We start from the raw sequence: 144,179 nt of genomic DNA, 5'->3' as shown, positions 1-144,179 counted from the left end.
GATGCTGTTAATGGATGATATACCTACACTGTAACTTATCCAGGCCTTTAACATACACTTGGCCATACTGAATCATAGAGGGGAAATACCTGTTATACTACCCAGGCCACTTCCAAAGTGGCAGAGTAGATTGGTCCCAATAGTATATTTTCTAATGTTTGCTGCAGTCTAGTTTTTACAGTTGCAAGCAGTGGGGCCCCTATCACTTCCCTGGGAGACTCATCCACAGCCTCATACTTCACGCTGACAGGCAGCATCTCCTGGTATTCAGCTTAGATGTTTCCTTATTTAACTTCACATCATTATACTCATTGTATCAGCAAAGAATTTAATGCCCAAGCCACTTAGTCATCATTTTGCCAAGCTGGACACATTTCTCTCTTTCCCTCTAAATCAGTCCCTCTGGCTTTGCTCTCTTCAGAATTCCCTCCAGTTTGTCACAATCATTCTGGAAGGCTGTGCCTAGTACCGAGTTTAATGTTCCATTTGAGACCACACCAAAGTTGCATTGTGAAGGACTCAGAGCCTCCCAATTCATGAAGGATGTTTCATAGATTCATAGTTTCCAAGGCCAGAAGGAACCATTGTGATTATCTAGTCTGACTCCGTAAAGGCCATAGAACTTCCCCAAAATAATTCCTTTTTGAAGTAGAGCAGATCTTTTCGAAAAATATCTAATCTTGATTGAAAAATTGCCAGTAATGGAAAATCCACCTGAGCCCTTGGTAAGTTGTTCCAGTGTTTTACTGGCAGGATGCAGCTCATCTTGGAGCTACAAAATGAAACTTAGGTATTGGGTGCTGTATACCCAGCTTTAACCCCTTGAATGCAAAGAGAAAGTACACATTCAGAAGCCACATTTGTTTCCAAATGCACCACTCATCTGAAGGCAGGATATGAATCCAGACATCATGGTGATGGGCACAAAATAAAGGGTCAGAGAGACAGTATAGCCAAAGACCCAGATGGATCCACTTGCCCAGATGTACAGGACCCCATGGGCAGATGTTCCTAAAGATTCCTCTAGGTTACTGGGCTCTCTCAGTTACACATTTTGCCCTTCAACTTTGCCCATTGGGGATGTGATTCAGTAATCTCTTCTTAAACTGAATAGCATTTACTCACACCAATAACCCTATTGACTTCAAAGGGACTACTCACATGTGTAAATGCTACCAAATATAAGTAGGGACAGCTCTAAAGTCAGATTTCAACAGTTTGACAAGTCTTTCTTTCTTTCTTTCTTTCTTTCTTTCTTTCTTTCTTTCTTTCTTTCTTTCTTTCTTTTTCTTTTATGCATAAGAGAGAAACCAGCTCTTGCAGCAGGCAGGTTTGCTGAGGTACTAGCACACTGTTTAGGCAGTGGATGGAGAACTGAGTCATTGAATTTGGCTTTGTAGACTGGAAGCCTCTGAAGGAGAATGTCTTTCTGCAGCCCAGGGGCATTTTGTGAAATTCTGGTATGAGTGGGAATGATGCTTTGGTGCATCAGTAAATACACACCACTCTCTCTCGTTGATACTGGTTAAAAGCTTCTGTAGTGCAAATGGTGCAGCAGCTTTGGGTGCAGCACATTAGCTGCATCTATTTTAAACCTTCTCCCAGTGATGTTCCTTTATGGCCATTATGGATCAATGTTTTCTCAAGCTCAGTTACCTTTGCATCAGCACTTACCAGCTGACGCACAGCCTCAGTCCAGAAATAGTGTGTTGATGCAAAGTGACTCTTGTCCTCCATGTATGGCAGCAAATCACAAACTGAGGAGAAATTAATTTTCCGTTCCCCTCTCATTAATGTTCCACTTTGATCCTGATAATCCATCATGCGTTATGAGATCCTCCATTTAATGGCACAACCAGCTCAGCACAGCAAAACACATGGGACTAGTGTGAATTTTCTAAAGGTGACATTTAGCGTAAAATATCTTGACTGAGATTTTTAGCTAAAGTTAGTGAAACTAGAATGTTTATATTTTCCAAGTTAAAAATTTGAATGAATTTCTTCTAAAACAATCACATTCTGAAAAATAAAGGAGGCTACATTTTTCCAAGCCAGATTTCAAGATAATTTAAAATTGAAGACACATATCTGTCAGTTCATCAACTCCAGTTGGTCACTGAAACTTTATCCAAAGTTAATATGAATTAATTTGTCTTAAAATATATTCTGCAAACTGTAATCAGTATCTTTTGTATTCAACTAATTAAATAAATATACCCCTGAAATGAGAACTATTTCCTCACTAGGAATTTTTACAGATTCACAACAGCAACACATACAGATCACTCCAAGATTAACATTCCCTGGGAACAAAACATCTCTATTATTTGGGATTATCAGGCACAGTGAGACATTTACAGCCTCCCACAAACAGGAACACTGGTACCATTCAGGACTGAGATCTGGCTGTCAAATATTGTCACCGGTGTCTAAATAGATGTGAACTTCATCATTGCCTTCTTTTTGCTATGTTTTTCCTTAGACAAAAAGCAAACCTGTACATTCCAAGAGATTAGTCTTATTTTAGATTCAGGGGAAACAACAAAGCAAGAAAAAACTTGTATAAAGTCTCTGTGAGAGAGCACAGTGTGTGTGACTCACTCTGTTATAGCAGCCATCTTAAACAGACTCAATGGGTAGTGTCCCTACAGACCGGCTAGTGTGTCTACTTTATACTTAAAGTGAAGTTCATAGAAAATAGCCTTATAGTTAAACAACTAAACACACCAGACATCACAACAAGTTCAGTAGCAGCCGTACAAATTTCACAGCTAGAGATGAAAGCTAAATCTAATGTAATTTCAAGGTATGGAAAACATGTCTTACAATAAGAAGCTAAAGAAATGTAATCCATTTAGTTGATAAAAGAATGTGAATGTAATTAACCATCGAACAGACTATCAAGGGAAGTGGTAAATTCTCCTGTTACTTGGAGTCAGCATTAATACAAGTAAGGGGTATTTTTATAATACAATTTGATTTGTATTTTGAGTAATTGGCCTGGTATCTCTTGAATAAATACATTAGCAATGCTAGGTGCAATATCCTTCTTGCCATTGTAAGCTGGGGGGCAGGGGGCGATCTCCACATTAAAAAAAATTACTAAAGTGGAACATGATTCAGAAAAGGTTGAGAACTCCTGAATTAGAGCAGATTGTTTAGAACAAGAGCCAATACTGGTTTAAAAGTTGCACTAATGAAGAATCCACCACGACCCTTGTTCTCAGAGACTGCCTACTTGATCAGGTCCCCTTCAGAATCTAGAGAGCTAGAGAAGGAGGAGGTGGCACCAGCCGCCCTCTAACTTTTAGCCCAGCAGTTAGAGCACTCACTGGGGATATGGGAGACCTGTGTTCAGTGACCCAGAAAGGGAGAAAGGATTAGAACAGGGGTCACCTGCATCTCTGAGGTGAGTGCTCGAACCACTGAGCTGTGGGGCACTCTGACATGGGAGCTCCCTCAACCCCTCCTATTGAAGTGATTCCACTGTGGATAAATGATAGAAGCATCACTGGGCCAGTAAAGGGGGAAATAACTCTGTAGCCTGGTGGTAAGGGCCCCCAAGTAGGAGGTGGGGGACCAACAGGCCAGTCCGTTGTGTTAGGGGGCTTATTCCTTCACCCACTTACTTCCCTGGTCCTTCTCGCATGAACAGAGAGCAACAATACCCGAAGTCCAAAGGTGCAAACAATTCGATGTTTATTGGGGTGAACTTCCAGCAAGCATGATTCCAGTTTCCTTCCTTAGTGTCCCCCTTCCCAGCTCTGACACCACAGAGCCTTACACCTGTGTCCCTGTTTCCATTCCTGCCCTTAGCCAAACATGATTCCAATTTCACCACTCCCATTCCCTGTTCCCATTTCCCCCTTTAGCAAAACATGATTCCAATTTCCCCACCCCCATTCCCTGTTCCCATTTCCCTTTAGCAAAACATGATTCCAATTTCCCCACCCCTATTCCCTGTTCCCATTTCCCCCTTTAGCAAAACATGATTCCAATTTCCCCACCCCCATTCCCTGATCCCATTTCCCCGTTTAGCAAAACATGATTCCAATTTCCCCACCCCTATTCCCTGTTCCCATTTCCCCCTTTAGCAAAACATGATTCCAATTTCCCCACCCCCATTCCCTGATCCCATTTCCCCGTTTAGCAAAACATGATTCCAATTTCCCCACCCCTATTCCCTGTTCCCATTTCCCCCTTTAGCAAAACATGATTCCAGTTTCCCCACCCCCCATTCCTGTTCCCATCTCCCCCACCCACACACCCACCCACTCACTTCCTGATTGACTGCAGACTGTATAGTGAAACTTGAGTTCTGCTTAGCTATACCTTAACCAATCATTTTCCTGAAATTTAACTAACCAATCCTAACATATTGTAACATGATTATGTAACCAATTATATCCCACCACCTTAATTAGTTTACACCCAGCAAAATTAATTATACAGCAGACAGGAACAATCACAGAACCAGACAGAGATTATACAGACAAACAACAGCAAAGTGGGAACTATAATGACAAAACAATACAGAAGTGAGGATTTCACATCCCAGCTATTGATAAGTGAGTTCTTGCCAGACAGGATGCTATTAAACTAGTTTCCTTTTACATTTTCTAGGCACTTCCCTTTCTCTGGAGGCGATAGGGACTATCAGGACAGGATTGTATTCCTAACAGCCCAATAGCACCTTCTTTCAATGTGACTAGTTTGGAATGTGAGGATGTGACCAGTCGCTTCCCAGCTTATGGCTGCCTCTGTTGCTTAGCCAAAGGCCTTAGCCTAAGAACAGGGCCTCAGACTGTCACAGTAAGAGAAGGACCTTACACCGGCAGACAGTGATTTTGATTCTTTCTTTTATATCTCTATAACTAGCCAAGTGATAAGAATACACCTAAATTCTTAGAGTACAGGGCTTTACCGACAGGCCTGAATATCTATATCCTAACACGTTGCTCCATTGACTCTTTGATTGTTTATCCCCAGTGGAACTGCTTCAACAGGAGAGATTGCTATCTCATAGCTCCGTGGTTAGCACACGCTCCTCTGAGCCCCAGTTCCAATCCTTTCTCTCCTTCAGCAGCAGCAGAAATTGAACCTGGGTTTCCTAGGCGCCAGGTGAGCATGCTAACCACTGAGTCAAATGTTATAAAGTGGGTTCCTCCTCCAGACATTTTGTGTGGAGCTAGGCACCTCCCTAGCTTAATCTCACAGCCTAAGCTGCCTGACTCCAAGAGAGTCATTCTCATTTGCAAATCACTAGCAGACATTGGCACCTCCCTGCAGCCTGGCCTCCATGAGAGGTAGGGCTTAGCACACACCTTTCTCATCAGCATCTCCTATTGGCTAGCCTAGGCAGCTCCCTGCCTGGTGCAGCTGTTGTGAATGGCAATCTAAGGCACCCTGTCTCTCCGCACACATTGCATAGGGAACCCAGGCTTCTAACTCGGGCTTTGTGAATTGCAGTGCATTCCTGTGATTTTTTAGGTGCCTAAAAGTGATATGCCGCAATGCTGAGTGTCACAACACTAACTAAAGCCATTGCAAAGGCCTTACGTATCTGTTAGAGAAACTGCAGACCCAGGGTGCAACATCTCTTTTCACTTCCACTGCTCACTGAAGGCCACCAACCAAGGGATAAAAAGTACAGACTAATCTAGGCTTTGACCAACATAGCAGATCCTTATGGGGATATCACCACCCAGCACAAGTCAACAGGGAAACATTTTCTTGATGAAGAGAATGGTCTGCATGAGATGACTTAGGGCAGAAAGGATGGGGAGCACAAACCCATTGCATCTATCTTCAGGGTTTTGAATTCCCACCCCGCACTGTCGCATCTGAGAACCTTCCACATAAAATCAATTAGCAATAGTGAACTCCTTCATGAACTTCATAGTCTTTGGCTCTTCTCTCTTCATGGAATGAAAACTCTGCTTGTGCTAGGGTTATGGTTTTCTCTGGCTGGTTGTTTGGATAGTGTTCTGGGGGAGATTTTTTGTGGGGGGTCAGGTTTTTGTGAGGAACAAAGGTGTTGTGAGTGTAATTTTTGTTCTGGTGGAAAAGCTTTGTCAAAGAAGGCTTTGCGACCTTCAGCAATATCTGGTTCTCACTGGAAGCCCTGTTGAGGGTTCACGAGTTATTCCAAACCTACATCTTGGAAATTTGTTTTTTCCCCCTGCTGATACTCACATCTTCTTGTCAACTGTTTGAAATGGGCCACCTTGATTACATTGACCTCATTAGCACTACAAAAGTGATTTTTGTTCCCTTCGTATTCACCCCTTCTTGTCAACTGTTGAGAATAGCCCATTTCCACCTTAATTGAATTGGCTCGTTAGCACTGACCCCCCACTTAGTAAGGCAATTCCCTTTTCATGTGTTGTGTATTTATACCTGCCTCTGTATTTTCCACTCCATGCATCTGATGAAGTGGGTTTTAGCCCACGAAGGCTTGTGCCCAAATAAATTTGTTAGTCTCTAAGGTGCCACAAGGACTTCTCATTGTTTTAACTGTAGTCTGTAACCTATCATTTAAATCAGCTTTTGTAGCAAATGACTGGCGGATAGCTAATGTGATGCCAATTTTTAAAAAGGGCGCCAGAGGTGATCATGGCAATTACAGGCCAGTAAGCTTGATTTCAGTACCGGAAAAACTGGTTGAAACTATAGTAAAAAGAACAAAATTGTCAGACACATAGATGAACATAACTTGTTGGGAACATAACTTGTTTTTGTAAAGGGAAATCATGCCTCATCAATCTATTATAATTATTTGAGGGGGTCAACAAGCATGTGGACAAGGGGGATCCAGTGGATATAAATGGTCAGTTTACAAAATGGAGAGAGATAAATAGTGCCCCAGGAGTCTGTATGGGCCTCCCAATGTTCCTGTTTACCAGGCATGATCTTAACACAGTTCTTTATCAGGAGGCCTTTTTGTTTGAACTAATTCAGTCTATCTCCCTTTAGTACCTTTTCCCATCACCATTTGTTGTTATAGGTTATTGTGACACTTTATGGACTGTCCCTCAGTTTCGCAGTTGAGCTCACAAGTAGGGTAAATTTGTAGGCCCAATTATCACAACAGGATGCTCACAGGACATGTGTGTTTTTCCCAACTCTTCCACCTCTCAGAGTATATTGCTGTCTAAAGCACACCCAACAGGGCTGGCTTAGAATGGCCAAGCTTGTCTCCGTACGAATATATATCAGTATGTCTCCTGAAGATTGGCGCATTGGCATTTTGTGTCAATGGCAAATAAACTATTCCTTAGAGAGTTTTTAATGTAGATTCACTAGGATGAAGCACATAACAAACCTACGTCAAGTATTTGCTTTTCCTGTTCCTTAAAACCCCTCATCTTCTGGACTTATGACTAAAGCTACGATTTTGTCACAGAGGTCGTGGAAATCACAGAATCTATGACTTGCAGCTACCTCCGTGACTTCAGTCGGCAGTGGCTGGGAGCTGCGGGGTCCCCCCACCACCCAGGCCTTTGTGGGTGGCAGGGGAACCCCGCAGCTCCCAGCCAATGTGGGAGGCCCCTGGGAGCTCTGAGCCACCCCAGGTGGCGGGGGGACCCCAGGGCTCCAAGCCACCGTGGGCAGCATTGGCACCCTGCAGCTCTCCATTTTGTTACAGATATTTTTAGTAAAAGTCACAGACAGGTCACTGGCTTCCATGAATTTTTCTTTATTGCCCTTGACCTTTCTGTGACTTTTACTAAAAATATCCATGACAAAATAGCCTAACTCATGACGAGAACTGGTCAGAATCCTTTTTGTCACAATGTTTTCTCAGTTAAATTGCTATTTTCATTGAAATTGATACTTTTCCAATAACACATTCATTCTGATGAAAATTTCCACAAAAATATTTTGAAATTACTTTGTTTCAGAAATTCCAGTTTGTGGGAAATTTTGAATATTTGTTTTGTTCACAATGAACAGAAAGTCAGGAATGGCGAAATTTCCTGCACATTGAAAACTAGAAATTTCAACCAGCTCATACCAACTCATCACTACCCCTTAGAGGAGAAAGGGGTAAAATACATCTCTCTGCAGGGAGCTAGATGGGAGTAAGGGGGTAAAGCACTGCAATGGGCGGGCACTTACATTATGGCAGCCCTACCTTGGACTTTGAGACTGTTCCGTAAGAATACATAGTGACCACCATGAAGTCCCAGCAGTGCTTGGTAATTCACAGGCCCAGTACCTCTGGGCTGGCTGCTTCATTTATGAAAGTAAAAAAATTGCTTGTGCCCCAGCACCTCTTTCATTATAAATTAAGCACTGAGTTCCAGATAGCCCTTGATTTGTTCATTGCTGTCACTCTCATCCTCCCACCCTCTGACATTGCCCCACTGTTCCATTGTTTGTTGTATCTTGGCTTAAATTAGACGGTAAGCGCTTTAGGGCAAGGCCTATGTCTTTCTTGGTGTTTGTCCCATGCCCAGCACCATGGTCCTGCTCCTGACTGGGGCCTGCAGATGCAATACAAACAATACAAACAATCAATAATTGCATCAGGTTTTCGTTCTTTAATGGAATGTGGCACAGATTGACTGTTTTCTTTTTTAACCTGCACTACTGTATTCCTAGTATCAGCAATACTCTCACCCATGAAAACCCTGTTAGAAATGCAGTTCTAGAGTGTCCGTAGGAAGCTCATGTATTAATTCCTGTCTTCAGTGCTTAAATAGAAAGGTCGAGGCTAGTGGCCACTACTAATCTTTGGGCAGAACTGCAGTATTTAGTGAGGTTTTCAGTAGAATTTCTGGTTAGACTGTGTGGCCCCTATTGGTAATGACAGTGAACATCAGAGGCTCGATTCCAGTATGCTATAAATTGGTTTTCTTGGAAGAGGTTTGTTTGCTTGTATGTTTTTCCTGCTCCTAAGCATTTATTTTCATGTATATTATGACAAAGTTTTCAGGAATAAAAATCATTTTACTAGTGTTTGAAAAACTCTTTTACTTGAATGATATAAAAATCACTCTCACCCTTCACTCGCACCTCTGTGCTGCCAGGGATGCTCTCACCATTAGCCTGAGGGATTCTTGATGCCCCAAACCCCATTCTCAGGCAGGGGGATCTTTAGGAACCAGTAGTCTCCTCTGCAAACAATTTCCAATGCTGCAGAATTGGAAAATGCCATTTGTTCCTGGTGTATATGTTCTAAAAACCTAGTCCCTGTTGTTAGTTTGGTGACAGGTTTTATCTCCTTTATGTGAATATTTCGAGGTAGTTTTCGAGTCCAGATGGGTTATATTCCTATGTACTTGAAGACTTCTTTGTTCCAATCACAGCCCATGAGTTCCCAAATTCCCAAGAGTGGTGTCCTCGTCTTCATGTAGCCATGCACTTGGATCTGAATATTTTGTAATCAGGAATTAAGCCAAATTTCTGTATTGAATTAAAAGCAACCTGTCTCAAAGTAACAGACTCCATGGTAGGTTTCAGAGTAGCAGCCGTGTTAGTCTGTATCCGCAAAAAGAAAAGGAGTACTTGTGGCACCTTAGAGACTAACAAATTTATATGAGCATAAGCTTTTGTGAAGCTTATGCTCCACGAAAGCTTATGCTCAAATAAATTTGTTAGTCTCTAAGGCGCCACAAGTACTCCTTTTCTTTTTGCAGACTCCATGATATATCTATCGACCTGGTTAGCTGTCTTGTTAGATGTTTCTCCATAAGTCCCTTATTACACTGGAATTTGTGGAAGCCTTTTACCGAAGAGTTTAATGAGTACATCCTTGGCCAAGGGCTCAAATGATAACCACAAAGCAAATGTGGAGACCATAGGCAGCACGTATAATAGGCCGGGGAGGCGGCAGCCACCACCAGTGGACACTGGGTTGCAGGTGTTTGTCGGCTGGGAGTGGCCTGGGCTTCTGCTGGAGGAAGTTTTGGCTTATTATTATGCTACATGAAGGTTCCAGGGCAGCTGAGGAGGTGGTATCTGCTACTCAACTTCCTAGGTTCATTAGTAAGCTCCCTGGATTTCAGAAAGATTACTGATGAACCTGGAAAGCTGAGTAGCAGATACTGCCTCCTCAGCTGCCCAGCACCTGCATGGCACATATAAAAAGCTCAGTGTTCTTCAGGAAGAGCTTTTGTTTTTCTGGCTGGGTGGCTCAGGGTCTCAGGAGGGGAGGTGCAGCATGGTACGTTTCCCATTCGGGGGCTGGAGCCGGCCCAGAGCTTAGGCTAGCCAGCACAGCTGGGTTGGCTCAGGCTGGCCCAGTGCTCAGGTCAGCCAGCGCGACGGTTCTGGTGGGTGGGGCGGGGCCTCGGGCAGAAGGGCCGGGGACTAGCCTCCCCGAAGTGAAGGGTCCACACACCACCCATGATGGAGCCTCTTTGTCTGATGCCCTTCAGAAAAGTCCAGTGGGGCTTAAGAGAAGGATTTCCTCTATTATATGAACTCATCTGTGAATCTAATGTACAGCTGCATTGCAAAACATTCCCTAGCTATAAATGTCTTGAGTTTGGTTTCAGTGCACCTGGCTGTGGCTGTCGCTTCCCTGCTTGGGCTCACAAAGCATGCTGCAAGGACATCCGTCCTCTCCAGCATTTGTGTGTGGGAGGCAAGAACAGGGAAGAGTCTAGTGGGCTGGGGACTTGGGCTAGATCCACAAAAGCACTTAACTGCCTCTTTAGGTGCCTGGAGCCTGGGTTGCAGCCCGAGCCTAAAAGTCTACACTGCAATTTCACAACTCCACAGCCGGAGCCCATGAGCTGACATGGGCTAGCCATGGGTGTCTAATTGCTGTGGAGACATACCCTAGAGGTAAAGGGCTTCTGTTGTCCACTGGGGCCTTCCTGTTCTGGTTACTAAATGGCCTTTGCATTTATATCCCTTCTTTTGCCTTCTAACCTTGTATCTCCATTCTTATCCAGTTTCCCAATGGACTTGAATCTTATGTTTGGTGACTTGTGTATCAGAGATATTTCCCTTGTGTGCACTAGAGTTTTACATAGTTTCTGTATGAATGAAACCTAGCTCCTTTTCCTTATGCTTCTGTCCTTCCCAAGACAGAGTCAGCTCCATAGCTCTCTGGCAGTTCACACCTGGCATAATATCCCGCTTCCATTTTGCTGAGATGCTGTGATTATGAGGAGACCTCTGGGGAACCCAGAGTGTTACACTGAGAGTTATAGACTCTTGGTTTTGGTGCGTTAGCTGATGTAGCCCTCAACACCAGAATCTGAGAGGGTGTGTGTGTACTCAAAGACCATCCTCCCACTCACTGTCTCTGGGCTGAGGTGGCCTCCTCTAGTCCCATATGTAAAATCTCTGACATTTCCCCCTGGCCCTGTAGAGGAATGTCCTGTTTCACAAAGAAACTGAGACATGTTCAATTAGTTAAGACCTATGGCCACAGCCTACCCTCGATCTCTGTGCCAAACTCCCATTGATTCAGTATCTAGCCCACAGACCTTAATGTGTCCCTCTTCATAGAATGAGTTGGAGGTCCATGCACTCACCACTCTGAGAGCAGAATTAGAATCATAGAATCATAGAGAATTAGGTGAAGGGGAAAGGAAAAGAAAACTAAAACCTTGCTGTCAATCTTTCTGATCATGAGATGTCACTATCTAAAAATCAGTGTTTCTCAACACCCGGTCCAGGGACCGGCGCCAGTCCTTGAGATCTCCCTGACACAGTTTAGGAAGGCAGCAAGCTGGTCCCTGGTATCAAAAAGACTGAGAAACACTGGTCTTGATAATAGTCTTACCATAGTGCAGAAGACTGGACTATATGACCTATCGAGGTCCCTTTTAGTCCTGCATTTCTATTATTTCTATGATTAGCTGTCACAAATATTTGGTTTCAGAGTAGCAGCCGTGTTAGTCTGTATCTGCAAAAAGAACAGGAGTACTTGTGGCACTTTAGAGATTAACAAATTTATTAGAGCATAAGCTTTCATGGGCTACAGCCCACTTCATCGGATGCATAGAATGGAACATATAGTAAGAAGATATATATATATACATACATACAGAGAAGGTGGAAGTTGCCATACACACTGTAAGAGGCTAATTAATTAAGATGAGCTATTATCAGCAGGAGAAAAAAACTTTTGTAGTGATAATCAAGATGGCCCATTTAGACAGTTGACAAGAAGGTGTGAGGATACTTAACATGGGGAAATAGATTTAATATGTGTAATGACCCAGCCACACTCAGTCTTCTTACTATATGTTCCATTCTATGAATCCGATGAAGTGGGCTGTAGCCCATGAAAGCTTATGCTCTAATAAATTTGTTATTCTCTAAAGTGCCACAAGTACTCCTGTTCTTTTTACAAATATTTGGGTATTTCTTCTCTCCTTGAAGTGAATACACAGCTCTCAGGTTTGTAAGCACATGGAAGAGAGCATGGATAGCATCCTCGCCAGATTCTGCACTGACAGTGGGTGTCATGTCATTCCTTTGACTTCAGAGGGGTCACTCCTGATTTACAGTTAGGGGAGTGCGAGTACAACCAGGCCTGTTGCTAATTTACACCATCATTTCAGCTGGGGAAGGAACTGTTAACTTGTAAATCTTTCTGAGATAAGAATAGAATCTGCCATTTAAGGGCCTGACACAGTTGCCAACGTCTTGACATCATGGTACATTTCAGTGTGATACAGCAGGCAATCTAGCCCCTGCGGAATGTCTTCCATGTTTATTAGGAGAACAGTGTCACCAGCACAAGCTGATGTGAGCCAGCTCGGGAGTCTTGTAAGGGACAGTTATTTTTAGCCCTCAAGGCAGCCCTTTGCAGAGTCTGAGAACACAGGCCAGACACCCCTCCGAGCACAGTGACCTCCCCACATCATTGTTCAGCCATTCCCAACATGCTCCTTTTTGCACAGAACTGATCATGGCTTTGTAAAGCAAGTTAAGAATGGCACAAACATTGTTGATAACGAGTCCTCAACGGAGCCCCAAGGAAGCACAGTGCCCTGCCCCAACCAGCCAGCAGGGAGCAAAGCAGGCCCTGATTTGGCTTCCCTTCTAGGTGTATGGCTAGCAGGGTTAGGAGATGTGCTGGTCAGCAGAGTCCTCCCACTGCTTCAGGAGTTAGAGGCTATTATATAAGTCTCTGAATTTGTATGGAAGTCAAAGCCTCAAGTCCACAAGACTTTGCTTGTGCTGCAGGCAGATGCTGACTGATTATGTCTTCCCAGCTCTGGGATCAGGGATTCTTAGCTACTTTTTTGCTCCCTTTGTTACATCACAACAAAACCTCTGGAACTATGATATAACTAGTGGCCATATTATTTAATGTATTAGGAACACAATGTAAATGTAGGTCACATATTCTGGAACTAAACTATCCCAAAAAATAGAGATGGAAAAGATCTGCTAGGTCAGCTAGTCCCTCCTCCTGCCACCTATTATACTTTTGCGAGTTCTTTCTCCATTCGTCATTCAAATAGCCCCAGGCTGTCCAGCACTTCTGCTGGGAGACTACTGCATAATCTGATATAGCGCCACTTATATGGAACCCACAAAGAAAAAGAAAGCTAAGCACTAGAACACCTGCTGAATTCCCCACAGGACCCTGACTTTGAGAGACAGTAAGCACAGGCACAAGCATTAGAAACCATTTAAAATAATTATTTATAGGCCCTGTAATAAAGTCCTTTAGCTGCTGCAAACTTTGCCATAGATGCTCGAGACTGCATCATTCTGGAACAGCTCTGAAAGCAGCACGGCATGGTCCCCCTGCCCCCAGGGAATTGCATTACCCTATGTCTGGGGTGCAATTTGCAAAGTTTCCTTCTTTAAATGATTATTGTATACATTACAGTCTGTCTCCCAAATGAAAACTCTGCAACTTGCCTGGGGCCTGAGGGCCAATTCAGCTCGGCTCATCTGAGTTATTAGGCCTCTGCTAGCTCAGTGTGATGATGCATCTTCAGGCATCTACAGTAAAACTTTCACCAGGCAGAAGACTGTGTAGGATTTATAAAGCATTATTTAAAAGACTCACTAAAGTGTGTTCCGGTGCCTAATGGTCCTGGCACCCTGGCTAGCAACTGTTCCTCTGTTTCACTCTATTGTGACTTTTCCTTGGCCCGTCGCCTCCAACAGCAGCCCTTTCTCATCTGTGTATAGTTGGGCTTCTGACACACAGGGGCTCTGTGACAGAGGTATGCTTAATAAACTGCAACACAAATGCACACAGTAAATTTAAGACCAGCTCCCATGGGGCTTATTTGGGATTGTGGATCTTTCTGACCATGGTACCAGATTTCTCATGTGTTTTCTAATTTTATTCTTACTGATAGACTCATAGAATCATAGAAGATTAGGGTTGGAAGAGACCTCAGGAGGTCATCTAGTCCAACCCCCTGCTCAAAGCAGGTCCAACCCCAACTAAATCATCCCAGCCAGGGCTTTGTCAAGTCAGGCCTTAAAAACCTCTAAGGATAGAGATTCCATTACTTCCCTGGGTAACCCATTCCAGTGCTTCACCACCCTCCTAGTGAAATACTTTTTCCTAATATCCACTGCAACTTGAGACCATTGCTCCTTGTTCTATCATCTGCTACCACTGAGAACAGCCTAGCTCCATCCTCTTTGGAACCCCCCTTCAGGTAGTTGAAGACCGCTATCAAATCCCACCTCACTCTTCTCTTCTGCAGACTAAATAACCCCAGTCAGCCTCTCCTCATAAGTCATGTGCCCCAGTCCCCTAATCATTTTCATTGCCCTTCGCTGGGCTGTCTCTAATTTGCCCACATCCTTTCTGTAGTGGGGGGCCCAAAATTGGATGCAATACTCCAGATGTGGCCTCACCAGTGCCGAATAGAGGGGAATAATCACTTCCCTCGATCTGCTGGCAATGCTCCTACTAATGTAGCCCAATATGTCGTTAGCCTTCTTGGCAACAAGGGCACACTGCTGACTCATATCCAGCTTCTCATCCACTGAAATCCGCAGGTCCTTTTCCACAGAACTGCTGCTTAGTCAGTCGGTCCCCAGCCTGTAGCGGTGCATGGGATTCTTCCTTCCTAAGTGCAGGACTCTGCACTTGTCCTTGTTGAATCGCATCTGATTTCTTTTAGTCCAATCCTCCAATTTTTCTAGGTCACTCTGGACCCTATTCCTACTCTCAAGTGTATCTAACTCTCCCCCCAGATTAGTGTCATCTGCAAACATGCTGCTGGTGCAATTCATCCCCTCATCCAGATCATTAATGAAGATGTTGAACAAAACCGGCCCCAGAACCAACCCCTGGGGCACTCCACTTGATACTGGCTGCCAAGTAGACACTGAGCCATTGCTCACTACCCATTAAGCCAAACAATCTAGCCAGTTTTCTATCCACCTAATAGTCCATTCATCCAATCCATACTTTTTTAACTTGCTGGCAAGAATACTGTGGGAGACTGTATCAAAGCTTTGCTAAAGTCAAGATATATCATGTCCACCACTTTCGCCATATCCACAGAGCCAGTTATCTCATCATAGAAGGCAATCAGGTTGGTCAGGCATGACTTGCCTTTGGTGAATTCATGTTGACTGTTCCTGATCACCTTCCTCTCCTCCAAATGCTTCAAAATGGATTCCTTGAGGACCTGCTCCATGATTTTTCCGGGGACTGAGGTCAGGTCTGTAGTTCCCCGGATTCTCCTTCTTCCCTTTTTAAAGATGGGCACTTTTTTTGCCTTTTTCCAATCTTTCACCACTCAGGGCTGCTCACCTCCTCCCCATACTGTGCTGTCCAGTGCAGCAGTCTGGGAGCTGACCGTGTCTCTGAAGACCGAGACAAAAAAAGCATTGAGTACTTCAGCTTTTTCCACATCATCTGTCACTAGGTTGCCTCCCCCATTCAGTAAGGGTCCCACACTTTCCCTGACCTTCTTCTTGTTGCTAACATACCTGTTGAAATCCTTCTTGTTACCATTCACATCCCTTGCTACCTGCAACTCCAATTGTGCTTTGGCCTTCCTGATTACACCCTTGCATGCTCGAGCAATATTTTTATTCTCCTCCCTAGTCATCTGTCCAAGTTTCCATTTCTTGTAAGCTTCCTTTTTGTATTTAAGCTCACCGAGGATTTCTGTGTTAAGGTCGCCTGCCATATTTGCTATTCTTTCTGCACATCGGGATGGTTTGTTCCTGCACCCTCAATAAGGCTTCTTTAAAAATACAGCCAGCTCTCCTGGACTCCTTTCCCCCTCATATTAGCCTTTCAGGGGATCCTGCCCATCAGTTCCCTGAGGGAGTCAAAGTCTGCTTTTCTGAAGTCCAGGGTCCGTATTCTGCTGCTCTCCTTTCTTCCTTGTGTCAGGATCCTGAACTCGACCATCTCAAATTAAATAAGCGCTTGCCAGCAGCAAGCAGTATACAAATGCATGCTTCTCATCACTTGCAAAGCCAAATAGAGTCATTCATGGTCACACACTACAGTATTATTTATTATGTATGCAGACAAAATGGGGTTATCAATCGCAGTCCTATAATTTCAGAATTCTTATTATAATTACAGAGCTGTTGTTTTAAAATATGGGAGCCAGAGTATTTTTATCTTCCCCTCTCTTCTTATGTCCCCTCCAGCCTGGTTTGGAGCCCCACGCAGGAGAAAAATGGGAAGGTTCCTTCCAGCTAAGTAAGTGCAATAGGCCCACGGAAAAGCCCAGCTTCCGTTTGAAAAATACAGACCACAGGTACTTATTTGATCTCACTGGAGACACTAGTTCTCTCCTGTATGGCGGGAGCTGTACTGAAGCCTCGGCTGTGCTGCCCAACCACAGGCCCCAACTACTATTTCACCCTCTACACTGTGCTAACCTCCATGTCCCAGGGGTGCGTGTGCTGCAGCCAGGTGGGGTGAAGGGCCAGGGAATCTCACAGAACAAAACCACTTTATTGCAGTCAAAAACAGGGAGGAAAGCAGCAGCAAGGGCAAGAGAGCCTTAACAAAGGTGACCTGCTAAGAGTAAAAGACTGAGTTCGCGTTGTGCGCTCTTAAGGTATGGAGACAAGGGCCAGAAAGGTTTGTTTCAATAACAAAACATATAAGGGTTTTCTGCTTGTGTTCTACATTAGTTTCGGATTCTGTCAGCCCTGCCTTGCCTGGAATTCTCTATGTAGAGCCAGTGGGACGAGGCATCAAAAGTGCCAGGGAAGTGAAACTGAGCACATGATTAGGGAAGGGATTTTTAGTTGGGCTGTTTACAAGTCTTTGGTTTTGTTGTCACCTGTTTAACTCAAATGTCTGAGAAATACTAGGGAGAAAAGCTTTGTGTTACAGATTCAACACCTCCTGCCCCTTCAGTTAAGGGCTGAGAAATCTCCTACTTAGCTCTTGGGTCTTCCAAAGAGGTCTCCAGCAAAAAGGGGAAGACATGATGATGTTGCTGCTTTTTCTACAAACAACATTTTTTTAAAAAAATCAGTCCTTCTTTCTAGGTGATAAAGCCAACAAGGGCAAACCCTTCTTTTTCCTTTGCTTGGTTACTTGTTAGTGCACATTTTATAAGAGACAAAAGGATGCCCTTGCACTTGTCCTCTTTGAACCTCATCAGGACTCTCCCTCAGATAAATAAACGTTCAACCTCCAGAGCCTGAGAATATAGACAGAAAGTCAAACCTGGCACTGATACCCTGAAAGATAATCCACGTGGGCCCCATTGCTGCAGCAGATGCACTGGGCTACTGAGCATCAGAGCAGAGAATTCTCCTGAGCACGCTCGGCTCCCAGCCCCAAGAGGATGAAATCTAGGTAAAGCCTAGAGTAGGTTGGCAATTTTCCGATAAAACTATTCTCTGTCAGAAAATGCTGATTTGACTAAATCGAGATGTTTGGTGGTAACGCTAATAGAATCAAAATAAAGTGCTTCAACGTCTTTGAAACAAAGTGTTTTGTTCAGACAAGATGGGGAGATAATATCTTTTATTGGACCAACCTCTGCTAGTGAGAGAGACAGAGACAAGCTTTCCAGACACACACAGCTCTTCTTCAGGTCTGGGAAAGGTACTCCCAGATCACAGCAAAATGCAAGGTGGAACAGATTGTTTAGCATAAGTCGTCAGCACATACTATAAGGGTCCATTCAAGGTAGAGACACCTCTGCAGTCATAGGTCAAAAAGGGGGGGTTAGCAGGTTACAGATTGTTGTAACAAGCCATAAATCCAGTGTCACCTTTTCAAGTGTTGTGCAGGTTTCCTTTGAGGATGAACACTGAGAGGTCAGACACAAAGTGATCGCTTTGTGAAAAGTGTTCACCCACAGTGATAGGGTGGTTTTGTCTTTTATCAGTTTCCTGGGTGAGTTCATTGGAGAGCATAGCGATTGGTTCGACCCACATATTAGGTAGTAAATCCACTGGATGAGGTACATCACATGTTGTGATAGGCATGTGTAGGATCCATGGCTCTCTCTCCAACAGAAGGTGGTCCAATAAAAGATATTACCTCACCCACCTTGTCTCTCTAATAACCTGGGACCGACACAGCTACAACACCACTGTTTTGTTAAAGTCATTTCAATATTACCTTAATTTTTCTGAGCTGTCCTTTAGTAGAACATTTCAAAACTGTGATTTTCATTCCAATTTGGGATGAAAGGAAGTTTCAAAGTGTTGGAATTTCCCGCAGAATGGGAATTCTGTGTTTTGACCAGCTCTAGCAGAGCCCCTGGGTAGGGGAGAGAGAGAGTGATGGCTCTCAGATACCAGGAGCCACACTACACAGACCACCATCGCTGGAGATCACTGGGAAGCCAGTGGAGTTCTTTGGCAGCAGAGGTATTTATTCCCAGCAGTCACATCCTGCACCAGCTGACGTCTGGAGTGGTTTATAGGTGTTGCCCCTGTAGAGTACATCACAACATAGCTGCTGGAACTAAGGGTGCAGGGGGGGCTGCAGCACCCCCTGTCTTGAAGTGGTTTCCATTATATACCCAGTTTACAGTTTGGTTCAGTGGCTCTCAGCTCCCCACTATAAAAATTGTTCCAGCCCCCCCGCATTACCCCATCGGATCATTAAAGTTGTAGACGGTCTAGGACTAGCAAACCTCAATGGCAGGGAGACGTTCAGTGATATAACAAAGCCACTCTGACTCCTGACCAAGGAACTAGAGTGCAGAGACAGCTGAGGCGGCACTTACGGGTTTTATGGCTGCAGTAGTGAGGCAGGCTCTCTAAAGGTTAATGGAAAGGGGAGTGTATGCTGAGACTTCTGCCACTTGCCAACTGGCCTTGTTAGATCTCTCACTCCTGAAAACCTCTGGAATCCCAAAAAAGAGCCATTTCTTCATTGCTCTTTCATACAGTAGTGAATAGCTGCAGAAGTTTGTGTCTCGTGTCTGCTCTGCTGGCCACACTACAACGAATCAGCTGTGTAGGTGATGCTACACTGTGGAGTCGGGTAGCCTGAGCAGCAGTTTCGATAAATTTCTTTTAGGTACATGACCATATAGCATCATCTTGGAACTTCCTGGAAATAACAGTGTCCCTTTCCTGGGAACCAAAGCCGGGATGGCTCTCTGCTCACAGACTGCACCTGGACTGCTCTCTGGTGGAGGGATGCAGAAGTAAAGCAATGAAATGAATTCTGCGTGCAAAAAAACCCCATACTCTCCCCAGAAGTCACTTTTGAGCAACTCAAACAGTAAATAACTGCTTTATTGACACATGTACATCAGCGAGACAGAGAGAAGAAACTGGTCATCTCTGTAAGCAAAGGGAACTTTATTTTCTGTAAGTGTAAGAGAGGGATGATCACACAACAGCTACAAACAGTCAGCAACAGGGGAAATATACATTATGCATATTTCCTGTTTCTGTCCTGAAGGAAGCTCACTCATCCCTTTCTATTACTACCTAGAAAGAGAGAAACATTGTTTATTCCTTTTAGACATTAAGATTGGATTTGCAGCTGCCCTCAGCCAATTTCTAAAATGGCACTTGCAAGTGTTGTTGCATTCACTTGTTTGCATATTCAAAAGTCACACAGGGGAGCACAGTGAGGCTGGATGGAACTGTCTAGCTTTGCTAAGAGACAGCAGGAGGAAATAGAACTGCAATCTATGAGTTTCTGAATGGTGTAAGCAGCTGCGGGGGGGGGGGGGGGGGAGGAGTTATTGAGTGTGGTACCCTAGGAGAGATGGAATGTAATGGAGAAAATAATTTGTTGACTTTTCTAGAGTGCTACTCATCACTATAGTATCTGAGCATGCCACTGATCATTTAATTATTTATCCACAGTGGAACAGCTTCAGCAGGAGAGACTGAGAGTGCCCCATATCAGCCTAGTCCATAGCTCAGTGGTTAGAGCACTCTCCTAAGTGGAGGGAAACCTGTGTTCAAAATCTTTCTCCCCTAAGAAGGAACTGAACCTGGGTACCCCACATCCCAGGTGAGTGCTCTAACCACGGAGGTAAATGGCATAAGGTAGGCACTGCTATCACCACCTCCTTCTCTGGCAATTGGATTTTGAATGGGACCTGATCCAGCAGCCAGCCTCAGCCTGGATCAGGCCCCGTACAGAGAATAGGCAGTCGAACGCCTCTCCTCCCCCCGTTCCTGAATCACTCTGTGGCTTAGGCAGGAGACAGGTGTCCAGGCACATGCCCAGAAACAGACTCCTAGGCACCAAGGAATTTTTACCCTGAACATATTGGCTCTGAGTGCATTTAGCACTGACAGGGTTTGACAGGAGTTTTGTGCATTGCAGTGGAGCCTAAAACTGGGAGTTAAGCACCTAAGTACCCTTCTGAATATAGTCCTAAGTGACTTGCCCAAGATCACACAGAAAGCCTGTGGTAGGGCCAAGATTTGAACCTGACTGTCCTGAGTCCCATTCTGGTGTGTTAGCAAAAAGACCATTTTTCATAAAACTTCTGTTAAGGCAAAATTTCAGCTAAATAGCAGGACAAGGTTTCTAACAATGAGATCTATTAGGCTGTGAAATAACTTCCACAGGGCAGTAGAGGAAGTTCCATCACTTGGGAATAATCCTGCCCTGGCCCCCATGAGATGCACTGCGTGAACCTAATGGGTCTTTTAAATTTCTAATGTCAGTGATTCTGTGACAGCTTCTGTAACTGCCTGAATGGGCATGCAAATGTGACGTAACTGCCAGCATTCCAAATGTAATTGCCTGAATGAGCATGCAAAGGCAGGATTTAGTACTTTAAATAGTTTCAGTCATAAAATTATAACCCTAATTATACAGGCTACTGTTGAAATCCATCCCTAAAAATGAGCAGTAGAAGGGTAAACTGTGGGGCTATAACAGTAACCTTGTGGGAAATATCCAGCCCTTACAGATGAGTAGAAATTTTCCAGCAAATAATAAATTCACTTAAAAATGCATTTTCCAGGGCAGAAACTCACAAATTCAGGTCAAATCCAGCAAATAGTTTTGTGCAAAACATTTTGTTCTTCAAAAAAAGCTGAAATTTTTTTCAATTTATTGTTTTCAATAATAATATATTATTAATTATAATTATAATACAATCACAATATAATTATAAATATAATATAGTTATGATTGTGATTATAATCATTATATAAACATAATATATAATAAATATAATATGATTATAATTATAATTATTATAATTAATACTGTTGGTTTCAATTTAACGTTTTCTTCATTTTAAAATGGTGTTTCATTTAGAAATTCAGCAAAAAAAGTGTGAACAAAAAGGGGGTGAAAAACACCCTCAAAGAACTGAAAACTAAATAAAAAAACTGAAAAAAACCCACCTTTGGGGTCAAAGGAAAGATTCACCTGACCCAAAACAATTTATTTTTTGGGTTTTCATTTCCGCCCCTGAGCCAGGTTTTTTTTCAGGGTGAAACTTGGACTGAGAAATCAGTTATTCGCTCAGCTCTACCAGCTCAGGTTTTCTAGTGCCCTGGGAGTGCTGAAGAGGTGAGGGAATTAAAGGAGCAGCGTGGGTAGGCTCCACTAGGGGTCAGTCCCTCCCATCCACTGCCTCGTGTTCAGAAGAAAAGGGGCTAAGAAGGTTGGACGGGGAAGAAGAAAGCAAGTAGGAGATACTATGAAAAATGCAAGCAAAAAAGGGCTGCAGTGTAGAAAAAAAGGAAAATGAAACTGGCAACGCAGCTTTGACCAGGTACTCATACAGAATATGTTAAGGTAAATTATGGGGAGGCAGCAGTTACTGAAATGGAAGTTACATTAGGCATTTTTAGGGTGATCATGTTATTTCTACCCCTCTTCTGTAGGTAGCTTCTGAGCACTGGCCATACCGATGACACTACCAAGATAAAAGATAAAAGCTTTGTTTGTCATAGGGAAGCCTGGAGTCTATCTTACTGGTGAGCATAGCTGTGATTTCTAAGACAACTTAACCACCTTCAGGCATTCAGTGCAAACTGCACAGTTGCATCTAACATTAATGGCTTACCTTTTTGGAGGTAACTTCTCAGGTCTTAGTTCTAAGCTTATTGACCTGAGACTCAGAAATATCTGCTTGTTCCTCAGCCCCCTCCAACTCATGCTGTACTTTCCTGAATTTGGAGAGGTGAACATTGACTTGTGTATCTTGTAACCAAAACACAAAAGGAACTAAGCCCAAGGAGAAGTGACATCCTGGCATCCAGTATCAGAGCTGAAGTGGGTATCTCGGCAAATTGTAAATGAATGTTTCTTCCTGTTAAATGACTCACAGCCTCCTCAACTTCTCTCTTGTAGGATTTGACTTTCAACTGAAGTTTATCCACTAAGTCCTGTAACCTCTTTTTGTTCTCTTCACCCTATTGAAAAGAGACCATGCCAGTTTACCTTTACGTTTTTGATGAGAAAAAAACATTTCAGGTGGATTTTCTCTTTTGCACCTGCCTGGAAAGTCAGCTCCTTGATGCACCGTTCATATTTCCAAATGCCTTTGATGGCATCTGCAGCTTGTTTCTGCTCTCCTTCCAGCTTGGACTCGAGCTCTTGGATCTGGGGAAGTAAATGAGAAATTAGGCACCAACTCTGCTACAGGAGGGAGAGGTTGAAATTGTATTCGTCACCACCAGCCTTCAGCTCAAGCACATACCCTGGACTCCAGCTTCTGAAGCTGCTTCTTGCCACCCTTCAGTGCCAGCTGTTCTGCCTCATCCAGATGGAGCTGCAGGTCCTTCACCGTCTGCTCCAGGTTCTTCTTCATCCTCTCCAGGTGAGTGTTGGTGTCCTGCTCCTTCTTCAGCTCCTCCACCATCATGGCTGCCTTGGAAGGTAAACTACACAATGAACTCAGTAAGGGACTCAGACAAACAGATACAAAGATACAGGCAGTCTGAGGGGTTGCTTATGACTCCAGCCACAGGATTCTTGTTACCTTATTAGCTGCTTGCTGAATGCTTATTACTGTGACCTTCCACTTGCAATGGGATAGAGCGGGGATACTACAGTAGTGATAATGGAAGCAGTTATCAAATGAACTCTACTCACAGGGTGTGTAGAATTTGTCAATATGTGTGTATACTGTATATGTGCATACATTGTTCATGCAGAGACACGGACAGTTTTTATGATTACCTTTGAGGTTGCGGAAAAGATTTAAAACAATATAAATGTTATTTAAAACAAAACTAGGGTGTGTGCAGCCTCACATTTTGGTCTCCAAAGCTCAGACGATCTCCAGGGAAATTCAGGGAATATATCATAATAGGCCTTAGTGAGCAATACAGCTACACTTGAAAAGAACTGACTCTAAAGTTACAAAGTGCAATTCATTTAATATATAGTCCTCAGATAGAGGACGTATCAGATATTAAACTGATAAGTATAGATTTAATAATGTTATTAAGATGATTTTGAAGTAAAAAGAAAACGTACAGAGTTTAAGCATAGAAGTTTCTTGTTATCAGGGAATAAGGTTCAGGTTATCAAGGGATGCAAAATTCGGTTTAGGATCAGGTGGAGTAAGGAATACATAATCTGCAATCTCCCCGATTGGGGGTAAAAGGTTAAAGGGTCAAAGTACAGACACTGAGATATGGGGGTATGTTCATATAATGGCTATGTTCAGGTGTGAAGTATAATGAGTGGATACAATGATGAGGGTGGATTTACCCTCATCTGGTGAGATTTAATGTTCAGTGAGTTTATGGTTCCAGTTCATATGGTCCAATGGAAAAAGTCTCTCGTTCCCTTTCTCATAGTTGATGCACGATGTCGTACCAGCTCACACCTCCTGGTACTGTCAGGGGCCGGTGATGTGTTCGACGTAGATGTCCCTGGACCATCGGATGGTGTCCGAGACCATGAGGCACCGCATGAGCCATGTGTAGCATCAACCAATGCTGCAGGTCCACAGCACACGCTCATTGCAGGGGTCCCAGGCACGCAGGGCTCCGACGATCAGGGCATCCATCTGCACCTCGTAGCCCTTCACTTTCAGGGTGTCGGCCAGAAGGGCGTATTTTTCCAGCTTACGAGCTCGGGCTTCGCAGAAGGCCGGGGTCCTGTTCTCAAAGGAGACCGTGACGTCGACGAGGATGATCTTTTTCTGGGCCTTGCTGGTGACTACTACGTCAGGTCACAATTGGCTGTCAGTACCGGGGATGGCGCAGTTCACAGCGACCTCCCCCAGGCGAAGTGCGATGGCTTTCACCAGGCAGTTCTGGATGGCATTGTGGCTCAGCTGCCAGGCTCTGGAGTGGGGCTTGCAGCTGCACAGGCAGGGTCTAATAATTTTATTAAGATGATTTTGAAGTAAAAAGAAAACGGTACAGAGTTTAAGCATAGAGGTTTCTGGTTATCAGGGAATAAGGTACAGATTATCAAGGGGTGCGAAATTTGGTTTAGGAACGGGTGGCATAAGGAATACATAATCTGCAGTCTCCCCGATTGGGGGTAAAAGTTTAACGGGTCAAAGTACAGACATTGAGATATGGGGGGTATGTTGTTCATATAATGGCTATGTTCAGGTGTGGAGTACAATGAGTTGATAGGATCTAATAATTTTATTAAGACACTTAATCTTAGCCAAAAGGCCGAGAAGCGATCAGCAAAACGCAATACAAAATTCCACGAAGTTCTGAGCTGTATGTGTAGGAATGGCTGTGCCTCACACAAGTGCTAGGTCAATAATTGCATCCCTAAGCACCACAAGCCCCTAACTTCAGAACAAGGGCTAGCTGCTTAGGAGCTTCACCAGCAGAGCTTAGCTCAACAGGTATATTAGCTGCCTAAAGAGGTGATACTAGCTACATATGGACAGGAAGTATTTTGTAAGCTGTTCAAGGCAACTAGTTCTTGGGGAAGGTGATGGCCGTTGTTAGGTGCACAGTACAAAGTGCACGAGTTAGCTGAATATTTAACCTGCTATTCTGTGAAGCCACAAGGGACTGTTATTTCTAAATTGTGTAAATATTTTTATCTCCTTTCTTCTGGGTTGTCTTCCTTATGAATTGAATCCAAGTATCAGCAACATTCACTGACTGCCCCTGGAGATGTTATGGGTTTCCAGACTAATATGTTGGCCTTAGCTATGTTTTTAATAATATTTATGATTTAACTTCTCTTTTGTAACTAAACACAAATTGTTCCTTAGTGGTATGTACTATTCTGTAGAACAGCAGTAACCTCTCCCTGCACTTATTACACAGAAACACTTATATTGATCTGGGAACCTGTGGGCTCAGTACAGGTACTCAGTTTGGGTTTTATTTCTCACACAAATTGGAGGTAATTGTTCCAGTCTACTCAGCACTGGTGAAGTCTCAGCTGGAGTTCTGTGTCCAGCTTTGGGCACCACACTTTAAGAAAGATATGAGCAAATTGGAAAGAGTCCAGAAGAGAGCAACAAAAATGATGAGAGGTTTAGAAACCATGACACACAAGGAAAGCTTGAAAGGGAGTCTTGAATTTAGTCTAAAGAGAAGACTGAGGGAGGACATGATAACAGCCTTCAAACTGGTAAAAGGTTGTTGTAAAGAAGACAACGATCAGTTGTTCTCCATGTTCACATGGTAGAACAAGAAATAATTGGCTTAGTTTGCAGCAAGCGAGATTCAGGTTGGATATTAGGGAAACTTTCTAATTATAAGGATAGTAAACTCTAGAACAGGTTACCTAGTGAGGTTGTAGAATTTCTGTCATTGGAGGTTTTTAAGAACTGGTTAGACAAACACCTGTCAGGTATGGCCTAGGTTTACTTAATCTTGCTTCATTGCGGGGGAACAGATTAAATAATTTCTTGAGTTCCCCACCAGCCCTTCATTTCTGTGATTCTGTGAAACTGCTAAAGGCTGCATTGATCCCTGGCACGCCAGCCCCACTACCTCGTGTGACCTCCTGCATCTTTATACAAGGCTGCAGACAGATCTCTCATCTAGACTCTGACACCACACACTTTATCTCACAGCACACAGGGCAAATGCTAAACTGTAAAAGAAGTAAATGAAATGAAACATTTACATCTGTAATTGCCTTCTTTGCTTTCTCTTTATCATTTCTTGCCTCTTAAATAGCCTCCTCCACCTCACTTTGGATTTGGGCAATATCGGTTTCCAGCTTCTTCTTTGTACTCATAAGGGTGGTGTTCTACAAAAGAGAGAGACTGAAGTAGCTCTTGAGTCTCTGATCCTTTGACCTGGGAAAGGATATGAAAAGATCCTGGAATTATTATTGGTTATTACTCTGTGTTTCTGTAGAACCATGAATGTGTATAGCCCTGCAATGTGGGCTACCTCGGTATGCAGGAGCTGCACGCACTCAGTGTTGTCCATGAGCACCTGTTCAGCCACTTTCCTGCTCCTCTCTGTCTGTTCCAGAGCTGTCCTTAGCTCCTCAGTTTCTCCCTGCAACAGGTTAGCTCTGTGCTCAACCATGGCCACCTGCTCCTTCAGGTCTTGGCCTCAGAGAGCATCATCCGAGTGCAGTTGCGTGTCCTACTTATAAAGAAGAGTTGATTTTGTTACTGAGCATGCTGGTTACTGGTTGTGTGATTCATAAAAAAAAAGTATCAGTTGGAAAGTTAAATCAAAGACCTTGAGCACTCCTTGGACATCCATAGAATCATAGAATCATAGAATATCAGGGTTGGAATATCAGGGACCTCAGGAGGTCATCTAGTCCAACCCCCTGCTCAAAGCAGGACCAATCCTCAATTAAATCATCCCAGCCAGGGCTTTGTCAAGCCTGACCTTTAAAACTTCTAAGGAAGGAGATTCCACCACCTCCCTAGGTAACACATTTCTGTGATTCACCATCCCCCTAGTGAAAAAGATTTTCCTAATATCCAACCTAAACCTCCCCCACTGCAACTTGAGACCATTACTCCTTGTTCTGTCATCCACTACCACTGAGAACATCCTAGATCCATCCTCTTTGGAACCCCCTTTCAGGTAGTTGAAAGCAGCTATCAAATCCCCCCTCATTCTTCTCTTCCGCAGACTAAACAATCCCAGTTCCCTCAGCCTCTCCTCATAAGTCATGTGTTCCAGTCCCCTAATCATTTTTTTTGGCCTCCACTGGGCGTTTTCCAATTTTTCCACATCCTTCTTGTAGTGTGGGGCCCAAAACTGGACACAGTACTCCAGATGAGGCCTCACCAATGTCGAATAGAGGGGAATAATCACGTCCCTCGATCTGCTGGCAATGCCCATACTTATACATCCCAAAATGCCATTGGCCTTCTTGGCAACAAGGGCACACTCTTGACTCATATCCAGCTTCTTGTCCACTGTAATCCCCAGGTCCTTTTCTGCAGAAGTGCTGCCTAGCCATTTGGACCCTAGTCTGTAGCAGTGCATGGGATTCTTCCGTCCTAAGTGCAGGACCCTGCACTTGTCCTTGTTGAACCTCATCAGATTTCTTTTGGCCCAATCCTCCAATTTGTCTAGGGCCCTCTGTATCCTATCCCTACCCTCCAGCGTATCTATCACTCCTCCCAGTTTAGTGTCATCTGCAAACTTGCTGAGGGTGCAATCTACACCATCCTCCAGATCATTAATGAAGATATTGAACAAAACCGGCCCCAGGACTGACCCTTGGGGCACTCCTCTTGATACCGGCTGCCAACTAGACATGGAGCCATTGATCACTACCCGTTGAGCCCGACAGTCTAGCAAGCTTTCATCCAGCCCATACTTCTTTAACTTACTGGCAAGAATACTGTGAGACCATGTCAAAAGCTTTGCTAAAGTCAAGGAACAACATGTCCACTGCTTTCCCTTCATCCACAGAGCCAGTTATCTCGTCATAGAAGGCAATTAGATTAGTCAGGCATGACTTGCCCTTGGTGAATCCATGCTGACTGTTCCTGATGACTTTCCTCTCCTCTAAGTGCTTCAGAATTGATTCCTTGAGGACCTGCTCCCTGATTTTTCCAGGGACTGAGGTGAGGCTGACTGGCCTGTAATTCCCAGGATCCTCCTTCTTCCCTTTTTTAAAGATGGTCACTACATTAGCCTTTTTCCAGTCGTCCGGGACCTCCCCCGATCGCCATGAGTTTTCAAAGATAATGGCCAATGGCTCTGCAGTCACATCCACCAACTCCTTTAGCACCCTCGGATGCAGTGCATCTGGTCCCATGGACTTGTGCTCGTCCAACTTTTCTAAATAGTCCCGAACCGCTTCTTCCTTCACAGAGGGCTGGTCACTTCCTCCCCATGCTGTGCTGCCCAGTGCAGTAGTCTGGGAGCTGACCTTGTTCGTGAAGACAGAGGCAAAAAAAGCAGTGCTGGGGCCGGCCTGGCATTGGGGCCAGGTTGGTGGGGCCAGCCAGCCAGGGCGGCTGGGGCAGGCGGGCTGGGGCTCCAGCTCCCTCTGGTTGAGGGGGGGCCCTCAAGGCTATGGCATGTGGGGGGCGAGGTCTCAGGCAGAACTGGCGGGGCCAGCAGGCTAGCCTCTCTCCCATTGCAGGGGCCTCAGGCATTTTCTACTGTTCTATGCCTGGTGCGCACAGCTGAGTTTGCTGAGGCCTGAAACATTTTGGTTTAACTAAAGTCTTTTGACTCAGTATAGGGGTGTCTGGGTGCAGGAGGCCAGACTTGATGATTTGATGGTCCCCTAAACTCTATGAAACTAAGAAAGGTAGGTACAATTTTTCTAGAGACTTGGGCTAGTTATTTGCAGCAATTTACAGACACCGGAAGGAGTGCCAGAAGGAATCCATTTGCCCCTTGGAATGCTTCAGATGTCTCTCGTGTAAGGAGATCCCTAATGGCCCAAGCGAGAAAATTGCTGACAAAAGCAAAACTGTAAAGGGAACAATGTGTGGATGAGCTGCCTGGCTAAGGGACAACAGGCCCCACCAGCTCACACCCCAGGAGACTGGAACCATTCTTGTCAAAGACAGCCACTGTCAATGGGGCTCCTCCAGGCTCTGCGGAAGACACTCCTATCTCCAAGCCTGGCACCAGCTGTAAGGGCCTGAAGCGTGTCCCCTTTCTGATAACCCTGCTCTGATCATTAATTGCATTCTCTTAGTGCCCAGGAATCTCAGGCCTGGACCAGGACCCCACTGGGCTAGTGCTGTACAAACACAGAACACAAAGACAGTCCCTGTCCCAAAGAGCTCAGAAACTCGAAGTCCAAGACAACAGGAAACGTCTACAGACCAATCAGCTAGGAAAGAAAGAGACAGCACTGGGCAACACGCTGGGCAGTCGGCACAGCACACCAGCCTCCTGACTGTCATCAGGTTTTTGTAGGCATCGCATGGCAAAGGAGGGTTTTGAAGGAGAATAATGAGGTAGCGCAGGGGGTGTTCATGGGGAGCTCTGCCCAAGCACGAGGCAGCCCGGGTGAAAACATACAAGGGGCTCCTTTCAAAATATAACAAGTGGTGATGGAGGCTGGGATCGTGGGCCAATCAGAGGAGAGCGTTGACAGCTCAATAGTGAATGAGAAGTGATCATTTGGGTGGGGATCAGCAGTGCAAGTAGGGCGGTACGCTACGGTATGGTATGCTGTACCAGCAAGATATTTATAGGTGGTATGGCGTACTGGAAAGAAGAGCAACAGAACATGGGGCCATTGGGTGGCCCCACGCTGGCAGCTCCGGCCTAGCCGTACCGCCCCCAGCCCTTCCACGCAAGGTGTCCTCCGTCTGTACAGCAGCCCCACCAGAGAACAGAGCTGGGGGCAGTACAGCCGCACCGGAGGAGCTGTGGGTGTGGGGCTCCTTTTCCTGCTGCAGTTCCTGTGGGCGTGTTCTGCTCCTTTCCCTGCTGCAGTTCCAGGGCTCTCCCTCCCGCTTCATGGTGCTCCTGGATGCACTGCCTTGGTGTTGGCTGCTGGGTCTGTAAGCAGGGGTGGGGCCCAGCCCCCCTCTGGACACACCTGGGGCACAACATTAGAGGAGCAGCTGGTGAGTTCCCCATCTTCCCATGAGCAGTGGGACTCAGGCTTTGGGCTTCAGTCCTGGGATGGCAGGGTGGCAGGCTCTGGCTGCACGGCAGCAGGCCCCAAGCTCCAGGTGCATGGCTTCAGGCTCTGTCCTCCGGCGATGGAGCTTTGGCCCCCCCATTGCCTCCCTGGCCCCCGCTGCCTCCCTGACCTCCCATCCAGGGCTTAATTTGTCCCCAAACTTGCCAGGGCTGAATAAGTCTGCTGTGAAAAGTGCTACTTGTATGTTTGTTAATATCACTTTTCACAACAGACTTACTAGCTAGCAATAAATAAATTACAATGATTTGGACGTGTACATGTGCATATTTATTTGTTTTTCCTAAAACTAATTAAGTATTTTAGGGAAAAGTGTGAGAGCAGCCACGAGTAAGAGTTTGTGGCCACACTCTGAGGCCACCCCTGCCCTAGAGCCTAGTGCTGATGCTCTAAATATCAACACTAAGTGCTTTGCCGCTGCTTGTTTAGCAGATGGGCTAGAGAAAGGAATGGAAGGGAAGCCCCTGGGTGTGGAGGGGAGTGGGGAATTGGGAGTTGCTGTGGGAAGGAACAGGGAGGGGGGAGAAAGAAGGAGAGACACAAAGACAAGGCAGGGAAGAGAAACAGAAAAAGGAGGATGGGGAAGGAGGAGGCACACAGGTCAGAAATAGCAGCAGCCCAAGGAGAAATATTCCCCTAATGGAAAATGGAGAACAACACGGAGTTCGTCCTGGAGGTGCTGAGCATGACAGAGACCTCCCCACCTCCATATCATGCTGCAGAGCCTTCGCCAGCCTCAGCAGCAGCAGCACCCCCAGCACCCCCACCTACCAAAAGGAAGCAAAAAGTGGGGAGAGGAGCAGCTGTCTCTTTTGTTCCCTCTCCAACCCAGAGAAGAGCAGAGAACCATCCCAGCAACCCCAGAGGAGGCAGAAACGCCACCCGCTTTGTGGACCCTCAGTCTAGTTTGAGGGGTGCCTAGAAGATGCTAGATTGATAGCAATGATAGGGGACTTAAGAGGTAACCCAAGCAAACCCACTGATCTGTGGGGGGAACCCACTGCACAGAGTGGTATTGGCCCTAAATTCGTATCTGGACCATGGAGCAGAATTCAGCCCTCATTGCACTGTGACTTTAACAGCCCAGCTACACCCCCGGCTTGGTGCTCACCACAGTGCAGTCTGAGCACCCAAACGAGTCATGTGGGCCTGCCACGTGGCTCCATCCCTGTTTTTGCTTCCCCAGACTTCTCCCTGGCTCTTCTCCCAGAGCTGTGCTGTGTGAGTGGGGCTGGCTGGCTATGGACATGGGCTGGGCAAGGTGCTGAGCATACCATGTGGCCCATGACCAGAGGTGCTGTGGGGCAGGTGCACAGATGGCATTTCCACCTGTTGGAGTTCCCAGTTCAAGAGAGCAGCTTGGAAGCTGGCAACTAAACTAAGGGAATGAAGTCTGAATAGCCCTGGTCTAAATCTAGGCAATGGTCTCCATACAGCCCTGCTAAAGCCAGCAACATGGTGGGGACTAGACTAGATAGGGAAAATTCCAGGACAGAACAAAGTGCAGGACCAGGAGCAAATGAGCAGAGGGAGCCATGGGAAACAGGCAGCTCACGGTTGCTGCTCTGTCATGCTGCCAGCCTCAGCATCTTCACTCACAGGCATTGAAAGCCCCACTCCCCAGCAAGCTTTGGGACTCTCAGACAAGGCTCTTTGGCAGCCCAGGAAGTACTGTGTAAGTTAGAGACAAAGGCAGCTCCCTCTCCCTGGATGTGAATGGTCTCAGAACCTCACCAGCCCCTCCCTCGAGAGACCACACACAGGATAGTGTGGTTAATCAGTCTGGAAAGGAGACCCTTGCTGGGGCAGCAGTCAGGGGACACATTAGGGCCTGAAGCGCAATGGGAAGAAAGAACAGGTATGAAATAAGCTTTATGTGTCAGAACCTGTCCCTGCATCAAACATCACCTGTACCAACGTCACCAGCACCCCGCTGGAGAGGGCTTCTCCTGTCTTGTCCCCTGGAAACCCGTTAGCAGTCTCCTGAACTCTTTGGGATGTGCCAGGACAAGACTGTACGGATACACAACTTTAAGGCAAACTGTGGGATAAGAGAGGACAGAAACCTCAGGTTCTGCCTATTCCTGTGTTGAGAAGCAGTGGCAACGGTCTTATGGCAGCAGCTGCAGACAGAGTGACCTTGTGCCCTGAGACATCCATAAGCAACAAAGCCCAGCCCCTGTTGGGAATTAGAGCTCATCAAAATACTAGCCATGTTCAGTACAATTAATGAGCTGTCCCTGGTTCCCCAGCTCTAGTGGAGGGGGTTGGAAGCACATCAAGCAGCGCTGGCCAGTTTGTTCCCATGCAGATCACTCCCTCCCCTCATGCCCTGGTCAGTATAAGCCAAGGTTTTCTTCTTACACTTATTAACTAACTAAATGTTCATCTTATAGGAAACAAAATGTTTTCTCACTGGACACAGGGTGGACAGGAGATCAAATGGCTCCATAGGAGAGAAGGCTGACAGGCAGTGCAACTGAGACCATGGATAATCAGAGAAAACAGAGCTTGAAGTGGCAACAGTTCTCTTCACGGTGCTGCTTATCAGTCATGCAGCAGCCAGTTTAGAACATAGACAACCTATGTCTGATCAAAAACGAGCTGACTTTTCCCCACAAATGTATTAGAGAAGTAACAGTGACACCTGAAAGTCCCTGACAGGACTACTAGTACTGTCCATTCATTTTTCACTTGCTGAAGCACCCTCTATAAATTCATTGCAAGAGTTTCGTAGTCGGAGCTGCTTTCTCTTACCATCTCATTGTACCCCAACAAGCTGTCACCAATCGATAAAGACTCCCTAGAGGGCACAAGGCAGATCATGGTCACAGGGCAAAATTTTTTTTTCAAAACTGTTACTTGTGTCCATGCCCTGGAATGTCAGTGGTGCCCTAGGACAATAGCTGATCATTTGTACAGGAGAGAATGAAGCACATACAGAGACATTTCTTACATAGAGATTGGAGTTACATTTTGAAATATAGAATCACAGAAATGTCAGGTTGGAGAGGTCATCAAGTCCAACCCCCTGAGCTGAGGTAAGATCAAGTAAACCTAGAAACAACCCTGACAGGTGTTTGTCCAACCTGCTCTTAAAAACCTCCAATGACAGGGATTCCACAACCTCCTTTGGAAGCCTACTGAAGTGCTTAACTTCCTTTACATTTAGAAAGATTTTCCTGATATCTAACCTAAATCTCCCTTGCTGCTGATTAAGCCCATTGCTTCTTGTCCTACCTGCAATGGACATGGAGAACAATTGATCACTGTCCTTTTTCTATATTTGAAGACTGCTATCAGATCTCCCTTCAGTCTTCTTTTCTCAACAAAAAACATACCAAGGTATTTTTAAACTTTTCCTCATAGGTGAGGTTTTCTAAATATGTTATCAGTTTTGTTGCTCTCCTCTGGACTCTCCCTAATTTGTCCACATCTTTCCTAAAGTGTGGCACCCAGAACTGGACACAGTACTGCAGATGAGGCCTCACCAGTGCCGAGTAGAGCAGGACAATTACCTCCCATGTCTTACATACAACACGCCTGCTAAAGCTCCCCATGAAGATATTAGTCTTTTTTGCAGCTGCATCACATTGTTGACTCATATTCAATTGGTGATCCACTATGGCCCCCTGGATCCTTTTCAACAGTACTACTGCCTAGCCGGTTATTTCCCATTTTGTAGTGGTGTGTTTGATTATTCCTTCCTAAGTGTAATACTTTCCACTTATCTTTACTGAATTTCATCTTCTTGATTTCAGACCAATTCTCCAGTTTGTCAAGGTCGTTTTGAATTCTAATCCTGTCCTCCAGTGACACAGTGCTACATTTTATAGTATCGGAGCCCTACAGAAATGCACATGCATGTTTTCTCCCTCTCCATTCTCTTCACCTACATCCACTACACATGCATCCTTCTGTCCTGCAGGGCAGAGCCAAGGCTGTTTGTTCTGTCTCCCAGTGAGGTTAGAGAGGGAATCTCCCACCAGCCCTGAAAGGCCTCAATCCCCAATGCAGGTTCCAGCCTCCCCCCATACAGTCCCCATCCCTGTCGGCTCCCTCCAGGCAGAGATTCCAGCCCCACTTCCCTAACCCCCTTGTTTGCTATCAGCACCTCTGCACATTTCACCTCAGTAAAACCAAAGGATCCCACTCACCCCCACACCTATCACTGACACAAAGAGGATGGAGGCAGGTTGGTGAAGCAATGAGGGAGGGACTGAGAACGCTGACAGAGCTGGGGACTGGATCTTGAGAAGCTGAGGGGCTGGAAGGCTGTGGGGACAAGCTCAGCTTCGTGGAGGAAAACCCGGGCTGAAGCTGTCCTCAGCTCTCTCTGCATCCAGACACCTTGCAGCCCTTTGGCTTCAGGGGATCGGGTTGCTCTGGATTTACCCAAGCAAAGCAAGAACGGAGTCAAACCCAGAGCAGCAGCTGCTCTCGTTTCCAGATCCTTTTGGCACAGGCAGCCCATGGCATGGCTATACCACTCCTGCTTGCAGCCACAGGGCTCTGATTCCCTGCCAGCCACTGGAATCCCTGGGCATGGCTCATATCAGGGCAGCCAGGCACACTGGCTCCAGTTCCATCCTACAGCATCGCAGAGATGGACAGGGACAGGGATACACACAACACACCTAGGGACAGCTCTGTCTCTCTCACACACAGGTAGAGTGCACATACACACACAGCTCACATATACAGGGAAAACACACACAGCTGATGCACACACATACCCGCACAGAGCGAAAGCACATACATCATACACAGAGACAGCTCTCTCCCTCTCTCCCACACATGGACAGCTCTATTGCTCACACACACAGGCAGAGCATAGTCACACAGACACACACTGCCTACTGGCAGAGACAGACCGGGGGCAACTGCCAATGCTCCAGGGCAGGAAAGATATGGCCGCTGCTGGAACATAGTTTTCTGAGGAGCCAGTGTAGCTCTGGCCTGGATTTTAGGTCTGGGAGTGATGCTCCAGACCTCTGTGGCAGCCCTACACCCCTGCGTCCTCCACAGTGCTCACAGTGTCATCTGCAAATTGTATAAGCATACTCTCCACTCCATTAGCCACGTCATTCATGAAAATATTGAATAGTAGTGGATCCAGGACTGACCCCTGCGGGACTCCACTAGATACACACTCCCAGTTGCACAGCAAACTGTTGATAATTAATTGATCTTTAAATATTCATGGTAAATAGGCCCAATAGCCTGTGATGGGATGTTAGATGGGGTGGTATCTGAGTTACTACAGAAAATTCTTTCCTGGGTATCTGGCTGGTGAATCTTGTCCATATGCTCAGGGTTTAGCTGATCACCATATTTGGGGTCGGGAAGGAATTTTCCCCCAGGGCAGATAGGCAGAGGCCCTGGCGGTTTTTTGCCTTCCTCTGCAGCGTGGGGCACAGGTCACTTGCTGGAGGATTCTCTGCACCTTGAAGTCTTTAAACCATGATTTGAGGACTTCAATAGCTCAGACATAGGTGAGAGGTTTTTCGCAGGAGTGGGTGGGTGAGATTCTGTGGCCTGCGTTGTGCAGGAGGTCGGACTAGATGATCATAATGGTCCCTTCTGACCTTAGTATCTATGAATCTATAAACTACTCTTTGGAGTACAGTCTTCTAACCCATTGTGCAGCCACCTTATAGTAATTTCATCTAGATCACACTTCCCTAGTTTGCTTATGAGAATGTTATGTGGGAATGTTAAAAGCCTTGCTAAAATCAAAATAAATCATGTCTGCTGCTTCCCCCCACCCACTGAGCCAGTAACCCCATCAAAGAAGGAAATCAGGTTGGTTTGGCATGGTTTTTTTCTTGACAAATCCATGCTGGCTATTCCTTATAACACCTATTGTCCTCTAAGTGCTTACAAATAGATTGTTTAATAATCTGTTCCAGTATCTTTCCAGGTTGGAAAATTAGTTTGACTAGTCTGTAATTCCCCAGGTCTACTTTGTTTCTCTTTTTAAAGATAGGAAATGTTTGCCCTCCTCCAGACCTCTAGGACCAAACTTGTTCTCCATGAGTTCTTGAAAATAATCGCATCATAATATACATCAAACTAGGATTAACTGATATTTCTTATGTGACTAGGGAACCTGTGACCTACTTCCTACACTGGAGGATTTGAGGACCTTTTGATAAAATTGCTTCTTTATGCAATCTGGTTTTCACTGCATTGTTTCACTGCACAGAAAGGATAGTCTAAGGATCATTGTTATTAGACAACCACCATTTCCATGATCCTTTAGTCTAGGAGAATCTTGGATATGGGAGCCGGCGCAGCTCAGAGCGGCTTCCTCTTCATACTATTTCAGGAATTGGAATCAGTGAGCTAGCTCCATTAGAAGAACCTAGGAAATCTTTAAAAGTCAACTTTCAGAAGAGCCCAGGTTCAGATCCTTCATGCAAGCAGAGTTCTGATCTTAAAGCTCACCCAGGCCAGCTGCATCACTTCTGGTTTGCACAACAGCCACCCAGTAAAACAATTTGAACACTTTCAGAGTCATCTTTCTGCTTGCCTGCATGGAAGAAGCTGCATTACTTGATTTCAACACATTCCTTGAGTAGAGGGTTGTGTGCCGGTTTGCTCATCTGTAGAAAGTCACCTCTGCCTAGCAACTGATATTTGCTGGCCCCTTTAGTGGGGGGCAGGGAGGGGGTTATGGAGGTTTTACCACATGCACCTGGAAAGACAGATTTGCTCAGGTTTTCACTTGATTTCTCTTATTGCATCAGGTCAGCACATTCCATCAACCTTTCTTCCTGCTGAAGAATCACTGGCCCTGCTCGCAGTCTGTTTGCTCAACACATTAAATGCAGAAAAGCACCAGTGAGCAGCACACTGTGGAGACGGAAAGCTCAGGGGAGCCCCCCAGCTGCCTTCACGTACCTGGCTCTGTGATCAAAGGACACAGTACGAGGGTGTGGCAAGGACATGTGAATCAACAGCCCCGCTCACCTCCACGCCCACAGCACAGGCACAAATCTGCAGTGCCCAGCACTAGGGCAGGGGGTCCAAGCTTTAAACCTGTTGGGTCACATCATTAAAGTTTCAGCATTTTAGTGACTCCTCCTTTAGAGACACGGAGTTTGCTCCATTTCCCCGAGAGACAGGGCTTGGAAGATAGTTTTTAAACAAGCTCACGATATGGCCAGTAGACCCAAATGGTTTTAATAAAAAAAGCATGTAAGCCCACATCACAACCTGGTCAGCACTTAAAGGGGGCCTGCAAAAAGAAAAACAGGATTGTGCCCTTCCCTTCACCACGCACAGTGTGGCTGGAACACATATGTTCCTGCTTGCTCTTTCACCCTTGTCTCTCACTTCTGCTAGAGCAGAGTTTCTCAAACTCGGGTCCCTGGACCCTTGGGGGTCCACGAGGGAACTCCAGGGGTGTGCGGGCCCTGCTGATCATCTCCTCCCCCTTCCTCTATCTCTCGGAGGCTACTGAAGTCAAACCAGGAGATTTTACTAAAAGTCTGGCGGCTCAGCAGGGCTAAGGCAGGTTCCCTGCCTGCCCTAGCTCTGAGCCACTCCAGGATACGGCTGACATGCCCCTGCGGACCTTAGGGGGGCTGAGGAGGGAGTTATCTCCATGCGCTGCCCCCACCTCGAACTGCTGCCAATGGGAGCTGCGGGGGCGGTCCCTACGGGCAGGGGCAGTTTGTGGAGATCCCCTAGTCCCCCTGCCTAGGAGCTGCTGCCAGAGAGATGTGCCGGTCGCTTTTGGGGGCTGCCCAAGGTAAGCGCTGCCCGACTGGAGCCTGCACCCCCTCCTGCATCCCAAACCCCTGCACCAGCCTGGTGAAAGAAAGTGAGGATGGGGAAGAGCAAGTGATGGAAGGAGGGGGATGGAGTAAGCAGGGTGCAGAAAGAGATGGGGCGGGGGTGCAGCCTTGGGAGAAGACGTGGAGTGGGGGGCAGTGCCTTGGGCTAAGCGGAGGGATTGGGGGGTACCTGAAAAATTTTACATCGAAATGGGAGTCCTCAGGTTGCTAAAGTTTGAGAACCGCTGTGCTAGAGGAATGGGTGCAGAGATGTGGATTGGGAACTTTCTCAGCCCTTACATGAAGGCAGGGTTTGAATCTTTAACAAATCCTTAAAGAGCTTTTCTCCCAGAGTTTCTCAGGCATTTGAGTTAAATGGGTGATAACAAAAACAAAGACTTATAAATAGCCCAACTAAAAAATCCTTCCCTAATTGAGTGCTCATGTCTCACTTCCCTGCCACTTGTAATGCCTTAATCCCACTTGTTCTCCTGTCATACACAGAGACTTTTAGGAAAAGCCAGGTACACACATCCTGAATCTCTAATATAAAACACCAGGAAGAAAAAAAATTAAATAAAAGACCTTCAGCCCCTTCTTGATTCACCTCTCCTATCCTTCCCCACACATACACCACAAAAGGCACTAACTATTTTTCCCCTAGGCAGATCACTAGCTTCGGGGGACTTTAACAAGTAACTTGAGGGATGCTGACAACCTGCTTGGTAACCTTAGCAATGCAGTCTCCAACACCACAGGACCGGCATTCCCCACTAACTGTTATTAGTCCGAAGGTAAGGGATGCGTTTGGAGCTTGCAGGGCAAAGCTCCCAAAGAGCATCCCGAGTTTCAGGGAATACAGACCATCAGAAGTAACTGGTGAAGACGCTATTTTGAAATTTATCTGCTGCTACTTACTCCCCTCCTGCTGCATCCAGAGCTCCATCTATGATCCCACAATCACCTTCAAAGCAACTACTTCTGATGACAGTTCAAGCAAGGCTTAAGCTGATACTTTCCTGCTAAAGGCCCTAGTAAGAAAACATGGAAGTACAGCAGAGGCCAAACAATTTCTGATTATAATGCTGGGAAATATCAGCAGATTGCACTGGGTCCCTAATGGAGCAAAATGGTTAGCGCCCAGTGTGTTCTACACTGTACATAACACAAAAATAAGGACAGGCCCTGTCCCAAAGAGGCTACAGTCTAAAGGACTATGACATGCAGAATGAGGACTTGAGGGTTGGGATTTTCTTTTAAATCTTTCTCATAATTATTTACAACCTCCGAGCTTGTGGGCAAAAAAACATTAAATGGGGGGTAAGGACTTTGAGAAACATCACAGTGGCACTTGCACCTTTAAGGTGCTGGGTGGCATCCCTTAAAATGATATCTAGTCTGTTTTCATGTTATGGTTACAGGCAGCAGGGAATGGAGCGCCCTCAACATAACAACAAGATTCTCAGAGCTAGTCAGGAATATTTTGACATAATGGTTTTTTTTATTTGGCACTCTTGGGTTTCAATGAAACTTTAATTGAGGTGTCTCAGGTCCAGCAAGAGAGATCCCAGAATACACAGGTGGATAGGATATCTAGGCTGTAGGAGAGGTAGCTACAAGTCCTGCTCTGCCCTAACCACTGGGCTATAGGGTCTCACTCTGGGCCAGGGAATAATAGAAAGTGGAACAGCTTCACCAGGAGAGAGTGAGGGTATGTATACACTACAAAATTAGGTCAATTTTATAGAAGTTGATTTTTAGAAATCCATTTTATACAGTCAATTGTGTATGTGCCCACTAAGCACATTAAGTTGGTGGAGTGCGTCCTCACTACCATGGCTAGCATCGACTCACGGAGCAGTGCACTGTAGGTAGCTATCCTGCAGTTCCCGCAGTCTCCACTGCCGATTGGAATTCTGGGTTAAGCTCCAATGCCTGATGGGGCAAAAACATTGTCACGGGTGGTTTTGGGTACATGTCGTCAGTCTCCCCTCCCTCCCTCCATGAAAGCAACTGCAGACAATCGTTTCGTGCCTTTTTTCCTGGGTTACCCATGCAGACGCCATAGCATGGCAAGCATGGAGCCTGCTCAGCTCACCGCTGCTGATGCGAGCATTGTAAACACCTCACGCATTATACTGCAGAATCTGGCTGAGAGACGGCAGCATGAGGACGATTGTGAGGAGGACATGGACACAGATGTTCCTGAAAGCATGGGATGTGGCAATTGGGAACATCATGGAAGCAGTGGGGCTGGTTGATACGGTGGAATGCTGATTCCGGGCCCACCAAACAAGCACAGACTGGTGGGACCGTATAGTCTTGTGGGTATGGGATGATTCCCAGTGGCTGCGAAACTTTCGCATGCATAAGGCCACTTTCCTGGAACTCTGTGTGTTGCCTTCCCCCGCCCTGAAGCGCAGGAATACCAAGATGAGAACTGCCCTGACAGCTGAGAAGTGAGTGACGATAGCCCTGTGGAAGCTTGCAACACCTGACTGCTACTGGTCAGTCGGGAATCAATTTGGAGTGGGCAAATCTATTGTGGGGACTGCTGTGATTCAAGTAGCCAATGCAATCACTGACGTTCTGCTATCAAGGGTAGTGACTCTGGGAAATGTGCAGGTCATAGTGGATGGCTTTGCTGCAATGGGTTTCCCTAACTGTGGTGGGGCGATAGATGGAATGCATTATCCCTATCTTGGCACCAGACCACCTTGCCAACCAGTACATAAACCGCAAGGGGTACTTCTCAATGGTGCTGCAAGCACTGGTGGATACAAGGAACGTTTCACCAACATCAATGTGGGATGGCCGGGAAAGGTGCATGACGCTTGCATCTTTAGGAACTCTGGGCTGTTTGAGCAGCTGCAAGAAGGGACTTACTTCCCAGACCAGAAAATTACTGTTGGGGACGTTGAAATGCTAATAGTTATCCTTGGAGACCCAGCCTACCCCTTGCTCCCATGGCTCATGAAGCCACACACAGGCGGCCTGGACAGTAGTAAGGAGCAGTTCAACTATAGGTTGAGCAAGTGCAGAATGGTGGTAGAATGTGCCTTTGGACATTTAAAAGCTCGCTGGCACTGTTTGCTGACTAGGTTAGACCTCAGCGCAACCAATATTCCCATTGTTATTTCTGCTTGCTGTGTGCTCCATAATATCTGTGAGAGTAAGGGAGAGACATTTATGGGGGGGTGGGAGATTGAGGCAAATCACCTGACTGCCAATTTTGAACAGACAGACACCAGGGCGATTAGAAGAGCACAGCTAGGCGTGCTGCACATCAGAAAGGCTTTGAAAACAGTTTCATGACTGGCCAGGCTACAGTGTGATGGTTGTGTGTGTTTCCCCTTGATGCAAACCCACCCACTTTATTGATTTTAATTCCCTGTAAGCCAACCACCCTCCCCCCTTCGATCGCAGCTGGCAAAAGAAATAAAAGTCATTATTGTTTTGAAACCATGCATTCTTTCTTTATTAATTAAAAATAAAGGGAGATAACTGATAAGGTAGCCCGGGTGAGGTAGGAGGGGAGGTGGGAAGGACAAAGCCACATTGCTTAGTGTAGCCACACTAAAAATCAAAACTGTTTGAATGACAGCCTTCTGTTGCTTGCGCCATCCTCTGGAGTGGCGTGGCTGGGTGCCCGGAGCCTCCCCCCGCGTTCTTGGGCGCCTGGGTGAGGATATGAAACTTGGGTAGGGGGGCAGGCGGTTGTACAGTGGATGCAGCAGCGGTCTGTGCTCTTATTGGCTTTCCTTCAGCTCCACCAGACGTGTGAGCATGTCCGTTTGCTCCCCCGTTAGCCTCAGCATTGCATCCTGCCTCTTCTCATTGCACTCACGTAATGCTTTCATAGAATCATAGAATATCAGAGTTGGAAGGGACCTCAGGAGGTCATCTAGCCTCCAACCCCCTGCTCAAAGCAGGACCAGTCCCCAATTTTTGCCCCAGATCCCTAAATGGCCCCCTCAAGGATTGAACTCTCAACCCTGGGTTTAGCAGGCCAATGCTCAAACCACTGAGCTATACCTCCCCCCTTTCTTGGACTCTGCCACTGACTGCGTCCGTGCATTCAGCTGTGCCCTATCAGTGCGGGAGGACTGCATGAGCTCGGAAAATATGTCATCGCGAGTGTGTTTTTTTCACCTTCTAATCTGCGATAACCTCAGGGACGGAGATGATAGGGGGAGCATAGAAACATTTGCACCTGTGGGGGGATAAAAAGGGAGAGTAAAATTTAAGATGATACATTTCTGAGAACAAAAGGGAGACTCTTTCACAGTGAATCAAGCTATTCACAGCAGACAGCACATGTGTTTTAGGTACAAGGTCGCATTTTGCCTTTTATATTGAGCGCCTGCAGGTATGGTGATACATCACACACGGTTGGGCAACAGAATTCGGTTTCCAGACAGCCATGGTAAGCGAAAGGGTACGCGGGTTTGGCTTCTAACACCTTCATAACACGTAGGAATGTTTTCAAACTGCAGTGCCCTCCTTTCCCATAGCAAGCAATGCCGGTTGGGTTTGCCATTTAAAAGGAGGGGCTGTGGTTTTCAGGTGGATGTGCAGCAAACACCTCCTCCCACCACTCCGCGTGGCTATTTGGGATGATCCCTTCACCCCTCCCCTTGCTGCATGGCTATGGGATGATCTCTTTTAGCCAAGCGCAAACAGCCCAGCATGAACAGGGTCCTTTCACTGTTCCCTTACAAAAATTCCCCTATTTCAACCAGGTGACCATGAATGATATCACTCTCCTGAGGCTAACACAGAAAGATATAGACCGAATGTTGCTTGAATGCGACCAAAACCCAGTACCATTCACTGCCACGCTTTGTGCTGCAATGATTCCAGACTACTTGCTACTGGCTTGCCATGGTAAAGTGTCCTACCGTGGAGGACGAAATAAGGCAGCCCTCCCCAGAAACCTTCTGCAAAGGCTTTCAGAGTACCTCCAGGAGAGCTTCGTGGAGATGTCCCTGGAGGATTCCCGCTCCATCCCCAGACACGTTAACAAACTTTTCCAGTAGCTGTACCTGCCGCGAATGCATCCACGTCTTCAGAGCAAATCAAGCATTAAACACTATTGTTTTTAAACCCTGTACTGTAGTTACAAATGTGCACTCACCAAAGGTGCCTTCGCCTTCAGGGTCGGGGATCCCATCTTGGGAGGGTATTGGCTCCACGGTGATGAAAAGGTCCTGGCTGTCGGAGAGAACAGATTTACCACTTGCCTGCCGCGCATTCTCCTCCTCTTCCTCATCCACAAAATCCTCCTCCGTGTTGCATGAGGCTCCCCCCTTGCAGGTGTCCACAGACAGTGGTGGGGTAGTGGTAGGGTTCCCCCCTAAAATGCCATGCAGCTGATCACAGAAGTGGCATGTATGGGGCTCTGACCCAGAGCGACCGTTTGCCTCCTTTGTCTTTTGGTAGGCTTGCCTGAGCTCCTTGACTTTCACACTGCACTGCTGTGTGTCCCTGTTGTAGCATCTCTCCCCCATGCCCTGTGCAATTTTACCATATTGTCAAGGTTCCTCCCCCACTCTGAACTCTAGGGTACAGATGTGGGGACCTGCATGAAAAAACCCCCTAAGCTTATCTTTACCAGCTTAGGTCAAAACTTCCCCAAGGTACAAAATATTACACCCGTTATCCTTGGAATGGCCGCTACCACCACCAAACTAATACTGGTTACTGGGGAAGAGCTGTTTGGACGCGTCTTTCCCCCCAAAATACTTCCCAAAACCTTGCACCCCACTTCCTGGACAAGGTTTGGTAAAAAGCCTCACCAATTTGCCTAGGTGACTACAGACCCAGACCCTTGGATCTTAAGAACAATGAACAATCCTCCCAACACTTGCACCCCCCCTTTCCTGGGAAATGTTGGATAAAAAGCCTCACCAATTTGCATAGGTGACCACAAACCCAAACCCTTGGATCTGAGAACAATGAAAAAGCATTCAGTTTTTACAAGAAGACTTTTAATAAAAAATAGAAGTAAATAGAAATAAAGAAATCCCCCCTGTAAAATCAGGATGGTAGATATCTTACAGGGTAATTAGATTCAAAACATAGAGAACCCCTCTAGGCAAAACCTTAAGTTACAAAAAAGATACACAGACAGAAATAGTTATTCTATTCAGCACAATTCTTTTCTCAGCCATTTAAAGAAATCATAATCTAACACATACCTAGCTAGATTACTTACTAAAAGTTCTAAGACTCCATTCCTGTTCTGTCTCTGGCAAGAGCAGCACACAGACAGAGAGAGACTCTTTGTTCCTCTCCCTCCTCCCAGCTTTTGAAAGTATCTTGTCTCCTCATTGGTCATTTTGGTCAGGTGCCAGCGAGGTTACCTTTAGCTTCTTAACCCTTTACAGGTGAGAGGAGCTTTTCCCTGGCCAGGAGGGATTTCAAAGGGGTTTACCCTTCCCTTTATATTTATGACACGCCCCCCAAATCTCAGCTAGGGTGAAACACTGGCTGGGATTTCTTCCTGGAGCTCTAGGAAAACAGAGTTAATAAGACACATGCATCTCTAAACATACTACCAAGTACATAAAGACTAACAATATTTTCCACATCTCAAGGACGATTTTAACCAGTTGATTCTGGGAAACTTTCACGGGAGAGTGCATCAGCCACTTTGTTAGAAGCTCCTGAGATGTGTTGGACGTCGAAATCAAAATCTTGGAGAGCTAAACTCCACCGAAGAAGTTTTTTGTTAGTTTCCTTGACGGTGTGAAGCCACTTCAGTGCAGCATGGTCGGTTTGCAGGTGGAAACGCCGTCCCCAAACATATGGGCGTAGCTTTTCCAGAGCGTAGACAATGGCGTAACATTCCTTTTCAGTGACTGACCAGTTGCTTTCCCTCTCAGACAGTTTTTTGCTGAGAAACACTACAGGGTGGAATTCTTGATCAGGTCCTTTCTGCATTAAAACTGCTCCCACACCACGCTCGGATGCATCTGTGGTTACTAGGAACGGTTTGTCAAAGTCTGGGGCCCTTAGTACAGGGTCAGACATGAGTGTCGCTTTAAGCTTGTTAAAGGCCTTCTGACACTTTCCGGTCCACTGAACAGCATTTGGCTGTTTCTTTTTGGTTAGGTCTGTCAGTGGGGCAGCGATTTGGCTGTAGTGCGGTACAAATCGTCTGTAATAACCAGCCAAGCCTAAGAAGGATTGAACCTGTTTCTTTGACTTTGGGACAGGCCACTTTTGGATAGCATCCACTTTGGCCTGTAGGGGGCTGATAGTTCCTTGACCCACCTGGTGTCCAAGGTAAGTCACTCTGTTTAGGCCTATTTGACACTTCTTAGCCTTAACAGTTAGTCCTGCCTCCCTTATGCGCTCAAGGACTTTTTGTAGATGTTCCAGGTGGTCTGCCCAGGAATCCGAAAATATGGCCACGTCGTCAAGGTAGGCGACTGCATATTCTCCTAATCCCGCTAGGAGACCATCTACAAGTCTTTGGAAAGTGGCGGGTGCATTTCGCAGCCCGAAAGGGAGTACATTAAATTCATACAGCCCGAGATGTGTGATGAAGGCTGACCTTTCCTTGGCAGATTCATCTAGCGGTACCTGCCAGTACCCCTTGGTTAAGTCCAAGGTAGAGATGAACTGGGCCCGTCCCAGTTTCTCTAATAGTTCATCTGTGCGTGGCATTGGATAGTTGTCTGGGCGAGTTACAGCATTTAGCTTACAGTAGTCCACACAAAAACGTATTTCCCCATCTGGTTTGGGAACTAGAACCACTGGAGATGCCCATGCACTTTCAGAGGGGCGGATTACCCCCATCTGTAACATATCCTGGATCTCCCGTTCTATAGCAGTTTTAGCTTGAGGAGACACCCGGTAAGGTTGGACCCTAATTGGGTGAGCATTACCTGTGTCAATGGAGTGGTATGCCCGTTCAGTCAGTCCTGGGGTGGCTGAGAACGTTGGCGCGTAGCTAGTGCACAGCTCCTGGATCTGCTGGATCTGCTGTCGCTGCATACGCCCAAGGGTCATGGAGAGGTTCACCTCTTCCACACCACCACCACATTTCCCTTCGTAGTAGACACCTTCAGGCCACTCAGCGTCGTCTCCTCCCTGGGCTGTAAACTGACAAACCTTTAATTCTCTGGAATAAAAGGGCTTTAGAGAATTAATATGGTACACCTTAGGCTTTCGGTTGGAGGTGGGGAATGCTATGAGATAATTAACAGCTCCCAGGCGCTCCTGGACCATGAATGGCCCTTCCCACGATGCTTCCATTTTATGGGCCTGGAGCGCCTTTAAGACCATGACCTGGTCTCCTACTTTGAAGGAACGCTCTCTGGCATGTTTATCATACCAGGCTTTTTGCTCTTTTTGAGCATCCTGTAAGTTTTCTCTAGCAAGGGCTAAAGAGGTTCGGAGGGTGTTCTGTAGGTTGGTTACAAAGTCCAGAATGTTAGTTCCTGGAGAAGGTGTAAATCCCTCCCATTGCTGCTTCACCAACTGCAATGGCCCCTTAACCTCACGGCCATATACAAGTTCAAATGGGGAAAACCCTAAACTGGGATGTGGTACAGCTCTGTAGGCAAAGAGCAACTGCTGCAACACTAGGTCCCAATCATTGGAGTGCTCATTTACAAATTTACGTATCATGGCCCCCAAAGTTCCATTAAACTTCTCCACCATGCCATTTGTTTGATGGTGGTAAGGAGTGGTAACCAAGTGATTTACCCCATGAGCTTCCCAAAGGTTTTTCATAGTTCCTGCCAGGAAATTAGTCCCTGCATCTGTGAGGATGTCGGAGGGCCAACCTACCCTGGCAAAAATGTCTGCTAGTGCCTGGCACACACTTTTAGCCCTGGTGTTGCTTAGAGCTACTGCTTCTGGCCATCGGGTGGCAAAATCCATGAAAGTCAGTATGTACTGCTTTCCTCTGGGTGTCTTTTTCGGAAAAGGACCCAGAATATCCACAGCTACTCGCTGAAATGGAACTTCAATGATGGGGAGGGGTTGTAGAGGGGCTTTGACCTGGTCTTGGGGTTTTCCCACTCTTTGGCACACCTCACAAGACTGGACATAGGTAGAAACATCCTTGCCCATTCCCTCCCAGTGGAATGACCCCCCCAAACGGTCTTTGGTCCTGTTCACCCCAGCATGGCCACTAGGGTGATCATGGGCTAAGCTCAAGAGCTTGGCCCGGTATTTAGTTGGAACTACCAACTGTCTCTGAGGATGCCAGTCTTCCTGGTGTCCACCAGAAAGAGTTTCCTTGTATAAAAGTCCTCTTTCTACAACAAACCTGGATCGATTAGAAGAGCTGAGAGGCGGTGGGTTGCTCCGTGCCGCCGTCCAAGCTCTCTGGAGGCTTTCATCTGCTTCCTGTTCGGTCTGGAACTGTTCCCTTGATGCTGGAGACATCAGTTCCTCATGGGATTGTGGACCTAGGCTTGGTCCCTCTGGAAGCGATATAGGGGATGGGGCTGTTTCTGTTGACTGTGAACCGCTCTCCGCTGGTGCACTATGTTGGGATTCAGGCTCCGGCTGAGCCTCTTGGGTCGGGTTATCGGCTGCTGCCAGTTCAGGTTCGGTGGGGCCCTCTATTGTTGAGGTTGCAAGTACTGGATTCAGTGCTGACACGGGGTCTGGTGTTGGTTGTTCGGCTGGTTCCGGTTCTGGGACTGGTTCCGTCTGGGTCTCTGGGACTGGATCCACTACTGCTGTTGCAGACATTGGCGTGGGGTCCAGGTCCATCACCTCTGACTGGGTCCTGATAGAAGTTTCCGGAACAGAGCTAGGCCTCACGGCTTGTTTAGCCTGGCTGCGGGTGACCATTCCCACCCTCTTGGCCTGCTTCACATGATTGGCCAAGTCTTCCCCCAACAGCATGGGGATGGGATAATCATCATAGACTGCAAAAGTCCACATTCCTGACCAGCCCTTGTACTGGACAGGCAACTTGGCTGTAGGCAAATTGAAAGAGTTGGACTTGAAGGGTTGAATCGTCACTTGGATCTCTGGGTTGATTAAATTGGGGTCCACTAAGGAAGCATGGATAGCTGACACTTGTGCTCCGGTGTCCCTCCACGCGGTGACCTTCTTCCCGCCTACACTCACAGTTTCCCTCCGCTCCAAGGGTATCTGGGAGGTATCTGGGCCTGTGGACCTCTGGTGTGATTCCGGTGCAATGAACTGTAATCTGTTGGGGTTCTTGGGGCAGTTGGCCTTTACATGCCCCAGCTCGTTACATTTAAAACATCGTCCAGCTGACGGGTCACTGGGGCGAGGAGGGTTGCTGGAGAACGGGGTGGTGGGACGATAAGGGGTCTGGAGGGCTCTTTGGGAGGTAGGTGGGGCTTTGGGCGGCCCCCGGTAATAGGGTGTGGTCTGGGGTGGTCCCTTCTGGTCTCCGCTCCAACTGCGACCAGTTTTCTTCTTCTCTGCCACCTCCACCCATCTGGCTCCAATCTCTCCTGCCTCGATTACAGTTTTGGGCTTCCCGTCTAGGATGTATCTTTCTATTTCCTCAGGAACACCCTCTAAGAATTGTTCCATTTGCATTAGGAAGGGCAAATTTACTGGAGATTCAACACTTGCTCCTGATATCCAGGCATCCCAATGTTTCACAATGTGGTAGGCATGTCGGGTAAATGACATGTCTGGTTTCCACCTTAGGGCTCTGAACCTCCGACGAGACTGCTCGGGTGTTATCCCCATTCTGACTCTCGCCTTGGATTTAAACAGTTCATACTTGTTCATGTGTTCTTTAGGCATTTCAGCTGCCACCTCAGCTAAGGGTCCACTGAGCTGCGGCCTCAGCTCTACCATGTATTGGTCAGTAGAGATGTTGTACCCAAGGCAGGCCCTTTCGAAGTTTTCTAAGAAGGCCTCAGTATCATCACCTGCCTTGTAGGTGGGGAACTTTCTGGGATGGGAAGTGGTACCTGGAGAAGGATTGCTAGGGTTTGTTGGTATATTCTGCTGGGCCTTTATCCTCTCCACCTCCTCCACATGCTTCCTCTCTTTTTCCTTCTCCTCCTCCACATGCTTCCTCTCTTTTTCCTTCTCCTCCTCCACATGCTTCCTTGCCTCCATTTCCCTCTTGTGGGCAGCCTCCTGTACCTCCTTCTCCAGCCGCATGAGTTCTATCTGTCTTTCATGTTCCCTTTGTCTTTCCTCAGCCTGAAATTTGGCTAATTCCAGCTGTAGTTGAGCTGAGGATTTGGTCATTCTAACCTCTCTGTTTTTAACTAACTTTACACCTGAGGTTTAGAAATAAACAAACAAAACTTGGCTGTAAAATTTTGCTGTGCTGCAATAGAATACCTATTCTCTGATAGTGATTGTCAGCCTACAGAAAAAGACAATTCCCTTGTCTCTGCTCTGGGCCCAAATTAAAGCAAAAAACCTCCAACTACTTGGAAACCTGCTTACCCAGCCCAAAGAAAAAGCAAATGGGTAGAACACACACCCCCTATTTACTTTTAGGAAGAAAAGAAAAAAAACCCTCTGGATTGGAAGATTTCCCTGCAGGAGTTAAGTACCCTGCCTCCAGGCAAAAAAAACCTGCAATTCACAAGATAATCCCCTTTTGTCTCTGCTTGGCCACAAAGCAGAGAGAAACCAAGCTGCTTTCAGTTTCAAAGCTGCTTTCTGGACTTTCTTTCCAAAGAAAAAAAAATTTTCCTTTTTAAAATCTGTATTTCTAGTTCAAAAAATCTCAACTGGATCTCAAATGATTTCAGGTTAATCCCACCACTGTGCCACCATGTCAAGGTTCCTCCCCCACTCTGAACTCTAGGGTACAGATGTGGGGACCTGCATGAAAAAACCCCCTAAGCTTATCTTTACCAGCTTAGGTCAAAACTTCCCCAAGGTACAAAATATTACACCCGTTATCCTTGGAATGGCCGCTACCACCACCAAACTAATACTGGTTACTGGGGAAGAGCTGTTTGGACGCGTCTTTCCCCCCAAAATACTTCCCAAAACCTTGCACCCCACTTCCTGGACAAGGTTTGGTAAAAAGCCTCACCAATTTGCCTAGGTGACTACAGACCCAGACCCTTGGATCTTAAGAACAATGAACAATCCTCCCAACACTTGCACCCCCCCTTTCCTGGGAAATGTTGGATAAAAAGCCTCACCAATTTGCATAGGTGACCACAGACCCAAACCCTTGGATCTGAGAACAATGAAAAAGCATTCAGTTTTTACAAGAAGACTTTTAATAAAAAATAGAAGTAAATAGAAATAAAGAAATCCCCCCTGTAAAATCAGGATGGTAGATATCTTACAGGGTAATTAGATTCAAAACATAGAGAACCCCTCTAGGCAAAACCTTAAGTTACAAAAAAGATACACAGACAGAAATAGTTATTCTGTTCAGCACAATTCTTTTCTCAGCCATTTAAAGAAATCATAATCTAACACATACCTAGCTAGATTACTTACTAAAAGTTCTAAGACTCCATTCCTGTTCTGTCTCTGGCAAGAGCAGCACACAGACAGAGAGAGACTCTTTGTTCCTCTCCCTCCTCCCAGCTTTTGAAAGTATCTTGTCTCCTCATTGGTCATTTTGGTCAGGTGCCAGCGAGGTTACCTTTAGCTTCTTAACCCTTTACAGGTGAGAGGAGCTTTCCCCTGGCCAGGAGGGATTTCAAAGGGGTTTACCCTTCCCTTTATATTTATGACACATATATATTAGCATTTCTTCTTTTTGATAGGAGTTCTGCCTGCACAGATTCTTCTCCCCACACAGCAATCAGATCCAGTGTCTCCCATTCGCTCCATGCTGAAGCTTGTTTGCAATTCTGGGGGGACTGCATGGTCACCTGTGCTGCTGAGCTCGCCACACTGACTAAACAGGAAATGAAATTCAAAAGTTCCAGAGGCTTTTCCTGTGTAACTGGCTAGTGCATCGGAGTTGAAAGTGCTGTCCAGAGCGGTCACATCGGAGCACTCTAGGATAGCTCCCGGAGGCCAACAACATTGATTTGCGTCCACACTACCCCAAATTCGACCCAGCAAGGTCGATTTTAGCGCTACCTCCCTTGCCGGGGAGGAGTACAGAAGTCGATTTTAAGAGCCCTTTAGGTTGACGGAAGGGGGTTGCTTGTGTGGACGCATTCATTATAAAATCAACCTAACGCGGCTAAATTCGACCTAACCCTGTAGCGTAGACCAGGGCTGAGAGGCAGAATAGCCAGGAGTCAGGGTGCTCACCTGGGATGTGGGAGAAGCAAGTTCCAGTTCCTGCTCTGACAAATAAGGTCTGAGTCCGGAGTTGTTCTTTCTTCCTCGCACCTCTTTAAATAAAAACATTTAGAAGTCTTGAGTTCATCCCAAAGGAGAATAGAAAATTGTTTGAAATCTCAAATTTCCATAAAATAGGAAAACTGTTTCCTGCCCAGTTCTAATTTTGAATACCAGTCTGGATTTGACAGTCAATGTCTACAAACAGATCCTATGATTGATACATGATTTAAAGCATGAGACTTCCTTTGGAAATTGTTTCTCCTGCAACGTTATATGACAGCCACTACTGGACTGCCACCAAAAGGAATAACCCTCAACAGCTGAGAATGAAGGTTAAATTCTACCAAGACACAAACACACACAGCGCAAACTGATCCAAGGAAATTCTTGGTGAGAACTAAAAACTTCTTTAATCTATCTGGCATTTCAGAGGTAGGAAAGATATCTTAGTTCCACAAGAATCTTCTTACATTAGAATGCACACTCTTGACAAAGATCTGTTGAGGCACATTCCAAACTAATACTCCTTTCTGACATGCAACTTGTTCTAAACAAAGTAACCTTTTCACTTCTCCAAACCCTCTGCAAGAAAGAGGGGACAGTGCAGCTTAGGCATTTCCCAGAGCTTTGTAATGGCATGTCCATTTTCTAAGCTTAGTTTTCATTCAGTTGTTCAGGTTTTTTGAAAGATGAAAAAAATACATATTAGATGCAGCACTTCTCCGTGAATCAGACAATTGGCCATCTACTCCTCTTCCTAAGACTAATACAAGACTGCTCCTGATTATACCTAAAATCATAGAAATGCAGGGCTGGAAGAGACCTCAAGAAATCAAGTCTAGTCCCCTATGCTGAGGCAGGACCAAGTATACCTCTAGACCATCCTGAACAAGTGTCTATACAACCTGTTCTTAAAAACTGCTAATGATAGGAATTCCACAACCTCCCTAGGAAGCCTATTCCAGAGCTTAACTATCCTTATAGTTAGAAAGTTTTTCCTAATATCTAACCTAAATATCCCTTGCCAAAGATTAAGCCCATTACCTTCTTGTCCTACCTTCAGTGGACATGGAGAACAACTGATCGCTGTCCTTGTTATAACAAAACTATATTTGAAGGCTATCCGGTCTCCCTTCAGTCTTCTTTTCACAGCATCAAACATGTCAAGGTTTTTTTAACCTTTCTTCATAGGTCAGATTTTCTAAATCTTTAGTAATTTTTGTTGCTATCCTCTCGACTCTCACCATTTGGTCCATATCTTTCCCAAAGTGTGGCGCCCAGAACTGGACACAGTACTCCAGCTGAGGCCTCGCGATGCCAAGAAGAGTGAGACAATTACCTCCGGTGTCTTACATATGACACTTCCCTTAATACTCCCCAGAATATTAGCAGCTTTTTTTTTTTTTTTTTTTTTTTTTGCAACTGCATCCCATTGGTAGCTCATATTCAATTTGTGATCCACTACCACCACCAGATTCTTTTCAGCAGTACTACCAGCTAGTCATTTATTCCCCATGTGGTATTTGTGCATCTGATTTTTCCTTCCTAAGCATAATACTTTGTACTTGTCTTTATTGAATTTAATCTTGTTGATTCTAAACCAATTCTCCAGTTTGTCAAGGTCATTTTTCATTCTAAAGTGCCTGCAACCCCTTGCTGTCATCCACATATTTTATAAGCACACTCTCCCCTCTATTATCCAAGTTATTAATGAAAATATTGGCTAGCACTGGACCCAAGACTGACTCGCTAGACCTCACTAGATACACCCTCCCACTTTGATAGAAACCATTGCTAGCTACTCTTTGTGTACAGCCTTTCAACCAGTTGCGCACCCACCTTACAGTATTCAGAGTAGCAGCCGTGTTAGTCTGTATCCGCAAAAAGAAAAGGAGTACTTGTGGCACCTTAGAGACTAACATTTATTTGAGCATAAGCTTTCGTGAGCTACAGCTCACTTCATCGGATGCATTCAGTGGAAAATATGGTGGGAAGATTTATATACATAGAGAACATGAAACAATGGGAGTTACCATACACACTGTAATGAGAGTGATCGGGTAAGATGAGCTATTACCAGCAAGAGAGCGGGGGGGAAAAAACCTTTTGTAGTAATAATCAAGGTGGGCCATTTCCAGCAGTTGACAAGAACATCTGAGGAACAGCGGGGAAGGGGGGAATGAACATGGGGAAACTACCTTACAGTAGTTTCACCTAGACCACACTTCCCTAGTTTATGAGAATGTCATGTGGAACTGTGTCATATGTTACTATAATCAAGATATATCATATCTACTGCTTCTCCCTTTTCCACTAGGCCAGTAACTCTGCAAAGAAGAAAACCAGATTGATTTGGCATGATTTGTTCTTGACAAATCCTTATTGGCTATTCCTCATAATCCTATCATCTAAATAATTACAAATTAATAATTTCTTGCAGTATCTTTCCAGGTATTGAAGTTAGGCTGGCTGATCTGTAATTCCCCAGCTCCTCTTTGTTCCCCTTTTTAAAGACAGGTACTGTGTTTGCCCTTCTCCAATCCTCTGGAACCTCAACCAGCCTCCAGGAGGTCTAAAGATAATTGCTAATGGTTCCAAGATTGTTTCAGTTAGTTCCCTAAGTATCCCAAGAAAAATTTAATCAGGCCCTGCCAACTTGAATATATCTAACTTATCAAATATTCTTTAACCTGTTCTTTGCCTATTTTGGTTTGTATTCCTTCCCCTTGTTGTTAATATTGTGTTGAGTATCTGGTCACCGTTAACCTTTTTCATGAAGGCTGAAGAAATATAGGCATTAAACACCTCAGCCCTCTCAATGTCATCAATTATTAGCTAAGTAGAGGACCTCCACTTTCCTTCACCTTCCTCGTGCTCCTAATACATTTAAAGAACCTCATTGTTTTTTATGTCTCTTGCTAGGTGTAACTCAATTTTTGCCTGAACATGCTATACTTTTGTACTCCTACATGTAGTAATATTTTGTTCAGTCTAGTTTTGTGCATCCTATGGGTTGGGATTTCTACCACTTGGGAATTCTACAGGTTCATAATTTTTGCGCTCAAGGAATTTTTATTTCATCCTATAATACTTGGTTAAACCATCCATAACTTCTTCATGGAGAGGCAATTGGCCCAGTCTGATTTGCTGCTCAGGACTGAGAAGTAGGTGGTGTGGGGTCTACTGCCAACTATTGCAGCCCTTGAGTCAGATGCTGATTTGCTATAGGCACAAGGAGAGCCAGGAGATAGCACTGCTAGCAACTGAAAAATTGAGTTTACTTGGGCATCATCCAGGTGCTGCTGGTGTTTAAGGCCATTTCGTTCATCTCTCTGAACACTTGTGTACTCAGAGGATTGAGGTGAAAAGCCCACATTATAGAAGACCATAAGTGGGATCTTCTCAGACTCAGGTTATGCATGCCTGCTCTGTGAAGCAAAGCTTCTGTCTACACAACCCCAAACCTCACTGGCCCTTTTTGTGCCCCACAATATCCCATTCCAAACTCATATCTAGCATACTTACTACTATCACTAAGTCTCTTCAGCATGGCTGGCTTTTATGTTTCTGTCTCCCACTGAACATCTGTGGCTCACTTTAGCTCTAGGAGTAAAAGCTGTGTTTACTTAACCAGTACTTTATCAACTGGAAAGCTCTAGAAACTGGCATTTTGGGGTGCCAGATTGGGATGGCGCTCACCTCGGGCAGCTCTCTGCAAGCGGCAACATGTCCCTGCTGCTCCTCGTTAACCAGAATTTTTAACTTACCAGCACTCTCCCACTTCCTCCAACATGCCGGATAACAAAGCTTTTACTGTATTATAGCTTAAAAACATTGTTTGCATTTCTCCAACCCCAGTAATATTTGCAGTTTTCCATTTAGTAGCAGTTGTGATTTTAAAGGGGTGTTTCCTCTTTCAGATGTTAACTTAGACTTGCCAGAAATCTATGCTACTAGCACACCTCTTCCTATTCCTCTCCCTGACACCTTACCATGTGGAAGAACCTCCTGCATACAGGCCTTCAGCCAGCTTTTAAACCACGTGACAGCCTTTGTAGCCAAGGCAATATGACTCAGCTTTTGAAATATCATGGGGTACCGTACCAAGAATGCTTCTATTACATCTACTACATTCCCTTCATTCACTGGTCTTCTAATTCTATAATAAAAAGCAATACAGCTAATGGCATGATTTGTTCCACACAAATTCATGTTTACTGCAGACAGCATATCTCCTGGATGACCTTCCTAAAAAGGGCAAAAAACCCAAAACAAATGTGAACTTTGACTAATACTTGGATTTTTTCATGGTAATTTAATGAAAATTAGATGAATACAGAGAGAATAAGCTTCAAACTCACCACTGTCATTTGAACTAGATTGTCTTGTTTTTTTCAGACCCCTTTTGTATGAAATCTGAAAGTCTGGGCTTTGCTTCACATGCTGCTTCTCATGTACTGATTAATTCACTATCACAGAAGTGGTGTGAACAACACTCCCTCCAACCATCGCCATCACACATAATACAAAACCCCAACTATGACCTCAGCTATGTTAAGGCAGAGTAACTCCTTAAATGCAGGGTGTGTGAGACAGATGTGCTATCGATACAGGAGCATATACGGCCACCACTAAGGTCTGTGGAGTGCTGAAGAGTGTTACTGACAGCATTGTAGGGGATATCAAAGTAGCAAGGAATACCGGAGACTTTTCCCTTAACTTCTGATTTAAGGCCTGAGGAATCTTTAATGGTCATTGATAAAGTTTTAGTTTGTGTTATTTTGCTAAGGATTGAAGCTCTCCTCAGAGCAGTTGGCTGGATCATACACAAATCTTGATCAGGCTTGACAAATAGTTCTCAGGCTCTTTAAATCATAGTAACTGTACAAGACAGCTTTAGACTGCTAAGCTAAGAGAGAAGCCTCTCTGCTGTGGATGTGCCAGAGTGACAAGGAACACACTGCCACTCTACTATCCATAAGACTGCACTATGCACTTCTGACCAGAATTGTTCATATGCCCATTTAAATATGGATTTTAGCCTATTCAAAGCAACCGTCAACGCACGGTGAGTAATCGCTGCATTCTCTGCTCTCAGTGTGCGGCACTGGATATACGCGACACTCACTCTGCTCCCTTTGAAGGTGGTATTCAGATTTGATCGCTGCCGTGACATCCACGAAAATTAACTGCATGCAACATAAGATTCATTCCTTTATTTTACAATCAGAGCATTGCACACATTTTACCTGAGCAACAGCCTTGGGCACATACACCAATCGCTGATCACTCCTCCACTCCATTATTCAGTGCTTCACAACTGTCAGACTAAAAAGCTACAGGCAGCTGGTTACACCAGAAGAAAATCCATCCCCAACTCATAACCTATTTCATTACTAGTAAGAGTAACACCATTCTACATTAGGACATTGGAAATCTTGCCTGGAAATGATGCTGCATCCCTGGGCTCGAGCCCAAAAATACTCAGTTATTGTACAGGGCTGGTCCCACAAGCGGAAGAGGATGTGCCTTCAGTGCTCTCCAGTAAACCACAGGGTAGGACTGCTATTAAGGCTCATTACTGTAGACAGAACATTACAAGTGTCTGTGCAAGAGCAAAAGGCACTGCAGAAAAGAGAAGGGGGAACAGCCCTTTGGGATGCCAAAATGTCAGCAACTTACATCAGAGAACAGCCTTCCCTGCAGAGGGCAGTTCTCACTTGTCTCTTGCCAAAAGTGAGTGCATAACTAATGCAGAGATACCTTCACCAACAAAAATAGTTTTGTAAAAATTTTAAATTCTTTGCTCCCCAGTTCCATAAGAATCCCAAACGAGTTTCTTATTCTGCAGCATGGTCATCACTGCCAAATACACCCAATGGGAAAGGTTATGTACAAATTTCTGATAAGCAGCTACATTTCACAGAAATAAACACAATGTACCTTTCTTATCTGGAGAGGAAATATGTGACATAAGGACAGTCTTATAAGTTCAGTGCAGTTGAAAGCAAAGACACGCCAGTCCCATTGGAGCCTGCCTTACAGTTTGACTTTGCACCATTCTTTGCAGATCTTGTATTTTAGCTGGGCTTATACTGTCTCATGTGTGCAGCGATAGAAGTGGCAATCTCAGAATTCTTCTTGTTCTGGCCATAGTAGTCCACAAAGCCTCCATCTGGCCCAATGAGGTACATAATAATTGTGTGATCCACCTGTAAGACAGCAGAGAGCAAATTGGTGCTGCAGGCCCTGAGCATCACTCAGACGGCAGTAAGGGTTAGTGCCCTGATTAGCCTTTCCATCCGATTATCTCTGACTGGAGATTTACCAACAAGAACAGACGCTAGTTACAAACTAGAAATGGGCCAAGCAGGAGGAAATTTGAGAACAAGCTGTAAACAGACAGGGTGAAGAGGCACTGCAAGGAGGAGAGCCTTGCAGGAGCTGTAGGCAGCTTCCCCCATGCCAGTCTTCAAGCAGGGTAAGTACAGAGGACAAGATGGGATGAGAAAATGAGGCTTGACCTGTTTTCCCCCTTCCCAGCTCTTCTGATGCCCAGATTAAGAGAACTTCTTTCTGCCCCTGCCGGACTAACATCTTGGAGTTCAACGTTTGCGAGACCCTCTCACTCCTTGCTGTCCTACAACCCCGGCTCCTGCAGTGAGACAGGCACTCAGGATCCAGACCTTCACCTGATGTAAATCAAAGGGATATGGCGGTAGGGACGCTCCAGTAAACCAAATTCACTCTCAGAGCAGATAGTGAGGGCAATAACGTTACTGAGAAAAAAAAAAAAAAAAAAAAGCGAGCTATGGAGAGAAGGCCTTGTGTGTAGGGGGAAAGGCACTGTATCCTGCTATGGAGCTCCCTCTGCTGGCTACACTGTGCTAGCATTCAAAGAAGCTTCAGCTGCCTTTCAAGCAGGGTGGAAAGATTTAAATCAAGGCAATATAAAATGGTTTAATTTATTTTTAAAAGATCATTTATGTCAATCAGATGGAGACTTTACTGAAGTCTTTAAAATGTGTGCTATTGCAATTTAAAACATAATTAACTCAGTTAAAACCTGTCTCCTGGTAGGGGCTCTTCTCTGAGCTTTACAAGATTGCTATGGGCAAAGTATTGAAAACGAAGGCCCTGATCCTGAAAACACTTACAAGGGTACCTAACTTGATTTACATGAACAGTTCCACTGACTTCAGTGGGGCTACTCATGTGCTTGAAGTTAGACGTGCACATGTGTTAGCGGCATCAGAGACAAATTGTATTTTTATTAAAAACTTCTCATAGCTGCATAAAATCTTTGAAACTTCAGAACAAACCTGCTTCAGTGTTAACAATTAAAAGTGCATGCAGTGTTATTGTAGCCGTGTTAGTCACAGGATATTAGAGACAGGGGTGGGTGAGGCAGTATCTTTTATTGGACCAACTTCTGTTGGGGGAAGATACAAGCTTCTGAGCTACACAAGCCTGGGGAAGGAAGAAGAGTAACTGAGCTAAACACAGGTTGGGACAGATTGTTAAGCAGGAGGCCAGGTCACTTGAAATGAAGTGGATAACTGGGGGGTTAGATTGTTATGCATGAACGGTTTGAAGTGTGGGTGAAATCAGACAATCACTACACTCTAGAATGAACTTACGCAGAAAAAAGATGAGACAAAAACACCATATCACCCTGGGCAAACACTTTTCACAAAGAGATTACTCCGTATCTGATCTTTCAGTACTTGTCTCCAAACGAAACCTGCACAACACTTTCAAAAGATGAGCCTGGGAACTTAAATTCATGACAATTCCATGGAACAACTTCCTTAGCGCTCTCCATCCCAACAACCTGCAATCCACTCTACGGAAAAAGGAAGCCACTGACCCTTTGCAAAGGGCAGCAGCTCAGGTCAGCATGAACCCATTTTCTTCTGATCACCGATCTGCAAGCACACTATCATGAAAACCTCCTGGGTTTGCAATGGAGAGCAAACTGATCAAGCTTTCTGCAAAGCAAGCTGCTTCAAACTACCTGTAACTTGCAGGGCAGGCAGTAAAGTTTTCCCCACAGTCCTAGGACTAGAGCAGCCACATTTGGGGAAGAGAATGGTGCTGCTAGGGACTCAGATATGGTTACTTTGACTTGGGTCTGCACACTGTAGTGTGGACTCCAGAGCCATAGGTTCCAGCATAGGTTAGAAAACAATCTTCATGTAGGGTTAAAAAACAAAACGTAGATGCTCATGTCCAGGGTTCCGCAACACAGGTCAGCTAACTCAATTTCCACTAACTCTGGGCTTACACTGCAGTGTAGATATACCCTCTGCTACCTTACACATACCTGAAGAAGAGCTCTTTGAAATTGCTCTCACCAACATATCTAGAGTATGTCCACACAGCAACGTAAGCCCAGGTTTTAGCCTAAGCTCAAGCCTAACCCCCCTTGCGTCCACACACCAATTGTGTTAACCTAGGGCTCAAACTTAAGGTCCCAGGACCCTCCAGGACTGGAGAGTCCAAGCCAGTGTTAAGCTGGGATCTAGGGTCTGAGCCTTATTGCTTTCCTGTATGCACACAGCCCCAGAAGTGTTCCAGAATTATCTCAGAGTTCCTTGGGGGAACTTCCTTAGTCCTCTCTAAGCCGACAATCTGCAGTGCTGTCTATTGCACTCTATTGCAAATCGAAGCCACACCTCCCTTTGCAAACAGCCTGCACCCAGCATTCAGATCAGTATTAACCCATTGTCTACTGAACACCACCAGTCTGCACACACACTACCAGAGGTCTTGAAGAGTTTTCAATGGAGACTGATCAAAACAAGCTTTTTGCAAAGAGAGCTGCTTCCTGGTGACAAGAGCACAGCCAGATTTTGGTGCGCGCTGCCGGGGCAACCTTGCACATGCAGCCCCAGGGCGGGCCAGAGAGCAGAATGGGGACTAAGCAGCTACCCTGTGGGGGGCAGGGGAAAGCAGCAGAGCTCCCGGCTCAGCATGGTGATAGAAGGGATGACCTCCAACACCTCAACTTCTCCTGCTCCCTGCAGGTCAGACACTTGGTCCCGCTCTGCTCTCTGTCCCTTGTTCCCGGGGTCCCCTGCCCTCCCTGGGGCTGCGTGTTCAGAGATGCCTAATCAGTGTCAAGGTGGTGAGTGGGAGGCAGTCCCAAAACTTCCCCACAGCTCCCAGGGATCCCTTATCCCTGCCTCCTGGGGTACAGCCAGGGTAGGGATAAGGGATCCCTGGAGGGTTCTGGAAAACACTACACGCGAAGTCCTGGGAATACCCTTCATATCCAACTAGCCAAAAACACCTTTATTGAACAGCCCATTTTAAAAATTAAAAGTTGCAAAGTTTCATTTTAATAGTTTGGCAGCCCCGGAAACTGATGTCCTAATTATCCTCAGAACGGTACAAATGGGCATTTTCCTGTCAATGTGACTCTGCGTAGAGGGGGAGAGCCCAATTCTCAGATTAGATGGTAGAGTTCAGTATAAAGCTTTCTACTGACAGCCAAAGGAATAACTATGCAGTTTATGTACTCAGGTGCTCCTTATGGACCCGAGTCCCATCAACAGCACTGTCACAGTTAGGAAAAAGGGTGGGCACTAATGTTTCCCCACTGTGCACCACATGCATCGGGTTCGGATGATGAAGCGGGGGTGGGGAGGGTCCTTGGCATTCTGGGTTAGGGTTACTTTGACTCAGGTCGGTACACTGCAGCGTGGATTCGAGCCCTAGGTTTGAGCACACGTCGGAAAATCCTTAACCTAGGGTTAAAATGCAATGTAGACGCTCAAGCCCAGGGTTCCCGACACAGTTCAGCTGACTGTGGTTCTTAAATTAAGCATCGGGACTCCAAAGTGGGCTGCAACCCTGTTTTAACAGGGTCACCAAGGCTGGTGTTAGACTTGCTGGGGCCCAGGGCCCAAGCCAAAGCCCCAACACCTGGGGCCAAAGCCAAAGCCCTTGAGCTTTGGCCCCCGCAACCTGGGGCAGCGGGGCTTGGGCAGCTCAGGCTTCAGTCCCCCCTCCTGGGGTCATGTAGTAATTTTTGTTGTCAGAAGGGGTTGCGGTGCAATGAAGTTTGAGAACCCCTGCAAACCATAGCCTTGCACTGCTGTGTAGACATACCATTAGTGACTTCATCCTGGTCAGATCTCAGGGCTACTACTCCATCCTCCTCCTCTTGGCAACTGACACCACTTTCTCCTTCTTGAAATCCAGCTCTGCACTGGCATCATCTTCTCATGGTTTCCCTCCTACTTTTCTGATCACTCCTTCAATATCTCATTCAATGCATCCCCCTCCCCCTGTCACTGTTCTTGGCCCACTCTTCTCCCACTGCCTCTACATGCTCTTATCTGCAAGCACAACCTTAAATCACCTACCTCTCTGTGGGGAAGCTCTCCACCTCCTTTCAATCCCATATCTCAGTAACTGATATCTTTGTGGATATCCAGCTGCCAATTTAAACTCAGAAGACAAAACCAAACTCTTGATCTGCCACCTCCCCCTTCCCACCACAACTGTGGACAACACCTTCCTCCAAGTTACTCAGGCCTATAACCTGGGTGTTGTCCTTGACTTTTATGTATTCAGGACATCTCTAAAGCTTGCTGATTCTTCCCATACATCCCTTAGATCCACCCTTCTCCCTTTGCCCATATTGCAGAAACTCATCCAAGCCCTTATTTAGTATCTTGACTACTATAATCCCCTCTTCTCTGGTCTTGACTACTGCAATCTCACATGCCTCAAATCCACTCAAAACACTGTTGCAAAACTCTTCTTCCTGACTCACCACTTGGACTACCTCATCCCTTGCTGAGTCCTCCATTGGTTCCCCATACTTCCACAAACACAAGAATTTTGTCTTCACCTTTAAGATCTTTCACAGTACTACCCTGCCCCCACCCATCTAATTTAGTCACTTGTGGTGTCAGTCCCCCCTTCACAATGCCAATATTCCCAGGCTTTACTGTGCACCAATCCTTAAACAGCTCCACGTTTTCTCCCATGCTGCAATTTACACACACAGAAATTCTCCTATTGACTGTAGACACTGACTAATCTTCCTTCAAATCCCACCTCCACCTACAAAAAAACCCTGCCAGTTGATCATCGCTAGGCAGTGATGAGCTGACCATCCCTCTTCCTACTCCCTTAATCCCCAATTCCTGCCATTCCCCCTCACCCTACCTCTACTTCCAATTAAAAGTGAGACCAAAACAATACAACGTGGAATTAAATTCATGTTAATTCATAACCATGAATTGTACGTTATTGCAGGTTATTCCCCATGCACACCTTGTGTGCCTCCTTTAGAACATGAGCTCACTGGAGCAGAAAATGCCTCTTTGGGTATGCCTACACAGCAAAGAAAAAACCACAGCTGGCTCATGCCAGCTGACTCGGACTCATGGGACTTAGTCTGCAGGGCTGTTTCATTGCTGTGCAGACTTCCAGGCTTGGGCTCTCTGAGACCCACCCACCCTGCCGGGTCCTAGTCTACACAGCAATGAAATAGCCTTGCAACCCAAGCCCTGCAAGCCTGAGTTTTCCTTGCTGTGTAGACGTAGACATACCCATTACCTGTGTTTGTACAGTATCCAGCACAATGGTACCTTGGTCCCAGTTTAGGTCTTTGGGGCTAACCCCCCTAACTTAAACATTTAGTAGTAGCAATAAATATAGGCATTTGTTATGCAGGTTATTAGATTAGATTATCAGAATGATCTCTTCTGGCTTTAAAATCAGTGAATGAATCTGTGAATAATAGAGCACTCGGGCACTAGCCCTGCTTTTACTCACTATGTAGTCATTGTCTTCATCTTTGGGGCCTGAGCTGTAATACACACGATAGGCTCTGGTCACCTGCTCAATCTGCTCTTTGGTACCAGTCAGTCCAACCAGTTTGGGAGAAAACTCTAAACAGAAATGCAACCCATTAGCCATGCGAAGGTTCCTGTCACCCAGAACCAACTTTGGTAGAGCCCAGCCTTCATTTTAGTCACAAAAGGAAGCAACGAGTTCAGAACAGCTACACCGTGCAAGGAAGAGAAAGGCCAATGGTACCTTTAACATATCTGGCCACGGCTTCTCCGGTGTCCCTCTCTGGGTCGATGGTAATGAAGAGTGGGGTCACATTTGGCAGAGATGGGATCTTGTCTGTCACCACAAACATTAACAGTTAATATTGCTCTCAACAGGCCCAATGCCACAGCTCATCTCCCACATAATGAGGCTACAGCCAAACTTATAATACACAGTGAGTATAGGGGGCCCTTTTTGGCACAGACTGAAATGATGACCACTCTGGAATGATATTGAGCAGCTTAAATAACATCTAATGAACTTTTTTTTAAAAGGCCAGGGAGCAAGTGCAATGAGCTAAAATGGAGTTCTCCAAATCCTTGTGTCTGACCTGGGGGTCCCTTCTCCTCACATGGAGACCCTACCTCTATTTACTAGGGCTGACAAGCCAATTGAGGTGCAAGGAATGCATGTTGTAACCAAGATCAGGCAGCTTGAGAAATAATAACCACTTCGCCCTGTTGAAAGGAGAGGGTATCTTGCATTTCACCACCTATCCTGCTACCTCCTCCTTCCAAGGGAGCAATGCCACATCACCGAGACATCAGGGAAGGCTCCTCCTGCAGCAGCAGCAGAAGCTACTTTCTGCTGCAGCACTGCACATTCCTAGAGGGGAAAGGGTGATCTGCCACTCCTCACTCTCCTCAATATACACCTCTACCCCGATATAACGTGGTCCTCAGGAGCCAAAAAATCTTACTGCGTTATAGGTGAAACCAAGTTATATCGAACTTGCTTTGGCCTCGAGCATTTCCGTTATTAAGTCATTTCCCACCCCGACTGACCCCTCAGAACCCCCAACCCATCCAACCGCCCCCGCTCCTTGTCCCCTGACTACTGACTCCAGAAACCCCCCCCCCCACCCCAACCACCCCTCCCAAGACTCTACCCCCTATCTAAGCCCCCTGCTCCTTGTCCCCTGACCGCCCCCTCCAGAGACACCCCCCCATCCCTAATCACCCCCAGGACCCCACCGCTACCCAATCCCCCTGCTCCCTGTCCCCTGACTGCCCCGACCCCTATCCACACCCCCGCCCCCTGACAGGCCCCCCGGGACTCCCACGCCCTATCCAAAGCACCCGTTCCCTGTCCCCTGACCGCTCCACCCTCAGAACCTCTGAACCATTCAACCCCCCCTGCTCCCTGACTGCCCCCGAAGACCCTCTGCTCTTTATCCAAACCCTCGGGCCCAGCCCGGCACCCCTACCACGCCATTCAGAGCGGCATGTCGGAGCCAGACATGCTGACAAGCTGATCTGCCAGAGCGCGCAGCCCCACCCCCAAGAGCACTGCTTTACCGCATTATACCCGGATTCATGTTATATCGGGTTGCGTTATATCAGGGTAGAGGTGTATTAGGTTTGCTTCTGGAGAAGCTGACAGAACCCATTGTCAACAGATCCTACAATTCACCTGGCCCAGAGGCCATCTTTCAGTCATCCCCATTGTCACAACAGAGCTGGACTCACCTTTCTGCCCTCTTCCTTCCCTCACCCTTTGACCAGAGCACATTAGTTTCTTTCCTGCTAGGAAAGCCTCCATCCTGCCAGCAGTTACCATCCATGCTTTTCCTCCTTTACTCAAGGTGCTGCTGGAGGCCCAAATCTCCCTCCTCAACAAGCAGATGTGGACCTCACTGAGCCTGCCATCTACAATCACACCCTATCAAGTGGCCCAGCTTCACTGGTGCTGGGAGTGCCACACAGGGACAAGTAGCTGAGATTTTAAACATTCTGCTAGACTTCCTCTGTACCCAAGAAATATTGAAGACTAAAAGAGAGCATCCATTGCAGAACCTTTCTGTTGAAAGGAAGTTTTGAACATGCAGGGTATTGGAGATGATCCCTATCCTGTGGAGCCAAGATCTTTGCCACAGGAACTTTCACCTATTGACAGTACCTCCTCTTAAATGAATGTTACTGGTAAAATTGTAACGGGAATGTTTGTGAGATTCATGAGAGGTCTATAGGGGCTACCTCACCCCAACCCCAGCAATGGGGGATGCAGCACCATACAGGCATGTATACAGCCCATTCAAAGTCCCCCAGGTATTGCCCCTATAAGATGTTGGGATAAGTCACACTGATTGCTGCTTCCCCAGCATTTTTGCACATGGACATAAGATGTTTTGCAACTGAATCAGAGGGATGAATGGGGAAGATTTCTCTAATGCAGACAAAGCTCTATCCCAAGAGAGATCTGTTCTCCAGAATAGATCCAGCCTTTCTTTAATCAAGAAGCTGCCCTTGGTTAGCAGTCACTACTATGTTTCATTAACAATGAAACACTCTTCTAGCAGGAACATGCCACATCCCGCAGGAACGTGCCAAATACAAAAAACTATAGGAACCCAACACTGACTCAGAGCATGCCTTATAATATGAGGCTTCACCCAAGATCAAAGCATGAGGCCCTGTTTGACCTGATCTTCTATAACTGTGCATCTAATGTGAAGCAATGCAGAGACATTTTCACATATATTAAGGAGCTGGTCCCACTGCCATTTAGTAAGCTGGGAGAAGCACTGTAGTATTTCACTACATGAAGTGCTGCCTTTTTTAAGTAGAGTTAGAATTCTGACTGGATTCATTTACCAATTTCATCCACCGCTAGAATCATTTTCTCCAGTTCCTCTGGACAGATATCGGGGCAGTGCGTGAAGCCGAAGTAGATTAACACCCACTGGCCCAGGAAGTCCTTGTGGGTCCTGGGCTGTCCCTGGTGATCCACAAGTGAGAAAGGGCCTCCCAGCAATGGCTTCCCAAGAGCCCGCTTCTGCTCCTTCTCCAGCACTGAAACCAGACAGCAATGGGAGGTTACTACGAGCTGTGCCACACACGAAAGGGCAAAGGATCCCAGAAACCATTCAAAGACAGTTTGAGTCATAAGGCTCTCAAAGGCAAATATTCCTAGTAGTACAACAGTAATGTAACATCTTGAATTTTAAAGCCCATTGCAAAATATAAACCCAGGACTAGACAAGACAACTTTATAGTAAACAAACAGAACAGTTTTTTACTGCGATATTTTTCCATATAAACTATATCCTACTGTGCTCCAAAAGGAGCTTATCATCAAGATGGCACTGAATGCTCATATGCTGAAGTCAGGAAACATGAACTGGGATGGAACACCTGCAGTTAAGAGTCAGGCATCTTCTAGAGACTCAAGGGAGGAAGGGAAATTGCTGTGCTGCCACGTCTAACTGGGTTTCAGTATCAAGACAAGGAAAAAAGAATTAGGTAAGTAAGTGCTTAAAAAAAGCATACAGGGGTTAAAATCAGAATTGGGAATCTATGCTCTTAAAAAGTCTTACACATACTTCCACACCCTGGGGAAACAGACACACACACTTCCATTCTGGGCTTTTATATTCTAATCTTGTGTAATGCTTTCATACCACGATAATAGGTACAATATAACAACTTAAGATAAACCAACAAAACTACAAGTTTTAAAAGAGGACTTTAAAAGAGCAAAAAGAAATCAAAACAAATGTAGGAAAAGTAAAATACTGAATAAACAGATAACGGTATAAAATATGTATATATGCACACATGGGGTAAAAATACAAACTGACAATCAAAGAGCAAATGACCATGAGTTAAACAGCTAAATGGAAAGGATACTAAAACTACATGGGTAAAATAGGTCATAACAGAAAAAAGAATGTGCAAAAAGTCTTGTGCTGCATCTTATTTCCATGTATATTTAGACCAGAATCTCTTTTGGACAGGGAACTGCCATCTCATGTGTTGATGAGGTGTCTAGCACACTGATAGGTAGTGTGCTAAAATCAGCATTTTCAATCTCTCCTAATTGTCCCCCTTAAAAGCAGCAGTACCACAACTAGCATGGCCACAAGATCTTTTTATCTGCACAGCTATAAAGGCTTGGAAGGGGAATTACAAAGGTTTTGGGATGATAATGTAATATATACATACTGTCTTCCTTTTTTTTCTTGAAGTATTTCATTCCTGCCAATAAAGCTCCACCAATTGCAAATGTGAGTGCCAAGGACTTCCAGGAAACTGGCTACTAGGAGAAAGGTTTCAGAGTAACAGCCGTGTTAGTCTGTATTCGCAAAAAGAAAAGGAGTACTTGTGGCTTAGAGACTCTAAGGTGCCACAAGTACTCCTTTTCTTTTTACTAGGAGAAAGATTCCATACAGATTAAACTTCACCATCTTTAACTAAATTTTTTTAAAACATAGAAAAGTGCTAAGTATGTGTTTATGAAATAAACACCCAGCTCTTGCCATATGACAAAATACCTGTGAGATCAACCACAATCCTGTTTGAAAAACCAATCCCCAAAATCCAAACCCGGGTACTTTGTAAATGCAGCCACCGCACAGAGACTATCAACATAGGAGAGAAATTCCGGCTATGGCTGCCGCAGAGGGACCCTCCCCACCCTCGCTTCCCCCTTCAGCAGGAGGGCCGGGCACCGCTTGCTACACACAAGGAACATGAGGGAGTTTTAGGCCTTAGCCCGCAGCCCCTCTTTGAGTTTAGATTAAGGACATGGATATGGCCGCCATTGGGAACGTGGCCTCCTTACCCCGGGCTTCGAGGGGCCCGTCTTCGCTTTGTCTCCCTGAGGTGCAGTAGCCAGGTGGCGAGTCACCGCCAAGGAACCGGGGAGATCCCAGCATGAGGAGCGGCGAGCGAGGCTGACAGCGAGCAGCTACAGAGAGACACGAGGTGACCAGGAGGTTAAGGTGCGAGGCTGCTCGGGGGGCGCAGGCGGGGGCCGGCCGGGAAGGGAGGGGGGGGCGCAGGCGGGGGCCGGGCGACGCCCGCCGGGGCGGGGAGCAATTGGGACAGGGCGAGGCGCTGGCCGTGGACACCTGCCCCCAGATAGAGTCAAGCCGGGTCAGGCTGCTCAGAGCTGGGAGCAGGACCCCGCCAGGCCCCAGGGGACGCGACTTCCCGGACCGGAAGTTCCCCTCACCGGTCGCCTCCACGCGCCCCTGCGTCCCGGAACGTAGAGTCCCAGCGCCCGGAGCAAAGATGCCCGCCCGGCCGCCGCCATCCTGCAACCGGCGTCAGAGCCGACTAGCCCCGCCCCCCGCGCCGCTTCCGGCGTCACCGCCAACTAGCCCCGCCCCCTCCCAGCTTCCGGCGTCAGCGCCAAGTGGCCCCGCCCCCCGCGCCGCTTCCGGCGTCACCGCCAACTAGCCCCGCCCCCTCCCAGCTTCTGCCGGCGTCGTTCAGTTTCCGTCCCCGCGGGCGCCGGCTGGCCGCGGCCACTGGCCGTAGCGTTGCCAGTTCCGGGAGCTCTCATCGCATGACAGCTCCACTGACAGATTAATGTTTAGTTCCTGGAGACTCCAGGACAGTCATGGCGGGCTAGTAGCCCTAGACCGGGGCCAAGCGCGGACAGAGCCAGGTTCGTAGTTCGCCGGCTTGCTCGGTGCGGAGGGCCCGGAAGTGGGCTGGGGGTCCGGGCTAGGGTTGCCACCTCTCTAGTTGCTGGTAACCGGACCCCTGAGGTCCCGCCCCTGCCCCGTCTCTTGCCCCAGGGCCCCCAGCACGCACTGGATTGTCCCTCCCCTGCCCTGGGGCTCGAGGGGGAGCTGCTGCAGCCCGACAAGGAGCCTGCCCGCCTGCAGGTAGGAGGTGGCCCCAGCGGAGAGGAGCTGGGGTGAATGACCCGGCGCCTCCCCCCTCCCTGCGTAACCGAACTTTTGATGTCCGGTCAGTACATCTGCCTGGACACTACCAGGTCCCTTCTCGACCGGACTTTCCAGTTGGAAACATTGCAGTTGGCAAAACTTTTTTCCTTGGGAAACGGGTTAGAACTAGAAACAACATCAGTTGAAGGGTGATGTCACTGTCCCACATTACAGTGGAATGACGTCACGCCAGAGATTGTGGAAGTGACATCATAGCATGGTGACTTGTGTTACCATGACAACGTTACTATGATTGTCATTTTAACCCTCCCGTTTGGCCCAGAACAGATGACCAGCCACTGCCCCCCCACTAGGCCTTGCTCTTTCCCAGAGGCTGCCCCTGCCCCATGCAATGCCTGGCACCGAGCCAAGGCACAACCTGTGGCAAACGAGGCTGGAACTGTGTTTCCACAACTGACCTGGGGTCCTGGAGAACTGGGCTTCATCCCTGCCTCTGCTAGAACCCCGCTTAACCAATCAAACTAAACCCTCCACGGCTGGCCTCTGGCTGCATGATGCACCTTTCTGGGTGCCCAGCTTCAACTGCTGGAGCCCTGGTTTGTAGAAGTTCTGAGCACAGTACTGGGAACCTTGTGTGTTCAAAAATGATGAATCGGCCCTCAGAAAATCATGAAATTGGCTTAAAAATCATGAGAGTTTTAAATATAAAAGTTGGATTCTTTTTGCCTTCTGGTTTTTAAGCCATTGGGATTCCCAGCTTCAAGCTTTTCTCCTCTACCATGAGAGCTAATTGTCTTTTAAAATCAGTTCAAGCTAATCTGGGACCACATTCTTAATAAGTAGGGTTTATTTTTTAAACTCAACCTTAAGTCTGAATTTCTGGGGTTGGTAGTGCTTATTTTGGGGATAATTACAACATCCGTACAATGTTTTTACCCTTAAATTACTGATACATATTCCCAACTTGAACTCTAGTTTAACTAGTTTTTAATCTGGAAATGTCACATACTGAAGGAATATTACATGACTATTACTGTACAAACATGCAATCCCCTGCCCCCTCTGCCTTTTTCAAGAGTGGCAGGCTCCTAGTGCTTCTGCTTTTTTCTGAAGTGACAACTCATGCCAAAGAGTTCTGCAGGTCTCTAGCTGCATAAAAAATGAATCTGGAGAGATGTCTCTGTTTCTTCTGGGTGTTGGAGCTGATTTTATTTCTTTTAAAGCACCCAGCTTTTTTTGAACTGAGTCTTTCTTCCTGCATTAGATTTTGGGAGCCTGGTTGACAGTTATGGATGCAACTCCTACCTGGGGATCTGGAGCCTTGACCGGCAACTCTGAGATGTGCTTTTCCTTTGGAGTCATAGCAGATATTCAGTATGCTGATCTAGAGGATGGTTATAACTTCTGGAGGTCCCGGAGGAGATACTACAGACACAGCCTTCACCTTCTCCAGAGCGCAGTTGATGAGTGGAATAAGGAAGACAGTCAACTTGAATTTGTACTGCAGCTTGGGGATATTATTGATGGTTTTAATGCCCAGCATAAAACATCAGAAAGTGCTCTGAGAAGAGTTATGAACAAGTTTAAAAAGCTTAGAGCCCCAATCCATCACACATGGGGAAATCATGAATTGTACAACTTTACTAGAGACTATTTAACAAAATCTGAACTTAACAGTAAGTCTTTAGAAGACCAGATCTTCCTTGGCTCTGCTGCCAGAAGCCAGGACTCTCCTGGAGACACTGCTGAAGAACATTACTATGCTTATCATTTTAGCCCAGTCCCAAAATTTCGGTTCATTTTACTTGATGCTTATGATTTAAGTATCCTTGGGAGGGATAAATCGACCCAAAAATATCAGGATTCTTTGAAGCTGCTGAAGGAGAAAAACCCAAATGAGAATCTGAATAGTCCCACAGGTATTGCACTGCCTGAGAGAGATTAACATGTGTTCCCAAAATTCTGCTTCAGATAATATTGCTCTTCATAGTAGAAAGACTGATAATTAATGTAAGATATGTTACTAGGTGATAAATCAGTGTGAGCTTCGTTTGATCCTACAAACCAGCCCTGAGTAAGGGTATGTTCTTTTCCCATAATATACACGCAAAATTCCCACTCTTGGGCATCAACTTACTTTCTTAGCTCTTAGATTTGTCGTGTGAGGTACTGGCCATTAGGCACAAGTCTCTTCTTCGAGTTCTATACCAAGACATCATTATCTTTTTTCAGTCAGGAAAACTTCTTTGGGGCAACAGTCCAACGTGACATATGCCGTTGTACTCACCCCTTTGTTTAAAAGGCATTGTCTTTGGGTCACCCATACAGTTTCCAGAGCAAACTTTGACTGGGCAGTGTATGTTCAATGCCATCTGAATAATCTGTTTCATTCAAATAACTCTCCAAGGACTAGAATTTCATAGATATTTAGGTCAGAAGGGACCATTATGATCATCTAGTCTGACCTCCTGCACAACGCAGGCTACGGAATTTCACCCACCACTCCCGCAAAAAACCTCACACCTATATCTGTGCTATTGAAGTCCTCAAATCGTGGTTTAAAGACTTCAAGGAGCAGAGAATCCTCCAGCAAGTGACCCATGCCCCATGCTACAGAGGAAGGCGAAAAACCTTCAGGGCCTCTTCCAATCTGCCCTGGAGGAAAATTCCTTCCTGACCCCAAATATGGCAATCGGCTAAACTCTGAGCATATGGGCAAGATTCATCAGCCAGATACTACAGAAAATTCTTTCCTGGGTAAGTCAGATCCCACCCCATCTAATATCCCATCACAGGCCATTGGGCCTATTTACCATGAATATTTAATTACCAAAACCGTGTTATCCCACCATACCATCTCCTCCATAAACTTATCAAGTTTAATCTTAAAGCCAGATAGATCTTTTGCCCCCACTGCTTCCCTTGGAAGGCTATTCCAAAACTTCACTCCTCTGATGGTTAGAAACCTTCGTCTAATTTCTAGTCTAAATTTCCTGGTGGCCAGTTTATATCCATTTGTTCTTGTATCCACATTGGTACTGAGCTTAAATAATTCCTCTCCCTCTCTGGTATTAATCCCTCTGATATATTTATAGAGAGCAATCATATCTCCCCTCAACCTTCTTTTAGTTAGGCTAAACAAACCAAGCTCCTTGAGTCTCCTTTCATAAGACAAGTTTTCCATTCCTCGGATCATCCTAGTTGCCCTTCTCTGTTCCAGTTTGAATTCATCCTTCTTAAACATGGGAGACCTCTCCACACGAGCATTTCTGCTTGGGAGCCAGCTGTACCTTTGTCACAGAGGATGATAAGTTTTAACATTCTGAGTATGCTCTGTGGTGCCATTATAAGTGCTGCAACGCCACATACAAGAGAGATTCAACACCTGAATTTTTTTCCCCCAAGACTTCTTTTCAGGGACGCCCCACACGGGTTTGTGCAATGACACTCAATAAGTACAATCAGATGCTTTAGCACAAATTACAATAGCCAGTTGAGCACAGTGTAAGGCATGTGGACAAGAAAAGACATCAGCAAGATGGGGGAAAAAAAATTCCAAAATTTCTGTGATGAATGATAGAGGCAGAACTTTTTTTCAGTGACAGTTTTGTTTCTTTTTTTACCTGGAGAACCACTGACCTAGATTTTGATTTGGAACTGACTGTAGTCCTTAGACTATGTCTCATTTCTTTCTAGACACAGAAATGTTTGAAGGTCATAGAGGTACTCTTTCAACTGATACGGCCTGACAATCCTGCAGCAAAAATCTTGGTAAAAGCCTTGTGTGTTTCCAGTTTACAAACAGCTGCATACTTGTTCTGACATACGTTTATTGAGCTTTTAGTGCCCTAGCATTAAAAAGGCCAGTCTCCTGGAGTGACCCCTTTAGTATGCCGGGCGCCCAGGACCGACAGTCCACAGAGGCAGGCCTATGCCCTCCTAGGCAGGGCCTTCGGCACCAGCTAGCTCTGTCTCTGTACATGGGTCCCTTCAGCAAATCCAACCAAGCCAGACTCCTGCAGGAGGCTTGTACTGTCCCTTTTAGAACACAGGGCACTCAGTGAGTTACAGCAATACCGGCAGTCATTTCAACACAATTTATTAGTCACCTGGCTACAGAATCTAAAAGTCCTTAGGTCAGCATAGAGAAATGAAAGGTAAAGCACAGCCAATTCTGGTTACCCCAGTGCGCAGCCAAGCTGTCGTGAACCCCATGCTCTGGCTCTGGCTCTCCCTCTCAGGCCATGTCTACACTACAAAATTATGTCAACCTAACTTACGTTGGTGTACAGGCACTGCATTTATTAAATCATTTATGTGTGTGCACACCTGGCTCCTTGTGTCAGAAGCGTGTGTTCTCACCAGGAGCACTTGTATCGATTGTATTATCAGTGGGGGGCATTGTGAGATGAGTCCTGAAAGCCAGAAACAGTCAACGTAAGCAGTGCAGTGTCTACACTGACATTTTGTCGACTTCATTACGTCGACCATGACTACATTGCTCGGGGAGCTCGTGTTATTAAATCGACATAGAGAGGCATTTCTATGAGCGGGAATCACATTTACGTAAAGACACTTCCATAGCTAGGCCGACACAAGGAAGCTTACATTGATCTATCTGTGTAGTGCAGACAAAGCCTCACTCTGACCTCTTTAATCAGTTCCCACATGAGAGTCCAGACTTCTAGAAACTAACCCTTTATTCCCCATCTCACATCTCTTTAGTCCTTTGTTCTCAAGCTGTGATCTTTGCTCAGCTTCCCAGCTGAGAGGTGGGAAAATCCATCTCCCTCTGGGTCATTGGTTGTTAGATGCCAGCGTCCTGGAGATTGGGTTTTTCATTGTCTTCTTGGATTTTCCATTGATCTGGGGTCAGCTTCAGCAAGTCCTTTTTAAGGGCCCATTCAGGCTCGGACAGGTAGGCAACACAGACATACATCTATGTCTCTTAACCTGCCCTAAGAGCAAACTTAGTCCTTTTTCCCCTACTGGGTAGCCACGCAAAATGTAGGGAAAACTTAGGCACACACAGAATTTATAAAAATATTTCAGAAAAGTCTCACTTTGTCACAACTTAACTTTAGCTTTGAAAGAGAATATGGGATCACTTTTAGTACTTCAGAGCCTATAGGTCAGCTACGGAGTATGCTCTGTCTTTGCGATGTTTCTTGATTGGGCCTTATTCTTTGCTGTACCCTCCCACTGTTCTTACTGCTACTTGCAATACATTTATCAGTTTAGCATGAGACATCATTGAGCTGTTTACTGTTCACGAGTGGGAATCCTATGTGTAATGCATCTTTAAAGATGGGCAAATTACTTCTGTAATTCTGCTTTTTTGAATATATCACACCAGATTCACCCTTACCTCCCCTGGGTTTGCAAGTCTGTCCTAAAAGGGTGTGTTGCTGTAACACCTTAAAGTTATTTCCATTCAGGAGATGGCCATTATCTTTTGAAAAATTCACACTCATGCTTTTGTTTAGTTTGCATTTTAGAGGAGCCATTGCTTCTCTCCTGTAGAGGGTACTAGACAATATGGTTGCCAGGCGTATGGTTTTCGACTGGAACGCCTGGTCAAAAAGGGACTGGGCCGCTGAGCGAGCCGTCAAAATTCTGGTCGGCGGCATAGTAGGGCTAAGGCAGGCTCCCTGCCTGTCGTGGCTCCACATGGCTCCTGAAAACAGCAGCATGTCTCCCGCTCTGCCTCCTAGGTGTAGGGGCAGCCAGGGGGCTCCATGTGCTGCACCTGCCCTAAGCACCACTCCACAGCTCCCATTCACCAGGAACTGCGGACAAGGGGAGCTGTGGGGGTGGCGCCTGCAGATGGGACAGTGCGCAGAGCTGCCTGGCCTCGCTGCCGCATAGGAGCCAGAGAGGGGACATGCCGCTGCTTTCGGGAGCTGCTTGGAGTAAGTGCCACCTGGAGCCTGCACCCCTCACCCCCTTCCCAGCCCCAACTGCCTGCCCCAGCCCTGATCTCCTGCCCCTCATTTCTGACCCAATCCTGGAACTCACATCCCCAGCCCAGAGCCTGTACCCCCTCCCACATCCTGACCCCCTGCCTCAGCCTGGAGCCCCGTCCCATACTCCGAACCTCTTGGCTCCACCCCCCAGCCTAGAGCCCCCTCTTGCACCCCAAACCCCTCATCCCTGGCCCCACCCCAGAACTCACACGCCCAGCTAGAGCCCTCACCGTCTCCTGCATCCCAACCCACTGCCTCAGCCTGAAGCCCCCTCCCACATCCTGAATTCTTCATTTCTGGCCTCACCCCGGAGTCCGCACCCCCAGCCAGAGTTCTCACCCCCTCCCACACCCAAGCCCCCGGAGCCAGCATGGTGAAAATGAGCGAGTGAATATGTGTGGGGGAGAGCGAGCGACAGGGATGGGGGATGGAGTGAGTGGAGGCAGGGCCTCGGAGAAGGGACGGTGGCAGGGCAAAGGTGTTCAGTTTTCATAGAATAACAGAGTTGGAAGGGACCTCTGGAGGCCATCTAGTCCAACCCCCTGCCCAGAGCAGGACCAATCCCAACTAAATCATCCCAGCCAGGGCTTTGTCAAGCCTGACCTTAAAAATTTCTAAGGAAGGGGATTCCACTACCTCCCTAGGTAACGCATTCCAGTGTTTCACCACCCTCCTAGTGAAAAAGTTTTTCCTAATACCCAACCTAAATCTCCCCCACTGCAACTTGAGACCATTACTCCTTGTTCTGTCATCTGGTATCACTGAGAATAGTCTAGCTCCATCCTCTTTGGATCCACCTTTCAGGTAGTTAAAAGCAGCTATCAAATCCCCCCTCATTCTTCTCTTCCGTAGACTAAACAATCCCAGTTCCCTCAGCCTCTCCTCATAAGTCATGTGTTCCAGACCCCTAATCGTTTTTGTTGCCCTTCGCTGGACTCTCTCCAATTTCTCCACATCCTTCGTGTAGTGTGGGGCCCAAAACTGGACACAATACTCCAGATGAAGCCTCACCAGTGTTGAATAGAGGGGAACGATCACGTCCCTCGATCTGCTGGCAGTGCCCCTTCTTATACACCCCAAAATGCCATTGGTCTTCTTGGCAACAAGGGCACACTGCTGACTCATATCCAGCTTCTCGTCCACTGTCACCCCTAGGTCCTTCTCTGCAGAACTGCTGCCTAGCCGTTCGGTCCCTAGTCTGTAGCAGTGCATTGGATTCTTCCGTCCTAAGTGCAGGACTCTGCACTTGTCCTTGTTGAACCTCATCAAATTTCTTTTGGCCCAATCCTCCAATTTGTCTAAGTCCCTCTGTATCCTATCCCTACCCTCCAGCGTATCTATCACTCCTCCCAGTTTAGTGTCATCCGCAAACTTGCTGAGGGTGCAATCCGCACCATCCTCCAGATCATTAATGAAGATATTGAACAAAACCGGCCCCAGGACCGACCCTTGGGGCACTCAGCTAGATACTGGCTACCAACTAGACATGGAGCCATTGATCACTACCCGTTGAGCCAAACAATCTAGCCAACTTTCTACCCACCTTATAGTGCATCCGTCCAGCCCATACTTCTTTAACTTGCTGACAAGAATACTGTAGGAGACCGTGTCAAAAGCTTTGCTAAAGTCGAGGAATAACACGTCCACTGCTTTCCCTTCATCCACAGAACCAGTTATCTCATCATAGAAGGCAATTAGATTAGTCAGGCATGACTTTCCCTTGGTGAATCTATGCTGACTGTTCCTGATGACTTTCCTCTCCTCTAAGTTCTTCAGAATTGATTCCTTGAGGACGTGCTCCATGATTTTTCCGGGGACTGAGGTGAGGCTGACCGGCCTGTAGTTCCCAGGATCCTCCTTCCCTTTTTTAAAGATTGGCACTACATTAGCCTTTTTCCAGTCTTCCGGGACTTCCCCCAATCGCCATGAGTTTTCAAAGATAATGGCCAATGGCTCTGCAATCACATCTGCCAATTCCTTTAGCACTCTTGGATGCAACGCATCCGGCCCCATGGACTTGTGCACGTCCAGTTTTTCTAAATAGGCCCAAACCACTTCTTCCTTCACAGAGGGCTGGCCACCTCCTCCCCATGCTGTGCTGCCCAGTGCAGTAGTCTGGGAGCTGACCTTGTTCGTGAAGACAGAGGCAAAAAAAATGTGTGAGTAGAAAGTTTGCAACCCTACTAGACGAAGCTGTGGCAGCTGTAATTCAACACAAGCAAAGGACTCATGTCCAAGTGCCAGCTCAGAAAGCCACTCATGAAGTTCTGGCCTGTGTTCTGCTAGGCTGCTGTGATGCAAGAGTGGGAATCCTGCGTGTGTGGCATTGTCAAAGCAAAATTACTAGTAAATCATTTTCCCTCATTTACTCATGAAGACTGAATTTTTGGAGGCACAAGATACATAAGAGCCTGTCAGGGGAAAGGAAGCTGTTTATCCTAAGCACAGATGTCCATAAAAAACCAAAGCAGGTAGGGAAGTAGCTATTTGGTGTGTGTGTGCTTGACCTTTCTTCATTACAGGACTTGCTGAACCCCAATTTGTAGAGTTCAATGGAGGATTTAGCCAAGCACAGCTGGATTGGTTCAATGAGGTTCTTACATTCTCTGACACTAATCAAGAGAAAGTTGTGGTTGTGGGTAAGTCTGCTTTTTGTATGTGTGAATGCATGTGAATTGAGACATCTGTGAAGGAATAAACCCAGTGATAAACTGATGGGATGCTGCACTTACTATAGGGGGTACTCCAATTTTTTCTGCTCATAGGATTTCCTACCAATACTTTATATTCTAGAGTAATTCAGTTTCCCCCTCACACATACATTTTTTCCAGAACAGGAGGAGGAGAATGTGCTGGACAGAGGCAAGAAAGGGGGCTTCAGATTTGAGGGGTCCTAGGTGGGGGGGGGGCAGTAGGCTGCTGCAGGGTATTGGAAGTTGCTGTTTTAGGGGAGCTATGGGGGGGAGGGATAGCTCAGAGGATTGAGCATTGGCCTGCTAAACCCAGGGTTGTGAGTTCAATCTTTGAGGGGGGCCATTTAGGGATTGGGGCTCTGGGCATGTGAAAGGCACTGTGCACCAAAAACACTGATCTGCTGTGGATCATGGAACAGCAGTAGCCACAGTGGGAGCTCTCTTCCTCTCCTCTCCCTGGGCTTTAGTTGACACCTCCACATAACTATGCAACTGGGCTGTGTGCCAAGCCACCTGCACAGCCAGAGCAAGGACATGGCAACTGAGCTGGCTGACCAGCAAAACCAGGTACACTCACTGAGGACGCTTCATAACTGGAGCAAGGACGTGCCCCACCCTGAAGCTAGTAACCATTTTACATCTGGTAAAGAGTGATGAGAACATTTTACACTATATGAGCTTTGTGAATAGAAGTGTAAATCAGAATGTTTTTCCAGCAGGGAGTGCTATAGGCCCCTCTAGAGGCCGCCATTATGATGCTCAGGCTTTGTCTACACTGCATCATTTACAGCCGTGAAGAGGCTCTACGGCGAAATAACTCCTGCTTCCGTGAGAGGTGGTCGCTGTGTTGGCGTGAGAAGCTCTCCCACCGGCATAGCGCTGTCTACACTGCTGCTTAGGTCAGTATAACTTACGTCGCTCAGAGGTGTGGATTATTCACAACCCTAAGCGATGTAAGTTATACTGAAGTAATTTGTAGTGTAGACATAGCCTCAGTGCGCAGTTTTAGATTTGATGTCCCAAGGCAATGGTCTTGTGAGCATAACTCAGCTGGGATTCGGTACCTAGATACCTTAGAAATACCTGAGAGATAGGAGTACTTGTGGCACCTTAGAGACTAACAAATTTATTTGAGCATAAGCTTTCGTGGGCTAAAACCCACTTCCTACTGTATTTTCCACTGCATGTATCTGATGAAGATATATACAGAGAACATAAAAATGGGGGTTGCCATACCAACTCTAACGAGACTAATCAATTAAGGTGGGCTATTAGTTGATTAGTTAATTCATTAGTCTCATTAGAGTTGATATGGCAACCCCCATTTTTTCATGTTCTCTGTCTCTGTTTGTGCGTGTGTATATATATCTATCTTCCTACTGTATTTTCCACTGCATGCATCTGATGAAGTGGGTTTTAGCCCATGAAAGCTTATGCTCAAATAAATTTGTTAGTCTCTAAGGTGCCACAAGTACTCCTCGTTCTTTTTGCTGATACAGACTAACACGGCTACCACTCTGAAACCTGAGAGATAGAGAGCGTTCTCATTATTCCATATGACTGGACATCCTGTGTGCAAAACCCCAAACTTAAAGAAAAGTTCTAGGGGTTTCACTGCCCCCCAAACCCTTAAGATTCCAGCATCCATAAGCGATTTCCAGATGGGGAGATGATATAAAACACTCTTATCCGGGGTTGTCACTGGTGATGTCTCTTACCATTATTCTGCTTTTTTTCCAACTGCAGGTCACATTCCCATTCATCCAGGTTCTACAGGGAGTGTTTGCCTTGCTTGGAATTATAAAGATGCCCTTTCCGTCATCCATTCTCATCAGTGTGTGGTGTGCTTTCTCGCAGGGCACCTCCATGATGGTGGTTATTATTTAGATTCTCACGGAGTCCACCATCTTACTTTGGAAGGGATTGTTGAAACTCCACCACAGAGCCAGGCCTTTGGAACGATATATGTCTATGATGATAAACTGGTATTAAAGGGAAGAGGTAGAATTCCAGACAAAGTAATGTATTATACAAAGCATTAGGATCATTGTAAATACAATTGTGCGTGATCCAGACAGTGCTCTGGAAATTAGTTAGTTTAGTAAATAACAGCTGACCATTGCAGCCATGGTGTTTCTGTTTATAGAAAATCTGCACAATGATGCTTACAGCCTCAAGCCTGATCAATAGAGCCTCAGTGCTGCCACCTTCGCCTCTCGGAGCTGTTCTCTTAGAAGCTTTACTTCCGCAAGAAACAAGGCCTAGCTTCCTGCTGTAGGGCAGGGAAGGGACAGCCAACAACTCGACTCAGGCTGAAATAAATGCAACTTGACCTGGACAACTTCTGCTTGAAAGAGCTAAGAGTGAACAATTTGTTATTTATTGTGGCACAAAAGACACCAACAGCGTTAAAGGGTATGTGATAACACTAGCAAGGAGTTATTAGTGCATCTTTATTCGTCACACTGTGTTATGAAATGCAAATCTTATCCCCATCAGGTGTGATTCAGCTTCTTTTCAAACACTAACATTGATGATATTCTTCAGCCTGCCAGTAGTTTGCTTCCTGAAATCAGCAGAAGTTGTAGATACCCTGCACCTCTAAAAACCAGATTCCTTTGAATGTTTTTGGTTTTTTGTCTAGGGAGTGGATTTACGATTTTATAGATGAAATGCTCAGGAACGTTATCCCTGTCACCTCAGGAAAGGATGCAGAAATAAAATTTCTAGATGCCATTAATGACTTCTTCTTAGATCTGTTAGTCCTGTAACCCACAAGGGGAGAGGCAAGTCTTGATTAAGTCCTCAGTGAAGCACAGGGTCTGCTCCAAGACGGGAATATAACTGAACCGCAAAGTAATAGTAAGAGGCCATAATGTAATTAAATTTGACATCCTTGCAGGGGGAAATATGCAAAAGATATCCACAGTCGCATCTATCTTCAAAAAGGGGAACTACACAGAAATGAGAAAGCTAGGTAAACAGAAATTAAAAGGAATAGTCACAACAGTGAAATGTCTGCAAGCCACATTGAAACTATTTAAAATACTGTAATAGATGTTCAAACTAAATGTATACCCCCAAATAAAAAAATAAAACAGTAAGATATGCCACCATGGCTCAACAGCAAAGTAAAAGAGGCAGTTACAGGCCATAAGACATCCTTTAAAAATTGGAAGTGAAATCTTACTGAGGAAAATAGAAAGGCGCATAAACTCTGGCAAGTCTAGTGTAAGTGTAATTAGGCAGCCCAAAAAAGAATTTGAAGACCTGCTAGCAAAGGCAGTACATCAGATGCAGAAAGCCTGCCAAACAATCAGCGGGGCCACTGGACAATCAAGGTGCTAAAGGAGCACTCAAGTAAGAGAAGGCCATTGAGGAAAATCTAATGAATTCGTTGCATCAGCCTTCACTGCAGAGGATGTGAAGGAGATTCCCACATGAGCCATTCTTTTTATGTGACAAATCCCACATTGAGGTGTCAGTAGGGAAGGTTTTGGAACAAATTAAACAGTAATAAGTTACCAGGGTCAGATGATATTCATTCAAGAGTTCTGAAGGAACTCAAATATGAAATTGCAGAACTGCTACCGGGCAGGTAGTTTTTGAGTGGGGTGAAACCTGGGGGTATGGAAGACAAATCAGACTCATGAAAGGGGTACAGTAGTCTGAAAAGGGTGAGAGCCGCTGTCTTAAATTACAGTTGTCCTAAGTCCTAATCGGGGTTTGGACAGCCTATTGTTAGATTCTGACAGTGTTGGTGGGTTGTCTTGGAAATGTGTTAATTAAAATACGAGAGAACCAATATTTACTTAGGGTATGAACACAGTTTTATTGAATAATTCTGTAGTTAGGAGGGTCTGCATATCATTCATATGCTTAATTATTCTAAAAAATAAATGCATATATAGATATATAGTCCATGAGCATTTTTTCAAAAAGCAAGTGCAATAAGCTAAATATATTGGAGTGGGGGGACTTTCAGAACAAAAATCAAAATTGTACTTGGAAGCTGTTCATCCCACCACCCCATTAGGCAGGTGGTGTTTAGCATGATGATGGCACTTTCTTCTAGAAGACTTTTTGCTTGAAGTCCTGTGATAGGTCTCACCTGCTCTATTCATAAAGTAGGACTGTACTTTAAACCAATGGTTGTGGTAAATTACGACTAATGGAGAGCTTAAATTATTTTTGATAGCTGGTATGGGTAAAAATATTAAGTTAAAGTTTTGTTTAGTTTGAGTTAAAACCTGATTAAAAATAAGTAGTGGTCAAAAGCACCCTTTTTCTTTTGTTATGAAGGCCACTGTTAAGAGTACTGCTTCATACTGATAAGTAAAATAAGCTATTGCTTTGATTTATTTTGTCTGTGATGCAGAATGCTTCTAGCAATTGGCTTCTCTGGAGCACTGTGCCCACCCACCCTATCTAAATTTGATGCAAGATCACATGTATCCTATACCTTCACAGCCATCTCATTTCCACCCATACCAGTTATAAAAATTGTTGAACAAGAGAATCTTGAATGCTCATGACTGTGCTTTCTTCATATACCACTTTCACTCTCATGCTATCACTGATCAGAAACTGATGAAAGGCCATGCAGTTCTCATGAGTTTTTTTTACTTTGCTTCTATTTGCAGTGTTGTGAAAGTGGTACGTACAGGAATAGTACAATGAGATTGTCTGCAGTGGTGGAGGGAAACTGAAGGTAGAGAGAAGAGGTGGTGAAGATTATTGGGTGAACAGGTGGGAGAAGACAAAACTAAAGAAGGGGATGACCAGTTGTCTAGTGCAGTATTTCCCAAATTCCCAAAGATTCTAGATGGATTTCCCCATCCAGGGCTGGATTAACCCATCACTGGGCCCTGGCCTGGGCAAACATATGCTATTCCTGGCCCACTGTGGGTGGGAGGTATGGAGCAGAGGGAGGACGGAGAGCAAGCCCACCCTGCAGCAGCAGCTCCTGTTCTACAGGACTAAGCCCAGTTCCTTGCTCTGGTGATGAGACCAGGGCATAGCACCACTTAAATTTGGCCTGGCCATCCCTGATTGATGCTGTGACCCTATGCTCCAGGTCACAATGCCACTCAAATTTGGCCCAACTGGCAGAGGGGAGCCTCCCATAACACGTGGAGTGGGAAGCCAGTCCCACAGGATAGGAGCAGCCACAGTGAGGTCAATGAGGAGCGGGGTCACTTTCCAACCCCTTCCTCTCAGGCCTTCCCTCTGCATTGTGCCTGGATTAGGGTTGCAGGGCTGGGGGAGAGAGGACATATATGTAATGGTGGGTCATTTTAAAAAAAGACAAAATGGAGTTGGTGGGTCGACTTAACAAAAAGTTTGGCAACCACTAGTCTAGCAATAGTATATCTGGTTCTCTTCTGTCTGAGCCAACTGTGGATGGAATACTCCTTTGGGAATGGGGGCTATGTCTTGTCTCCCCTTCTAGTGACCTCCACCTTGCCCAGACTAAAGGAGTAGCACAGTAATAGTTTTAACCTGGCTTTATTTTAAAAAAAAAAAATTAGACTAAAGTTTTGACACTTTGCTGAAATCCCAGCATGTATCATTCTGTGATGACATATTGAGAGGACCTCTTTAGCAAACCATACAGTGCCATTAGAGCCTAGTCCCCTCCCCTTCTTCTTTTAAAGAAAAAAAATAGCCATGTATGTATTATGTGCCACTTAGAGCCTAATTAATGGAATTATTTAGCATTTTTTTTAGTTTAGCGTAAGTTTAATTTTACATGAACTGCAAAGATAACACTTAAAATTATGACAGATTCTGTTGGCATATCATATGTTGGCATATGTTAAGGGCTGTTATAAAGGTATGTTATAAATAGATCTCCGTGAATCAGATTAATGTGCAGCAAGGGAGAGCTAGGTAATATATTAGGGGGATAACTTTCTAACTGTAAGGATAGTTAAGCACTAGAATAGATTTCGAAGGGAGGTTGTGAAATCCTCATCATTAGAGGCTTTTAAGAACAGGTTAAATAAACATCTGTCAAAAATGGTCTAGGTAGACTTGGTCCTGCCTTAGTGCAGAGGGCTGAACTAGATGACCTCTCAAGGTCCCTTCAAGCCCTACATTTCTGTAAGTGTGGTAATGTAGCCTATCGCTTAAATTAGCCTCTCTACCCGATGACTGGAGGAAAGCTAATGTAATGACAATTTTTAAGAAATGCTTCAGAGGTGATCCTGGCAATTACAAGCTGGTAAACCTAACTTCAGTGCCAGGCAAATTCTTTGAAATTATAGTAAAGAACAGAATTATCAGACACATAAATGAACACACTATATTAGAGAAGAGTCAATATGGTTTTTATAAAAGGAAATCGTGCCTCACCAATCTATTAGCATTATTTTAGTGTATAAAAAGCATGAGGAAAAGGTGATTCAGTTCATATAGTGTACTTGTACTTTCAGAAAGCCTTTGACAAGGTCTGTAGTGAGGCAGAATGGCCTCCCTCTGGTACAGAGGGGGTTAACTTCCCTTGGTAGGCACAGCTAACCCCCCCTCGCTCACAGGAAGTATAAGAGCAGGGCCCTGTACCTCAGTTGGGGCTGGACCAGAGAAGGAGGCAGATGTCCCTCCCAGGGAGTTGAGTCCTCAGCTGAGCCTGTGACCGGCAGCAGAGAGAAAAGGCAAACCACTGCCCCAGGAGACAGGTGGAAGGGCTGTCTGACCACAAGTCTGAGAGCCAGGTCCAAGTGATGATGGAGCAGCGCCAGCAGGAGCCCCTAGGAAGTAGCGCAGGGAAACAAGAAGTTGGTCTGGTTGTACTGCTGAGACGTGAGGCAACAGTCGCATGTGTCGTCCGATGTTCGGCTGCGTGCATGTGTTCCCTCTGTGTGCCGCACTGGCTCTGACCAGATAGCCTGTATAGCAGGCTCCGATCAAACTGCCCAATAAGACCACCAGACTTGGTTTAGGCCAGGTTTATTACCAATGAAGCATGGTGCTAATGCCCCGGGCTCAATGATTACAGGTACACTAACATGTATGCCCGTGATAATGGATGCAGCTGTCAGTGGCGGGACTTTCCACTGCCCCCTCGGCTGGACAAAGACACTCCCTCTGAGATACATCTTTATGACACTGATACAAACAAGTTACGCATCAGCTTTGATGTAAGGGAGAAATAGAGGTCTATAAAATCATGCATGGTGTGGAGAGAGTGATAGAGAAGTATTACCCCTTCACATAATACAAGAACTAGGGGTCACTCAATGAAATTGATAGGCAGCAGGTTTACAACAAACCTAAGTACATCTTCACATAATGCACAAACTGTCGAACTTGTTGCTAGGGGAAGTTATGAAGGCCAAAAGTATAACTCAGTTAAAAAAGCATTAGATACGTTCATGGAGGATAGGTCCATCAATGACTATTAGACAAGATGGTCAGGTATAATACCCCATGCTCTGGGTGTCCCTAAACCTCTGCCTCCCAGAAGCTCGGACTGGAAACGGGGTGGATCCTGTTCTGTTCATTCCCGCTGAAGCATCTGGCACCAGCCACTGTCGGAAGACAAGATACTGGGTTAGATGGACCCCTGCTCTGACCCAGCATGGCCATTCTTATGGATTTAAGTACTTAATGTTAGGAACCTTGTTTTGAACATTTTTGTCTTTGTGGACATGGGCACTGAAACAGGAGTGCCAGAACAGAGAGGGCTAGAGGGCCATGGTCCCATCACTTTTAAAAGTGGGAGGGCTACACCCTCCCTCTTTACTGGCTGTAAGGTCAAGCAATGGGAGGAGGAGGGAGCAAGCGGGGCAGGGCCTCGGACGGGAAGGAATGGTGCAAGGGCAGGGCCACGGTTCAGGCACCAGTGTGCCCTTCCCCATTTTTAGGGAGCTTCCACTGCTCCTGCATGGAGAGATCTGTGACCTTGTAAGGGAACCTGTGTATATAAAGTCTGCTGCAGTTTCCACGGTATACATCTGATGAAGTGAGCTGTAGCTCACGAAAGCTCATGCTCAAATAAATTGGTTAGTCTCTAAGGTGCCACAAGTACTCCTTTTCTTTTTGCGAATACAGACTAACATGGCTGTTCCTCTGAAACCTGCTATTCTTGTGTCACTGTGAGATAACGAAAATCTTGACAGGTGCCAGAGAAAGTGGAGGGAGTACAAACCCACCCCCCTGGGTGCAGGATGCATGTTACTGCACATGTCAGAGTCCCATTAGAGTTTCCTCAATACTACTGGGGAAGAGGAAAATGGGCCAGATTCTCACCAGCTTATCCTGGTGTAAAACTGGAATAAATCTGTATCTTGCTGCATTTACTCCACATTTACACTGGCGTATGCAAGATCAGAAGGTGGTCAATAAGCACGTTTATAAGCCTAACAAAATTCTGAGCTAAGCCAGTGGTTCTTACACTGGGTATGAATATACTGCACTTAAAAACCCATGGCTCGCCCCTGTCAGCTGACTCAGGCTTATGGGCTGTTTAATTGTGGTGTAGACGTTCAGGTTCGGGCTGGAGCCTGAGCCTTAGAACCCTCCCACTCCCAGGGTCCTAGAGCCCAGGCTTCAGCCCAAGCCCAAATGTCTACACTGCGATTAAACAGCCAGAGCTTATCAGCTGACATAGGCCAGTTGCAGGTGTCTAATTGCAGCATAGATATACCCCCTGAGCTATGCAGAGCTCCTTTTTCAATGAAGCTGTGACAAAGACAGACTAACACGGCTGTTACTCTGAAACTTGTAATTAGGGGATTGTGTCTATATACAATTTACGAATTCCCATTTAATATTATAAACTCTCCGTATAGATTATCAATCTATAAATGCCATTTTGATTGTGAGGCTACTCTGCCTTCTCTGCTGACCTTTTACCTTCATCTTGGACAGAAATTCCAAGGACTAACAATGAAGGGTTATTAAACCTTGACTATTCTCTATGCACATGGAAGCACCTTTGTAGGATGTCACAGCTGTATGAGCCTGAATGGATCACTGAAAAGGACTGGAAAATCTGAGAAGCCCATGCCAAACCCAATCCCCAGCACATTGACACCTAGCAACCAACAACCCTCTCAGCAGGGAAACCGAGCAAAGACCCCAGCTCGAGATCAAAGGACTGGAAGGTGTGAGGCAGGGGATAAAGCGTTGGTTTCTGGAGGAAGGGATAGACACCTGGGAACTAAGAAGGTGAGAGAAAGTGCATGAGAGCTTGAACATGGGTTCACAACAGCTGAGCTCTGGGATAACTAGCATGGACTATGCTTTCCCAGGCATTTCTCTGTGCTGATTTAAGGATTTTCAGATTCCGGAGCCCGGTGACTAATAAATGGTACCTTGTTTTGCAAAGGCTGGCTGTGTCACTGTAATACTCACTGACAGCCCTACACCATGAAGGGGACAGTACAAGTCTCCCACATGAGTCTGACTGGGCTGGATTCGCTGCAGGGAGCCACGGAGAGACAGAGATTGCCGGTGCCAACAGCCCAGTCTTGAAACCCACAAAGCCTGTAGACTGCATGCATCCTTGGGGCTCAGCCTACTAAAGGAGTCACTCCCAGGAGACCTGTTACAGGCTGGGACAGAGACCAGACCCTGTGACTCCATGATGACAAGGGCATAGAAGTGTTTTATTGTTTTTGTCTAAATCTGTACATTTCTTGGGGTATCTAAAAAGTAATTGTGTTAAACTTTTGCAAAACCTGTGTGTTATGCGCATCGGTTATCACATAGCCCTGGAGAGAGAAACCGTAAGCCAGACTGCCCACAAGTTTGGATCACTGGGAAAAGGTTTACTGAGGTTATCAGTGTGTCTTGTGGGGTCAGAACCAGCCAGGATATGGGGCTGGGCCAGCTGGACCACCAGGTCCACTTATCTAAAGGGGCAATAGGTAGAGTCTGGGCCCAATAAGCATGCCTGAGGGACCAAAGACTGAGACAAACCTTGCTGGATTCTTCCCAGAGCAAGGGAAGCTTAAGAGCACATGGTTCCCCATTAGGACCCAAACAGCAACCTGGTGAGCATCTAGCAGGGGGAGCTGTACCAGAGCTAGGACAGAATGTCAGTCTTCAGACAGTGACTCTTCCTGCTAAGTCTAGCCAAAACCAGGACCCTCTTAGGACTTCATGACCAACTAAAAAATATCTGCCCCCTCCCCACAACCTCCGTACAACTGACTCGTGTCCTCCTTTGTTGAGTGACTATTTACTGAAAACTAAGCTATGCTCAAATTTGCAGACAGCTCCAAAATTAAAGAAGGGGAGCAAATGCACAGCAAACAGCAAAGTGAGCTGTTGAGAAGAGAAGAGACTGACTGTCATAAATATAAAGGGAAGGGTAACCACCTTTCTGTATACTGTGCTATAAAATCCCTCCTGGCCAGAGGCAAAATCCTTTCACCTGCAAAGGGTTAAGAAGCTAAGGTAACCTCGCTGGCACCTGACCCAAAATGACCAATGAGGGGACAAGATACTTTCAAATCTGGAGGGGGGGAAAAAGGCTTTTGTCTGTCTGTGATACCTTTGTTGGGAACAGATCAAGGATGCAAGCCCTCCAACTCCTGTAAAGTTAGTAAGTAATCTAGCTAGAAAATGCGTCAGGTTTTCTTTGTTTTGGCTTCTAAATTCGCTGTGCTGGAGGGAATTTGTATTCCTGTTTTTGTGTCTTTTTGTAACTTACGGTTTTGCCTAGAGGGATTCTCTATGTTTTGAATCTGACTGCCTGTGAGATTATCTTCCATTCTAATCTTACAGAGTATTTCTTTTATCTTTGTTCTGTTCTTCTAATAAAGTTCTGTTTTTTTAAGGATCTGATTGGGTTTTTAGAATCTTAAGAAACCCAAGCTAGTCTGTGCTCAATTTGTTTATTCTCAAGCCTCCCCAGGAAAGGGGGTGTAAGGGTTTGGGGGGATTGCTGGGGGAAAGAGGAAGTCCAAGGGGTCCTTTTCCCTAGTTCTTTTTTAAACCGCTTGGTGGTGGCAGGATACCCTAGTCCAAGGGCAAAGATTTTGTGCCTTGGGGAAGTTTTTAACCTAAGCTGGTAGAAATAAGCTTAGGGGGTCTTTTATGCGGGTCCCACATCTGTACCCCAGAGTTCAGAGTGGGGAAGGAACCTTGACACTGCCCCTCAAACGAAGTATTGTGGATTAATGATGATTGTTTGCTATTATTTTTTACAAGTGAACGTTTGTCAGTAGAGAGTGAAACCTGAAGTCTTGTCTTTCAGAGAAACTCACAAAGAGTTGCCCTTTTTTCAAAATAGCCATCATCTTCTGTTATCCTCAGTTAGGATGCTCTCTTTCAAAATGGTGACTGCCTCCCATTGTTCCCCATGAGAAAGAATCAAAACCGAGCTCAGGGAAGATGGTATGCAGGCTTTTGGGAGGCAGAGAGGAAAGCTGTGAGGAGCAGTGGCAGTGCCATATTTCCTGAGGGCAGCTTCTGGCCTCAGTCCCATTGAAAACAATATGAGATGGCAACCATTTTAAGAGACAGTAGGACTTCATGGAATTTGCTGTAGACCATTTATCAGTGCTGCTGCACTTCCAATTATGAACAGCAAAAAATGGCCAATACCCTTAAAATATTTCTCCAAATGTAGTCAACCTCCCTAAAATCTCATGCACAAAGAGTCTGTGTTATTGCATTATCATCATCAATAGGGACAAAAAAAAAGTCTTGACATAAGATGCTAAATTTCTAAAAATACCCATTTAATTTTAACTCTAACATAATTACTCAAATACTTAGAAAATTAATTCTGTATTCAAAGGGCAAATGATTAAGCTTGGAGAGGACATACTGTATTTGTCATACACAAAGGCTGAATCCCTGCTTTTAATACAAAACCAAACTTAACCTTAACTATGAAACTGCAATTGGTGCCTCCGTAACAGACGAAGCAGACAAAGGGTAGGAAGGAAATAAAAACAGCTTGGTGTAATGACTTGGTTTAGGTCACACAGGAGGTCAGTGGTGGAGTTGGGAATAGAATGCAGGCCTCTGACTCCTAGGCTGGTGTCCTAGCCACTGGACTATAGTACCTGTCAATCCTTCCCATAGTCCCATGTCTTCGCTGGCCCATCAGTCAGTAATAAAGACTACAACAGCCATACTTGACACCTTTAATACTTTGTGGAGAAGATTTCTAAGAAATTTGTGATTCAGCTGAGAAGCAACTCTGCAGTTCTCCAAAAACCTTCTGAATTTCTTGTCCACTTTCAGCCTAGGTATGGCAGAGACTGAGCTCTTCTCATTGACTAAACAGACAGAACAGCTACCCCTGCTAGTTGTTTCAGGTCTCCCAGCAGCCATTGATATCACTGCCCATAAGAGTCTGGCTGCTCACCTGCAGGCCCTGAGGGAGGAGGAGAGGATCACATTTGAATGCTTCTGTCCTTTCTAGGAGTTCCTAGCAGACGCTGCTGTACAATTGTTCATCCACACTAAGGGCACATATTTACCAGGATCTAGTCTGCCCCTGCTCCTGTTCATTGTGGTACTGGAGGAGACAGTGATACAGGGGCTGTGGTGTCATCACTACGTGAAGGACACAGTTTGAAATCCACAGGTTGGTCCATGGAAAGAGGAGATGGATGGATAATGATAACAAATCTCAAACCGCGCTGTTTGAGGCAGCAATGTGCTCTTGGGCCATAGTTGCAGTTCCTGTTGTTCTGATACCAGTTTTCAACTGAGAACCGAAAGCTGAAGGCAAATAGCTGTTTGAATATTTATTGTGTGTGTTTGTTCCTGCCTGGTTAAATCACAGTTTTGCAGTGAGTTGGCCAGGATGATCGCATCTCTGAGTTCATGTAAATGTAAAGCCATGTTACAAAGGGGAAGAGCGAGAGAGAAATTGCGACCATCAGACGAATTCCACCCAGGGGATTTCTGGAAAGAACAAAAGACAGTTGTGTTATTTCAGATCAAACCCAGCTAGCAACAGAGGTGTCTGGGTCTGGGGTGAGGCTCCTCATCAGACTGAGGAGCCTGGAGAAAAGCAGTGCTGATGAGCTGCAATCAGCGTGCCACAAAACCTCTCTGGCCGCTGCTGCTGTAAGTGGCTTCTCTGAAGCGCCTGCTCCCAAACTCTGCCTTTACTGTGACAGGCGAACAGAACAGGCAGCAGCACGGGTCCAGGAGCCTGCCCACTTGTTCCCCTTCTCTGCTCTTTTCCAACCTGCACTGAAGAGCTGCTCAGCTGCCCCAAGTCCATGTGGCTACATCCCCCTCAACTTTTAGTGACGGACACCAAAGACTCCCTTCCTGCAGCCACAGCAGCACAGAGACAGACCCCTGTTCAGCAAGTTAGAATCCAGGCAGTGTCAGAGCAATGGGAGGCAGAAAGGCAAGAATTTCAACCTGGGGCAGAAAGCAGCCAGATTTTCCTAGACTGATAGTTTGGGAGTACTACTTTTTTTTCCAGCTTCCACATGCAGATTCCCCAGACTATATTTTCACTGGGCACACACCAAAATATAATTCTTTGTGACCTGGTGTAAATGAGGCAAACACACATGATGCACCTCCATGGCTGCATCTTGACTGACGGGGGAAGTGACGACCACAAGGAACAAAGACTGAGTTAAGAGTATTTTTGTGTTTGTTTCTTTTTGAAATGGGGTATATTTTAGTCTTAAAGTGAGGCCTAATGGCACGCCCTAACGGCAGGCATACTCTTTGCACCCTTCAGTACGCTAGGTCTGGGCTCTCCTTGATTTGAGGAACTGCGCTGAGATTTTGTGGTGTGGATAGAGATCACCACACTTGTGCTGGGTCTGGATTTGATTTTAGCTCACCAGAAAAGCTTATGTAGTAACACACTGTGCCATTTAACCCTTCTCTACACAAATAACAAAGCAGATGGATAGTCTCTATTGCTACTTTCCTTTAAACACTGGCTCCTGGCCTATTACAGAAACTGTTTCCTTGCAGTGCATGGCATGCAGGTACTGCTCTCTAAAGATAACATCTCTGCAGGGCTCCTGGATCTTCTCTCTTTCATTCTAATGGAACAGCCCTAACTCTTAAGGCTTTCTGATGGATGAGAGCAGTATTAGTGGGACAGAGCCCCTACTGGGCATCACACACCACTCTTTTTAGGGCAGTGGTTCTCAACCAAGGATACATGTACACCTGGGGGTAGGCAGAGGTCTGTCAGGGGGTACCTCAACTCATCTAGATATTTGCCTAATTTTACCACAGGCTACATAAAAAGCACTAGCAAAGTCAGTACAAACTAAAATTTCATACAATTACTTGTTTATACTGCTCTATATACGATACACTGAAATGTAAATACAATATTTATAATTATATGATAAAAAGGAGAAAGTAATAAATTTTTCAGTACTACTGTGCTGTGACACTTTTGTACTTTTATGTCTGATTTTGTAAACAAGTAGTTTTTAGATGAGGTGAAACTTGGGGTACACCAGACAAATCAGGTTCCTGAAAGGGGTGCAGTAGTATGGAAAGGTTGAGAGTCACTGCTCTAGGGTACAAATACTGCCCTTGAGGTGCTCAGAGAAGGAGCAGGTGCTGCAGCATGTTGCAGACTGCTCTGGATCCTAGCAATGCTCATTGAGCAGCTGTTCATTTTCCAACCCCATCTTACAGTCAGAGCTGGTGCAGTTTTTCCAAACGCTGAGGTCTTTGCTTTGATGCTGGTTTAATGCCCAGCAAAATTTTGTCATCTCCCTCCCAGGTTCCAGGTTCTGTCTCCCTCTCCTCCTACGACGACTGCAGAGAATCTGCTTATGCTGATGGCAGCGGAGTCGGCCCACTCCTCATTAGGGTCCTTTCTTACATACGTTATGCCCCATTACTAGCGTTCTAATGGAAACACTTTTGCCACCTTGGTTTTTGCAGTTACTGCCTGCATCCACTATAACACTATGCTACCACTATACACAGTCTCTTTTTATGAAGAAACATCCCCACCTTCAGACTCTGCAGGAGGAGCAACAGGTTTCCTTCAAGTTGTCCTCTGGACCAGGTTTTCCTCACCTTTTTTCCCTTTTGCTTTATGCTGCTTATGACCAGCAGACCTTGTCCTTCCAGAAACCCAAATGAACATGGTGCTGTGCCCAAGTCTGAGCAGAATTTAGACAATAATATGCAGCAAGGCAGCACACAGCCAAAATCACCTATGGATAGGAAACAGCTAGCTGCAGCCAGCCCTGTAGTATATACCCTATCACGAACCATGAATATACAAATGGATTAAAGACTTACTTTGCTGAATTGCGGCAAAGATTCATCCATATTGTAATAATCACCAGACCAAACAACTCCCTATACAAAATAAATACATAAATGAAAAAATAAAAAAAATCAGAATACAGTGTGCACAAGTATTTGCTTACACAAAGGACAAATTCTCTGCAAAAGTAACGGGTAGGCATGCAAGCTCCCCCTAAGAGGAATTAGATTTACTATTAAAGCCGGATCTGAGCTCACAGAAATCTGACTGGAATTCCTACGCCACATGCACACAACCAATTTACAGAATCTGCACAGATTTCTGCTTCCATTTTCTATTAGACTCCTTTTAATACTAAATATAATGATAGGACAGTTGAATATGTACAAACTCATGGCCGTTGAACCAAAATTTTTACAGACTACAGATAAACCCGTAAACTACGCCTCAGGGTGTCCATTTAAACAGCAACTTAAGACACGATCACTTTTACCTTGTGCACAAGCAAGCACCTTGCTTCCTTAAACAAAAAGGAATATCTGAGTCTCTGCCTAGTGGGAGTTTGCCTCCTTCACTTTCAACCCCCTTTCCTCCATGCTTGGTAGTAGTGGGGATTGTGCCATCAAGTCTCCAACAGCTTGACAAGTAGGTACATTCCAGAAACGTAGGTACATGGTACCCTCCAAACAAAATTTGGGGGATGAAAATTGATATTTTTTAACGTTTTCTATTTTGTTATTTAAATTATAATTTCTTATTAAAAATAAACCACTTTAAAATGAAATCTGAATTTAATACAAAACATATGTTAAGACCTAAACTACTTGTATCTTTGAACATTTAAATAAACAATAAATATACTGAATCCATTAGCCTCTATGAATTAAAGGACGCTTTTCTATATAAAGGTGTTTTGCCCGAGTCTAACTTTTGAGGTCAAGCTTTATAAATATGGTACAATAGTTCAGCCTAAGTAATTTAGGAGACTATCTCACTTTCAAGAAACTTAGATGAGAGTAGGAATTTAAGCTCCAGTCACTTTTCAAATATGTTTGTGTAAAACTGTCCTGAAATAATCCATTTAATTCACAGACCACAGTTAATCCCTTTGTTTAAAAAATTATTTAGTTGTGAATGTGAAACATGTTTTGATATGGGAATTTTATTTACCCAAAACTTTTACGTTTGTTTTAATAAAAAATAAATCGTATATGCAGTTGTGCGTGTTTAATTAAATTCCAGTTACCATCCTAATGAAGTTAACTTTTTGCTCATGATTTGTTTAACTATCTAGTGAATAAGCAATATCATTTGCCCTTTTCTGACATACTAAAAATGTATGGTTAATAAGAATTTGAAAATATTAAGCTATATAATTGTTTACATAAATGTATATAGTAATAGTGCACCCTCTCAGGTAGCAAAGAGATGTACCAAATCTAGTGTAAAGGCTCTATTTAGTTGTAAATCAACACATTGTAATGGTTATATCAACCAATGAGAGTGCACCTTTCTTCAGAAAATAACTGAAGTGCAAATGTAAAAGTTTATTAAAACTGATGATTTAAATCACTTCATTTACATCAATCCACCCTGAACACAGTTCTGAAAAAACTTACCCAATTCCTGCCTCTAAAGCTCTGGAATCAGAACACAGGGGGCTTCCAAGGTGCACAGTGCCAGTTTTGTGAGTTTTGAAAGCCAGTACCGACCCCTACCCCATCCCCATCTGTGACTGACCAAAGCAAAGAGAACAGGGGATTCAGCCAAGCTGCAACCTGTGCTCACTGGCCCCTTCGTCAACGGTTTGTCCAACATACTGCTGGACAAGCAACATCCAGGCTGAGTTCCTTACTAGCCTGACTCCCTTCTTTTTAGGGCCAACCCACTCACTGTAGCAATCAAAAACTGAAGCTTGGTCTGCCTGGGAGTGAGCTGCCAGAGGGACAATCTGCTTCATGCATGAGCTGTATGGATTAGGACAGAATAGATGCATTACTCACCTTCCTTCCTCTTCATGCAAGATGTTACTTTCTGCATAAGCGAACAAAGAGCACCCCAAGGCAACGGTTCCAACTAAACAAGCAGCAGAATGCAGATCTGACAGGCTCCTCCAGATGACATTATCTGGGGAAGAACAGACTGGAGCTACTAAATGCTTATGAACATACTACATGAAGTACATTCCAAGTCTTCCAGACTGTAAAGAGGCTGCGTGAAAATGGACCCTTCCACAAACACACATGCACTAGGAAGGAGGGATGCAGGAGTGTCTGCTGCAATACTAGGTAGGACTTGCTCTTTTATGTATCCAGGTGTTTGGAATGGCAAAGGAATTCTGGTCTAGAAATACTGTTGACAAATGCAAGCTCTGGGTGGATTTCAAATTCTGAGTTCCTGGGAAACAACTCCTTGGCAGCACCACAGCTCTGAAGACCATCACAGATCCTCCCTAGGAAACAGAAACATGCTCCACTGTTCAATTGCTTCATAAAAGGCCATGGAGAATTACAAACTGAAGCCTCTACATAGCAAGGAGCATGACTTCCTGACACCCTATGCCCACTGTCAGGCTCTTGGCAGTGACATCAGGGTGCTCCCCGTAATTCTAGGGCATGAGCTGTCCCTGCCTCAAAATATTTCAGGAAACATTAGAAGGGGCCCGGACACAGGCTCTTGTGGCTTACAGGTCCATGCTGGAGGGCTATGGGAGGCAGAGGTAAGTGAATAACAAATGGTTGTCTGGCTGACCTCCATAATGACAAGTCAACAAATGGAAAACCAGAAGGCTTAAACAAAATCTCTTCAGGGCTGAACCCTCCAGTGGATGGAGAGCTCCAAGCAAGAGCTGATCATTATAGGCTCCCAATATAGAAAAGAGCTGTGTATGATTTTTTACTTTGCAACAGGTCTACATAGAAGGCTGATGGTTCTGTTGAACTGGCTGCAGCTCAGGGCCTTTCACAGTCCTAATGTGAAATGCTTCTTATTGATTTGGCAATATCAAAATTAAAATAATTAGGAAAAACAAATGTCCTGAAAATATACAAGTATGCTGAAAATAAACTTTAGGCTATCTAAACCAAAAGAATCTGGAAAAATTATTTCCCTTTCCAACACTCCTGTTTGTTTACTTTTGGCATTTATCTCAATTTGGGCATTGAAAACAGACTTTCAGTTTCACTTTCAGGCTCTCATGCACTAGCAAAATGCTGCAATGTTGAGGTTGCAAATGCTGCAGAGCAAGGTTTATTTATGAGCAGTGACTGTTACACTTTCATTTAACAAAGCCAGCATTTTAGGAGGCAGAGTTGATGCAGCATGTTACAGAAGAGACACTGTGCTCTCTCATGGAGACTTTACTTTGTTTTTGTTGGGATTTTCCTTAATCCAAAATAAAATTCATTCAGCATATATGGTTGTCATTTAGCATATAAAAAACAATTTCTCAAAATTCTTTCCAATGAGAGAAAAAAAAATCAAGGAAATACTTCTAGTGATCTTAGATTGTATAAATCTTACTTTTATTTTCTGGGCCAAATTTGGCCTTACAGGGACCCTGTAAATACAGCCGCATCAGTCTCAGCCAGCAGATAACATTCCCCAGTGACTATACAATCTTAGAACTCCTACCATGCCATATTATAACCACTAAAAATATTACACTGCTGTATGTGCACCTTCTGTGGTAATCACAGTATTTGGTAGTTATACCTTTATCTCTTCAGAACACTGTACAGACATTAACTCTCAGCCCTCCTAGGACACAGGTAAGAATTATCCCAGTTTTACAGATGGGGAAACAGAGAGAAAAGTTCAGTGACTTGCCAATGGGAGCAGCAGAGCCAAAGACTAGAACATGGAAGTTTCTGGCTCGCAGTCTCGTGCACAGCCCAATAGATCACCATTTAGTACTAGAACCAGACTGTTGCGGCATAGGTGCAGTAATAAGGATGTCTCAGGATGAGGAATTGATGCAGAGACAATGGACTAAATCCATTTCTAGGACATCCATCTGCAAACAGGAAAGCAGTCACCATCACTCCTGGGAATGGGCACCTTACTACCTGCAGTCATGGACAGCTGAGCACATTTCCATGCAGCCCTGGGTTTGCATCCTACCATGGCAAAAAATGAAAACTAATCTCTTTGGGGTGAAGATCTGACGAGTGAGTCCATTTAGAATGCCAATATCATACCTGTAATTGACGGATTAAGGCCAACAAGCAGCGTAAGGACAGCAGGTACAATGTAGACCACCTGTTAGTGAGATATTGCAAGTCCACTCTGTAGCATGAGAAGGCAGAGCACAGAGAAGCAGCCACATCCCATCCAGCTCATTTACACAATGCAGCAGAGCAGGTGATCTGGAGCGATTACAATACACAGAGGTGATGTGGAGCCCAGAGGTACTCAGGTCAGGAGGTGTGAGCCCCAGGGAAGGAGGAGAAGAGATAGTTTGGTGCCTGCCCTAGACAAAGATGGTAGGGGGTGGGGGTAAGCAAAGTGGAATAAAAACCCCTGGAAATGTCATGCAGGTAATCAAACTTGAGTAACCTGTCCACCGCCTTTCCACACCCAGGTCACTATTCAGAGGGAAGATGATGTTCCCAAAAGGTGTAATTTTAAAAAGCTGCTTATTTTAATCAAGGATGAGGATTTAAAACTCATCCAAAGCAGGCTTCAGGTTTTACCTGCTCCAGGCAGAATTACAGAACCCATTCAGATGGTTTGAAGTCACCCAAGTGTTGTGAACTTGTGCGCCACAGGTCAGGCCAAAGCTAGAAGAGTCATTGCAAACCTTTCAGAAGGGTGTTGTAACAGAAAAGAGGGCAGATGTCCAACAAAGGAGCAAATTTAGGATTCTCTCCTATAAAATGCTCCAGAGTCTTCAGCAGCTAGGAAAGTCTGTAGTCATACTCACTATCCACAGTCCTGCATCAGGGTCATTTATCTGGAATAACAAAGAGGTCAGAATGAGCACTCAGACAAGATCCTACAGGCTTTCACCTGGTGTCAGGATTCTCAAACCTACATTTGTCCTCCCGGCTGGGTCAAGAATAAAAAGTACTTTATTAAAAGGATCCTCCTGGTTCAGATTTCTCTTATTTTGGAGAGGAGAGTTGGTTAGAGCCAGCACGTGTGCATAAGCACCCTGCACTGCTGTTGTCATCATCTGGATGCATGTAATAGAGAATCCAGCGATCAAAATTTTGTTGAGCAGGGGAAGCACATTTTCCCCAACTATGCCAACTGTCACCAATTTAAACAGAATTATGGGTGACAGTTTCTTCTTGATAACACCAAAGAATAAGAGCAGGGGGCAGCTTTCAATGCTAACACTAGGGCAAAACTGCCAGTCTGAGCCAGCTGGAGTTTGGATTCAATCAAGGAAGATTGTACTTTGGGTTCAGTACTAGCTTGAGAATAAAGAGATCTGGCCTCTGTTCCCAACTTTACTTAGTGGGTGACAGTGCCCTTGAGCAAGTCACTTCCCCCTCTGTGCCTCAATTGCTCCATCTGTAAAACACATCACCCCTTCAGCGGACTTTTAATTTTCCATAATATTATATTCTGATCAAAGATTTTCTAGCTTTGCCTAAGGAAACTCTCCCCCGAGAGTCATACTTTTTCAGGTCCCTCTGGCTGATTATAACTCAGGATTATAACTGGAATGCAGGGTATTAGTTACGAAGTGTTTGTAACTTCGCTTTCATGTGTTTAGGAAACGCTGAACAGTTATTGTGACTTTTTTCTGTATTGTAGTTTAAATAAATTACCAAAACAATTGAAATTGGTGTGATTATATTGCATTCTTTTGACAAATAAAATGTGCAGAATTTTTTATTTTTTTAAGCAGACTCCCTCCAGGAGTAAATCCTGCCACATATCTCTACCCTCCATACGCTGAGTCATTGGCACATTAAGGGCGCCCCGTTGGTTCTACTGCCTGGTGAACTGGGAAAGCCAACTCGATGTCACAGGGGAGGAGTGGGGAGCTGTACACGGCAGTCATGAAGATGTGTAAAACCATTGCTGTTGCACTGGGAGAAGTGGGCTGGAGAAGAGCTGGGCTTTGACAAACCACCTATAGTATCCAGCAAACACAGCTCCTCCACGTCTCACATCAGCTGGAGGTTGGGTAGGATGGGTAGAGATAGGGCAGCAGGGCTCCCCGTTGACTCTGTGGTTGTGCACAGCCCTGTTACCTAGCCCAGCTCCTCAGCTTTAATACACAATCTGATGCAAAATTTAGGTCCAGTTTGTCACAGAGCCCATGGAGCCTTATTTATGGCTTGGCTGAGGTATAGTAAAGTAAATTATCTATCTTCTTCACTCTGGGCAATCCGATTTAACGTCTGTCTAGATTTAACCTGCATTATGTGTACACAGGCTATGGTGGTGGATTCCAGTCACTGAAGAACTGTATTTCCTCCTTTACAATTTCCTTGTCTATTTCAAGCCCCATTTTATGCTGTAACAACAGTAGGTTTTTCCAGCATTAAATTATTTTTCTTTATTTAATATTTATTAATTACCAATTTTCCTATGTTCCCTCTTTAGTCCTGCATATAGCCAGGTTTGATAAAATACTGTTCTCTTTTCTTTTGATTTTATCTCTGGAATATACATAAATTTCCTCTCATCTGACTTTCCTCGTATGAATTGCTCCACCTAATTAAAGGGAATGACAATCTCAAAGAGAACTGCTCCCTGATAAAACTACACTTTCACCAAACTCCTTGAGGGGCTCAGGAAGCCCCACTCCACCATGAACAGCCCCAAACTGGCAGGGTATGATGGCAGGGTTAAGCCATGAAAAAGGTTCTGTCTTATGACAGACGAAAGCTACATCACTTCTTGATGACATTCCTCACGACATCTGACCACGATGGGCTGCAGCAACGAACTGCTACTGCCATTACACAGCCAAAACCACAGGACCTCTGAGTACATGCAGCATTACACAGAACAGAACATCACAGTGAAGTTTACACACTGGCCTGTTACACAAGCACAGCAGCAAGCTTCTCTATAAGCCATTTCCACACCAAACTCCATGAACAATAATCTGCAAATGAAAACTCCAGTCCTGTGAATTGGCACGGGGAGTGGATTATCGTTAGGGATGTCAGACAATTACAAAAATTACAAAAATTGCAATTAGTAGCAAGACTAAAAAAAATAATCACAGTTTTTAATCACAGTGTTAAACGATAATAGATTAACATTTATTTAAATATTTTTGGATGTTGTCTACATTTTCAAATATATTGATTTGAATTACAACTAGGGTGACCAGATGAAACGGAGAAAATATCGGGACACAAGCGGGAAGGAAAAAAAAAAAGTGGCCAGAGTTGCAGAAGGAAAAAAACGCCAGAGCGGCCAAAGCCGCAATATCAGGTCAAATGGTGTCCCGACTGTGCATCGGTTGGGACGCGGGACAAAAATTTAAAAATCGGGACAGTCCCGATTTTATTGGGACATCTGGTCACCCTAATTACAACACAGAATACAAAGTGTACAGTGCTCACTTTATATTATTGCATCAGATTACAAATATTTGCACTGTAAAAAGAAACAAGAAAAGGAGTACTTGTGGCACCTTAGAGACTAACCAATTTATTTGAGCATAAGCTTTCGTGAGCTACAGCTCACTTCATCGGATGCAGCTCACGAAAGCTTATACTCAAATAAATTGGTTAGTCTCTAAGGTGCCACAAGTCCTCCTTTTCTTTTTGCGAATACAGATTAACAGGGCTGTTACTCTGAAACCAAACAAAAGAAACAGTATATTTCAATTCACCTCATGCAAGTACTGTAGTGTGATCAAGAGAATATCGGGACACAAGGGGGACCCCATCCACCCTCCTCCTCCTCCTCCCCCCAGCCCCTTTCCCCATTCATCCTGCAGCCTGACAGACCCCATCCACCCTCCTCCTCCTCCTCCTCCCCCCAATCCCTTTCTCCATTCACCCCCAGCCCCTTTCCCCATTCACCCTGCAGCCTGACTGACCCCATCCACCCTCCTTCCCCCCCCCATCCCTTTCCCCATTCACCCCCAGCCCCTTTCCCCATTCACCCCGCAGCCTGACTGACCCCTTTCCCCATTCACTCTCCTCCCCCCATTCGCCCTCGGCCCGGCCTCACCTGCACGGCGGCCGCCAGCCCGAAGAAGGCGGCCATGAGCAGGTTGCAGAGTCTCCACAGGCGGCCCGGCCCGGCGCCGCTCCCCGCCATGGTGCAGGCCGCGCCGAGCTCCACCTCGCCTGGGCAGCCCGGCTCGGAACCGGGGCTAACGGGGCGGGGCTCCCTGGTCGGCGGGTGCGTAACGGGGCGGGGCTCGGTCCCCGATGGTGGGGGTAACGGGGCGGCGGGCGGCCTCGGACCCCCCCCGGGAAAGACATAGGGCGGAGACGCAAAAGCCAAAGACAAGGCTCAGCCGCATCGAGGCCGGGGCAGACCAGAGCCCCTGGGTACAGGCGGGAAAAGACCAGCGACATTTTGGTCAGTTTCACGGGAGTGGCTCCAGGATGCAGCTGGAGGAGAGAAATCCAGGCGTTGGTTGCCCGCAGTGTGTCTGAGTTTAAAAGTGAAAAGAAGAAGGGGGGACAGAAGAAGAAGACGGGCAGGGTCAAGGGTGGATTTTTTCAGGATGGAGAGACCCTCCTTTTAAGGGAAGAGGCCAAAAGAGAGCAAAGGGTGTAGGAAGGGAGAGAATAGGAGTGAAGAGGTCACGAGCTGGGAAGGATCGAGGGGGCAGGTGGAGGTGAGAGCCGAGGAGAAACCTCTGCATCAGTGACAGGAGGAGGAGGAGGAGGAGGGTGGCTGTGGCCCATCTTGTAGATATTTTATTTGAAAAAGTCATCAGGATCTTTCACAGAAAGGGAGGAGGGGAAAGGATTTCGGAGGAACTCACAGGTAGTAAACAAGCAGCTGTGGTTATGGGTGTGGAGTCAGTGAGGTGGAGACATAGTACTGTCTGACAAGAAATATGACAGAACTGGAGGAAGTTCACGTGGTCACAGGACTTTCTCCAAGGGTGTCCAGTAGCACAGGAGCAGAGGTTGTTGAGGAGTCAGGGTTGGAGGGACAGATGTTCAAGCGGCAGAGAGAGAGGCAAAAGAGTCCAGTGGATTGGAGAGAATCCACATCTGAGTCAGAGCAGAGGGCAGAGTGGGGGGGGAGGGGGGGACTGAGAGTAGTGAGAATAAGTCCTGGATATGAATGGTCATGGGAGGGACTGGTAGATAATGTTGAAGGGAATGAGGTGACAGGGAGAAGGCAGATATTGAGAGGTCAGAGAAGTTATAGTGTTTAGTCAAGAGAGGCTTGAATAAGTGACCACCTTGGTGAGTGGGAGCATTGTTACATTACTTGAAATCAAATCAGGAGGTGAAGGCAAGGAGATGGGCAGCTAATCAGATGGGACATCATCATGGAAGATGAAGTTACATAGGGTGAATATGGGAGAGAAGAGTCAAAGGGAGAAAGGTGGATGGGGAAGAGCAAGTAACCACTACATTGTTTTTGATTTCTCCCTCTCCAGCTTCTTCTAACACCATACATATCCAAGTCACATCCAAATCCTTGCCACTTCTTTAACCTCAGCATCACCAAGATCTTTCCTTTCCTTCCCGACAGCCAAATCTCTTGGTCAGGGATCCATTATATATATGTATGAGTATAACCAATTATATCCCCTTACAGCCCACAGGCAAATCTTTTGGTTAGGGCCCTATTATATGCCACTTTAAGCATAAGAAATCCTAGAAAAAGTGTAAGTCAGGTGCAGGAGACGGTTTGAAAGGCAGCTTCAAAGAGAAGAGGAAGCAAGACAGTGAGGAGGAATAGAGGAAAAGCCAAGGAAGCCATGATGACCTTTGCCCAAAGTGTCCAGGGAGTAACCTCAGGGGTTTCAATTTCCTATTCTTGGCAGGTCTAGTTAACAGTGAAGAAAACATGGGGTCCTCCAGGGCTGGTGAGGTAGGGCTGCTCCTGGGCTGGGAGAAGGCTCAAAAAGCTTCCTCTTTCTCCTTATATAGCTTCTATCCCCATAGTCTGAGTGCCTCCCATTAGTAAAACCACAATAAAGTCTTTCTTCCCTGCCTGCTGGCAAGCATAGGCATCGACTTCTACTGGCGCCAGTGTGTGCTTGATGCCCCCTCCGCCCTGGCCCTGCCCCCATTCTGCCCCCTTCCCCAAAGTCCCTGCCCCAACGCCACCCCCTCCCTGCCCCTATTCCAACTCCTTCCCCAAATCCCTGCCTCGGCCCCGCCTCCTCCCCTGAGTGTGCCACACTCCCACTCCTCCTCCCACCCTCCCAGAGCTGCTACAGCTGTTTGGTAGTGGCAAGCGCTGGGAGGTAGACGGAGGAGTGGGGACGCAGCGAGCTCAAGGGAGGAGGCGGAGGCGAGGTGGGGCAGGGCAGGGAGCTTGGCTGCTGGTGGGTGCAGAGCACCCACTAATTTTTCCCGGTGGATGCTCCAGCCCCGGAGCACCCGCGGAGTCGGCGCCTATGCTGGGAAGAAGCCATGTTGAGTTAGTTTCCTGCTGTTTGGGATATATCAAATGATGAGGGTGAGGGCTTTCTAGTAGGAAAGCCTATGTGAAGAAGTGCATTTTGCATTTAGCTCTGAATGTGACATGGTCATTCTGGTGTTTCTTCTGACCACAAGTTGAGTATTGCCAACCCCAAATGTTCAAAAATCATGGGTCAGGCTCACCAAAAATTATGAGATTGGCTTTAAAATCATGAAATTTTGTAAAATTAATAGACTTGGGGTTCTTTTTAGTTGCCTTCTGCTTTTTGAGCCGTTAGCTTCAAAATATCACCCCAGTGCACCCTTTCTCCAAAGCCACAAGGGCTAGACACTTACTTTTTCTTTAAGAATGAAGGCTGAAATCATCACATACTCACTTGCCTCCAGGAGCTGGGGCTTTAAGGAAAACAATCATTATCATGAGACTCATGACAAAATCATGAGAGTTGGCAACACTGCAGGATCCGTGGTTTGATCTGGCTCTTGCAAAGGCTGTGTCTCCCAGGGCCACAAACCTCCCTTTATTGGTTATCAATGTCTATGTTCCAGTGGAACATAGCTGCTCTGGGATTTGGAAGGACAGTGATGGTCTCTGGGATAGCTGGGACAATTCCATGCAGGGTTTGAAAGTCCGGACAGTGACCAGAAACTGGATTCTGCTTTTGGAGGAACCAGTGAAGAGAGCAGTATATCAGGGTGGCTGGCATGTTCCCAGTGACCTCTGCTGCTGCTTTCCAAACCAGCTGGATCTTTCTCAATGCATGGGGCTTCATTCTGAAATACAGAGAACTACAGTAGCTGCGTATAGACATTACAGAAGAACTTTGTATGATGGGACTGAGTGTGCGCTTCTGGCCAGCTGAAGCCTTTCACACACCACTCACAGAGGAAGGGGACGACCAGGTCTGTGCTGGCTCTGTCTTTCTCCTACAGCTTCTTTGCTGAACTACAGGGCTCTCTCCTAGGGTCGGGGAAGGGTGTAAAATGAGAAAGCTCAGAACTGCTGTGGGGTCTGCGCTGTGCACTGGAGAACACTGGATGGCAATGTTGTGCAGTCCTGTCAGGCACAGCCTTAGCCCTGGTCTACACTAGGACTTTAGGTCGAATTTAGCAGCGTTAAATCAATGTAAACCTGCACCCGTCCACACAATGAAGCCCTTTATTTCGACTTAAAGGGCTCTTAAAATCGATTTCCTTACTCCACCCCTGACAAGTGGATTAGCGCTTAAATCGACGTTGCCGGCTCGAATTTGGGGTACTGTGGACACAATTCGATGGTATTGGCCTCCGGGAGCTATCCCAGAGTGCTCCATTATGACTGCTCTGGACAGCACTCTCAACTCAGATGCACTGGCCAGGTAGACAGGAAAAGAACCGCGAACTTTTGAATCTCATTTCCTGTTTGGCCAGCGTGGCAAGCTGCAGGTGACCATGCAGAGCTCATCAGCACAGGTGACCATGATGGAGTCAAAAAGCTCCAGCATGGACCGAACGAGAGGTACGGGATCTGATCGCTGTTTGGGGAGAGGAATCCGTGCTATCAGAACTCCGTTCCAGTTTTCAAAATGCCAAAACCTTTGTGAAAATCTCCCAGGGCATGAAGGACAGAGGCCATAACAGGGACCCAAAGCAGTGCTGCGTGAAACTGAAGGAGCTGAGGCAAGCCTACCAGAAAACCAGAGAGGCGAACAGCCGCTCTGGGTCAGAGCCCCAAACATGCCGCTTCTATGATGAGCTGCATGCCATTTTAGGGGGTTCAGCCACCACTACCCCAGCCGTGTTGTTTGACTCCTTCAATGGAGATGGAGGCAATATGGAAGCAGGTTTTGGGGACGAAGAAGATGATGAGGAGGAGGAGGTTGTAGATAGCTCACAGCAAGCAAGTGGAGAAACCGGTTTTCCCGACAGCCAGGAACTGTTTCTCACCCTAGACCTGGAGCCAGTACCCCCCGAACCCACCCAAGGCTGCCTCCTGGACTCAGCAGGCGGAGAAGGGACCTCTGGTGAGTGTACCTTTTAAAATACTATACATGGTTTAAAAGCAAGCATGTGAAAGGATTACTTTGCCCTGACATTTGCGGTTCTCCTAGATGTAGTCCTAAAGCCTTTGCAAAAGGTTTCTGGGGAGGGCAGCCTTATTGCGTCCTTCATGGTAGGACACTTTACCACTCCAGGCCAGTAACACGTACTCGGGAATCATTGTAGAACAAAGCATTGCAGTGTATGTTTGCTGGCATTCAAACAACATCCGTTCTTTATCTCTCTGTGTTATCCTCAGGAGAGTGAGATATAATTCATGGTCACCTGGTTGAAATAGAGTGCTTTTCTTCAGGGGACACTCAGAGGAGCCCATTCCTGTTGGGCTGTTTGCCTGTGGCTAAACAGAAATGTTCCCCGCTGTTAGCCACAGGGAGGGGGGAAGGTTGAGGGGGTAGTCACGCGGTGGGAGGAGGCAAAATGCGACCTTGTAACGAAAGCACATGTGCTATGTATGTAATGTTAACAGCAAGGTTTACCCTGAAAGAGTGTAGCCACTGTTTTATAAAATGTGTCTTTTTAAATACCGCTGTCCCTTTTTTTTTCTCCACCAGCTGCATGTGTTTCAATGATCACAGGATCTTCTCCTTCCCAGAGGCTAGTGAAGCTTAGAAAGAAAAAAATAACGCACTCGCGATGAAATGTTCTCCGAGCTCATGCTGTCCTCCCACACTGACAGAGCACAGACGAATGCATGGAGGCAAATAATGTCAGAGTACAGGAAAGCACAAAATGATGTGGAAAAAGCTAATGTACTCAATGCTTTTTTTGCCTCTGTTTTCACTAACAAGGTCAGCTCCCAGACTGCTACGCTGGGCATCACAAAATGGGGAAGAGATGGCCAGTGGAGATAGAGGTGGTTAGGGACTATTTAGAAAAGCTGGACGTGCACAAGTCCATGGGGCCGGACGAGTTGCATCCGAGAGTGCTGAAGGAATTGGCGGCTGTGATTGCAGAGCCATTGGCCATTATCTTTGAAAACTCGTGGCGAACCGGGGAAGTCCCGGATGACTGGAAAAAGGCTAATGTAGTGCCAATCTTTAAAAAAGGGAAGAAGGAGGATCCTGGGAACTACAGGCCAGTCAGCCTCACTTCAGTCCCTGGAAAAATCATGGAGCAGGTCCTCAAAGAATCAATCCTGAAGCACTTGCATGAGAGGAAAGTGATCAGGAACAGCCAGCATGGATTCACCAAGGGAAGGTCACGCCTGACTAATCTAATCGCCTTTTATGATGAGATTACTGGTTCTGTGGATGAAGGGAAAGCAGTGGATGTATTGTTTCTTGACTTTAGCAAAGCTTTTGACACGGTCTCCCACAGTATTCTTGTCAGCAAGTTAAGGAAGTATGGGCTGGATGAATGCACTACAAGGTGGGTAGAAAGCTGGCTAGATTGTCGGGCTCAACGGGTAGTGATCAATGGCTCCATATCTAGTTGGCAGCCGGTATCAAGTGGAGTACCCCAAGGGTCGGTCCTGGGGCCGGTTTTGTTCAATATCTTCATAAATGATCTGGAGGATGGTGTGGATTGCACTCTCAGCAAATTTGCGGATGATACTAAACTGGGAGGAGTGGTAGATACGCTGGAGGGGAGGGATAGGATACAGAAAGACCTAGACAAATTGGAGGATTGGGCCAAAAGAAATCTGATGAGGTTCAATAAGGATAAGTGCAGGGTCCTGCAATTAGGACGGAAGAACCCAATGCACAGCTACAGACTAGGGACCGAATGGCTAGGCAGCAGTTCTGCGGAAAAGGACCTAGGGGTGACAGTGGACGAGAAGCTGGATATGAGTCAGCAGTGTGCCCTTGTTGCCAAGAAGGCCAATGGCATTTTGGGATGTATAAGTAGGGGCATAGCGAGCAGATCGAGGGACGTGATCATTCCCCTCTATTCGACATTGGTGAGGCCTCATCTGGAGTACTGTGTCCAGTTTTGGGCCCCACACTTCAAGAAGGATGTGGATAAATTGGAGAGAGTCCAGCGAAGGGGCAACAAAAATGATTAGGGGACTGGAACACATGAGTTATGAGGAGAGGCTGAGGGAGCTGGGATTGTTTAGCCTGCAGAAGAGAAGAATGAGGGGGGATTTGATAGCTGCTTTCAACTACCTGAAAGGGGGTTCCAAAGAGGATGGCTCTAGACTGTTCTCAATGGTAGCAGATGACAGAACGAGGAGTAATGGTCTCAAGTTGCAGTGGGGGAGGTTTAGATTGGATATTAGGAAAAACTTTTTCACTAAGAGGGTGGTGAAACACTGGAATGCGTTACCTAAGGAGGTGGTAGAATCTCCTTCTTTAGAGGTTTTTAAGGTCAGGCTTGACAAAGCCCTGGCTGGGATGATTTAACTGGGAATTGGTCCTGCTTTGAGCAGGGGGTTGGACTAGATGAGCTTCTGGGGTCCCTTCCAACCCTGATATTCTATGATTCTATGACCGGTAGGAGAGGTGGCGGGCTGAAGAGAGTAAGTGGCGGGCTGAAGACAGGGCTGAAGCTCAAATGTGGCGGCAGCGTGATGAGAGGAGGCAGGATTCAATGCTGAGGCTGCTGCAGGACCAAACCAGTATGCTCCAGTGTATGGTTGAGCTGCAGCAAAGGCAGCTGGAGCACAGACTGCCACTGCAGCCCCTCTGTAACCAACCGCCCTCCTCCCCAAGTTCCATAGCCTCCACACCCAGACGCCCAAGAACGCGGTGCGGGGGCCTCCGGCCAACCAGCCACTCCACCACAGAGGATTGCCCAAAAAAAAGAAGGCTGTCATTCAATAAATTTTAAAGTTGTAAACTTTTAAAGTGCTGTGCTTAAAGTGCTGTGTGGCATTTTCCTTCCCTCCTCCACCACCCCTCCTGGGCTACCTTGGTAGTCATCCCCCTATTTGTGTGATGAATGAATAAAGAATGCATGAATGTGAAGCAACAATGACTTTATTGCCTCTGCAAGCGGTGATTGAAGGGAGGAGGGGCGGGTGGTTAGCTTACAGGGAAGTAGAGTGAACCAAGGGGCGGGGGGTTTCATCAAGGAGAAACAAACAGAACTTTCACACCGTAGCCTGGCCAGTCATGAAACTGGTTTTCAAAGCTTCTCTGATGCGTACCGCGCCCTCCTGTGCTCTTCTAACTGCCCTGGTGTCTGGCTGCACGTAACCAGCAGCCAGGCGATTTGCCTCAACCTCCCACCCCGCCATAAACGTCTCCCCCTTACTCTCACAGATATTGTGGAGCACACAGCAAGCAGTAATAACAGTGGGAATATTGGTTTTGCTGAGGTCTAAGCGAGTCAGTAAACTGCGCCAGCGCGCCTTTAAACGTCCAAATGCACATTCTACCACCATTCTGCACTTGCTCAGCCTGTAGTTGAACAGCTCCTGACTACTGTCCAGGCTGCCTGTGTACGGCTTCATGAGCCATGGCATTAAGGGGTAGGCTGGGTCCCCAAGGATACATATAGGCATTTCAACATCCCCAACAGTTATTTTCTGGTCTGGGAATAAAGTCCCTTCCTGCAGCTTTTGAAACAGACCAGAGTTCCTGAAGATGCGAGCATCATGCACCTTTCCCGGCCATCCCACGTTGATGTTGGTGAAACGTCCCTTGTGATCCACCAGAGCTTGCAGCACTCTCGAAAAGTACCCCTTGCGGTTTATGTACTCGGCGGCTTGGTGCTCTGGTGCCAAGATAGGGATATGGGTTCCGTCTATAGCCCCACCACAGTTAGGGAATCCCATTGCAGCAAAGCCATCCACTATGACCTGCACATTTCCCAGGGTCACTACCCTTGATATCAGCAGATCTTTGATTGCGTGGGCTACTTGCATCACAGCAGCCCTCACAGTAGATTTGCCCACTCCAAATTGATTCCCAACTGACCGGTAGATGTCTGGCGTTGCAAGCTTCCACAGGGCTATCGCCACTCGCTTCTCAACTGTGAGGGCTGCTCTCATCTTGGTATTCATGCGCCTCAGGGCAGGGGAAAGCAAGTCACAAAGTTCCATGAAAGTGCCCTTACGCATGCGAAAGTTTCGCAGCCACTGGGAATCGTCCCAGACCTGCAACACTATGCGGTCCCACCAGTCTGTGCTTGTTTCCCGAGCCCAGAATCGGCGTTCCACAGCATGAACCTGCCCCATTAGCACCATGATGCATGCATTGGCAGGGCCCATGCTTTCAGAGAAATCTGTGTCCATGTCCTGATCACTCACGTGACCGCGCTGACGTTGCCTCCTCGCCCGGTATCGCTTTGCCAGGTTCTGGTGCTGCATATACTGCTGGATAATGCGTGTGGTGTTTAATGTGCTCCTAATTGCCAAAGTGAGCTGAGCGGCCTCCATGCTTGCCTTGGTATGGCGTCCGCACAGAAAAAAGGCGCGGAACGATTGTCTGCCGTTGCTCTGACGGAGGGAGGGGCGACTGACGACACGGCTTACAGGATTGGCTTCAGGGAGCTAAAATCAACAAAGGGGGTGCCTGTACATCAAGGAGTATTTCAGGCAGGACTTCACGGAGGGTTCCAATAAGAAATGGTGCACCTAAGTTATCGTTCTTATTGGAACAAGGAGGTTAGCCTGGCCTCTGACTGATACATGCCTAGATTTACCTCGCTGCACCTTCTCTGTGAGTGACTGCAGTGTGACCTAGAGGAATGAGTCCCCTAGACAGGGGAGGAGGCAAATGAGTACAAAACAAATCTGGTCTATTTCTTGTTTTGACCCACTCCATCTATCTTTTACATCTTTGGCTGGCAGCAGACGGTGCAGAAGGACTGCATGCCATCCACATCTCATGGCTGCTTGGCAGAAGATGGTACAGTACGACTGCTAGCCATCCCCATCTCTTGCCTGCCTGGCAGAAGATGGTACAATACGACTGCTAGCAATCCTCATCTCTTGCCTGCCTGGCAGAAGATGGTACAGTACGACTGCTAGCAGTCCGTATCGCCTGCCCGCTCACCATAAGACGGTTCAATAGGACTGACTGCAGGACTAAAGAGAATGACCTGGTCAAGTCACTCCAAATTTAGTCCCTGCGCCCATGTCTGCCCAGGCGCTCCCAGCCGACGTGGCCAGGAGCACCTCGGACACGACGAGGACGACTACCAATTGTATTGCACCGTCTGCTGCCAGAAGGCAATGGGTTGCTGCTACTGTGCAGCAAAGCCGTACCGCGTCTGCCAGCACCCAGGAGACATAGGGTGACGGTTACCTGAGCGGGCTCCATGCTTGCCGTGGCATGGCGTCTGCACAGGTAACTCAGGAAAAAAGGCGCGAAATGATTGTCTGCCCTTGCTTTCACAGAGGGAGGGAGGGAACGGGGGCCTGACGATACGTACCCAGAACCACCCGCGACAATGTTTTAGCCCCATCAGAGTGCTCCATTGTGACTGCTCTGGACAGCACTCTCAGATGCCCGATTGTTTGCCGTTGCTCTTACGCCGGGAGGGGCGCTTACAGGGTTGGCTTCAGGGAGCTAAAATCAACAAAGGGGGTGGCTTTACATCTAGGAGTATTTCAGGCAGGACTTCACGGAGGGTTCCAATAAGAAATGGTGCACCTAAGTTATTGTCCTTATTGGAACAAGAAGGTTAGCCTGGCCTCTGATTGATACATGGCTAGATTTACCTCGCTGCACCTTCTCTGTGAGTGACTGCAGTGTGATCTAGAAGAATGAGTCCCCTAGACAGGGGAGGGGGGGAAGCAAATGAGTACAAAACAAATCTGGTCTATTTCTTGTTTTGATCCACTCCATCTATCTTTTACATCTTTGGCTGGCAGCAGACGGTGCAGAAGGACTGCATGCCATCCACATCTCATGGCTGCTCGGCAGAAGATGGTACAGTACGACTGCTAGCAATCCATATCGCCTGCCCGCTCACCATAAGACGGTTCAATAGGACTGACTGCAGGCAGGACTAAAGAGAATGACCTGGTCAAGTCACTCCAAATTTAGTCCCTGCACCCATGTCTGCTCAGGCGCTCCCAGCCGACGTGGCCAGGAGCACCTCGGACATGACGATGACGGCTACCAGTCGTACTGTACCGTCTGCTGCCACAAGGCAAGGGGTTGCTGCTACTGTGTAGCAATGCCGTACCACGTCTGCCAGCACCCAGGAGACATAGGGTGACGGTTACCTGAGCGGGCTCCATGCTTGCAGTGGTATGGCGTCTGCACAGGTAACTCAGGAAAAAAGGCGCGAAATGATTGTCTGCCCTTGCTTTCACGGAGGGAGGGAGGGAACGGGGGCCTGACGATATGTACCCAGAACCACCCGCGACAATGTTTTAGCCCCATCAGGCATTGGGATCTCAACCCAGAATTCCAATGGGCAGCGGAGACTGCGGGAACTGTGGGATAGCTACCCACAGTGCAACGCTCCGGAAGTCGACTCTAGCCTCGGTACTGTGAAAGCGCTCCGCCGAGTTAATGCACTTAATGCACTTAGAGCATTTTCTGTGGGGACACACACACTCGAATATATAAAACCGATTTCTAAAAAGCCGACTTCTATAAATTCGACCTTATTCCCTAGTGTAGACATACCCTTAGAAATTTTTAAAGTCAGGCTTGACAAAGCCCTGGCTGGGATGATTTAGTTGAGGATTGGACCTGCTTTGAGCAGGGGGTTGGACTAGATGACCTCCTGGGTCCCTTCCAACCCTGATATTCTATGATTCTATGAAATAGAACTAGTAGCACCTTACCAATCTCTGTTTCTTTCTGTGATAACTCAGATGAAGGTGTAAATAGAATCTGTTTTCCAATAAATGGAGTTCTTTGAGCATTAATCAAGGAAGCCACCTTGTTGATGCCTCTTAAATGAATCCAGAAAGCAGTGCTGATTCTGGCACTGACTCTTATGGTTTGCCTTGCCAAGGCAGAGTTTTTGGGCCCTGCACAAAACCCAGACTCTTTGCCTTAGGCAGTTCTGAATTAGATTTCGGGGACTCTCAGGAAGGAAGAGCTGAAGCCAGAGCTGCAAGTCTTTCCAGGCTCAGGGTGTGAAAGCGCCACACCAAGCTCCAGTTAGGCTCCATCCCTGTGCGGATACGGTTTGAGTGTGTGCATCAGACTCCAGGCAGATGGAGAGAGACTATGTATGCTTCTTGAACCCAGGCCTCTGAGAGACCAGATCCACCATAGGAGCTTTTCCCAAGCTGAAGCCATACTGCAAAGAAATCAGACTGCATCACGTGCAGCAAAGTCTTAATAACTACTACAAGCATAGTAAATTGCTAAAATATGAAAACTAACATTTAAGATAAACTAAATTCCATTTACACACACACATACACATCTAGCTAAGGGCACTGAGCTTCCACAATGGAAGAAAAGGAACTGAAGCAAATGGGATCATAAGTCAATTGAATATCCTCAGCCCTGAAAGTTGAGTGTCATGAGATTACACTCATACAACACCCAACGAGTACTGTTTTCAAACTTTTCTAAAGTGCTGCAGTGCCTTGAGGACAACATATCCTACAAATTATAATTTGCAGAAACCACCTTGAAGAAACATCATTACCAGAATGGTCAGTTTTCATACAGTTAGCATATTTAAAAATGCTAACTTTTAGCTAAGTTCTAAGGTATTAAAATAGAGAAATATATTAATTTATGTTAACCTGGAATCCACATGTATTGTGATAGCTACTTATTAATACTGTTGTGTACTGCAACTAACAAACAGCATAATTTATTTTGTCAGAATTGTCCGGTTTATGATGATAACTGGATATGCAAAATATTCAAAATCAAAAGGTGAAGTTTTTCATGTTTCATGAACAAACTTGAAATGGGCCTATTTTGCTGAAAAACTCAGCACATACCACAAAATTTTCATTCAAAAACAGTGCTTCTTTCCCAAGAAAAGTAGGCCCATTTCTGAGTGAAAATGGAATAGTTCTGAGCAAAAGGTAGCTGTAAAGTTTAAATTTCACTTTGTGCATATTGTCAATGTAAAAATAGCCACTTCCTCAAATTTTACAGAAATCAGAAACAAAACAGTAAAAACTGTCATCCAAAATTATGCAACTTTTCTTTTTTTTCTTTAACCATTTTAGTACTGCTTTGAACACTACTGGCTACATTAATATTTCCTATTTTTCTGTCACATTGTTAGCTTTTCAAAAACAGACAAATGCTACACTTTAAATATCTGTCCATATATATTTCCTTATCTACAGAGTCAAGCAGAAGTATTTTGAAGACTTTACAATACAGTGATATCAATATTTCAATCTACCATTCAGTGATGTTGTTTTGTAGTCTCAGTTAATGGCAGAAGCTTTTGGCAGGGGGGGAAAAAATAACTGGAATGTTAGACTTGAATCTGTTCTAATATCAAATAGACTAATAAGTTGCCCATGGCTCTGTATTCTCAGGCTTGTCATAGAATGACCTCATTATACTCAGTTATATGAGCCACACTGTGTGCTCCTTCTTACAAAGGCTTAAAATACTGAATGGTCTGTTGTTATCTGCAGAAGCCAAGCTTTCAGACATGGTGCTAATGACTACTTAATAGCGCTGTCTATCAGCAGTGCAGTTAGCTGGGAGAATACACAAAGAAACAGTGGGGGTCCAGTTAGCTTCTTCATAAAACATTTATCCCTCTGCATGGTTTTAAAACAACAAACATCAATTTAAAATGTGTCAGAATTCAGCAGTCAGTATGTTGTTATTATCTCAAGTGTATCCCCCCCTCAAGTGTATCACATACAAGACCATCAGGAAATTAGACAGAAAATATACTTTAGGTCCTACTCCTTAAAGTGCAGCGCACAGAATAAATTTGTTAGTCTCGAAGGTGCCACAAGTACTCCTTTTCTTAATATGAAAAGAAACTATTTGATTTTACTTAACATGGTTTTGACTGATCATTTGGTTTTTATTAGTATTTGAATGGATCTCTCATCAGATATAGAGTTCTCATTAAAAACATTCATTATTTTGTTGTAATATCCTTTTGACACATGATCTTTGTTACTGTTAAGAATTCCTCACTTGGGTTCTTATTGCTTATAGCTATGTCTGTGTACACCAGTTCAGCAGGAGAAGGTCACATTTTATTTCTGCTTTCTAACCTTCCACTTTCCCAAACAATTACAGTTTCTCCCCCCTGTTCCCTCCTTAGTTTACTTGTATCATATGCCTCAACCATACTGATACTCTCCACTCTGCAACCCTCTTTTAAAGGATTTAAAAATTGGCCATAAAAATTGGTTCTTGGCTGACATTTGGCATACAAGAAACCAGAAAGGGCTTCTTTCTTAATTTAAAGCAAATTTCTGGGTTCAGAGGTTTCAAATTGAAGCATTAACATAACTTCAGGGGTTTTTTTTTTGTAATAAGCATTATAATACCAGAGAGGAAGGCACTTCTACTTATGGAATTCAGTACATTTTGTACAAAAAGTTTTAAATTACTGTTGCTGTATTTTTCTCTCTTAGGAGAAATAGCACCATTTTCTGTCATTTCAAGGTATATTCTAAATAAAGCTAATAAAGTATAGTGCACTGGTTCTTCCATTGCATTTAGATCCTTAGTTAAGAAGTTATGGAAATCCTGTTGACTTAGTTTGTTTCAGAAGATACCATGTAGACTGTGACTTCCTAGGTTATACTCATCCAAAACAACTGAAATGAAATATGTAATACTGGAAATCCCAAAGAAATAATAATAAATTATTTTTTCTTTTAAAAATAATTATATAATTTCACATTTTTTATTTCACTTTAAACAGATGTAAAACTGCTGCCTGAGCTGCAATGCTCTATACAATATCTAGAGGGCACTCGTCTACAATTCTCCTAAGGCACTATCCCCAGCAAAGCCATGGGTAGCCAGTCCTACCTTCCACTTCTTTCTACAAGGCTGTCCAAGTCTTCTAAGTGTAGGATGAGATAAGTGCAGTGCCGGTGCTAGGCATAAGCCTAGGCAGTTCAAAGGGGCCCCCTATTTGCTTTTTTAGTATATGTTGGGGGTGGGGCAAAAATATTTCTGCTTTAGGCCCCCAGTGGGCTAGCACCGTCTTTGGATATATGAACAGCCTTATCCATCATGACGAGGGGAGAGAGAAACCTTAGTTAAGCTTAGATTTGTCTATAGTGCTATATAACAACTATAAATGAAAATAACCATAGTTAATAAAAGTATTTCATGTCAGGGTTTAGCTTCTTGCTTCCTCTTCCCCCCTCCCCCCCATTTTCCTTTAAATGGTTCTTGTTAGTTTATAAGCCACCAATGAAGAAATTCATCTTTTCCAGAGACTTAATCAAATTGTGCAAAAATAAGACCAAGGACCTGGTCCTATTAAAGTTAATAGGAGTCTTAGGTGTAAACTGGAGCAGAATCAAATCTTAAGTTCTCACTACTTTCCCTGAATAGTCAAGAGTCCTAAGAGAGAACAGGCTGCATCCTTTTCTGGCTCATGTGTAATCAACAGAATTTGTCACTGAGTTATGATTGCAGAAACTATAATGCACAAGCCAGCAAGAATACAACTTTCCCTTCAAATCCCAGCTTGACTTTGTAGTGCTGATATTTAGAATAATTTTACATGTAAATTTGGCTCATTTGATATGAAGTGACTGAGTGGCAATTAACAGTGGACCCCCAGAGTGTGATTTTTTTACAAAGTCAATTTCCCAGGTATAACCTCTTTTTTTAACCATTATCAATACTTCAGTCATATCTCTCCTAAACTATTGCAACTTTTTCTTCTCGGGCCTATCTCCCTTCTTATGCTATTCAAAAAGCTACTTCTTGGATTATTTTACTGACCTACTGCTCTGACATAATCTTCTTCCTCCTCCACTAACTTATCCTCACCTTCAAGACTACAGAACACTGACCGTGCTTACATCTCTTCCCACTCTTTACTCTTCATGTGCTCTCTAATTGCTTTTTTAATCTCCTCTCACTCTTGGCTTCAGACTTTTGTTTTATGCCAACTCTATCCACTTCCTATGCACTCACTTGCCTCCTTTGAATTTTTACTTAAAACTAGAAGCAGGAAAAAAAGGAAAACTGGATCTTCTCCCAAATTTTATGCCAGTTCTAGAACCAAACTTCATGGATTGGGCCTATCTCTATTTAAATTCCACCTTTTTCACCCATGAAGCTTTGTTGTGCTATCTCTCTGCCAATGCTATATCCACATCTTCTTGCATATGAATCGCTGTGCAGTGCATTGGAGTTAAATGAGTTGAACTGTAAGCCACTTGGAATCATTATTTGTGTGTGTCTCTGTGTGTGTGCCTGTGTGTGTGTGTTTTACAAAGTTCATGAATGTGCACTTCAAAAATAAAAATAGTAAAAGCCTGAGACAAACCACACTTAAACCCTTTGAATATTTTATAATAAAATAGTTATAAAGCAGCTTTAATTAAGTTTAAACTCTGAAAAGAATTAGAGAGGGGAACCCATTGTTGTCAAGATCTACAAGCACAGGTGGAGGATTTTATTTCATATCAGATGCCTGTTGTCAGTTTGGATAGTGACTATCTAATCTCTAAATTCTGGAAGATGGAAGCAGAGATTATCAGTTCATAAATTCCCCAGGGAGACTGTTGAACATACTGGTACACTGACTATACACACATTCCTTTTGATGGTTCCAATAATTTAGCACAGCACAAAGTCAACATGCAAAAACACATTTCTCGGGAATACAAAGGTGTCCTATAAAATGCAGGGCTTTATTTATTCTCTGCTATGGTTTGGATGTATCAGTTTAAGAATACGTAACTACTAAATTAAACAAAGATTTACCAAAGAGGTGGAGCACAGCTACTTGTGCTCTGTTCTGCATGATAAAAAACCAAAAACACTTGAAAAAATAATGTCCCATTTTAGTTTTTAACTTTTGAAGCTGGATTCACCTCAATAGGACATGAAAGAAGCTGCAACCAAGGGGGAATTGAACCCCTTAGTAATTCAGTAGTGGGAAAGACAACGTTAAAATCAACTCAGGACTCTACTGGAACCTCTCTGGTCAAAGCTGCGTTGGGAGAGGCCCCCCTATTTTTAGGAGGCAGCCCTGAGTAAAGACCCCTGAAGAACAGAGGGTTGTGAACAGCTTGGGGCACTCCAAGCGGATTTACTTTGGAGCTCCAAAATCAAAGGAGTCAATCTGGCCCAGGGTTTTTGTGAAAGGTAACAGCAAGAAGTATATGGTAAAAGACTGACCCTGAATAATTGCATTCAGTTCCATTCCATTTCGCATATGAATATACAAATAAAACAAAATAAATGTAACTCAACTTCAATACTTTGCAAACAGCACTTTATGGTGTTATCAGTCTTTTATTGATTTCAAATTATAGCGATTTACTTGTTGCAAACAAAACACTGAAAGCTAAGAATAAAATATTCTGAATTCATGAATCATTTTCCTGAAAGTGCCTACTGTAAAGAGATTAGTTTGTCCTAGAATTTTAATTTGCCTACTATAGGAGTATATTATACTAAATTGTGACTAAGTTGGATTAGTTGGAAGATTGTAGGGAGACTCATACACTCATCAAAATTGGTGCTGGAAGGGATTCTTACAGTAGGCCTGGAAATCCATTTTCATACTGCTATTACAGATTATCACCTTCACTATTCCCCAAGTGTTTTAGCTAATCTCTTTTTGGAACATTTTTATTTACAGTGTCTAATCTAACTAAGCAGGCTGTTGTATTTTTAATTGCTCTCATCATTAAGTTTTCCCTCATATCTAATCTATTTTTGCTCTTAAGGTCATTAACTCTCATAATACACTCTTAGTCAACTTCAAATAACTTATTTGCTCTCAAATTTCTACAGAGCTCTTGAGTCACTCTAACTTCCCTTAAACTTTTTATATATTTTTATTTATTTAGATGTAAATAATAGACACCTATACAAGGCATTAGGCACCCTAACATGTTATTAGCAGTACAACAAAAATCCCAGCAGCATTAAAATAATCATTCAAACAGGAATTTAGCCAGCTAGCCAGCCAACTACCCCCCTCCCCAAATCTTGTTTCTACCCCTTTACCTCTTCATTGTTCTGGGAAGCATATATTTTGCAGTCTCCAAAAACCCTATCAAGCAAATGTCTTTTGTAACATACTTGGAAGGTCACCAAATTCAGGGCATTTCTTTCAGGGATGGGGGAAAACAAATTCCAGAGTCCCAGTCTCAGAGGCCTCAGAGAGAATGCAGTCAGTATCCCCCTACCTTATTAACAAGGGGAATCCAGATGAGGCACCTCTGTTGACCATACATGTCCATTCTTCCAGCCCTCTGCATTATCTTTGTTTTCCTTGTTTACCTGATATCTCTTCTCAATACAACAGGTCTTTTAAAACTTTTCCAGAGGAATACCATGAAGGATTACATCTAATGCATTGCTACCTTGTAAATAATTAACATTTACTGAAAAGTTAACATGTAAGACGTGAGAGTGAAAATTCAGGATTTGATCAGGGTAGGTTTCCTTTGTACTTACACTTTTCCTCGTCTGATTTAAAAAAAAAAAGGGTAATATGCAAAATAAAAAACTCCTGTGTCTTGTACCCTCACAAGCAAATGGATATTTCTAAACGATCTGCTATAACATCTTTATTATATATTTGCCATTAAGAGCATGCAAAATTTAAACTCTTGAAAATGAATTGTCTTGCAGAACTAAATAGCAAGCTTTGATAAAATGACAGAGTATACAGGAGATTTTATATATATATATATATATATAAATATATATTTTGTGTGTGTGTATATATATATATAGTGATGGAGCAAGGCCAGATGGCTATGGAAAAGTAGTGGGAGATAGATATATTAGCTCCAGGCTAAACAAATCCCTGGTACCAGGATAAGTGAAATGGCAGCTGCTCCAGGTCAATTAAGACACCTGGGGCCAATTTAGAACTTTCCAGAAGGCAGGGAGAAGGCTAGGTTGATTGGGACACCTGAAGCCAATCAGGGGCTGGCTGAAACTAGTTAAAAGCCTCCCAGTTAGTCAGGTGGGGGTGCATGTCAGGAGCTGTGGGAGGAAGTTGTGTTGTTGGAGAGGCTGAGTAGTACACACCATATCAGGCACAAGGAAGGAGACCCTGAGGTAAGGGTGAAGTGGAGCTTGAGGAAGTGAGGGCTACTGTGGGGGAAGTAGCCCAGGGAATTGTACATGTTATGTTTCTAAAAGGTCAGCTACCATAGCTGATACTATTAGGGTCCCTGGGCTGGAGCCCGGAGTAGAGGGTGGGCCTGGGCTCCCCCCCACCTTTGCCCCCTGATTAATCACTGAGACTGGGAGACAACAGAGACTGTGCAAGGAAAGATAACTTCTCCTCACCTCCCTTGCTGGCTTATGATGAAAATGGCTCAGTAGACTGTGACCCTTGTCTCTAGAGAGAGAAGGGTTACGTGGAGGGTCACAGTGAGCCTCTGAGGCTAGCGAAATCTGCCAGGAAACGCGGGCCCCATGGAGGCAAGGACAGAACTTTGTCACAATATATACACACACACAAAGAAGGGGCCAATTTTTAAATGGATATCTTCTGTGTGTATGTATATATTTAAAAATGGACATCATCTCCGTGTGTGTGTGTGTATGCATATATATGTACATACACACACAGAAGATGTCCATTTTTAAATATATACATGGACATCTTCTGTGTGTGTATGTACATATATATGTATACACAAACACACACACGGAGATGATGTCCATTTTTAAATATATACATACACACAGAAGATATCCATTTAAAAATTGGCCCCTTCTCTGTGTGTGTGTATACACACACACACACACACACAGAAGATATCCATTTAAAAAGTGATCCATTCTTTGGAATCCTTTCTCACAGAATACATATACAATATCTACTTTCAATGTAAACTCTAAATCTTTTTTCAAACAGTTTAAAAATTACTATTTTATGAGAAACTGGTTGTCTTTTCTAAAATCAAACAGTGCATATTCTCTCTTACACAGTTAAAAAATTTCCACTTGTTAAGGTTTACTATTTCTTCTGCCACCATGCTGACAAAGATAACTTATACTAATAACTATAGATCCAATCATTGGTGCTACAGAGCCAAGGGTGAGGGGAGGTCACCAGGAATCCGAAAGCCAGTGCAGAGGCATTGCCTCTCTTTGTACATGACACTGGCTGCCCACTGATCCCCTGGGATCCTACAGGTTGTATAAGTGGACCTCATAGCTTCTTCCATGGGGGAACCCCTTCCCTCCATTTCCAGAGGAATTAAACTCCACAAAGAGAAACTTATGGAAATGTTCTCCCCCTCCATCTCCTCCTACAGCAGTATGGCCCAATGAATAGGACGTTGGATTGTGTGTCAGTAGACAGGTTCTATTCCTGGCTCTTCCACTGACCTGCTGTGTGACTTTTGGGAAGTCACCTATTTCTCTGACTCAGTTTTTCCTTGTGTAAAATGGGGATAATGATACTCAATCTCCAATGCTTTGAGATCTACAGATGAAAAGTGCTAAATAAGAACTAAATAGAACTGTTATGATTAGAAGAAGAAATACACTCAGATGCCAGTGGTAATAACAGAAACAAGATTGAATTTCTGTGCCCTGTACTGCTATAAGCAAATTGTTGACTTCCTCTGGCTCCTACAGAAAGGAATAAGTACCTTTTTTTATATACCTTTTTTTGACAGAAACAGCCTGAAAGGAACTGAAAATTACCAGACAACATTTCAAACAAAAATGAACAAAACCAGAAAGTGAAATTTTAAAAACGAAACAAACAAAACAAAAACAAAATTCCACGATATCATGGAAAATAAACTTTTGAGGGCTGTGAAAATCAAGGATCAGTATTGGAGGCAGTTGTTCTGCACAGAGCTACAAGCAGGTGCAGGTCAGGTACCCATAATACAAGCTCTTGTAAGCCGCCCCACCAATTATTTCATCAAAGGGAAGTTGACTCAAGAGCAGGGAATGGAGACAATAACACCTACATATGTGGTATCAATGGTATAGCAGTGGTATAGCAGCTATAATACAAATGTGATTACAAAGAAAGCTATCTAGCTTGTTAACACTCATTGTTAGCACATTTCCTTTGTTAGGTTTTTTATATAATGTTTCCAAAATCTCTGTTAAAATAAATGTTGAGGGTCCGACTAAAGCTCACAAGCTTAGTTACCGCAGGAGATATAGTGATTGATGCTATCTACTTTTTATCTCAATGGGAATTTTGCCTCCATAAAGAGTGCAGGATATAACCCAAAATATTTAATGTTTACCTGTTTGCAGCGTATTACAATGGAGAAACTAACATCCTAATCCAGCAAATCACTTGACCATGTGTTTAACTTTAAGCACCTGAGTAGTTATATTGAGTTCAATGGAATTTCTTATGTGCTTAAGTACTTTGCTGGGTTGGAGCTTCAATGCACGAACAGAGTGACAGAAATATATCCCTTAATGCTGGTTTAACCCAATGTTTGTGCTTCATTATAACAGGGTTAAAAGGAAGAAGGAGAGAAAAATATATAACATAAATCTGTATTTATGGTACGTTTGTCTGAAAGGCTTGAATGACTCAAAATCAGATAAAAATGTCTCAATGCTGCACTTAGCATGAAAGGAGTCTAGAGTGACAGTAGAGCAGTATAAGAACTAGTCAAGCAGTAGTCCTCAGATGGTTAGAGAAGAAGTATATTCAGTTATGAAAATAGGCAATTGCAACCGGTCCCCCCCATCCCCATTTCACTTAGCTCCCATAAGTGAAAGCTGCATCAAGTAATACAAGGTTTCTCAGTAACAGCTGCATGCTACTGAATTATGAGTCAGAGTAGTCATAACGTTCAAACAGTGGAGTCTTGTTTGGCTCACATGTACCTATACATTTTAAAATATGTATTTTGATCTTAAGAAACATTACACTCTATTACTGCTTAGGGTCTTTTTTTAAAGTTGGAGCATTGATCTGATAAATCATTAATCATTCCATAAGTAAATATTTATTGATATTATTTAAAAATATGTAGGTGTTCAATGGGCTATAAAATATAACAGTTCTAAAGAAAGTGTGGGCTATCCACTGATTGCCAATGCCCAAATCTATCCCTCTAGCAGAACTGCCCCAGGGAAGGTACAGAATTTTCCTTGGATCTTTTCACTTGGAGTGAAGAATTTTCTGCCCTCACCCTCCCCTGAATTGCACCCTCAATCACACATTTGCCCACCCCCCCCCAATGGAATAACCAGTGGTTTAGCCTGAGAATCTATAGCCCTTCGCCATGGCTCTGGTAGCTACTAAACCCTGAAGGCCCACTTGAAGGGTAGTTTCCCCAATAAAAAGGGGGTTGCAGAAGGATCAGTGCAACTTCCTGCGTTGGGAGGCACTGGATTCTCGATCACTTGAAGTATTTAAATCAAGACTGCGTATCATTCTAAAAGACACACTGTAGTTCAAACAGAAATTACGGGCTTGATTCAGACATTATTGGGTGAGGTTCTTCAGCCTGTGCTATGCGGGAGGTTAGACTAGACAGTCATATTGGTCCCTTCTGGCCACAACACCTATGGATCTATGAACTTGGAAGGCCTTGGCCCATCCTCTTCCCAGCCCCATTTTAGGACTTGGTAGGTTCAAGTGGGGGACAGTCATTGTGAGACAAGGGACAAACCCAGCCTGTCTCCACATAACTAGGAAGTGGATGTCCGTGGAGAAGGAACCATCTACAACCATACTCCTGGCCAGACAATCTGCCCATATTTAGAAGCATATCGTTTTAATGTAAAGATCAATCCAAGAAACACAAAGGTGCACATCGCTATTTTACCGAATACATAACAGAAAATATTGAAGATGTTCATTCTCCTCCTTTATGCTTTAATATTTTGGCTGTCTTAAATTTGAATAGGAAAGTCTTGGTCCAATGTTAAATTTAATTCTGCAAAACCAAGCCACATGGAATTAAATAAACATCTGCTGGTACCAGGGACTTCTAGAGCTAAAAGCATGAGCTGGGAGCTGTAACAAACTCACTTGCTCTGGACTGGGCACAGAGGGGAACATGTAACACATGCAGACTAGTGAATGCATCCGATGAAGTGAGCTGTAGCTCATGAAAGCTTATGCTCAAATAAATTGGTTAGTCTCTAAGGTGCCACAAGTACTCCTTTTCTTTTTGCGAATACAGACTAACATGGCTGCTTCTCTGAAACAGGCTAGTGAGTTGCTTTTGGTTTCTTCTCATTCTCTTTCTCCTTCTTTCTTTTACATTTCTATTACTTATACATAACCAAACCAATTTAAAGCAAATTTGGTAAAAGAAAAAAGCAGGCTGAGATGTTGTATTAAGTTACACCTCAGGGTTCGTTTAATTCATTTATTTTCATTTATAATACAGTACGCAAATACATTTATTTACCCTTTAAAAACATGTGTTATAAACCACTCAAAACCGACACTTTATAATGGAAATGCTGACAGCAAATTAACTACCGAATAGAAAGTACTGTCATTACTTTTCTAGAATCCCTGCATTGGTCAAACTAAACTTTCCAACAAAGATTTTACTTAAATGTTTGCTTAATATCTAATTTTTATTATTTACTGAAACCTTTTCAGACCCCCTGAGAGCCAGATTCTGCCTTACTCATGTTGAGTTGTATAGGGCTTGCCAACATGAGAAAGTTGCACCAGTATTTTCAAGGTGTGAATTGAAGCTGATATAAGTTAAATTTGTACAAAAGGTTGTGCGGACAATCTTATTCCAGTATTTCATCTTACTTTGGTTTAGCTGAAGTGGATCAGGAACAGGTTTAACTAAATCAAAATAAGCCACTCATATAATGAAATAGGAGCTCTTTGCACCAATTTAACTATATCTGTTTAAAATCGATTAAAGTTGTACTAATGCATCTTTCTCATATAGACAGGCCCTTACTCTGCGCATAGTCCCACAGATTTCAATGGAACTTTTTGAGGAGTAAAATATTACTTAATATGAGTAAGGATGGCAGAAGCTGGTCCACAGTTCAAATGGAAGTTGATAGAGTATTAATATAACTGTATTGGAAACCAAATCCTCTCAAACAGGTAACATGAAACTAACTGGGCTGAGCAGCTGCTCTGTTAGCTAAAACTTTAGGAAAGGCTACAAAAGCCAGTGAATTCCCAGTAACCTCTGAGGTTACATTTCACTACATGAAAACAAATGACAAAACTACACTATTTTAGCAAACTGAGTAGGTAACAATACAGAAGATTTATAAGTATAATCTGGTTATCTATAGATCTAATCATATAGTTATTGAGTTGCATGTCATACGCTCAAAAGAGTGAAATGATCTAGCATTGTGTGGTCTACTCTGAGTGAGTGCATTTTATCATCAACAAGGTTACAAGGCAGACAGCCTATTTCACAGACTATAAAGGGATATACAAAAGCGAATTTGTCTTGGAATTGCAAACTGAATCACCATACTGAATCTTTGGACGATTCAGAGAGTTACAGAACTCTAGTAAATTAGGGGCACTCCAATTTGTTTTAACCTTTACAACTTTTTTTTTGTATTATTTTCTATTTTACCTTTTAGAACATATTATTATAAACAATATACAGTATATTGCCTTCCAAACAGTAAATTGATAATGAATACGTTCCATTATAATAATGGGACATTTTTGTTTGTGCGTGCTTCCTTTAAGAAGAGGCCCTGGAGGTTTTTCGCCTTCCTCTGTAGCATGGGGCATGGGTCACTTGCTGGAGGATTCTCTGCTCCTTGAAGTCTTTAAACTACGATTTGAGGACTTCAATAGCACAGATATAGGTGTGAGGTTTTTTGCAGGAGTGGTGGGTGAAATTCTGTGGCCTGCGTTGTGCAGGAGATCAGACTAGATGATCATAATGGTCCCTTCTGACCTAAATATCTATGAATCTATAAGTAGTATATAATACTCTATGTACAGACTGTGTGTGGGTGTTTGTGTTCTCAGATCTGTTGTTTTGTCATTTTGATTAAAATTAGAATGTGGAATTAAGAAATACACATTCTATTTGTAATATTTTACTTACATATAAATAAAGTACATTTTCACACCAATGCATATTGGTTAGCTACTCAGTTCCCATTTATACAATTTGAAAATAAAGATTCTAAATTCTTATGCATCTTTTGAAATTTATCCCAATCTTAGTTTACTTAACTCCAGCTAGTTAAGAGCTTCTATATCCATCAGGTTTTTCCAGCTCAGAATGTGGGAGAGAGTCAATGCCTGAAAATGAAATTTATATTTCTTCTTCTTGGTCTTTTGGCTAAGAACAAGTGTGGTTTCAGTTTACTGTCTGATACATATCCTATCAGGAAACTATATCATCATTATGTTGAATGGGATTTAATGTTATAATCCAATAAATTTCTTCCATTGTTTACTATTATGAGCCAAATTTATTCAATTTTCCCTTTTCTTTATTGACACTGCACAATATACTTTGTGGAAAAAATTATTACAGGAATACCCGGATTGCATTTTTTGGGATACTTACTTAATGTCAGATTGTGCCATGTCAGTTTTCTAAACTGATTACACTATAGAACCATAAAAATTCTAACCATTTGAGTAGTGATCAATTGTAAGTTAACTAACTACTACTAAGAAAAGCTTCTGTTTGGGAAAACTAGATAAAAACCCCTGTAAAAGAAAACATGTGTACAGATCTGACTTTAGATCACAACAGCCTTGGTTATCAATATGATATTGGGTAATATTTGCTTTTTCACTCTAAAACAATTCCATCTTAGTGTATGTAAATATAATTAGAGGTAAATATACTGGTATAAAATTACTATTATGAGGTTTGAAGTGGGCTTTATTGTTTGTAGGTGGGATTTTCTAGTGAGTTTAAATTATTTAGGAGCACACGTCTCAATGACTTTCAATGGGACTTGAATTCCTGAACCAGTTAGGTAATTTTGAAAATTCCATTCTGTTTGTTGATTTTCAAGAACGCTGGGTACGACAAACTCTGACTTTATTTCCTTTAGATTCCAAGCTCCAATCCAAATGGCTATAGATAAAATCATACTGAACTCACAGTAGTATGTTCTTCTTGATGTATGTATTCCAGCACTTTCAACAAAGGAGATGGCCCTCTGGGTAAGAATAAAAAAAAGAAGTACTGCTTATGCAGTTGGATCTGAGTGAAGCAGTAGACTATTTAAATTGTAGTACAGTATTACTCCAAAGGAGCCAACTAACATAGTATATGCAAATTCTGCTCAATTTACAGTATTTCACACCTTGCCCAAAAATTCTGATACCTGGATCTTACTCTAGTTGTCAAATGGAAGTTCCTAAGTAGATATTTGGGACAGAACTTGGGGTCCAAAGGTCACAGAACATGGAAGTAAACTCTGCTATGCTTTGATGTGACGCATTTCTTCTCTAACAAGGTCTGTTTAAATCAAGATATTTAATGTCTCCTGAGACTCACAAATTAAACAGAGCAGACATCCATGAAAATAGATTTATAATTAAGCTGGTAGTCACCCTTACATCAGAGCTAACCTTATTGTAAAATAATAGTACTGTGGATTTTGACTTTGCACATTCCATATTTTTTGTCTGTCTTATATCCCGGAAACACACATTATCTGACAGTGAGTCAATAGTATAAGGGAAGCTTAATACCCAAGAATGATGCCTATGTCTCACTTTGTTACAGGAGTGTTTCAAATCCCAACAATTGCCAAACCTCAGGGATACTTTATTCATTATGTCTTTCTAAGGCATGTATTTTACATAAATGGATGAAGGTGATTAGACTCCCTGACACAATACATTTTACTTGGAATGATATTAAAAAAAATATATGCCTAAACCAAAAAGGTATCATACAACCTACTCCTAACTACCTTAAGTCTTAAAGCGACTAGATTCATTTTTCCCCAGATCACAGGAATTACTAAGGAGAAACAAATTGCATGTTTTCATATCTACTAATAAAAACTCTTTGACAGGGTCAAAGTCAGAGGTTTCTATTTATCAAACGTCCAAGTCCTGTAAATGTCATCATTCTGGAGAAGTACACAAACTGTCACCTGATCATAAAAAAACAGTTCTGTATCAACCCTCATTTCACGCTTCTGATTCTGACACATCATAAATCAGCAACTCTGCAAGTAATGTTGGAAATAATTGTCTGTTCCTTCTTTTTACGGCCCAGGTGGTACAAAGTCTAACCCAGATGGTGGACTGCATGCTACTGAAGTCAGTTACAGATGTAGGGATTATGTTCCTCTAAAACTCTAACAATATTATCTGAATATATGGAAGACTTCTAACACTGCTATTCTGCAAATTAAGAAAACCTTGCTCCCCACCCCCCCCCTTTTTTTTTTTTTTTTTTGTAAGTTCATTTAGTGCTTAGCAAGGGCTTAAACCAAGCACATTGCAAAAAAGAACTATGCAGGCTTCTGGCAATGCACCTGAATCCTGGTTGGTAACACTCTAGTCCTGGAGCTTTCACAGCCCTGTCAATGCATTTGAATACTGACCTGCACAATAGCTTGCTAGTCCAGTCCAGGAGCCCACCATACCTCAGTCAATGCATTTGATTCCTACTCCACTCCTTGCTATTCCAGACGTAAGTCTTTTGTTGATCAGGGGCTGCCAATCAACTGAATTGTGCTGACTTATATGGTTATTTTCTGAAGTGCACAAATCAGGATGACATCACAAAACACACTTTTTACCTAAACCAAGAATCTGAACTAATGTCTTCCAGAAAATTGTGACCCCCTCGTTCTCCATGTTCCTCATCTTAATTTTATATTATGGTTTCCAGACCAAGAATGTATCTTATTTAAACATAGGGTCAAATTCTACAGGAATAGGGTGAGACCAGTAACTAGATAGATAGACAGTTCACTGTTCATAATTGTTCTTGCCATTGTTGCAATTTGCCATATTATTTGTGTTTTAAAAGATATTATTCTTCCCATCCTCCTGGTCTAGCTGCAGTTGTTCTGAAATAAAATCACGGGTTTTTTTAGTCATTTGTGTCACAACTCACCAAGTTATAAACACAGGATTATGACTTCAGTGCATAGTAAAAGAGAATAAAAAGATGGGTTCTGAGATGAGTTCCTCTCTTCAATCATTCTAAAAGGGTCATCCCTTTCCTCTTTATTAATACATTTGAAGGATTTAATGAGTTACTTCACCAGGTTAATATATCCCTTCAATACTTTCATTACACTGTGATACAGTTCTTCAAGTGGTGTAGCTTACAAATGATCATCATTTATATCTCTTGATGGACTAACTTAGCTAATATATTTTTACTGTGAAATATAGAACCCATAATTAAACTTTAAGGATAAGGGCATAACTTCGTGTGTTTTTATATATATAGATCTGCAGTACAGACAAATTTGAAAACCATCTCTTCCATGAAGCTAAGTCCATGAAAATATTAAACAAAAAAGCTACACAGAGAAGGTTACACTTTACCTCATTTTTATGTGGACTTAGTGCTGATGAAGGGTGTAGATTAACTGCTTTGGAGACTAAAGTTCCCTATCTACAGGACAGATTCAGGTACAGGAAGCAATGGTGTAATTTGCCTCTACATTGCCTCTCCAACGTGCCTCAACCCTGACCAAAAGAAGCTACATGTAGAAGGATATTTAGTTTCCATTATGCATTCAGTCTTTAGCAGCTCTGTTGAAATAGCTAACCAGGCTGTCAATTAGTTCCAATAGTGATAGGTTTTAGTGATATGGCCATATGTACACTAGACATTAAACTGAAAGCACCAATACATTTTGCATACTGTAAAGTCACCAAACAGCTATCAAACAGTAATGACAGCCCAGTTTGTTGGAGCTGATCTGTTTCCCATAATTTCCCCAGCACACAGAAGGGTGCAGATGAAATCACTGGGTGCAGAGTTTGACCCCAGACTATCAACAACATACATAATTAACAGCTTTGCTTAATTATCATCTATTTTCCTCAAGTATTGGCAAATGAGTTTTCAAGGAGATTTTTATATATGGAAAGTTTATAGCAGTAATAGCAAGCCATTCTTGAGCTACTGGGAGAAAAGGAAACAGGCAAAAGTAAAAAAATTAAATCAGAATACTATTTTTATTGATTTGTAACTCAAAAATAGTTTGTTGATTTTAATTTTCCTTTGCCTTCGGAGAACAACTGCCAACTTTCAAGTCCAAGTTATGTGGGGTACGACTGGAGGGCTCATATCAGTCTTTACAATGAAAGGTGTTTGCAACATTACCTATGCATAGGCAGTTACCTCTCCAGAATACTGGCAATATTTCACCCACCACTTAAATGGTGTACGCAGCTCTGGGATGAAATACTGCAATTTTTTTTATCGTACACAGTAATATCACTCAACAGTTTAGAATAGGATGTAAAGAAAAAAATGGTCTCCAGCTGAAATTACAGGAATAATTTTAGGTAGGTAGAATGTTAATCCCCAAGCTGGAATTTAACTAGAAAATCAGATTTAACAATTTTGCCCTAAAACCTGTAAAGACCAAAGTAATTTGGACATTGGTTTTATGTTTCATCCAAAGAACAGCACTCTCCAGCAGGACTCGGGGCCACATGCATTCTGGTGGGGCATTGGTTCAGTATGGACTCGCAGGAAAACGTGCCACCTGCTGAAACGCAAATACCATTTCCTGCAGATAGATATTGTCACATTGCTCTCAGAGGGACACCTAACATCCTTTACTGGTTTCATTCTCAGACACACAACACTCCATCAGTTTTAAAATCCAGCTTCAGAAAAGCTATTCCATTTTCTGAGATTAGGCTTTCCTGCTAATTTTGACATGGTGCAGTAACTCTATAACAAAGAATGTTATCTTTTGCAAATGATTCTGGAATCAAATTAAGTGAGTTGCCAGGACTTTTATTTTTCATGGCACAATAGCAAAGGACATCATCAACAGAATAACCTCAAGGGCAAGGATGTTTTTGGCCTCTTAACCTTCAAATGGCCTGCATTATACTGTTTCCTATTACCAGAATAGTAATATTTATTGCAGGTAGACTACAAGAGTGGAGCCATACCATTTATTTATTTTCACTTGATAGCCACCTTCTGGCAAGAACAAATTTTCAATTAATCACCATCTTATCTCTGCAAGAACCAGTTGCTCTTAAGGACATCTGTATTATTTCCTTTGTTTTATTAATACAGGGAATAGCGCTGTTATGGATCTTCTGACACTGAAATTTATTTGTTTTCTATAGACTTTCTTTCTTGAAGGTGAACTGAAATGCTTATTTGAACTATAAATGGATTTTGAAAAACACATTTAAGACTCCAAATCATGGAGAAAATGTGTGCAGGCTTAAATTTTCAATAAATATCTTTTTAAATATAGTATTTGAAAATCTGTCCCACTTTTTTTCTGCTGATTCCTGAATTATGAGTTTTGAGTTTCTCCTGGGGGAGTTGATGACATTGCTAACATGTGAAGCAGTGCAAGAAGTGCAGAGCCCTATAAGATTTAGAGGTCAGGAAGGTTAGACCGATTTCTAAGCTCATATCTTGGATAGTAAAAAAAATCAGTCCCCTTAAAATTGTATTTATCTATCATTTTGAAGTCTATACATTCTGTTGAGATCCAAGCAGATTTGTTTTATTTATTTATTTTTAAAGCCTTGTATTATAATTAATTTTAAAACAGAGAAATAAAATATGCCCATTATGAGACAATATGAAAGGGCCAGGCTCTACTTTATCTGATAAAAATGTAAGGAGAAGGAAACTGCAGGAATGAACTTCATGGCAGTTCCTTCTTATCAGTGTGTAGATTTGCCTCCTGTGTATTGGCAGGTGTTTCAGCTCCCTACACCAGCAGATGGCCTGAGATATTACATAGACCTCAGGACACCTATGAAGGCCTAGGGCTTCCACACAGCTTCCCAAGCTTTTCTGCCCAGCTGCAGCATGGCTACTGCAGCAGCCTTCCTATTAGCCGACCCACCACATGCCCTCTATGTAGGGCATGCAGTTACAGAACCTACCTTAATGCTGCTGTTCCCTTGGTTTTCCCCTCCCACCAAGTTTCAATGCAGTTATTCCAAAAGAGAGCTAGGGGGAATATTGAAGCAGCAAAGTACACATGAGTTTGCAGTGTGGCATGGCTGCATATCTAGAAGCATTCCACCACAGAATAGGGAGTTAATAGTCATGGTCTATACAGCTTTGGCACAACTGTACCAGGAACATGGTGTTTAGTTCTGGGACCCTCATTGCCAGAAAGCTATTGAAAATTTGAAGGCGTTTAGAGAAGAGTAATAAAAGTTGCTAGGAGGCTGCATGTTTTGAATTACAAAGAAAGACTAGAATAGTTTAATATATATATTAATTCTCCTTTAGTCATTGTTTAGGCTAGCTATACATGTGTGTGTGTGTATATATATATATATATAGCTAGCCTAAACAATGACTAAAGGATAATTGGGAAAATGACATGGGATGTTAGCTTCTTGTAATATTTATTACCTATACCTAATGATTTCTTTTTGTTTTCTATACATATATAAATCTTAGCAATAGTGGGAGGAGTAAGTCCATGTCATTTATTTTGAAATGATTGATTACTATTTCCCATTTCCTTTCAAATTGGCCCAGATTGCACTATTCTTGCACCTGCACTAACAGAGCTCATGACTATTGCAAAGTTCACACATTTTGACTCTGGAGGGGATGTGGTCAGAAGGCAACACATGCTTTCTTGTCTGATTCATGGTAGGGTATAGCTCTTGGCTTAGGGCACTGGTTTCACAGTCATCCATGTTAGCAACCACTGAATAAGGAAAAGCAAAAAGATGCTTTCAGGAATGAAGCAGTTGGATGCTCCATGACACCCTCTGGCCTCAGTTGGATCAGAAGGCAGAAGTCAAAGAGAACTAATGGTCAGATATGTGGCTAGAAGGGAGGAGAGACTTTTTACTATTGACTAAGAGAGCAAATAACATATCTCATTTTGAAGCAATAGACCCAGATATCCTCAGAATTAGACCATTAAGTTACCAGAATGAGGAAGTATCCTATCAGTTATTGCTGACCATTTAATTACATGAAAAGAATCCTGTAATAGCAAGATACTTAGTTATATGGGAAATGCCATATAATTACTAGGTAAATACATAGAATATCACGGTTGGAAGGGACCTCAGGAGGTCATCAAGTCCAACCCCCTGCTCAAAGCAGGAACAATCCCCAATTTTGGCCCAGATCCTGAAATGGCCCCCTCAAGGATTGAACTCACAACCCTGGGTTTAGCAGGCCAATGCTCAAACCACTGAGCTATCCCTCCCCCAACATGGTTACTTCTGCCTCCTAAACTACAGTGTGGATCACACAGCACTTACTTTTGGTTCTATTACATGTAATTACTCTATGAAGATACTATGTAATTGAAGTATGGAATATTTAAGAACTATAACCTAGATCATTACCTAATATTCTGCTCGAGTATCCAAGTCCTTCTTTTTAACTCCCTTTTGGTTATGATGCAGAACACAGCTTTAAAAGTACTAAGACTTGATGTTACTTCATCTTTTGGAGGTGTGCTGAGTGTGGGCAAGAAAAGGGAACAGCAAGTCCCTTCTACAGTGCACCTGCTCAGGAGGCAGCCAGAATGGTGATCCAATGCTCCACTAATTGCTAGATGGGGGGGACTAACTAACATGCCCCCTGCAAATGTGCTATTCCCCACCCCACATGCTTGCTGTTACCTAGAAGCAAGTGCTGTGGGTAGAATACACTGCTTCTGTTTTGGACCAGCTGTAAGGAGCAACACCAAATCTGTTACCCCAGAACCTGCCCTGTGTGTGCAGAATGGCTAAGTGAACCTCTGTTTGGCTACTGCAACTCAGCATAACATCATTAATAAAAGTCAGAATCTAGCTTCTTTACCTCAAAGCAACAACTGAAAGATTTCCTTAGTCTCTTGACACAACACCGAAAGATGTCCCGCCCAGTAAATAGCGTTTTGATGATATTTTGATGTTGATGAGCAAGGCATGCAATGGTTTAATGCTCCTTCAGTGATGACAAAAATAAAAAAACCAACACCTACATCAGTCTACATTTAGAAGACATCTGAGTTAATAACAGATTTATTGGGCAGCACAGAAGAATTAACTTAATTACATCATTCATCACCTGAAGATATTGGATTACACTATTAGTGGAAGAGATACAAAGAAATTTGTCAGATAAACATAGTACATTTTGCACAATTTACTTACCATTTCCCAATACCCTGAAACCAGTTCAGTGCATTAAGCTTATTAATGAAGGTAAAATGTGTGCAGAAAGAGCAATGCCCTAGTGAGAACTGATTAATCAAGCAATACTAATTTGCCATTACTGTGAACTAATCAGGAACCCCAGTCTGCACGCAAAGCCCCATTGGAGTCAAGAGTTTCAAATTGTTTAGCACATTCCCCTCTTTAAAATACATAAGCAAATCTCTGACTCAAATAGAAAGTCCCAATATAGAAGACAGGACATATGGCACCTGCTTTTCTTTTGGATCTTATATGAAAAGTCCAAAAATGGCATATTTCACATCTGCCACTTAAGGAGGAGGTGAAAAACTAAAATGATTAATGTTAATGAATGCTTTCCTTGCTTTAATGCTTTTAATAGCTTTTGTCTCTCAAGGCCCTATCTAAGGAGAGTTATGTCTTAGAAGAGTGGTACAATGTGACTGTCATATATCAGTTAAATGAAATCAGTATTCTGATTTCACGATAATTGTATTGTATTCAAGAGGTGATCCTGGCAATTACAGGATGGTAAGTAACCAGGCAAATTGGTTGAAAACTATAGTAAAGAACAGAATTATCAGACACAGAGATGAGCTCAATATGCTGGGGAAGAGCCAACATGGCTTTTGTAAAGGGAAATTTATTAGAATTCTTTGATGGTATCAACAAACATGTGGACAAGGGCAATCCAATGGATACAGTGTACTAAGACTTTCAGAAAGCTTTTGACATAATCCCTGTAGCAGGGTAGTCACCCCGCTTCAGTCAGAGAGCAGTTAAAAGCAGCCAAGGGAGGCTGTTTGGGTAGTCAGCCACTGGTGTGGCTGCACCCAATTAGGGCACAGCTGGCCCAGATAAAAGGGCAGGCTAAGAGAGTAAGAAAGAGAGACTCTTGCTGGGGGGAGCAGAGAGGACCAGGCTACCTGGGAGAGTAAGCAGGGTACCTGAGATAGAGCAGAGTAGAGCAGAGTAGAGCTGGGGAAGGGGAGGTAGAGCTGAGGAGCTCTGGCCTGGTGAGTCCCCAGGCTGAGGTCTCCCTAAAGGCCAGGGGAAGTATTAGGGCTGCAATGAGGCAGCTGGGGCTAGAAAGGCAGCAGGTCCAACCCTTGCCAGTGATGAGTGGCCATTTCAGACTGCAGAGCTAAATGATGACTGGCAGTAGCCATGGAGACAAGGTGGGTATAGGAGGTTGAGGTTCCCCTGGGAGGGGAGACCCAGAGTGTGGGGACACTGCTGTGGGGCAGCCCCCCAAAGTAAGGGGCACTGGGTCTGAGTGGGACATGGGGCCAGAGGTGGTGGAGACAACAGAGCAAGTAATGGAGGGTGAGACACTGGCCCATAGAGGGCACTCCTGAGCTGGATGAGCTAATTCCCGGACAGACCAGCAGGAGATGCTGTGCTGGGGTGTGCCCTGCCTTGCTAAAGTCCCTTAAAAGACTCTTAAGCAAAGTAAGTAGTCATGGGATAAGAGGGAAGGTCCTCTCATGGATCAGGAGCTGGCTAAAATATAGGAAACAAAAGGTAGGAATAAATGGTCAGTCCTCACAATGGACTCCAATGGACCCCATCTCCAATATCTCCAATATTTCCAAATCTTTTTTCAAAGGTGGAAGCCAAAACTGCATGCAGGATTCCATGATCAGTCTTCCTCATGGTTTCAGAGTAGCAGCCGTGTTCGTCTGTATTCGCAAAAAGAAAAGGAGGACTTGTGGCACCTTAGAGACTAACAAAGACATTTGAGCGTAAGCTTTCATGAGCTACAGCTCACTTCATCGGATGCATGCAATGGAAAATACAGTGTGGAGATTTTATATACATAAAGAACATGAAAGAATTGGTGTTACCATACAGACTGTAACAAGAGTGATCAGGAAAGGTGAGCTATTACCAGCAGGATAGCAGGGGTGGGTGGGGAGGGGGCAGAGGGTGAAGAAAACCTTTTGTAGTGATAATCAAGGTGGGCCATTTCCAGCAGTTGACAAGAACAGTAGGGGGAGGAAATAAACAAGGGGAAATAGTTTTACTTTGTGTAATGACACATCCACTCCCAGTCTTTATTCAAGCCTAAATTAATTGTATCCAGTTTGCAAATTAATTCCAATTCAGCAGTCTCTCCTTGGAGTCTGTTTTTGAAGTTTATTGTTGTTGAAGAATTGCCCCTTTTAGGTCTGAGTTCGAGTGACCAGAGAGATTGAAGTGTCCTCCGACTGGTTTTTGAATGTTATAATACTTGACGTCTGATTTGTGTCCATTTATTTTTTTATGTAGAGACTGTCCAGTTTGGCCAATGTACATGGCAGAGGGGCATTGCTGGCACATGATGGCATATATCACATTGGTAGATGTGCAGGTGAACGAGCCTCTGATAGTGTGGCTGATGTGATTAGGCCCTATGATGGTGTCCCCTGAATAGATATGTGGACACAGTTGGCAACGGGCTTTGTTGCAAGGATAGGATCCTGGGTTAGTGGTTCTGTTGTGTGGTGTGTGGTTGCTGGTGAGTATTTGCTTCAGGTTGGGGGGCTGTCTGTATGCAAGGACTGGCCTGTCTCCAAAGATCTGTGAGAGTGATGGGGCGTCCTTCAGGATAGGTTGTAGAACCTTGATGATGCATTGGAGAGGTTTTAGTTGGGGGCTGAAGGTGATGGCTAGTGGCGTTCTGTTATTTTCTTTGTTGGGCCTGTCCTGTAGTAGGTAACTTCTGGGTACTCTTCTGGCTCTGTCAATCTGTTTCTTCACTTCAGCAGGTGTGTATTGTAGTTGTAAGAATGCTTGACCGAGATCTTGTAGATATTTGTCTCTGCCTGAGGGGTTGGAGCAAATGCGGTTGTATTGTAGAGTTTGGCTGTAGACAATGGATCGTGTGGTGTGTCCTGGTTGGAAGCTGGAGGCATGTAGGTAAGTATAGCGGTCAATAGGTTTCCAGTATAGGGTGGTGTTTGTGACCATCGCTTATTAGCACCGTAGTGTCCAGGAAGTGGATCTCTTGTGTGGACTGGTCCAGGCTGAGGATGATGGTGGGACGCAAATTGTTGAAATCATGGTGGAATTCCTTAAGGGCTTCTTTTCCATGGGAGTGCTGGTAGCATAGGGCCTGAGGAGGGAGTCTACATAGCCAGACAATCTTGCTGTCAGGGTGCCAATGCCTGAGATGATGGGGCGTCCAGGATTTCCAGGTTTATGGATCTTGGGTAGCAGATAGAATATCCCAGGTCGGGGTTCTAGGGGTGTGTCTGTGCGGATTTGTTCTTGTGCTTTTTCAGGGAGTTTCTTGAGCAGATGGTGTAGTTTCTTTTGGTAACCCGCAGTGGGATCAGAGGGTAATGGCTTGTAGAAAGTGGTGTTGGAGACCTGCCTAGCAGCCTCTTGTTTATATTCTGACCTAGTCATGATGACGACAGCACCTCCTTTGTCAGCCTTTTTGATGATGATGTCTGAGCTGTTTGAGGCTGTGGATGGCGAGTGTTCCGCACGGCTGAGGTTATGGGGCAAGTGATGTTGCTTTTCCACAATTTCAGCCCGTGCACGTCGGCGGAAACACTCTCTGTAGAAGTCCAGTCTGTTGTTTCGACCTTCAGGAGGACTTCACCCAGAATCCTTCTCTTTGTCATCTTGGTAGGAAGCTCTCTGTGGGTTAGTATATTGTTCAGAGGTGTGAGAAATATTCCTTGAGTCGGAGACGTTGAAAATAGGATTCTAGGTCATCACAGAACGGTATCATATTCGTGGGGGTGGAGGGGCAGAAGGAGAGGCCCCGAGATAGGACAGATTCTTCTGCTGGGCTAAGAGTATAGTTGGAGACATTAACAATATTGCTGGGTGGGTTAAGGGAACCGCTGTTGTGGCCCCTTGTGGCATGTAGTAGTTTAGATAGATTAGTGTCCTTTTTCTTTTGTAGAGAAACAAAGTGTGTGTTGTAAATGGCTTGCCTAGTTTTCGTAAAGCTCTCCAACACCACTTTCTACAAACCATTACCCTCTGATCCCACTGAGGGTTACCAAAAGTTAGTGCCTGTCTCACCTCCCGCAACCTGCAAGGTCTCGTGCCAGCAAAGGGAAGGTGCATTCTGCAGATCTGGAGCTGCATTCGCATGTCCTGAGGGCTGTCCTGCACCATGGTCACCACGGGCAGGTGGGTCATCAACCTCCATCTCTGTCCCAGCTGCAGGATGGCCTCTGGTGCCTGCTACCTCAGGCACCTGGAGATGCTGAAATAGGGGTGGGGTTGGCAGAGCAGGAGAACACCCCATGAGGTTAAGAAATGTAAGTGAGAGCCTTTTCCCTCCCTGGAAGATTACGGTGTCCCTCTGTGGGGACTCCCTTCCTGGCAGGTGCTGTGCTTTCGTTCCTGGGCACTGCCAGGAGGCCCAGCTCCCAACCCTAGCAGCTTGGCTGTTCCATCCCCTGCTGTGTACCAAAACTGACTTGAAAGGACTTTCCAAGCCCCTCCCAGGCCTGCTCCCATTGCGGGTCTCTCTCCTGGCTGAGCACAGGCTGTTCTTATATCGCCCAACAGGTCTGGATCCTAGTTACACGCTGCTCCTTCCCATGTGACCCCTGCACTTATTCCCTTCACCTGGGGATAGGTTCAGTTGAGCTACTACCCCTTTCATGGCCATCTCCCCCTGGGACAGCCTGAAACTGGAAACCTGTGCTCGAACAGGAACTGTTTGCTAGGAAAGGTGCTGAAGACACACTGGAAAAGGAAATCCTTTGGACTGGATTGAAATTATTCCAAAGGAAAGTGAATGAGAGAAAACGTCCAGCGTTATCCTCCTAGCGAAAGAAAAAAATGAAGGTTTTTAAGCATTAGAGCCAGCTTGTCAGAAACAATCTTTCTTCTCCAGTGACGTGAAGTTAAAGGACACGGAGAGGAAGAAAACCTCCACTCGGGTTGTTACTGGAGCTGAAGCAGAGAGGCCAGGACAAATGCAGCTAGGGCCCAGGACTGACTATCAGCAGATTGGCTATTTTCTATTCCTGACTTTTTGACCGTGAGCGAATCTCTTTGCTTCTGTGTGCCTCAGTTTCCACGACTATAAAATAAAGCTACTCAAGGTTATGTTTTTTGTTTTCTGTTTTTCAAGGCGGGACACTTAGATACATTTGGGGCCTGTCTATGCTACCGGTCTAGAGTGTCTTTGTAAGCTGATGACCCCCACATGTTGTTCAGAAGCTATGGATGACACAAGCTCCTACATTTATTCTGTGTTTAGCCCCTAGGGCACAGCTGGGCTGGGCGGCCTTTTCTTACTGTGCTGTGTGGAGCCCGTTATGGGCACGAGGGATATGAAGAGGCTCTCAAGGACTAATTCTTGAAAATAAATATCAATGAACTGCAACCCAAATAAAATATCACTGCTGCTAACGTTGGTGGGTGATAAAATAGTAGCAGAGTGGTAATTAATGATGAGGAGAGGGCAGTGACACAGAGCAATCGGATCCCTTGATAAAGAGGAGCCATTCAAAGAAAACAAGTTGGAAAAGAACCAAAGGAAGGGTCCTACAGCTAGCGACAAAGCACACAGGCCACACCTACAGAGTGGGGAAGTGTATCCAGGAAAGCACTGACTGTGAAGAGGATTTCGCGGCCATGCTAGGCAAGCCATTCAACATGAGCACCCAGGGTGATGCTGTGGTGAACAGGGCTAAAGCCATCATTAGATGTATGAAAAGAACAGTGAGGAGCATAGGGAGGTGACACACCATGAGGAAGAAAAGAATCATAGAATATCAGGGTTGGAAGGGACCCCAGAAGGTCATCTAGTCCAACCCCCTGCTCAAAGCAGGACCAATTCCCAGTTAAATCATCCCAGCCAGGGCTTTGTCAAGCCTGACCTTAAAAACCTCTAAGGAAGGAGATTCTACCACCTCCCTAGGTAACGCATTCCAGTGTTTCACAACCCTCATAGTGAAAAAGTTTTTCCTAATATCCAATCTAAACCTCCCCCACTGCAACTTGAGACCATTACTCCTCGTTCTGTCATCTGAGAGCATGAAAAAATTTGGATTTGTGCTGGAAATGGCCCAACTTGATTATCATACACATTGTAAGGAGAGTGATCACTTTAGATTAGCTATTAGTAGCAGGAGAGTGGGGTGGGAGGAGGTATTTTTTCATGCTTTGTATGTATATAAAAAGATCTTCTACACTTTCCACAGTATGCATCCGATGAAGTGAGCTGTAGCTCATGAAAGCTTATGCTCAAATAAATTGGTTAGTCTCTAAGGTGCCACAAGTACTCCTTTTCTTTTTGCGAGTACAGACTAACACGGCTGTTACTCTGAAACCATGAGGAAGACTGATCATGGAATCCTGCATGCAGTTTTGGCATCCACCTTTGAAAAAAGATTTGGAAATATTGGAGATGAGGCAGCAAAAAGCAATGAAACATATTGAGGGCTGGAGAAAAATGCCTGCGAATAAGCGATTGAAAGAGCTCAGCCTGTTTATATGATTAAAAAAGATCGGGAGGTGACATCATTGAAGTGTTGAAGTGACTTCATGGAGAGAAAATATTGGGTACGAAAGGGCTCATTAATCTAGCAGAGAAAAGAATAACAAGACCCAGTGGCTGGAAACTCAAAAGAGACCAATTCATATAAGAAAGAGGGCACACATATTCAACCATGAGGATGAATCACCAAAGGAACAAACCAGAAGGGGAAGTGGTGGGGATTCCCCACCTCCTGATGTCTTCTAATGAAGACTAGATGCCTTTCTGGAACATGTGTAGTCAAAAACTAGCTCCTATGCTCTACAGAAAGCATGTGATATGCAGGGGGTCAGATGACATGCTCTAATTGTCTCTTCTGTCCATAAAGTCTGCTAATTTATGAAAAACTGAGCATAGCATGGGGAGAAGTCTCTGAAGTTTTACTGTGTTCAGCTTGAGCCCACAATGAACGCTCATTGAGGGGGTGATCCAGGGGAAGCAGCTGAAACATCCAATGTAGCTGGACAGGGGCAGGACATCAGCACTGCAAGGGACGGGTGGGTGTGGCAGTGACATCACAAGGGCCTTTGGCAGGACCTCAGCCTATTGGACAAAGGTGGCGGGGAGGCGATGATCTCACAGAGAGATCTTGACATCAGCCAGGCAGGACAGGGGTGCAGGACAGGGGCAAGCTCGGAGATCCCTGTGGCTTTGCTTCAGCACGTCTCCTTCTCGAGGTCTCTCCTGGAGGACTGAGAGAGCATTCACTTTCACATTTGTGAGCGCAAGGAGGACCCTCTTCGGAGTTTTCTCCTTTTCTTGTAGTGGTTTTGCTCAAAAACAGACGTTCCTGTATAGAAGGTAAGAGCCTCGGAGAGGTTTGGAACCTGACCAGTCTGATCAATCAGGTGCCAGCTGATTTTTAGGAAAGGAAAACACTAGATTGTGGGGGCAGCATTTTAATTCAGACCTAGGACTTTGTCCCTTAGAATTACTGGGGACACTGGGGTTTCTCCTTTTTGTTTTCCCTTTTCCTGTCTCTTCCTCCTTTCTCGTCTTCTCTTGCATCTTTGTCCTTTTCCCCTGCTTTCCTTTCACCACCAGGACCTGTCTGTGCATGTGGAGTTGGGGATGGGGGGTTGCTCCCAAAGACGTGTGGCTGGAATGGTGCTCTAAGAGTGACTCCCTCCGGTGGTGACCCGGGACATCTGGTGAGGACTCTCAGCTTTCTGCTTCTCAGAGTCTCAATGCTGATTGGGGGAGCTTGGGGCTATTGTGAGGGAGGAGACTCAGGTCCTCGTTACTCTCTTTTAAGACCAAGGAAATAGGCCATAACCAAACATGTATTTGATTGCTCTTGCCGCTTTTCTCCATTCATTGTCTTGGAGTAATTCACGATTCTCTCTCTAATGGGCTAGTTCTTCTAAAATACTTACGAAGTAATTAGGTTTTAATCAAGCCAAATGCAACCCCATAGCTTCAGTAACAAAGGAGTCAGGTGGCACCCTACAGAATGGGGGACAATCCGCTGGAAAGCAGGGACCCTGAAAAGGATTTCGGGGCCATAGAGGACGAGCTGCTCAGCACGGTCTGTCAATGTGAAACTGTGTTAAAAAAGGTTAAAGCCATTCTTGGCTGGATAGAGTAGTGAGAATGGAAAGGGAAGTGAAAGAGCATTGGTGAGACTGATGCTGGAATGTTGAATCCAGTTCTTGTGTCCACATTTTGAATATTATGTTAAAACAACTGGAGAGGGTACAGCAAAGATTCATAATTGAGTGATGGGGATGATGCCTTCTAATGAGACATTGAAAAAGCTCAATCTGTTTAGTATACACAAAAGACAAATGAGAGGTGAGTTGCTTGACTTCATGGAGAGAAAATGTTGAGTATAAAAGGGCTCTTTTATGGAGCAGAGAAAGGCATGACAGGACCCCATGGATGGAAGCAGAAATCAGAAAAAGTATAATGACAATAAGACCCGGATTTGTAAGAGGGTGATTCGTCATTGGCACAAACTGCCAAGAGAAATGATGGATTCTCCATCTCTTGATCTCTTCGAATAAAGACTAGATGCCTTTCTGGAAAACATTTGAGTAAAAGAAAAGCCCAGCTCAGACTGAAGCATCTCATCTAATTTTCTAGATCATAGTTGGTTTCAGAGTAGCAGCCTTGTTAGTCTGTATTTGCAAAAAAGAAAAGGGGGACTTCTGGCACCTTAGAGACTAACCAATTTATTTGAGCATATGCTTTCGTGAGCTACAGCTGTCGTGAGCTACAGATGCAGCCGATGAAGTGAGCTGGAGCTCACGAAAGCTTATGCTCAAATAAATTCGTTAGTCTCTAAGGTGCCACAAGTACTCCTTTTTCTTTTTGCTAGATCATAGCGTCTCCCCTTTGTGTACGACGAGACAGTTGAATGCACTGTGACAAACAGGAGATGCTCATGTTTTGCAAACAAATATTTTTGCAAAGAATTTTCATCCTACTTCTTATGATTTCAAGAAACAAAGTGGTTTCATCTGAATGGATTTTCAGACAGAAAACGGTTTCTATGAAAATGTTCACACCTTATTTCCTGGGCTTTATCCCTGCCTCCGGGGGGGTTGTTGTCTGTTAGTTAGAACAGGAGTCAGGATTGTTGTCTTCTCTTTCTGGCTCCGTCACGCTTTGCTGTGTGACACCTTGGGTAGGTCCAGTGGGAATAGGGTCAATTCTCTAACTCCAGGCAGCAGGGAGCCTGGGTGAGATAAGGGATGTTAAGGCCGTCTGCGAAGGAGAAAGGGATGTTTCCAGGTGTTGAATGTCAAGAATTCTAAACTTTGCTGAAATGGCTAGTCTCGAGAAACAAGAACTAGTTGGGGCCAAACTTTAACCATTGTTTTTTTTTAAAGCCCATTCAGGGATGTGAGTCCCAGAGAGCCATGGAGAGGGGGAGCAACTTGCCCAAAGTCCCACAGATCAAGAGGCAGCAATGGAAGCAGGAGTGACCCTCCCTCTCAAAGGCAGGGGGACCAGCCATTAGGGCCTGGTTGCAATTGCCAGCTGTGGAGGGAGTGTGCGGCAGTGGTTAGTGAAGGGGTCCATCCATGGCTCTGACACTCAGTGTGACCCTGTGCTCCTAGCTGAGGCCCGTTTGCCATCAGTCGGGTTGGGGTCCCATGGCTACAGCTCAGTGGGTTTGGGAGGCTCCAGGAAGGTGTGTAAAGTGCTGGGATGTCAGGATCCTGGAGGCGCTGTCACCTCCGCCCTAGGGCAGTGTTCTGCACCCCCCTGCTGCTGGCTGAGTTTCTCCGTCCCTTGGCAATAAGACAGACTCTTGTTTTCACAGCTAGTCGATCGCCCTAGTGTCATCACCCTGCCTGCTGGCTGGGCAGGGTAACTCCTGAGGTCACCACCCTCTCCAGCCTGCCTTGGGCTTGGAGAGTGAGGAGGAGGGCGAGGGACGTCTGCTGACCCTGAACATCCGCCATCCATCATCCCATCACTGAGAGCAAGTGAGTGGCATTCGGGTTCCTCGGTGGCTTCCCCTGTCAGTCTCTCCCCATTTCTGCCTCTCCCTAGACAATCTCCAAAGGGGGATTTCCTTTGCAAACAGCCCCCAAGAGCCCCTCACTCTTAGGCCAGGCAGGGGCTTCTCCAGAGCCGTCTCCAGTGTGTTTGGAAAAGTTCCAGCAATGGGGCTCCCAGCCCTTCCCTTGTGGGACACTGTTCCCCAGGCTGAGAGTCTCGGAGCTGGGCCAGACCCTGTGAGCTGCTGAGTCTGGAAATCAAGGGGGAACGAGGAGGGCCCTGGTCTTCCTGTGCCTAGGCTCTTTGTGACTTTGATGTGGGGAATGGTTTCCCAGGAGAAGTCCGGACTCCTGGCTTCTGTTCCTTCTCTAGCCTGGGTGGGA

At 44.9% G+C, this 144,179-nt stretch overlaps 3 protein-coding genes and 1 long non-coding RNA gene across 7 annotated transcripts; 1 reads left to right on the top strand and 3 right to left on the bottom strand.

Annotated features, from left to right (window-relative positions):
• Positions 1-56,603: 56,603 nt before the first annotated feature.
• On the bottom strand, positions 56,604-68,569 carry SCO1 (synthesis of cytochrome C oxidase 1). Of its 2 annotated transcripts, XM_075119386.1 has the most exons (7): positions 68,437-68,569; positions 68,044-68,169; positions 67,425-67,515; positions 66,075-66,272; positions 63,463-63,555; positions 63,199-63,314; positions 56,604-57,614 (listed from the first exon to the last, which is right to left on the bottom strand). In XM_075119386.1, exons 1-7 carry the CDS (start codon positions 68,515-68,517, stop codon positions 57,483-57,485), a joined length of 837 nt encoding a protein of 278 aa, XP_074975487.1. In that variant the 5' UTR covers positions 68,518-68,569; the 3' UTR covers positions 56,604-57,482. The 2 variants fall into 2 exon arrangements, with proteins under 2 accessions (XP_074975487.1, XP_074975488.1); XM_075119387.1 differs by lacking the exon at positions 63,199-63,314.
• Positions 68,570-68,667: 98 nt separating this feature from the next.
• Positions 68,668-81,698, top strand: ADPRM (ADP-ribose/CDP-alcohol diphosphatase, manganese dependent). 2 transcript variants are annotated; one of them, XM_048819151.2, is made up of 4 exons: positions 68,668-68,874; positions 70,386-71,040; positions 77,610-77,726; positions 79,527-81,698. In XM_048819151.2, the coding sequence occupies exons 2-4, from the start codon at positions 70,410-70,412 to the stop codon at positions 79,820-79,822; spliced, it is 1,044 nt and encodes a 347-aa protein (XP_048675108.1). In that variant the 5' UTR covers positions 68,668-68,874; positions 70,386-70,409; the 3' UTR covers positions 79,823-81,698. The 2 variants fall into 2 exon arrangements, with proteins under 2 accessions (XP_048675108.1, XP_048675109.1); XM_048819152.2 differs by lacking the exon at positions 68,668-68,874 and adding an exon at positions 69,017-69,097.
• Positions 81,699-81,728: 30 nt separating this feature from the next.
• On the bottom strand, positions 81,729-86,309 carry LOC142069058 (uncharacterized). The gene is made up of 2 exons (XR_012664932.1): positions 85,209-86,309; positions 81,729-84,532 (listed from the first exon to the last, which is right to left on the bottom strand). It is a non-coding gene; the product is annotated as an uncharacterized LOC142069058 (long non-coding RNA).
• Positions 86,310-89,455: 3,146 nt separating this feature from the next.
• On the bottom strand, positions 89,456-118,876 carry TMEM220 (transmembrane protein 220). 2 transcript variants are annotated; one of them, XM_048819199.2, is made up of 6 exons: positions 118,756-118,876; positions 97,895-97,924; positions 97,170-97,230; positions 94,974-95,097; positions 93,003-93,062; positions 89,456-90,656 (listed from the first exon to the last, which is right to left on the bottom strand). In XM_048819199.2, exons 1-6 carry the CDS (start codon positions 118,825-118,827, stop codon positions 90,524-90,526), a joined length of 480 nt encoding a protein of 159 aa, XP_048675156.1. In that variant the 5' UTR covers positions 118,828-118,876; the 3' UTR covers positions 89,456-90,523. The 2 variants fall into 2 exon arrangements, with proteins under 2 accessions (XP_048675156.1, XP_048675157.1); XM_048819200.2 differs by lacking the exon at positions 118,756-118,876 and adding an exon at positions 101,125-101,302.
• Between the last annotated feature and the right edge of the window lie 25,303 nt (positions 118,877-144,179).

Source organism: Caretta caretta, chromosome 14 (assembly GCF_965140235.1).
Source record: "Caretta caretta isolate rCarCar2 chromosome 14, rCarCar1.hap1, whole genome shotgun sequence".
In the NCBI taxonomy this organism is placed as follows: Eukaryota; Metazoa; Chordata; order Testudines; family Cheloniidae; genus Caretta; species Caretta caretta.
The sequence above is the reverse complement of the archived record's forward strand: the minus strand, read 5'-3'. Positions and strand labels throughout refer to the sequence as shown.

Bases quoted from the DNA above. Each gene is read 5' to 3' on its own strand.
- ADPRM (XM_048819151.2), top strand. From the start codon at position 70,410: ATGGATGCAACTCCTACCTGGGGATCTGGAGCCTTGACCGGCAACTCT. The intron at 71,041-77,609 runs GTATTGCACTGC...TCTTCATTACAG, and splicing joins GAATCTGAATAGTCCCACAG to GACTTGCTGAACCCCAATTT. The intron at 77,727-79,526 runs GTAAGTCTGCTT...TTCCAACTGCAG, and splicing joins AGAGAAAGTTGTGGTTGTGG to GTCACATTCCCATTCATCCA.
- SCO1 (XM_075119386.1), bottom strand. From the start codon at position 68,517: ATGGCGGCGGCCGGGCGGGCATCTTTGCTCCGGGCGCTGGGACTCTAC. The intron at 68,170-68,436 runs GTGAGGGGAACT...GTCTCTCTGTAG, and splicing joins GGGGCGCGTGGAGGCGACCG to CTGCTCGCTGTCAGCCTCGC. The intron at 63,315-63,462 runs GTACCATTGGCC...ATTTCTGTTTAG, and splicing joins CGTGGCCAGATATGTTAAAG to AGTTTTCTCCCAAACTGGTT.
- TMEM220 (XM_048819200.2), bottom strand. From the start codon at position 101,214: ATGGCGGGGAGCGGCGCCGGGCCGGGCCGCCTGTGGAGACTCTGCAAC. The intron at 95,098-97,169 runs GTATGATATTGG...GTTCTTCCCCAG, and splicing joins CCTTAATCCGTCAATTACAG to ATAATGTCATCTGGAGGAGC. The intron at 90,657-93,002 runs GTAAGTCTTTAA...TGTTCTTTCCAG, and splicing joins CTTTGCCGCAATTCAGCAAA to AAATCCCCTGGGTGGAATTC.